This window comes from Sylvia atricapilla, chromosome 16, assembly GCF_009819655.1.
Source record: "Sylvia atricapilla isolate bSylAtr1 chromosome 16, bSylAtr1.pri, whole genome shotgun sequence".
NCBI lineage: Eukaryota > Metazoa > Chordata > Aves > Passeriformes > Sylviidae > Sylvia > Sylvia atricapilla.
Window position 1 is genome coordinate 1072530 of NC_089155.1, and position 144179 is coordinate 1216708.

The 144179-nt window shown below is 45.5% G+C and overlaps 1 protein-coding gene across 6 annotated transcripts; it reads right to left on the minus strand.

Moving 5' to 3' along the window:
• Positions 1–13595: 13595 nt before the first annotated feature.
• On the minus strand, positions 13596–77624 carry RALGAPB (Ral GTPase activating protein non-catalytic subunit beta). Of its 6 annotated transcripts, none has more exons than XM_066330504.1 (31): positions 77488–77624; positions 71017–71229; positions 70100–70302; positions 65924–66087; positions 65115–65301; positions 60590–60721; positions 59285–59463; positions 56847–56995; positions 56526–56742; positions 50839–50874; positions 48866–49067; positions 47277–47444; positions 46397–46511; positions 46013–46160; positions 43139–43203; positions 42839–42971; positions 40735–40856; positions 38570–38752; positions 36399–36550; positions 34574–34761; positions 32322–32428; positions 30568–30720; positions 29897–30106; positions 28775–28933; positions 26680–26845; positions 23906–24025; positions 23051–23187; positions 22135–22243; positions 19566–19644; positions 18984–19132; positions 13596–17399 (listed from the first exon to the last, which is right to left on the minus strand). In XM_066330504.1, exons 2-31 carry the CDS (start codon positions 71197–71199, stop codon positions 17206–17208), a joined length of 4509 nt encoding a protein of 1502 aa, XP_066186601.1. In that variant the 5' UTR covers positions 71200–71229; positions 77488–77624; the 3' UTR covers positions 13596–17205. The 6 variants fall into 6 exon arrangements, with proteins under 6 accessions (XP_066186601.1, XP_066186600.1, XP_066186603.1 ...); XM_066330503.1 differs by having other exon boundaries at positions 40735–40868; XM_066330506.1 differs by lacking the exon at positions 50839–50874.
• Positions 77625–144179: the final 66555 nt, after the last annotated feature.

Genomic DNA, 144179 nt, shown 5'->3' on the forward strand with positions numbered 1-144179 from the left:
TCCACCCTTCAGGGTTCTGGGCTGCTTTGCTACTTATCCTTGTGTTTCCTAGAGGTCCAAAGCAGCGCTGAGCGCTCAAGTTTCTCCTCTTTTTAAAAAGCCACATACCCTTCTGTTGTCCCAGCTCCCTAGTTTCACCCTCCTGCTCCCAGCTGTCTTGCTGCCTGCATCCACATAGGGCTGCCAGACCTGGTCTGCCTGCACTGCTCTGCCTCTCCAGGCTCCCCAGCCCTGCTCCTGACAGGATTTTTGCCTCACTGGTGCTGACTGCACCCACTGGTTCAGGCTGAAGCATTGAGGCTGTGAATGCTCTTGGCACCACGGTATCCATCATTCCCCTTTCCACCCCAGAGCAATAGCCCTGGCTTTGCTTGTCCCCTTCCTCTCCATGTGCTCTCACTACCTTGCCTGCTGAATCCTCGTCATAGGTTAACACGGTTTGGTTTTTTGGTTAATGGAATATTGCCCTGCCAGGACTTTGCACTTTGTTTTAGAAAGGACAGGGACCTATCAGGGGCCAGTTCTTTCTATTGGCATGTGGTTTGACCACTGAGAGAGTTGAAGGCAACTTTTGGTAATACCCATATGAAGCCGAGTGTGCCCAAGCCAACCTCTTTTCCCTCTTCTGGCTGGCAAGAAGTTAACAGCACATTGTAAGTCAGAGGCCCAGGTCCAGGCCCAGCCACCCCTCACAGCACTTGCGGCCAGGCTTTGCCAGCCCCCCCCCGAGCAGCAGCCTGGGCCGGCTGTGTCCTGTGTTTTCCCCTCGGCTCCTAACGGGGGGCAAGAGAACACTGCAGATCAGTGGTAGGCCCTGTGCCAGGGCCTGCAGGGGCCGTGCCCTTGGCATGGCTGCCGGAGCCGCTCGCCCAAGGGAGGAGAGAATCTTTCTCCAGAGCCCCAGAGAGCTGATCCAAGTTTGAGTCTGCTTTGGATCTGACCAGGGGTGGGGGAGAGTCATCAGCGTTCCTGAGCATGCTTCCTGCCCTCCCCCACCCACCATCACTGGCTCGGCCTTGAAGTTCCAGACCAGGAGTCAGCTGGAGTGAAAAGACTCTGGGCAAAGATCTTAATCCTTTCTCTCCTCCATGGAAGACAGAGTGATTTAAAACATAGGGAGACAGCATGAGACAAAGTCAGTGAAAGAACTGACAGAGACTATTGGAAGAAGGGATGAAAGAAGTGGACATTTTTGACTGGACTTCTCTGGATGTAAACCATGGAGATATGGACTATTTCCTGTAATATCATAATGCTGTTTGGGAGAATGCAGGTCCTAGCCAAAGGTTATGTGTATTGATACAACTGATATTTAATAGAGAATTCTGAACAGAGTAAGCCCCCACTCCTGGGGTAATAGGAGGTCTCAGCTTTTGAGGTGAAGATGATTTTAGAGAGAAAGTGATTTTGAAGGCCCGGCTCCTGGGCTAACAGGAGGTATCTATTTCTTTTGAGATAGAGATGATTCTAGAGATAGAAGAAGAGAATCCTTGTTTTATACTAGAAGAAGCATTCTTGAAACAGTACCCCAAATATGCTGAGGCCCATAAGCAGCTTGGGAAATTGTTAAATGGGTAGGACTGCACAGATCTGCAAAATTCCAGGCAATTGCAGGTTTGTGACATTGAGACACACCAGATCTTTTCTTGTGGCACGTGTCTTCATGAAATTCTAGAGAGACTCCTCTCCCAAAGTGATGCAAGATTCTGTTTAAATGGTTGCAACTAACTGAAAATCATGGTTTTCTCTCTATGTTGTGTGGGAAAGTGAAGAGTTTGTGGTGGAGGAAAGGGTTGGTCTTCTTGATCTTACATTCTGAGTGGATACATGCCTGTTTCCCAATTGCTCTGGAGTTTGGAGACAGCATGGGATGTTCCTCATCCTAACATGGCCTCTGATGTGGCTGTTGTTGCGGTGTCCTGCAGCTTCTCTCCAGCTGGACTGGTGAGCTGTGAACAGCAGACATGGCCAATATCAGGGGGTTGGAGATGCCTGAGGTGCAGAGAGGGACAGGGCAGCACCCAGCAGGATGAGGGAAATTGCTCTAAGGACAAGGTCTTCCCCATGAGGGTGGCCAGATGTTGGCCCTAGGCTCACAGAGCTTTGGGCTGTCCATATGTGGAGCTATTTGAACCATACCTGAACAAAGCCCTAAGCATCCTGCTCTCATACCCTAGAGGTTCCTATTCCCAGTCTCAAGCTCTAGCTCTTTCTGCTCTGCAAGACAAGGAGTTCTTTCATGTCTCAGTGGCATCCATCCCACTGATAACCACCCCCCCCCCCCCCCCAATCCACATCCACACCCTAAGGTTAGAAGCAAAGCCATAGCTTTTCTCTTCTGCTGGCCTCTTCTTAAGGCAAAAAATCAGTTTTAAAGCCTTGGGAATGTTTTCTGGACAGCCTGTCCCCACTGTCCTGGTACCACACCGGCTACTTGGGTAGGGACATTGTCCATCATCCTGATGTCCCGGGTTTTGGGTGAGCCTGGCAATTGCTCATGGAAAGCCCCTCAGCTTGACAGGATGGCGTCCAGGCTCTCACTGGATTGCAAGCCAAATGTATCCAGCCTTCCTACACAAAACAATACATTTCCCCTTCTGCTGCCTGTCTTTCCAGAACAAGCTTCATCCTTCTATATTAATATTCCAGTCATGAGCCTCAGCCCACCAAGCCTTTGTTATGCCAATTAAATCATAATCTTGATTGCACATTTAGACTTCTAGCTCCTTCTGTTTATCCCTCTGGAGTGCTCCAATAGGGTGGGCATGCAGTAGGCTGACCCCTGTTCTCCTCTGTGTCCAAGGGCTGTGCTGGGCATCCCATGTCCTTCCCGAGTCTCCTGTGGCTTCTGCAGCCTGCAGGTGTGCGGCTTCACACTTATGGATGTGTTAGGGCAGCCGGTAGTGCTGGAGCCGGCCAGGCTGACACCCCTTCCACCCTGGTGCCAGGAGGTGAGTGAGGATGGCCAGGGAGGAAACAGGGCATGGGGGAGCAGTGAGTACCCAAACTGGGCTCTGAACAGCGTCTGTCTCCATGCAGCAACCCCAGAGCTGCTTGAGGCAGCTTTGGGCAGGGGTGCCACTGACTGGGAATGGTCTGCACTGCAGGTATCAAGGCAAGGGGCTGGGTGGGAGGGACGGGATTCCCAGGCTCCTCTGTGCTGGCTGCAGAGTCCGTGATAGTGCAAGAAAGGGGTCCATGTGTCCATGTACATGTGAGTTCTTTTCAGCGAATAGCAGAGCACTAGAGTCAGAAAAGACCATGTTTGAGTTATTCCAGCTGCAAGGCTGCGCTTGGACATTGTCAGTATCTGGTGTAAATCCAAGTTCTGGCCGTGCTTCCCAGGGGTGTGAATTCTCTCCTGGAGCTTTGTGCTTTGTCATTAACATGGGATGGAAAAATAAGGTAGAACAAGGTTCTTTGCTCTGCAGTGAGGGGATAAGGGACAAGGGGCGGACACTAGGACAAGCAAAGCTCAGGCTGGGGCTGGCAGCTTCCAGCGCCCCGTAAGTCATCCTGCCATGCTCCAAGTTAGGGTCTCCACTGAAGATGAACAGGGAAGGAAACGAGTATTTTTTAAGGTCTATGCTGAAGCTGAATGCTGTGGGGAAGTTTCCTTTTTGAAAGCAAAACACAGTTTCATTTTTCTTGACACAACAAAATAATCTCTTACCTTTGTATATATCAGAGCAATACTTAGAGAATGAAAAAAAATCCATTCTTTACCGTTTTGTTACAAGCCCTGCTGAGCCAACACAACTATTTAGTGGAAATTGTGCCAATGGATGGCAGAGGAGGAGTTGACTGACAAGACTTTGGGCGGGTCCAAGGGTATAAAAAGGCAGAGCATCCATTTTTGTAGGTGAGCACATGGTGGTGTAATTTCATGCTCCCGGTGCTCTCATTTTTTCCTTATTCAGTCCTGTGTTGTATTTTGTTAAGGTTTAATAAACTTCTGAAATTTCTGAAAGTGAGCATCATTTTCTTACACAGTGATAGCAGGTCAGGTCTTATGTGAATTCCTCCTCACTGGGGCATTATTCTCCCTGGAAAAGAGAGCCGTTTCTGTGTTGGTTTTGTGCTGGCACCAGGACATGGCTCAGCAGTTTTGCTGCAACAAGTTTCTGTAGAATGAAAGCAGATCTGTGGGTTGCAAACAGCCACTCTGTGTGGTCCCCATGTCCCCAGTCTTGCAAGAAACCTGCAGAAGGTGGATGTGCGTGATGGCTCTGGACCAAATAACTAATCTCAGGGTAACGCAGCCTGGAATTCTGGAATTATCAAGAAGAGTGGCAGCAGCCATACTTGTGGTGGATGTGAGATTTAAGGCAGAAGAACTGTATTTTTAAGGGAAAATGGCTCCTGGCAGAGTGTGCTGACCTACCAGAAAATCAACCTAGTTCTGGGCTGCATCCCCAGCAGCGTAGGCAGCAGGTGAGGGGAGATTCTCCCTCTCTGCCCCACTCAAGTGAGACCTCACCTACAGAGCTGCCTCCAGCTTTGGAGTCCGCAACACAGGGAGGACATGGAGCTGCTGGAGTGAGTTGGAAATTTGGATCTTTCCTTTCAGGCAATTTTGTCCCATTTGTTGCCTAAGAGATGACAATGACCAGTATTTAAGAGAGACAAAAGTGGCCAAGGTGGCAGGAAGGGTGCAGCTGGCTGCAGCCTCTTAGCTGGAGGCTTTTCTCTTGGGAAGGGCAGAGGTACCCTGACATTTTTGGCTGGGTGAGGAGGGGCTGGGCTCAGCTCCTCACTCACTCTCTCTGGCTCTCGGGATCTGAGGGGAAAGGTCAAGTTGCTGCTGCCGCAGGAAGAATTCGCTGCCAGTGCGGAGTGCAGTCCGGCAGTGCTTCTTCCCTACCCTGGGTGAACCTCTGCTCGTAAGAGCAGCCGGTGAACTGGGACCTTATTCACACCCGATCTGACTGGAAAGGACCCTCACCATCTACTCGGGTGCCTCAGGGGAAAACCACGGGGCCCCGAACCCTTCCCCCTTTCCCGAGGGAGCATCTCCCCGGCTGCGTGCAGCAGGCTGCTTACAGAAACCCGGCTGCTGCTGCCCAGCCCCGCTGCTCTCTGCCACCGCCTCGTGTTTTTCGTTATAGTGTGACCCCGTGTCCGCCCGACTCCCAGGGCTCCTGCTAGGGCTGCGGAATTTTCTTACGTTTTATTCGATACCCCAGGTGTGTGTGCCCGCCTCTGCCGTTCCAGCTGCTGCTCCTGAGGTTCCCGCTGCAGCTCCTTTCATTATCCAGAGGCGCACAGGGAGCGGCTGCTGCCCGTGAGTTCCCAAAGGAAGGCCCTTGTCCATCCCCTCCGCCAGCCCCCCGCCATTGCCACGTGTGGAGAGGGGCGGCCGAGCCCGCGCCACAGCGCCCCCTGCAGCCGCGGGGGAATCATGGCACCCGCCCTGCCCGGCCGGGAGCCAGCAGCGCCCCTGCCGGCTGTGCCCGGAACTGCACCAAAGGGGAAGGTGCCTGTGGCCGGGAGAAGGCTGGGACTGGGGCTCTGGGCTCTTGGGTGTTGCTGCCGGGGTTGTTGTTTGTTTGCCTTGTTATACACACACAGACACACACGTAAAGAACTGCTATTCCTTCTCCCATATCTTTGCCTGAAAGCCCCGTAATTACAAAGTTATAATAATTCAGATGGAAGGGGGTCATATTCTCCATTCCAAGGGAGGTTTCCATCTTCCTTGGCAGACACCTGTCTTTCAAACCAGAACAGTCCAGATAAGAACACAGAGATTCTCCAAGGCCTGGAGCACTTCTGCTCTGAGAGAACCAGGCTAAGAAAGCTGGGGGCATTCACCTGGAAAAGAGAAGGCTTCAGGGAGACCTTAGAGCTCCTTCCGGTGCCGAAAGGGGGTCCAAGAGAGCTGGAGAGGGACTTCAGACAAGGGCCTGGAATGCCGTACAAGGAGGAATGGCTTCCCACTGCCAGAGGCAGGGTTAGATGGGATACTGAGAAGAAATTCTTCCTTGTGAGGGTGGTGAGGCCCTGGCACAGGGTGCCCAGAGAAGGTGTAGCTGCCCCCAGATTCCTGGAAGTGTCCAAGGCCAGCTTTGGATGAGGCTTAGAGCAGCCTGGAACAGTGGAAGGTGTCCCTACCCAGGGCAGGGGGCCTGTACTAAATAACCTTTAAATGTCCCCACCAAAACCCACCCGTGATTCTGTGTTTCCATAAACACTGTCCGTGGGTAGGGCTGAACAGGCCTGTGCAGGCTGGGCTGTGTCCTCACTGTCCCTTGTGAAGCATGAGGCTAGATGTTGAAACCCATCCTATACTGGCTGAGACCTGCAGGCTGTGTTCCTGATGGCCACTTTCAAACCGTGATAACTGCTTTACATCCTTGATTTCTCCTTCCCAGCATGACACTTACCTTTCTGCTGTGTTTTTTTGGTTAAACCTCCCTTGACATTATTCTCTTTGCATTGCTCTTTGACCCAGGGGAGTTTCCCCTTGCAGGGGACCAGGCAGGGTCCTTCTCCATAAATGCAACACAGTCATCAGGGTGTCCTGGTTAAGCTGGAGGGGCATGTGAGGGGCTGTCCCTGTTTGGACATTCTCAGCCCCAGTGGGAAACTCTGGGACAGAAGCTTGTTATGGCCCATCTCTAAGGCAGGGTGAATTTTCGTTAATAAATCCCTTAGAGTGAATTGGAGTGAAATTATGCTGAATGATCAGTGATATATATGAGGCAGATGTCTTTTTTAAAAATTTAATTGTAGCAGAAAGGCGGTAGATGGCTGGTTTTGGTTTTTGTATAAAAGTATAGAAATAATATGAAGAAAATATATGAGCAAAAGAAAGAGAAGGAAAGGACAAGCATAGATGGTAGAGAGAACAAATATCACCAGCTGTGTTTCCAGTGAAGAGACTTGATCATTGCAATTCCAAAGTGTGTGGTCAGAGTAGTGGTCACAGATCCATTGGGAGTGGGGGCTGTGGAACAAAAAGCCAGGTTATATACATCCAAGCTGACATGGGGATGCCTATATCCTTCACCAGGTAGGGGATTCTTTATGTCCGATATAACAGTATTGGGCACATGCAGCATTCTGCTGGAGAGTTCCTGAAAAGAGTACAGGGCTACTGGGGGATCTTTGGTGGTATCAATCCCCTCTATTCATCTTGCCCGTTCCTCGACCCCACTTCTGCACTTGTGCTGTGTTCTGTGGTCACTGTAGACCTGAACAGGAGAATTGGCTCCAGAAAGCCTTTTCCCAACCTCTTTAGGGCCCCTTACCAGGCATGTCCTATTCCAGCTTGCTGGTCATCAGTGTTTGAGGCATAACAATGCATGCACTCCACTGTTCAGGCTTCTACAGAGCTGAAGAAGTGCCCAGTGCTCATCCCAGGTATCATCCTACTCCCTTCCCAGATGTTGCCACCAAAAAATGAGGAGCTTTACTTGGTATGGAATTGTCAGGGGTTTCTTAAACATGTCCATGGTGAGCAGGGGCCTAGAGATACTATTTTGGCTGTCCCAGGCAGTGCCACAAGATGCTGCCAGCCACAGGATTGTGCCAGCTGCAAGAGGCAGAGGGTGAAACTCATGGGAATTCTGCCCAGAAAGAGGTTTCCAAAGCCCATGGGAGGTTCCAACAGGACAGTTTTCAGGCTGTGCAAGGAAACAAATGTAGTGATGGGTGAGAGCAGAGGCTGGAGCTGCGGTGGGGGCAGCAGGGGTTGCAGTCCCTTGTGCCCACTGGGCTTGGCACTTGCTGGATGCACCTCAGGCCTTCCCAGAAGGGAGCTGGTGCTGGACCAGCCAACATCTCCCTCTTCCTTGGGTACATCTGTCCCCAGAAATGCTGGACAGGGGACTGAGTAGCTGCCTGGGGCAGTGTTGTCACCACCAGCTTCTCTTTCTGTCGCATTGATCACAGACCAGCACTCTCTTCAACAGCTGCTGGGCCTCCAGGGCAGGTGCCAGTCTTCAATGGCACTCAGGGGACCTCAGGGACTCAGGGTTATGGGGTGATGGGGTGATGAGGTCCTTCGAGGCTCAGGAGGTGCTTAATTCCAGTTCTTGCCCAAAGCAAGGCCACCAGTGCAGTTGGAGCGGACTGCACATCTTCCAGGATGGAGCCTGTGCCACTGCAGGAATGTCCTCAAGGAGACAAATCTTGGGCCTAGAGGTTTTGGGGTAGTTCTACTGCAAGGAGGGGGCTCAGTGGGCTCCGTGGTTCCTGTGCTCTGGGCAGGCAGCTGCGTCGGGGCTGCTGCTCCCTCTCCCCCAGCACACACTGGTGCCCCAGTCTCCAGGAGGCTCAAGTCTGTGCCCACGTCGGCAGGAGCTCCAGTCTGAAATGTGGTGGTTGTGCCAGGTGACCGGTTCCTGTTGCATCCCAGCCCTACTCCTCCGTCCTCCTGCCCCCAGGGCCCCTCTTGCCCTGTCTCATCCTGCAGCAGGCAGTGCTGGCTCCGTGCTCTCAGTCAGTCCAGTCCCCGCAGAAGGGTGTGGTGTCAGGGCTGTGACCCTGTGCTGGTGCTCAACCAGGCAGGAGGGGGCTGTGCCTGCAGCAGCACCTTGAAATGCTGCCTTCATTTCACCTCCAGCAGGAGCCTCATCTGCACCAGTGAGCCAGAAGTGTCTCTATGGCCAGTCCTCATCCCTATTCATACCTCTGGGGTATTACAGGGCCGTGAAAAGCCAGCTTCCAGGAGAGTGGCTCCTCCTTACCCCCCAAATTCCCCACTGGAATAAATACAGCTGGTATTTATGAGCAAAAGGCTGGAGGGAGCAAAACCCATCCCCTGCCCATTGTGCCTATGCCAGGGAAGGGGCCTGGGTGCCAGAACCAAGCTGGGAACACCAAACCCCCAACATCTCCCCCTCAGCAAGGAGCCAGTGGGAAGTTGGGAAGCAGCTCTGGGAGCTCTTGGCAGACATGTGAGTGTGGCCTGAGCTCCCCAAATGCAGCAGCTCCTGCCTGTGGCAAGCACCCAGATCAGCATGACTGGCAGCCCTCAGGGAGCAGTGGGGAGTTCTCAGCAGCCCCCACTGGCGACAGCCTGGCTCTCAGAGCAGGAAATCTCTGATGGAAGAAGCGGGAGGTTCCAGGGCTCCCTCTGCACCAGTGCTGCTGCCCCAGAGCCCTCATGGCCTCATGGCCAATGTCTGACAGGAAGAGTTTCTGCACAGCACCATGAATGGTGCCCACCCAACTGCTCCCAGTCTCCCACAAGGTTCCAGAGCTCTGGGTGCTCTGGATGACTGGAAGAGAGCTTGGGATCACAGGACACATCCTGGACAAGAAGGTCCTTGGGGAAGAGGCCTCTACACCTCTATATCACACTCCCCCCACCTGAGCCCCTCTCCAGCCTTCAGCAGGAGTCCTTGGTGTCCTGGCTATCCCACCATCCCTGACCCGCTCCTGCTTGCCTCCCATAGCTGCCATTAAAATAAATTGACAAAATAAACCTAATTTGGCCTGTAACTCTATTTTCTCAACCTGAGAGGCAGAGTCCTGTAGTAGATCAGCAGCAAGCCCCTACAGGCTCCTGCTGCTGGGGAAGACAGAGCTGTCGCTGCACTAATGAGTGAATTAGTTAATGAAAACAGTATTTAAAATAATCACAATATTTCTTTATTTGCTTGTAAAGATGACATAATAAAAGATAATTAGCAACATGTGAAACAGTTCTACTACTCAATTTTCTCAGTTTAGCTAATTAATTATCTTAGTAAAATGCATCATTATGGCTTATTTTAGAAAATCCAGCAGCTGCAAGGTCAGAGTGCTTGGAACAATTTCAATTTGTAATTGGAATAAACATTAAAGTGAGTCAGATAATCTTTTATTAGATAATAATAATAATGAATCACACAGGCATGTATATTAAGAGGCAGAAAATGCACTGAATCATTTAATAATGCCATCAAATGGGCTTCATTAGGGGCTGCTGTGGGAGCAGGAGGGCACTGGGCTCTCAGCCCTGCCTGGAGGAACACATAGCCCAATGCTGGCTTGGGAATGCCTCTGTTGGGATGGGGCTGGAGCACCATGGAGCGTCTGCCCCGGGCCCCCCTGGCTCTCCCTGCCCTTAGCCTGTGCCAGCAGCACCCCAGGGCCTGGGCAGAGGGACCCAGCCAAGGAAGTCCCAGCAGACCACCGTCCCCCTGGACTGGATGGAAGGGCTGGGCAGGGACCCCCAGGGCTCACCAGAGTCTGCAGGGTGGTTGGGGGAGGCTGTGGAACCCCAGAATGGCAGAAGGGCATGTGCTGGCAGACACCGACTCTTGGTGGGAATCTCCCAGGAATGTGGGCACTGGACACGTGGCAAGGGTGGTCTGTGCTGGGGAATTCAAATCCCAGTGGGGGACAGGGCTGAGACACGATGGAAGGGAACCCAGGACCGCTGTGGCACTGACCACCAGCCCTACATGCTGGCCCCACACCCATGCTCTTGCCTGGGCTCTGCCCTGGTGAGAGCAGTCTTTAACCCCCAAAAGCAGCCTGTTCCCTCGCAGCTGGTGAAGGTGGGGATACCAGTGTCTGCAGATCTTCCTGTCCCACTGGACCAGCTCTGGGGACAGCCAGCAATGGATGGCTTGGCCCATCTCTGCCTTTCCAGTAACACCTTTTTTAAGGATCCCTGGTGTGAGCCCAGAGCTGAAGTGTGTCACTCTGCTGAGGTGCCAGGCACAGCTGGGCCCTGTGTGTAGGGTGGGTGCTTTTGGTACAGCAGAAATATAATAAATCTATTGTTTATTAATGTTAATTATAATTTATAAAAAGAAATATAACAAAGAAGAAAATCTCATGGCTCTTGCAGCAAGGACAAAGCAGGTTTAAACCTCACTGCTCACCCAGGTGAGCCTCCACCCAACTTCCATGGCTGCTGCCATGCCCTGGGTGCTGCCCACGGCTTCCAGAGGGCATGCCTGCTTCGTATGAAGAGGATCCCCAAAGCAGCAGGAAAAGCCAAAAGCCAGGGCTGAGGTCCCTGGGATGCTCCTAGTTGCAACAGCAACATGCTGCCCTCCTCCTCCATGATGCTGTGATGTTGTCATGGAGATGGCCTGACCCACACCCCAGAATGCCCTGGGATACACAGTCAGTGTGGCCACTGGGCAGCCCAGTGTCACCAGGGACATCCCAGCAGCACTGATATGGGCCAGGGACACATGATCAGGACCTGCCTGGCTTGCACCCACCCTGACAGCACTCATCACTGCAGAAGTGTGCTGGGGATGCTGGCAGCCATGGCTCAGCCCAGTTCCACCTTCAGCCACTTACCCCCCTCCCGACAGACATTTGTTCACTGCAGGCAGCCAAACATTTTCTCAGTTTAAAGCAGTAACTAAATTACATTTCACCCTGGAAAATTATCTGTACTGCAGTTTGGCTTCATTTGTGGTCAAAACCACCCTTGCTACAGTGAGAACAGGCATCTTGGGTGTCAGTGTGCCATGCTTCTGCCATGCTTCTGCCTCCTCAGGGAGTTTCTAGGAATAGCTGATGAATAGAGGGCACTGGGGAGGAGTTATCTCCTCTACAGTCCCGTGGCAAACCTGCCACCAGCTCCTCTGCTTCACATGGGGTGCTGCCAGCTGATGTGTGCCCCACGGAGCTGCTCCATTTCATTAATAACAAATTAGAAGTTAATTCTCATTTCTGGCTGTGGCAGAGGGCACAGCCCTGGCTGCTTCATACTGCGGCCACTCCTGCCTCATCCCAGGATTTATTATTTCTCTTCTTGCAGCAATCACCTGCTGGTGCCAGGTCACTCGACCCATATGGATTGGAGAACCTGTGGGGCATGGGGAACTTTTCACAAGAACCAAGGAGCTGCTCCCAGCTGGGTCCTCCTGCCCTGAGGACCTGGATGCCACAGAGCCACTGGAGTTGCCTTTGAGTTCCTGGTTCACAGAGGAAGGTTGTTCCTCACTGTGCACCTACACAGATGGGGCCATCTGCCAAACACCACCTGTTCCAAGATTTGGCTCATGGAGACCCACTTCCGACCCAAAACCTTAGGTGTGATACCCAGACTCCCAAAGCAGCTGGGAGTATCAATCCCTCCCTGTGGAGTCCCTCGTGCCATTAAAGCAATTTCCAACTGCCCTTCCCTGGAAAAGTGATTATTAAAGATAGCCCAGGTGTAAAAGAAGGTTTCTCCCTCATGGATCCTTGCAGACATTGTGCAATCTTCTCCATGGGTTTCACAAGTCCATCACCCACCCCATGGGCCCCCTTTCCCTGTTTCCCCATTGGCATTGGGGCCTGGTGTCCTGTTTCTCTCTTCTCTATGGTCACTTGCCCCCTGTCCTGCCCCCAGTACCACCCACGAACCTGACCCCCTATGTAACTAAGAAAAAACACGTTCTCCCTCTTTGGCTCCAGATTCACCTTCAGCACATGGAACAAACACTTGCTGGAAATTGATCTGGGGCTGGGAACCTTCTGCCCCTCTGCTGAGCCAGCCTGGTAACGTGTGTGGTTGTGTGAGCTTGAATTGCTGCCTGAACACTTCTCAAGCAGTTTCTCTACTGAGAGGCTGACTGGGATTTAGAAAGGCTGTAGCTGCACTCCGAAAAGACACAGTTACACCTCCCCTATTGGAAAGAAGAAAGCACTAGGCTCCAAATCAACCCCAGAATGCCTTTCCTGCTCCTGGTCCTGGACTTTGGGGCTCCAGAGGAAGACACTCAACTGTTTATCACTCGTGTTTGTCATCCTTCAGAGATCACTGTGGGACCTGCCTTAACCTTCCCTGAAGCACTGTGGTGAGGAGCCTGGGTGGGTGGATTAGCTGAAGTTACTGAAGATGAAGCCAGCAGGAAAACAGACCTACAGATATCCCAGCTTGAGGTTTCTAGACCAGTCACTTCAGTGCTTTTGCTCATTTCTCATGCGGGGCAGCTTGGGCAAAGCACCAGAGCAGCTACAAAGGTGAAGTCCCAAATACAGCAAAAGGCCCGTGCCTGAGAAAGCCCCTGCACCCCAGCAGCAAGCAGAGACACACACAAGTCCTGCAGCCCAGACCTGTACTGGGAACTCATCCCCTCCCCTTAAGGGGCTCAGAGATGGTCCATGAGGATCTGCCTGGATGGCACTGGCAAACCCTCTCTCTAACCCAGCCCAATTCCCCAGGGCTCACTGAGTGCATCACCCTCATGGGACAAGGCCCCGCTGCTGCTTAGCTCCTCTCCAACTTCAAAGCTGAGTCATCATATCCTTTCTCCCCTCTTTGCCCAGACAGCAGAGCCCTCATCCTCACAGGACCCCGCAGCTGAAGCATAGAGCTTTCCCATGTCCTGGGTGGGTGTCTGGAGTGGCTGCCCCACAGGGGACCCACACTGAAGATGGGAAGCAGCACATGGAGTGACTGGAGAACACTGGCATTGCAGGAGCACCAGGCTCCCTTCAAAAGACACTCTTTCATGTTTTCACTTCCCAGACTATTGAAATGCAACATGATTTCCTTACCTATGAGCCTCACTGTTCCCACAGCTACTGAGGTGCAGAGGATGTGCAATTCTGCTAACTCTGTCTGCTGTTGTCCTGGGAAACATCTCCATTGGAGAATTTCAACTAAGGTATTGGAAAATATTAAAAATGGACCAGTGCAAAGTTACTAGATAAGAATCTTTAAAATTTATTGGACTAATTGTGTTACATTCAATATTTGATGTATTTCTCCTGGACAAAGAATTGGCATAAATACAAACAAGCCTTTGTGTGCCTTCCCTAAACAAATAAGAGATAAAGTACTAGGGACAACAGAACATAGTTCACATCTTCATATTTACATTTTACTTTTACTTTACAACTTAGCGCCAGGAATATTTACAGAAAAATACAATAAGAACAGAACGTTCATGTCTTGGCAACATACAGGAATTCATACAAATTGTCTATGATGAAGCACATGATATCTGGCATTCTCACTTCTAATTGCTCTTGCTAAATCCAGGGGGAAAAGGGCTGTGTTTGCTTTCAAAGGTATCACTCAATTGCACAATCATAAAAATGCATCAAATTTGTCTGTGAGGCTGAAATTTAGTTCCCTCCTCTTCCTGGGCATGCAAAACCTTGTGAAAAGAAACAATGTGACCTATGAAGAACTCAGCAGGTACAGCCCAGGGGCAGCCAGGGCTGCTCCTTCCTCCAGCTTTGCACACTGCTACCCACAGATGCACCCATTTCCACAGGCACTGTCATCCCCCTCTCTGGCTTGCTGTAAGGTTCTAATGCCTTTCTAGAAGTACTTTTAAAAGAATGGCTTTTCTTTACAACTGTCTGTTAAGGTACCAAAATGTAATTTCAACACTGTGTTTATGACAGTGGTCACCTCCTGCTCTGTTAAAACAGAATTAGGAACCCAAACTGAAAGGTTTGATGAAGAGTCCCAGTTTAATTACTGTGGATAACTTGCAGATCAGGGGGTGGGGGGGCATCAGCACTCATCCCCTCTGATGGACAGGGATGCTGACCCAAGCCACTTGACTCAGCAAGTCAGAAATTTTATGCAGCAGTTTGTGATATAAAAAAAATTAAAAAATCTGGATTCTTGGCTGAGTCTTGCAAATAAACCTCATTTGCTCTGACCCTTCAAGGGAAATGCTCTCAAGACAGTGCTTTGGAGTAGCTAAAGACAGCTAAATTGGAGTTTGGTAAGACAGTGAGAGGACATGGATATAATTCCCAGACTGGTGGGGCACATTTTGTTACTAAGACTTCCATGCATCCTGGGCAAGGAGGGACAGTCCCTGCAGGCACCCTGCACTGGCAGTCTGCCCAGGATGCCCACTGCTGTGACTAGCACTCAAACCATAAGGGATGGCAGCACAGTTCTTCATCCCAACATTTTTATACCGAACTGTGACTTTCCTGAAGGCTCACTTTTCCAGAGAGCCAATCCCACCCCCTACAGCCAGGTTCACAGCACCTGTAATCTGCTCACCAGCTGGTTCTGCAACTCAACTGACACATGTTCTAAGCATCCATCCCCTGGCATTGGGAGTGGCCACAATGTGACCAAGTTCTCTTCTTTCCAGACTCCTGCCAAATCATATCTTCAAGCAGTCCACATGGCTGTCCCTGCTCCACCTGCCAGGACTGTGTAACACTCAGCCAGGGAGATGGGGCTGCTGTTAACACTATCAGTGTGCAGACACTGGGGTTGCTCAGAATGTTTATTGGTTACACATGCATTGCTCATGCCTTTTAAACCAGGGGGCTCAAGTTTCTTTGGCCATTAATTAGATCCAATAGGTACATTCACAGTGTGGGCAAATTTAGTGTGTGTGCATTAAATTGCTCCTGGCAAGAGTTTGGCAGAGGAATGAGGCTGTCCAAGTTCTCTGCATAGCTTGGCCAATGCTGCCACCCAAATGCTGCCTTGGAGCTCCTCCTGCCATGGGCCACCTGGGCAGCACAGATCCTGCCACAGGAGTTCTCTGTGGGTGGTTTCATTCTTTGACTTCTTATTAATCTGGATCAAATTCCAGAGATCCTGAACTGAGAAGTCAGTGCACTTGTTCCCTGCAACAAACACACATCACTTTGGCTGACCACCTCAAAGTCCATTCATGTGTATTTTTAGGGGCCTGTGTTTCCATAAACTCTTTGTGAAAAACGACATTGAAAGCCAGGAGTGAGATCTGTCCTTGGCAGATAAGTCATAATGAAACAATCAGAACTGCTTCAGGTCAGAACTGTTGCAAAAAGTAGCTCTGAAATATCAAAATTCAATGCCTGATAAGTATTACTGCAATGCATAGCACAGCTTATTAAAACCACTTTGGAAATAATGTGAAGGGCTCCCCAAATTCCTGTTAAGTCATGCTCTTCCATTATCCAGTGCTGGAAGGATCAGGATTCCCTGCTGCTGTCAGGCTGCACCTCCCCAGGAGTGCCAGCCACAATTCACTGCTGCAACACCAGCTGGGATATGCCAGGAGGCAGAAATACTCCCAGGGCTGCCCACACCCACCACACCTCTGAGATCCCAACAGCACACTTGTACCTGTAAACATCTTTCCCCAGCACATCCTTTGAGTCCTGAAGCCAGAACCTGATAATGAAAACTCCCGACCTAGGTGGAAGGGAAGCACTGCTGTCTAATGTGAGAACATACAGGAGATTCAAAACAGTGTGAAGTTATAACCCCAAAGGGGCTTTCATGGCATTGAAATTAATGGGAAAAAGAAAATTAGTGAATTTTCTTTTTGAGTTGTTCAGTCTGTTTAAGAGAAGCTTCTGAAAAGTGTTGTAGAAGCTGCAAAAACCACTCATGTTATAAATAACAGGGAGGAGGCAGTCCCAAAAACTCAGATTTCAATCCAGTGGAAGGAAGTTAAGTGATGTTTATGCTTTTTATGGAAATGGTGAGTAGGTGATACAGATGCTTCAAAATAAATTAAGTAGTTGCATTAAAAATAAAAATCAGGCTACTGAAATTAAATGTGACATTTTGCAACAGACCTGAAAGTTATAACCTTGCTTTTATACAATCAAAAGCTCTTATCCAGCAGTAACTCCTTTTGGGAAGTCAGTTAACTTCAGGTGGTGGTGGCTGTCTCAAATGCAGATGGACCCACTCAGAGCCCTGGTGGGAACGGCCACATACAGGATCTGGGCTTTGGATTTCAGGGCCTACTCTTTCCAAGTAATCTTCGTCCTCTTGTTTCTGGTACACAGATGGGTTACATCCAGTGAAGGATCTTGTGTTGAGCACTGAAGAGGGACTGAAAATGTCTGAAGTTTTCACAGGGAGAGTTAATGCTCTGGTACAGACTCTTCCTCCAAGGAAAGATCCTGCTCCCTTGCCCTTGGACATGTGGGTGCAGCAAGATGTCTAACGGCAGGTTTGTTTGTATTCTTATTTCCATCCTCATATGCGAGACGGCTTTACTTTGATTGTTTTCCCCTCAGAGCAGGACACCTACAGTTCCTAATTAGTCTGGAAAGGATGACTGAGTGAAGAGATTATTTTGCTAGCATCCAGGAAGACCGGAATTTGGTAATCTTCTGAGGGTAGGTGAATCAAGTCAATATCCCAACTGCAATGTTTCAGATTCATTTCTCATTCCTCCCACATGGTATCTGCTGACTTGTGCTAGAACATGATTTCCTGAATTCTGGAGGGCTGAGAAAATTTGTTATTTAACTTTTTTCTTCTACACTAATTTAAATTAGTGTAACCACCAAGCTCTGATCTAATTGTCCTGGAAGGATAATGACCTAGGGATTGCAGTTCTTGAGCCCAACCTCCTGGAAAAGCGAGGTATAAAACTCTGGCTCCAGCTGCCTGTTGCGGTATTTATTGACAATATCTGCTATTTTCTGTTTTCGGCGGACGTGGGGGGGGTTGTATGAATCACTTTCCAGCCTCTTTCTCCGACAAATATTTATTACTGTCTGTCTTACTAAGAAACCTGAAAAAGAAACAACACTTGAATCAAGTTTAAATGCACCTCTTCCCAGCCAAAGACAATTTTGGGTTCTGTCCCATCTAAACCCAAGGGGAGATGTTCAGCTCCACCAAGTCAAGAATTTTTCTCCATGAACAGTTGATAACAGACAGCCATGGTCCCCATGCTTGTATAGACCTTCACTGTAAAGAATGAAGAAAGGCACTCATGCAGTGGTACCCTAAACTGGCTTGAGGAGGAGTATTCTCTGCTTTATCAGAGCAAAGCAGCTGCCTGGAACAGCACCCTCAGGACAAGAGGAAAAACCCAGGGCAGCCAATACTAGAGTCACAGTGCCATAGCCTCAGCTACGTCACTTATCTGGACCTCAGGTGGGCCCTGAGGTCACACCAGGTAGTTCCAGGGGAGCCTTAAGAATGAAAAAGGTACCTGTCAGTACCTTTTTCCAGTAGGAATTGCAGAGTCTTCTCCTTGGAGAGGAGATGAGGAAAGACTTGATGGGTTGTGGCTACAAACAAATTTCTTTTCCCCTCACTGCCTTGCCACTTTTGTCACCCCTCTGTAACTCACACTGCTGGATACAGATGGAGGAGGAGGTGGGGAATGGAAGTAGTAGCACTCAAAAACTGGCAGTTTATCTTATTTTATTCTGAAAGGAAATTTCTATGCCTCTAAGGAAGCAAGTATACCTTACCCCCTTTGCTGTTTCACAAGCTCTTTCATAAAGACAGAAACATTTAGAGGACCCCCCTGCACACAAACTACACCTGCTGAACTTAGGAGATGAGAAAAATTTCACTGTATTAACAGTCCTGATGCAGCAGAAAAACAAGCTCAACTCTAGGAAAACATACCTAATAGTTCTTCAGTAAAAGCCACTGTATCAGCTGAATTCATAAATGTTATTTAAGGGCCCAAGTCTGGCTTCAGTTTGCCAATCACTGAATTAAGCATACAAACCCCAGAACCTGAAAGTCACCTCCAACAGCAGCTTTATGGTTATGTACAGGTATCCTAATGTTCATTACTTCATTTTACTCTGTCCTGTGTACTGCTCCTGCTGGGTGGAATTTCCAGTTACTGAAGCTAAATAGCACCAATACCAGGACAGGTCCATGAATCCATCCAGGAACAGAGGAAAAGGCAGAAGGCACACAATGGGACCACTCAATACACGACTGCATGGCACTGAACACATAATCAAAAATGTATTTTGTCCCTGTCTTGCTTCTAAACCAGAAGGAACAAACACAGCATGCCAGCAAAGTAACAAATTCCACAGCACCCTCTGGTGCACCTTGGCTCTCTAAGGTAAACACCAGGGTCACATTTTGCTCTCCTTTCTAAACAGGCCCTGTTCCTAGTTCCAGCACTCTCTCCTGCTATCCTGGCAGCCAAGCACTGTCCACCTGCTCCCTCTGCTATTCCTGCTCCCACTGCTGCTGCAAAAAGTATGGCTTTCATTTGTTCAGCACTGCGTAACACTTTTTCCAAAGAAAGATTCCAGACCATGTACTTTGCAGATGTATTATTATTTTTTATAAAGTAAAATATAAACATGAGCATTCCTAGAATCTTTTAGCTTACCAAGAGCTCTCCTACTGACTATCATTCCATCTACCAGTGGGATAACCATGTTGAATTTCCCAGTTGCTCCTTGTAGTTTTATCCTGAATAAGCCAGTGTTTAAAGGATGGATGAAGATCACAGGAACTTCCTTCTCAGGAATGGTAGATCTTAAGGGAAAAACACAACTGTTGAATCAGTTTTAAAGCACCATTTCAATTAATTTATAGATGAAAAGTGACCCCTTTAGGTGTTAAAAGAAAGTTCTAAAATGCCTCATGGCTAAGGCAGCAGGATCCTGGGGCATGCTCTGGACCCCCAGAAGGGCTCTTTTGGTCATGTTGTGCCTATGATGTCTGTCCCCACAGGACTGAAGAGCCCTGCAGCCACGGTACAGTGTGTATGCAGCATTAACCACCTCACAAGGAAGCCAGTCAGGAACGAGACTCACCACAGACTCAGATAAAACTGCACATTTTCTGTTCTTTAATTTATATTTTATCTGCATATGAAAATCTCATATGAAAAGCTCTTTCACTTTTTCAACCAAAAAACAGTCCACTGAAAAACCAATAAAAATAATGAAAATAAGAGCAGTCTTACCTCAGGGAAGTGCTACTATTGGCTGTGGTTTCCACACCAGTGCTAGTCTCAGATACCAGATCAGGGAGGGGGAAGTTTTCTGTACAAACAGAATGCATCAAATAAAGTTTATCTAATATAGTTTTGGATTTGTTTTTCTTATGTACAAGGAAGGATTATTTATCATCAGTCCTCAGTCCATGCAGTCCTCAAGCATTTATACCACTAGTGTTCTTGCACAGCTAGTGTCTTTGTTTGGCTTCCAGTTCCAGCAGTCACAGAGGGTACACACACCTCAGCCATTTGCACTCAGCAGATGAGGCCCCAAACTCTCCATTCTCTCAATCCAAAAGTCAAAATCTCTACAGGAACCATGAAAGCAGGAAGGAGATGAACTAATTCAACCACAAAAAGAGCTTTCAGATTATTATTCACAGCATCTTCACTCATCCGCAAGTAATCAGCCTTCAGGATGCTGCTAGGAGCATTGAACAATGCCAACCACTCACACCTACAGTTCCGTTGAGCCCTCATCCCACAAACATGGTATGCTTCCTCAAGCCCAAGCTCTGTGCATCTCCACCATAGCCTACAACTCTGCTGCCATGCACCTGGTTACAAAGACTGGATAATGAAGGTGAATGAGGAAAAAGTAAGGACCTGAATCCCTTAAGAGGATTTGGCACTTCCCAGCACCTTGTTCAGGGGTTAAGAAATGTTTAGATTTTCTCACAAAAGTACAGTTCAGGCAGCAGGACAGTGCTTCCAGCAGAAGGAGTCTAAGGCCCAAACCCAGATGTCATCAGAGCTGGGATGCTAAGGGTACAGAACAACTGGAGCAAGCAAGGGGAGAGCATGGCAAGCCATGGACACACACTGAGATGGAGCAAGAGGGAGGGCAGGCAGTTGGCATCAGGATGATACACTTGACTACAAAGTGACAGCTTTTCACTGTCCAGATTCAAAGATGTACCAGAAGCATAAGGTAAAAGCCAAGAACATAAGGCAGAGCCTCTGGGCTAGGAGTCGCTTCCAAGAGCTGCCCGTCCCTCCATTCAACTGCCAGCCTTACTGAGGTTCACAAACTCATTTATTCAGCTGGAGGCCCAGAACTCTGGGAGATTCATAGTTGCTGAAAGAAACAGTCAAGCAGAAGCACACCTGTGTAGCACAGTTGTTTGCCCCTGCAGTGAAGGGGTCAGGGACACTAGCTGGGAACACACTCTGGGCCAATGTCTGCAAAAAGAAATGATGATGCAGAGCTTGCTGTCTACCTCCTGATGTCAGTAAGGCTCTGAGGCACACGCTGTGAACAAGGTGGTCTTCCTGATAACTAATATCTACACTTAAAAGAAAGCTTCCTTTGATTGCTGCTCCCATTCCCTTGGTTGCTTTGCTTTGGAAGGAGCTAAGGCCTTAATTAAGGTCCACCCTTACTTCCAGACTGGGAATCAAGATTAGAAACCAAAGACAGAATAAAGCAGCAGTTCCTGGCCAGTCTTGCAGACACTGCTGGGCTAGGCCAGTGCACAGAGATTCTCACATGACACTAAGGCCAGGCCACGGCTTGGAACCAACACAGAAGAAATTCCTGTGGATAAAGAATTCCTCAACGCTGTTCACCAAGGCCATGCCATGGCCTGTAACAGAACAAGCAAAGTTGGGTCTCTCCCAGAGCAGCACTACTCCAAAGCAGAGAGTAAACACCAGACTAAGAAACAAAGTTGCATGAGGAGCAGGAGCTTGCCTGAGCAACACAGCAGAAAGGGAGCACGGGAGCAAGCACCCTGAGTGCAGAACAAACCAGCCCACGTCTGAAGAGAGAACACGGAGTTCCAAAGATGCCATCACACCAAGGAGGACGATGATCCCTCCAGCACAGAAGCAGCAGGTGTCAGAAGACATTTTTTAAAAGGAAAAAACCTAGATCCACTCCTAGGAGACAACAGCCAAGGAGAACTCAAAAGCAGAGGAACACACCCACCTTGGGTGCTGAGCTTATGAAGCTTCATGACAGCCTTTCACAGGTACTCTCAGTGCTAAAGGAAACTTCAGACCTACATATGCCACTGATTCATGTACACCCTATGGATCACAACTCAAATATTGAAGAACTGATTCAGAATCTTAGCGTTGTTACAGACATTAATAAAGACTTATTTTGATGGCAAGGGTGGTAAGGCCCTGGGACAAGTTGCCCAGAGAAGCTGCGGCTGTCCCATCCCTGGAAGTGTTCAGAATAGATGGAGCATGGGAGCAACCTGGTTTAGTGGAAGGTGTCCCTGCACTTGGGAAGGGGGTTGGGACTAGAAAGCTTTAAGGTCCTCCAATTCAAACCATTCTGTGGTTGCATGATCTAGCATTTTGTTCGAAAAAAACCCCAAAAACAAAACAAAATCAAAACAAATAAACAAACCAAGCAAACAAAAAACCCAAACAAAACAAAGCAAACTACAAAAAAAAAAACCCACTACCCCCCCCCCAAAAAAAAAAAACAAAAACAAAAAAACAAAACAACCCACAACTCAGAGATTTTCCTCTGGTTCTTGCCCTGTTGCTACTTTAACGAACAGTTAGGAGTTGTACATACCTATATCATCATAACGTTCCACCCAGACCACATACACTTTGGTTTCAGGTCCCATTGGTGGAATGGTTCGGCCCTGAGGCATCCTCTTGGATCTAGAAGTAGGACTGAGCTGTTTCGAACATAAGGGAAGAACAGCATTTGCAAACATCGTGAATCCAATAATGCAGCCAACAAGTGTTTTCCAGCTGTTCCTCAGTCATTCCTATCTCAGCCAGGTACAACCTCTGTCAGCTATTGAGCAGGGGCATCTGTGCTGGAACTACTCACTGCAAGCTGGGTCACCAACCTACTTGTATTCTATACAAACTAATATGTATATATATTCAACCTTGAATCAGATAAAAGTTTTTCTTAATATTCTTGAAGACCTAAAATGAGTAACTAAGTATACATTTGGAAGTGAATTCTAAACAAGTAATCAGCAGTAATAAGTCTTTCACTTACAGATATAACAGTTCACGGTTTTCTGCTTTGCTAGTGCACAAAAGCAACTCCTGGTACTTCAGACACATCTGACAGAGTTTTAAACTGGGTAGGTAGGAAAAGTGTTCATGTCTATCCATCCTCAATTTCCAAGTACAGATTTGAGACTGAATTACTCTGTAAATACTGCACATACTTTTCCCTGCAAGCATTTCAAGATTTCAGGATGCACAGTATTACCATTTAGCATGTCTGAGTTTTATATTTAAGTAATGTGATATTGCTATCTCCCACTGTAGATGAAAATTCTGGCAGGACCAAAGCAGATGTCAAAGATTCATGGGAAAGAACAAGCAGTTCTACATGCCAGGGAGTCAAATCATATACTATCAAAAATCCTGAGCATTGCCAGCATGCTTCTTGAAAGAAACAAAGGGGGAAAAAAAAAAAAAAAAAAAAGGGGCACCATTTTTTAATGCAAGTTTTGCCTTACCCGCTGAGAGGAATTAAGATTGTCTGTATGACTGGGGAAGAGTTCAAGTGTCAGAGGCTGCTGCTTCAATATTCCTGGCAGCAGATCCATGTTGGAGTCACTTTCTTGGTCGGAGACACTGCTTTCCAGTGAATCAGCTGTAAGCCAGAAGAAAAAAAGGAAGTGTTTATCTATTCTTCCACCAAAAAACTTAAGCTGTCATCATATATAAGGTTTTGATACTAAAAAAAATATTGTAAGGCTTTTGAAACTAGACATGCATAGATGTATGTTCCAGTCAATATAGTCCTCATAAGCAGGAAGATCAGTTAGGAGACAACTGCTAGCTATTCCAGAAACAGACTGCCAATAATGCACTCTCTATGGACTTACATGTATCCCAGCATTTCCTACAGAACAGTCTCCTCCTTCCCATGGCTACGCCATATTTTATTCCAGGCAACTTTAAGCATGCCAAAGATGACCTGAAAGCTGTAGCTTCTCTACTTAGCAGTGGTACAATCACTCCTTCATGTGCTGCAGGAGCACAAAACTGACAGGAAAGGGAAAAAAAAATTGGCATCACCAGTTGATGGTGAAACACATGTTCAACCTAAAGCACCCCGGCAGCAACAAAACTCCTGTGCATGTCTGTACATCTACTGAGGCTCAGACTGAAAAACGCACAGAACAGATGCCACATCACGAAGGAGTCTAAGGATTAGAATGGTGTGACTTAAATATCCACACCTTTCTGACAAGGATCTTGCTGGACACACTACTCAGTTTTTTATCTAGGTTTTGCTTCTGAAAGAGTTTTCAAATAAAAAAATATTGTTTTCATTTTTCTATAGAGCATGTACAGAGAGATCTTACTCAGGGATTCCACTGGTGATGGGACAACAAAGGCAATTTCTGTCAGGGCATCTGCATAATACAGCACCTTCTTCTGCCCATTGAAGATACTTGCCCCAACATCTTCTGAGATAATTAAATCTGAAATGGGCAGAAAAGGAAAGTTTAGCCAGAAGGAAGTTCTACTTCTTTACACACTGCATCAGAAATTACTTTCAAATACAAGGTGCAATCAATGAGCAGAAATCATGCAAATCTCATTTTAAAATGAAAGGAGTCAAAACTCATGGCTAACAACCTTTCTTAGATGAATGTTTTTACTATCTTGAAGGAAAAGGCATTTTGGGTTGGGAGTGGCTTCATTTTGAACACATTTCCAATGTACTGGATTATTTATTTCCTAGTACCCTAGTAAGCACATCTGCCACAATAATACAATCTACTGTCTATTACTGAACATTCCATCTAGCAACAAAAATCAGTTAGCCATTCCATTTCCAAAGGATTCTAACATTTACCACTTCCGTCTGACACTGTTCTAGAACTCAAGCCAGTTTCCACAGGCTCTCTTTGGTCTTTTCTCCATCAAGCAGAGTTAGAAAAAAACCCAACCTGTCTCAAATCAATTCAAGAAAGCTCCTCATTCTCAGTCTCGACTGATTCCCTCACTACAACTGGCCAACACAGGCCTTCAGAGTAGAGAAAGAGCTTCTCTCTGCACTTTTCCTTCCCCATATCACCTCCAGAATGACTAGCAAGGACTTTAAAATGAATTATTTCTCTGCTCCAGTTTACAGAAGGGTTCCTGGGATAGCTGCCTCAGAAAAGCCACTGGAGCAGTGAAATTCAGCATACTGACAGAGAAGCGGCCAGAGGCATGTTGAAGACTCCAAGCCGTTCTTCAGCATCAGGAAAAGGTTCCCACATCTCCAGTGCACAAGCCCCCAAAGAGCAGCACTACAACTCAAACCCAGCTCTTTAGGAATTTCTTTGATTTTGTGGGTGCTGCAGGGAAACATTCCCATGAAATTATTTTAATCACAAGTCATTGGAAGCTACTGTAGACTCACAGAATCATTTAGGTTGCAGATCATTGAGTCCAACTGTTAAACTCAGCCCTGCCAAATTCACCACAAACCCATGTCCCCAGATCCCACATCTGCACAGCTTTTAAATCCTCCTTTAAAAATGCCCAGGGATGGTGACTCCATCACTGTCTTGGGCAGCCTATGCTAATGCCACACCACTCCTTCCATAAAGAAATTTTCCCTAATATCCAACTTAAATCTGCACTGAAGCTGTTTCCTCTTCTCCTGTCATTCATTACCTGGGATACTGACCCTGACCTGGCTACAATGCTTTTCAGGGAGTTGTAGAGAGCGAGAAGGTCTCTCCTGAGCTTCCTTTTCTCCAAGCTGAGCCCTCCCAGCTCCCTCAGCTGCTCCTCATCAGACTTGTGCTCCACCCCATTCATCAGCAGAACCAGATTAGAAGTAACCTGCAATTCCTCCTTTCCATTTCTGAATGCTTTTCCTGTTTCCTTCTTCCTCGAGTTGGTTGAATTAATACAGCTATTTAGTGGTCTGTGTTTTCACTCAAATGACTGAACAATGTGAGTTGAAAAGTACACATCAAACCATGTCCCTTGCTAATTCAGGGACTTGCCTTCTGCAGTTGTTCTGACACAGCCAAAGTGAGGCCAGAGAGCTCTGCCTCTGAGAAAGCACAGCTTGGCGTTTTGTAATCCATCCTGACTTGCTCAGAGAAAGCAATGCCTCTGTACTCTAACCTCTCCCCAACGCTTTCAGCTTTCTGTGGTTTGTACTTTTATTCCATAACTTAAGGGAGAAGCCTCCAGCTGGCTGCAGATACAAGTGAAGGACACTCCTAAGTCACAGAGAATGGACAGCAGAGCAAGTGCTGCTTAAGCACCTGCAGCTGTAATGGTGTCACACATGAAGCCAACATCAGGCCAAGGATAACAAACAAGCTGCACCAGCATTACCACTGCCTTTGGGTGGCCCACCAGAGGCTGTGGCTTTGGAGATGACCCCAAACAGATCTGGGCCTTGAAGCACCAAAACTGAAACCAGCCCAGACACTACCAATTTCAAGGCAATCTGATCAAGTTGTCCAAGGGAGAAACTAACCCAATCCCCAGTTTCCCATCCTGGGATAGCAGCTCACATTCCTGAGGATCACTTTGGGTGACAGAATGGGGAGAGGGTGGTGTATGAGAAGCTCAGGGGAGGAGTTGCTCTAGTGGATAAAAGCGGAGTCAGTGAAGCAAGACAGAGAGCCATGTATGGGTTCCAACACTTCCAGGATCTACAAACAGCAGCTTGAGTCAATATTTCATTTCAATCTACTTACAGAACACTAAGAAAAAAAAATCACACATTATTTCAATGCTATTTGCCAATACACAGAACAATCTGCAACCAATATCACCTGAATACTGGTTTGCAATAATATAATAAAGACTCATCTAATCTTAAAACACACAGTCCAGAGGGGTTTTTTTGTTTTTTTCCCCCTCTGAGGCTACTCCCTCCCAACAACATACAGACATTAATTTTGCTCACTCTGACTTGAAGCTTTATTTAATATTTACATATTTCTTTCTAGCAAACATCATTCATCAAAAAAAACCCAACCAAAACCAACCAAAAAAAACCCAACAAAAAAAGCACGAGTGTTCAGATAGGTACACAGGAGCAAAAAATTGTCTTATAAAGGACCCCAAACATTTTAATTTACTACAAAAGACACTTACTACATTTTACATGTCTTACCTTGTTCAGGTCCCTCTTCATCACTGCAGTTGTTGATTGACCAGCTTGTTGAGACGTGACCAGTCCACCCAGGGTGCTTCCCAATGTCAACAGACCAGCCAAGAGACAGCAAGAACTCCAGGAAGTGGGGCTGAACAATTTTGGAAGACTCCATGTTCTTCAGGATCTGAAACCAACAGCAGTACCATGTTGGTACAAGAAGCAGGAAACTGGCCTCTTCCTCCCCATCTTTTAAATTAAATTTTTGTCACCAATGTGGTTTTGCCCAAATACAGCTACAGAAAAAGCCTGGAACCTCAGATTTTCTACACGGACATTACTCCCTGCTCCTCAGCATCCTCCTATCCTGCTTGGCCTTGTCCAATTCAATCAACTTGACTTTCTGCCAGCATTTTCAAAGCCTGTAGAAGAGTGAATTAAAGGGCTGGAAATGGCAATTTTGAGACTCAAGCACTCATCAGAAAAAACACTGAGTACTCAGTGCAGAACCTGCATTTGCACCAAAGGTAACACACGGGTTTTCTAGACAGTTTTCACTATTAGACCGAGTTAGGAGAAAGGTATTTTCCTCACTACTCACCTGTACACATCATAGAGTGATTTAAAGAACAGGCCTCACAGCACATTAAATTATGAAACAGATTTTCCAAAACAATTGTCAACAGCATTGAGTGTGCACTTTAATTAAACATCACACTGTACTGTTCACGTTAAACTTGAATTCTACTTCTGACAGAGATCTGGGATGTTTCCATACGTTAAGGCAATTTTTACTTCATTATGACCAAGTGAGAGTTGAACCCTTCACCAAACAGCACACAAGGACACATGATTTGGGTACCAGAACCATTGGGGTCAGTGGAACAAACAATCCATTCATCCCTTCCGGGCCATGCAGGAATTTGTTTTGTGGCAGAGGCATCAATCATTTTGGCTTGTGCAGGGGCAGAACACTCCTGGGACACAGGCCCCAACAAAGCAGAAATTGCAGGGTTGGGTGCTGAAAGGAAAGTCTTCCAGGCTGGAGGCTTTGTGTAGCCACATAGTCCTGACACTCCATCTTAATGCCTTGTACAGTGTTCAGCAGTGACTAGACACGCTGCACTGAAATATTATTATTCCTCATTATGGAGCACATTGAAACCATAACTGTGCTTCAGAACAAGTCAGGGTAAGTGTGAAGACCTAAGAGCTCCATAAGAGCATATAAACATTCTGCTAGCTCAGCAAGTGCACATCTCAGCTCAGAGGCAAACCTAACATATTTTGTTTCATAGCTGACTTCACAGATGAAGACTCTGCACTGGCTACTCTCAACGACAATTTGTAACACTCACAGATGATCCTGGTTTCAAAAGTTGTGTCCCACACCAAAGTAGAAGGCGCTGTGCTGTTCTGTCAACTGTGCATTCACAGTGACACAACGAGTTGGCACAAGGATTTACTACGGAAGCCATGCTCATACTCTTTACTACGAGAGATATGAATGAAATGAGAAGGTACTAGAGAAACACCCTTTCCTAACAAGCCCATTAACCCTCTTAGTGAGTTTCTAGGTCACAAAAGTCAGAACTTAGACTTGCACAAATTAACCTGATTAACCTAATTACCTTTGAATCTAAATATTACAGCATAAAGACTTACAATGCAGTAATACTTCCTTACTTGCAGAAAGTTTTTCATTTTTTTAACACGTGCTCAACATTAGAATGAAACCAAACTACCTTGACATTGCTCATTGCTGGAACAAACTGCAACCTTTCCTGCAAGCTGAGCCAACAAAGCTGAAATGCCTTTCTGATCTGAATCTTTGAACTCTACAAATAAGGACAATAAGGACAGAACAGATAATAAAATACTATTAATATATTAATATATATCTTATCTATATTTGAAAATACATTAAATTTGTTACAATAATCCTACAGGTGTGCAACATACTTCAACCTACAGATGAAGGGAGTATGCAGTGACTTGTAGCTCACACTGGTTCTGACACTCCACTTTAGTCATCAACAGTGATCAGCTTTAGTCACTCAGAAATTACTAGAAACAATACAATATAGACTAGTTGGCACTCTACACTTTCACTTACCTCCTGGCTAGTTTTCTGGCCTGCCTTCATGTAGAAAATGAAAACAGTATCAAAAGGACGACAAGGTAACAAATCCAAGTAGCCGAGGTCATCAAAAAACCCAGGAAGAGCAGAGTCAAGTGCAATCAGGTGAGGAGGTAGACGACTGTTAGTAGGTTCCTGTCCAACAGGCAGAGTGCAGCAGTTTAAAAATCCATCTTTCTTAACTGGAAGATCTTTATGCCTTCAGTGGCAATCTATTAAAATATAAAAAGACTATTTCCCTTCTCTAAGAGCAAAATTATACAGGGATTTCTGATGTGAGATAATCTTGTCACTGTAAATTAGTAACAGCAAGCATAACAGACAATTTGTTGCACGCCACTTTTATTTAACGAAAGTGGTACTTTGCCAGTGGGAGACCTAATATTTTGCTCAAGAAGAGCACACACCATAAACAGCAGATGCTTTCGGAATATCACAGCTATAAACACAGTTGCATGTGCAGTTCCAGATTAACTTAAATAGCAGTAATATGTAATAATATACTGAGCACTTTCAGACATTATTTTTGCAAATGCTCTATAGTCTACTTTTCCTGACAGCTTTCTGGAAGGAAAAGCAACAAATACATGGCAAAATCCACAGGTAAGGGGAAAAATTTCAAATTAAGAATATGGATCAACTCTAAAAAGAATTATTTTAGTTTTAAAAAGAAGCCTATACATCTACTATGTACCAAGTGTCTATGTATGATTAAGCCGTCTCAGCACAACCACCTCTGAAGCAAAACTTCTATGGCAGTTTTATTTCATAGAGTCTTTAAGTACCACCTCAAAACCTAAAATCATTCCACAACTTGAGTTAAGTGTGAACATTTGAGTGTGATGACTTATGCATCCACTGAAAACAAAGACAGACACTTATTCAGAGCATGTTTAACTTGAGGCCTAGCTTTTCACAATCCTGCTCTTAAACCTGGAACGCTGGAATCTATCACTTGATTTGATTAGACTACAGCTGAACAGTAGTTTCGAACTACACAGATGATCTTCCACTAACAAAACTTATTTTTCCCCTTTTATCAAGCCAGGTAACATGAGAACAGGAAGAACTGGACAACACCAAGAGGTATTAGATCACCTTCAATGCCTCTAACGAGAGGAACCCGAAGTGAGAGAGGAACAAACGTGCTGTCTGGAACTCTTGTGCTGGTGGTGGGGGCTTACACTCCGTGATGGGATCAGGAAAGCTCTTCTTCCGCCACTCCTCTTCACTTCTCTGATCTATGGAAGTCTCGAAGACAATCTGCTGAGCCATGCCATTCCTCAGCTTCTCATGGCGCTCCTCGAGCTGGAAAAATTGCATGAACTGCTGATGTCACCAAAATCACAATGATCTACTAAGAAAACTGTTCCATCACTTAGGAAAGCACTACAGTAGCAGCTGCAGTTCATCAGAATGGTTACTAAAACACTTTCAAAAAGACCTTACAACATTGCAAAATGACTACCTAACACCCTATTGGCATAGGAGAGCTCTGACAGCAACGAAATGCAAGTTATTGCTTCCTACAGGATATTGGGATCAGTAATAAAACATGTTAAGCAGTGTCTCCCAAATAACATATCCAAAGCATTGGCATCTTCCTGGAGAAGTGCACAGATTTAACTAATTTGCAGAGGTTATGATTCCATTAATAAGAAATTGGACAAGTCAAAGAGTAAAACTATTTACAGTAAGACATAAGTGCATGACTCACGAACAGACAAACACCCCAAGAACAAAATCAAGTCAAAGAGACAGTTACTTACTTCCTGATTCACAATTTCATGTAAATCGGGAATGCTCAAGTCAGCTTTCACAAACGGAATCTTGTCCACTTCTTCAGGAAAAGGGCGGTGTTTCACACTGTACTTCAACCCAACATCATTTTTAGGAGCTGGTCGAGGTTCTGGTACAAATGTCTGACAAAAAAAGTTTGCTTTTACATTCAAGGTGTTGCATCACTAGACTATATTATAGCAGACAAAAAAACATTTCCTCTCCCCTCCCCACCAGAACTACACTAATCTATTAGTGAGCAGCATCGTTAAAAAACATTAAATACTTTAAACCAAGAAACTTGCATTAAAAATGTGACTGTAAATTTTGAAAAGACACAACTGTCCATTTTGAAATCTATGAACCCTGCTAAGCATCTAACCTGTAAATAGTTGCAAACACGAAAAAAAGGCAAGCTTACATGGCAAAATCTTATTTTCAGCCCGTTCTAAATGTATTCAGAGAAAGCTGGCAAGTATTTGAGAAGCTCCATTTCAATCTTCCTGACTGTGATGATCACAACAAGCCAAGGCTTCAAAGAGAGCAGCAATGCTGTGGGTCAGGAGATGCACTGCCAGAATAGCCAAAGGACTTGCATCATGGATCATGATGCAATTCTGACATTGCTACTATATCATGTAATTACTGTCACTATGTAATTCCAAATTTCAGGTCACCAAGTAAAGCAACAAATGATCTAGGCACAGGTTTAGAGGTGCATCAGCTCCAAGCAAGCAGGACCTTTCATTGCATCTTCAGTGTTGTTTTTTTAAGTTTACTACTAATTACTAAGTTTACTACTGATTACATTTCAAAAGGGCAAACCATTAACAATTATGTTATAGAATGCCTTCAAGCTGGAAAAGTTCCCTTAAAACTGGTGAGGCGATCAGCAGTCAGATCATGGCTTGCCCTTTAGGGTAGGAGGTAGCACACCTGAACCGAGATTATTTAGCCAAGGGTCAGCTCCAGAGATAGCATAGCTCCAAATACATCCTGCATGGTCTTCCCAAAGGCTTCGCAGGGACCACATTCATCTAAATGTGAACATGCCAGCTGAGACTGACAAGCCCTCATTTCAGCTACATTATTGCCTTTCCTTTATTGAGGATCATGGGAAGAGTTTAAAGAATTGGAGAAGTTCACAGACAGAAATTTTCATGGCAAGAGTATATGCTCCATTAGACAACTGCACTAAGAAATTTTACTGTAAAATAAAACTGAGGTATTTCTCCTCCACCATCCCTCTCCAGAGCTGTTCCAGAGTTCATCTAGATAATTTTTTTTTACAGCAGGTTTACAGCCATCTTTGCAATATCAGGCTTTGTAGCTTGAAGACCTGTTCTCTCTTCAGCACCACATTCTACACCTCCAGACTTCACTCCCTCTGCTGCAAAGGCTTTGCCTGAGACCTGAACACTAGCACCAACATTCTTGCCTACACACTAAATGCACTGTGCCTCACCCCATCACTTCAGAACATGCTTTCAGAAAAAAAGAAAAGAGATAATGCCCCCTCCCTTAAGCAAGTCTGCAATTAGAGAAGGCAACAGCACCTTCACAGCCTGCAGTTAATCCCAAGTGGTAAAGACTCACCAGAGATATAGCACATCACCTACAGCTAAAGGCCCTAATGGCTCAGCCTTAATGTATAATCACCAACTCTGGGGGTCTGTCTCACACTAGTGGAATTTCTGCTGAACACCTCTAAGTAAAAGATTTCTTTACAGGCTTTGATAGAGACCTTTTGATTTGCTTTAGCTCCTCTTGGTAAAAGACAGAGTTGCTGGGCCCATGCAAATCTTCCAGATGTCCCACGGATCAAAATCGTGACAGAGGGGAAAGAGTCATCTGCAAAGCAAGTGGGTTAAGAGAATAAGATATCTTCATATACTGCAAACAGTTCACTGTGTAATCATTCAACAAAAAGAAAATCCAGGCATGACAGCAGAGGTTTTGCTTTCATGGTTAACTCCTCTCTGACCCTAAAGAAAACTCCTGGTGAGAAGCCAGCAAATCTCTCTGCAGCTGCAAAGTGCTAGTCTACTTTGTCAGTTCAACACTTGCCACCTCAGTTCCATCATTAAAAGCGACTTTCATCCAAATTCATGCAGATCATAATTTCTCTACAAAATATTTCCAAGGAAATCAAAAAAGATTGTCCAGTCACTTCCTGTTTAGGTGAGACAATGACCTAATCAGAGATACTGATTCCATGATACTTCTATGACCTTCTGCAAAAGCTCCTCCCAAATAGCAGCAGTAAGAACAGTGGAAGGACAAAAGACAGTGCTCAAAGACTCAGAAGATCCTGTCTCCATATTACGGAAATTTTTTCTCACAAGGAATAGGGACACAGAGAAGTTGTCCCACTTTGCAAGACTCACTTGGGCAACATCAGGTTGTGTTATCCTGGTCCAACTCCTGTACTGGCCTTGTCTACAGCAGGAGGTAGACTACAGAGTCTTGAGGTGCCTCTCTCTCTGCTGGCACAATGATGATTTTAACATTGCAGGGATTTCAGTCTTCCTTCAAGATTTAAAAGGCCACTGATATTACTCACGTTCTATGAGATCATCATACTTCATCATAAGCTTTTCTTCTTAAAGGTATTTACATTTATGTTTTGTGCACACAAACCACACACTAGCACCATCGGGCAACTAGCAGAACTCTATTCCTTCCCCAGTATTCCCTGGGAAGTTCAGGGTGCAGCACAGCCTATTCACACCCTGTACATAAGCGCACACACACAGAGAATCCAAACCAGATCCTCAGTCACTCACTTCGATGATCTGCCTCAGAACTGGCCTGATGTACTTATGCATTATTGCAATCAATCAATCTCATAATTCAAATGGGATTTGTAGGCAAGTTATACGCAGCAAGAAAAGATAATCGAATTTGTGATTCCACAGTAACACATTCAGCAGAGGCAGAGTGAGCATGAGGATTTGCTTTGCCATTCCAGCACGCTCTCATCTACTCCAGTCAAGAACACACTTGCTCCAACACAGACTGAGGGTGGACATATGCCAATGGCTCCCAGCATTACCACTTCCTGCAAGATCTATTGAGTGATTCTCAACATGGTCAGAGCATTCTGGACTACAACTCAACTTCTCAGCACCAGTTCATGCAGTTCTGTGCAATTTCTGCTTTTAATACTGGTTTTTAGGCTCCATCCTAGCTACAGATGAAGAAAATATATTGGGGACAGCACATCAGCTCTAACAGTCTTTAACTGAGGTATCATGTTAAGAAATTTTCATCTGTTCTATTAGGTAAAACCATGACACAAAGATTTACGGGAGATCAGTTATTCTATTCAAAGCATCATTTAACACCATATTTTTGTAATAAGTTCCTGATGGTCAAAGTCTATGAGGCTGAAATGAGTAAGACTCAGCTGTGAAAGCCAACACTCTGTGACAAAATCTCCTTTACAGAAGGTGTCATTGACAGAACAGGATCAGACATGGGAAAGTTTTAATAGCTCCTAAGCAACAAAAACTACCTGAGCTGAAAGCATCCACAGAAATATATAGCAATACGAGGCCTGAAGTGAGCAGCAGCAATGGTGCAAGCATCAAGATGACATACTAACCATATGTTAAGCACTTATTCCTATCAAGACTCCTATAGTCTTTACGTATTTATTCTAGTATGAACAAGGATGTTTCAAAATGTAGCGTTATTACTTTCGTCCATCACCCATTATTTCAATGGCAGTCAGAAGCAAGTATATGATCTCACCGGTGAAAGATTTGGACAACTGCATGAACAGTTTGGGTAGGCTTGTTTATGTTTGATTATCAGTGGCATTAAAATTATTCTCACCACTTCATCCTAGAGCAAAACTCTGCTCTGTGTGCCCACCTACAGACTGGAAAGCCCTAAAATGTGAGAGAGACACTTGATGAAGTACCTTTGTTTTGCAGCTCCATACAGAAGGTTTTGGACTGAGAAAGAAGAAAATGGGAAATCTGAACTTACTCTGTTCATTCCCTAGAGGCTGCTCCAACATGGCCAGGATGACACTGTTATCCAAAACAAAGTAACGGAAGCTGTGCTTGTTTATTGTAGGGAGACGGGAATATTTAATTAACGTGGTTTCATTCACCAAGCTGCAAGGAGAAGCAGGACCACTAGGAGAGGGAAATGCTCCAAGTAACTGCATAATGCTGCAAGTGAGAAAAAAGTCGAGAGTTATGAGAGATTAAGTGAACTGTTCCACCCAAGCACAAACTTACACTCATATTCTTCACCTGTACTTTGACCTAGCAGTTACATTATCAGGGCACATCTGCCCTCACCCATCAGGTTGTTTTAAGACAACCAGCACCATCAGAAAAACATGCATGAAAACCTACAAAGAAAGGTACTCTGCCTGTAGAATAAGCTTCTTTATAACCTGGGTTATAAAAATATTAAGATACGCTTTAAAGCATGAAAACCTGTATCCTTTCATAGCTTTCTGTTCATTCTTAAAACATTATTTCTCCAATCATCCATACTTTAGTCCTTTCATATCAACAAGCAGGACAGACATGGCAGTGCGCTGGTTACAACTGCCTTTTGCTTTCTTCAAGTACAGATTACAATAACTTAAAACCCTTTAATGGGTTGGGACCCTAAAAGGTCCAGGATCGCACAAGCAAAACTATCACAGAGGGTAATCTTCCCTGGAAGAAAGCCTCCAGGTGGGGTCCAACAATGCTCACCTCCTTGGAGCCACAGCCTTAGGAGGCCCCTAGAAGCATTGTTTTAAATAATTTGAAATTATACAGGATCTCACAAACACTATTAGAAATTGAAAATTTCTATGGCAGGAACCAGTAATGAGAGTTGTCTGGTGTTGGACTGAAGTTCATATGATCTAAGTCAGGACTTTACCCTTAACACCAACATCCAGAGCAAAATAATGTCTATTGATTGCCCTCCCCATGCAATTTTCCACTTTACTGTGAAAACAGCTTCATCTCCCTAAATTAAAAGCAACACTTTCAGGCAACAATACAGATTTGTCCAATCAGTAGATGCTTTTTCTTAGAAATTACACAGTTGTTTTTACTAACAGTAACATTTTTAACAGTTGGATTCCAAAGCAGAGCAAAAACGAAAGCAGCTATGGCCTTTTGCAAAACATATTTATCCCTCCCCATCCTCAATCTGTCCTATCTGCCACTATGCTGATCAGCCCATAACAGTGCTTTCCAGCTTCTCTGGAGCAAATCCCGATTTTCCTCTCTGTGTTTCCCTTCCCCAACCCACACATTATCTGTTACTGCATTTCCAGCAGAATCTTTCAAATATATTAATATAGCCCAACACTGTGGGCAGGAAGCCATCCCATCCTGCTCCAGCATGTGCTGCATGTGCCATTCCCTGCTGTCACACAGTGCTTATGAATTTCCTAACCAGATTGGGGACAGCATATGTTGTCAGGCTGAGGAGAAGAGGAAATGGGAAGACGGGGTCACTGGGATAAGTAAAAGAGATAGGAAATTGCTGTCTGCAGAGAGGCCTGGCCAGGAACAGAACACCAGGGCTGGAGGAAGGTCTGGGTTTTGCTGTACAAGGAAGAGAGGAAGCACAAGGGGAACAGTCACCAGAGGGATTTGTTTTCTTTTAACACCTGCACAGGGAGGGGAAGAGATGTAAGGCAGAGCACAGTCCTGCCCAAAGGGCGCAGAGAGGGAGCTTGCCTAACTTCCTCAACACTCTTGTTACATCAGAGCTCACCAGCTGTGAGCTCCCTATTAAACACTCTCAGACAAGGCAACACTGAACATTAAAGGTGCTCTGACAAATTACATACCATGTTAGTGTAGCTTCAGCAGCATCCTTCACTCGCATGGATGCAGGGTTTGGCTCCTTATCTCCTTTGTATTTGACCTCCTGTTCACTGTTTTTGGATTTACTCCCTGAAATGCCCAGCTCCACAATCTCCAGTACCTCTTTTAAACAATCCTAAAACACAAGAACCACCTTAAAGCAGAAGTACTTGGATAAACATATCCAAAACCTCGGGGCAACAGCAATATATCATTAAGTGAAAAAAAAAAACAACAAACAAACCCACTGCTGGTAATATAAGCTCTTTATTTAAAGGCAGATGACTACGCTAACACTGTTAAAATAAGATCACATTTGCTATAGAACTGGTACTTTTTCTGTTTATAGATGTGTACTTACCTACTAATATTCTAATGGTTAAAAGTGCTCTGAATTAATAAATACACATTACTTATTTCATTGCATACATACCAAATTGCCCAGAGGACTACTATGAATGTAACTGAAAATTGTAAACATAATTAAAGAGATAATAAATGCATTTCTGGGATTCTTTGCAGAAGTTTTAAGTTCTAAGCACATTAATCTGGAAAACTGCAATAAATCCTTTTCCAAATTTTTCAATTGCCAACATCTTTCATTAGTAAAATACATCACGGTATCTAATTCAACAAGAGAAAAATAAGAACATTCTAAAAGTACATTGTAAAAGCTTCAATAAATCAATTACAGGAGAGGCTAACACTCAGTGGAATCATAGATATGACATCAGTGCTGTGCAGAAAAAAATAAACCGCTGAAAATACTCAGATTGCTACAACAAAGCTTCAGATCTCATGGCTTGAGCTACAGAATAACAAAGACAGACATCTCCTGAATAAGTAAGTGACTAAAACTGAACATGATTGGTCAGGCTGTACCACCAGAAACCAGACAGGGTTCTATGTCTTGGTCTTTGTCCTTATATTTGTTGTTGATACAGAATAAAAGGTGAAGAGAAAAAAAATCAAAGTTTTTTAACAGAGCAAAATTAACCAGCATTGGGCTGAAAAGACTGCCCACAAAGAATTGCAGCAGGAGTTTACAGAGTAGCATTACAGCAGGTAAAATTTAAAGCAAATTTCAGAGAAGGCATCTGGAAAGCTGTGTTTTTAATACCTGCAAATGCAGGGAAGGATTCTCACCTGACTATCATGACTCAGGAATGAGCTACTCCGTGTCCAGTACATAATGCACACAGTATGTAACACTATCTCCTTATAGTGGTAATTGAAATAAAAAAGACCATAACGAAATGGAATAAAGCATTATGCAACTGACTCAACACAATCTGTGCCACCTCCAGGGAACCTAAATTACTGCAGTCACCTACTGCCATGCCAGTACTCCAAGGCACATGCAGAAAGCATCTTTATTTAAAGTTCTACTTGTGGGTTTTCAATCTTTTTCTAAAAAATATGTATTTTTATATGCTACAGAATAAACAAAATATAAAGATATGTAATGTTCTATCTAAAAATATAACAAGATATTACATAATGCATACATATCAATTATCTATAACACAGAAAGATCACTAAATTCAGCTCTGAAAGAGACTAACAATGAAGATGTGCATTCAAACTTATTCATTTTTTCTTAAGCAGCAGGGCAGAAGGCAATCGAAAATATGTCTCTCATTTCCTGCTCTTCTCAAGCTTCCCAAGTAAATTCCACCTCATACTGAACTATGCTTTGCTCAGTTTCTAGAAAAATTGGTGAAACAAACTGATTATCAAAGTATTAGCATCAAAGGAATTATGTTTAGCCTAGAAAACGCTTTAGTCAGGTAAAAGCTGAGAAATGAGGAGAGTCATGGCTACCTGCAGCAGGTAGCTATGGGTTACCCCATTCATTTCTGTATTTCTCTTTTGTTTTTTTCCAGGTTTCTTTTCTGTTCTCTTCTAGTTTCACAAAGAAAGAAGAAAGATTGAGACACTGCTTTAAATATAAAGGTAATTTTAAAGCCAAGCACTGTACTGGCGAATAAAGATCAAGAATTAAAGTTCAGAGAATTTTGCATAGAAACCATACTTGAAATTCTTAAGAAAGCCAAAGCAAACCACACTATTTTAAAGCATCGAGAACAGACAGGTTGGGCACAAAAGGCATTTCAGATGCAGCACTCAAAATCTATACACTGGAGGATCTGACCTTCTCATCCAGCATGTCGGGGTGCTCTGTGAGCCAGACACAGAGGCACTGGAAAGCTGCCACGATCATGGAGTGCAGGTCCCGGGAGTGCAGCGGGGCGGGCCGACTGCACTGGTAGACAATGTAGCTGCACACGGAGCTGATCGCGCGCTTCCGATCCGAGGGATCCACCACCACCTTCACCTGCGTCAACAGGGCAACAGGGTAAGAATTCCTCTACAGAAATCTCTGAGAGAAAAACAGCTTCTGAAAATATTCCAAATACAGTTTTAAGAAACAGCAATAAACAGCTGAAATCTTTTTAGACTACAGCTTAAAATTACGGGAAAAATTATTTAATAGTGATGGATATTGAAACTAAAAGTAAAGAAATGCTGCACTGAAGTGTGACCACATTGCATGACTTGGTTTCAAAGAGCAGGAGTGGTACCAGCATGGCTTGGTAAGAAACCAATGTTAGCTTAATTTGTAGTATTGAATTTTTTTTCCACAAATGTCTCTTCTTCAGCTCTAGCAACTCATTCTGTATCTCCAAGAACCAACTCACTGCCAAGTCTCCTTTCCATAGGACTTCATTCTGCTCAAGCAACTTTCCCCTGGACATATTCTCAGCACAGTAACTTTCACCACTGGTAAAAGGAACAAAAAAATCCATCCTTGGACAAGCAGACTGAAAAAAACTCCATAACCTCTTCCCCAAAACTCACTGCAAATACCTCCCTCTGCTTCTTTCCCAGCTCAGAGCTGCAGAGAGCAAGGCTCCAGATGAGAAGGTCAGGAAACAGCACAATGAGCTATGAGGATCTGCACTGTAAGGCTAAAGAATGAAATTTCTCTTTTCTTCTCTCTTATTCACAACTTGTGACTCAGCAAAGGAACAGACTGATTTTTCTACTCTGTAGCATCTGACCATGGAGGAAGGTGGATGGATTTGCTAGTGCCAGCACTGAAGTCTGGCAGCTGTACTCCACAAATGTGAGTGACAATTCAGAGCCCCAGGATTTAACTAAAACATCCTTTAGAAGCTCAAGATCTACAGCAAAGTCCCCTCAAGATAATCTTATGAAAGGCAGGTTTGTGAACCAGCACTCCTGCAGGAAACAAGACTTTTGACCTTTATAACTCCCACTAATAACCTTGTGCTGAACAGAAACAAGACAAGGCAGCCCCTACCTCAGAAAGGCTTTGGGACATGTCACCTCCAAAAATATAGGCAGAACAAGTCCCCACAGTAGCTGTGCAGGAAGAAGTGGTCTCTTTTTTCCCACTTGGTTGTAAAGAGGAAAGATATTCCAGGGCAAGAATTACTTCAGTTGCATGGGAGTTATACAAAGACTATAATATTTAGCATTATTCTGGGGATACATTTGTAGAGATATTTCCAGATTCCCATAAACCCGGCAAGAAAAAAAACCAAACCAAGCACACAAGCTACAGAAAGCCCTGGTTCTATATGGTACTCTGTAAGACCCAGTAATACACATTAATTCATTTCAGAACATTTTCAAATACATTCTTCAGTTCATGCTACTGCAATAGTGAACAAACACCCAGTCCAATATGGCTTAGTGCTGAATTAATGCTCTAAAAACTGCCTGAGACACACATTAAAAGAGATCTGTTGAGTTCCTGAGGGATTATGACAGGAAATGCTGAATTGTCACACCTGGTTATCATGGCTGCTCTAAGTACACTGGATTTTTGCTTAACAAAGGCCATGAAGTCTAGTCTGGACAAGAGCTCTCAGGTAGAAAGGGGCATTGTGCATCCCAACTCTTCTCCCCCACCTAGTAGCTTTAGTTGTTATTTGTGTTGAAGAACTGTGCGCAGATAAAGCTTTGAAGAAGGCAACACTTCATATTAGCAACACGCTACATTTTGTCAAGCTCTAAAAGCTATTTCCAAGATGAGAACAAGGGGGGAAAGTGGTACAATAGAAGTTTCAGCTAAAAGACATCCCCAGGCCACGTGTCCTTTGAGCCACAGTGCGTTTACACTGGGAGAAAACTATCTACAACAGCAGTGCTGTTTCTTTTTCATTTCCAACAGAATAGTTGCTGACAAACTCGGCCACAGAAATCTGTTCTGTGACACGACTTTCACCCAGGCAGGACTACAACCACCCTGTCAGAAAGGGTCAAAACACACCAAGCTACATATCTCACCTTTGCCAGTCCAGAGAGCAGCTCCAGGGCAGCCAGAGAGATACTCATGTCCTGCCTCCACTGGGAGTTGAGCCTTTGGGTTACCAGGTGAATGCTGCGGATCAACAATCCAGCAGCTGTATCTGTATGAAGAGCTAGGATATAACCCCAAAACCACACACCACAGGGAAGGAAAATAACTAAGCATTAGTGACAAAAAGCAAAGCACAGGCAACAAGGCAAAGCAGCCACAATACAGACACAAAATAAACTCCAACCATCTCAAAACTGGTTTATGCCTTTTGCACAGGTTAACTCCTCATTAATGCACTCTCCAGGCATTATACAGACCCATTCAAACCAGCTAGCTCAATTTAATTTTTTTAAGACATTTTGAATAATCCCAGAGCTCTGTTGCATTTTAGCAGTAGAACAGCCAGCTTCAGGTTTTGCTATTATGCTTAAATTGTCTATCACGTTATGTCTTTTAGTCTCTGGAAAATATAGGCATTGGTAACGTATATTAAACGTTAGTAGCTGTACTGAGGACTACGGCGCACATGTAATTTCAGATATCTGTGTCAGAAGGTAACCATTCTTTCCACACCTAATGTTTATCAAAAGATGCACTAGTTCAACAGACAGATAATGAAAGAATCAGTGCTAGAGAAACTATTATTTTTAGCCTTCTGCCTCCTTGAACCTTTAACTCAAAATTTAAAATAGAAAATGTTTTAAGTATCAGTTGTTCTCACTTCAAAATACTACAAAACAAATACTATCTGCACTTGTTAAAATTGAAGTATGCAAATTAATGTCAGAAAGAAAAAACTGCTCAATGACTAGTTTAAAGAGACATGAGAACTATGACAGATAAGGCATACCCTTCTCAAAATTTAAATTACCTTATTTAACACTCAAGAAGTATGTCCAATGTCATACCAGGAACAGATTCTAGAGTCTACTGTGGCTAAACAGTCACAATAAACTGTCTTGTATTCAATTTTCTCTTGTTTGAAGCATCCAGTGGAAACACAAATTCTTTTCATAAGCTCCCTACAACCTTACCTTCTGTGCACAGGGAATTTTAAAAATCCAATAAAATGAATATACTACAAAAATATATTTCAAGTCATGTCATGGCATGAAGACTCTGTAATTCAAATATTTGGAAAATTTTTTTAAATCTTACAAATGAGTATTTTTACAAGCACTTGCCAGTGAAAACCCACACGAATTAAAACATGCAATTCAACTGGTGTAAAGAAAACTAGCACTTTGATAATGTCAAACAAGCAAATCCTGTAGGGAAAGCACCAACATGCTTATATGAATCCCTAGAATACACTGAAACCTTTCCTGATAATCTTTGGCCTCTTGCTATTTACAGAACTAGATTAAAAAAACACCACCAAACTTTTCTGCTTGGTGATGACAGAATTGTCAGTCTAGGCTACAATATAATAAAGGTGATTTGTTCTCACATTTAATTGGCCAACATCAGTTAAACTGAAGACCAAAGGAGCAAATGAAACTGCAAGATCTTAAGTCAGACAGCTTACCAAACACAGCTTACCACAGATTTATAACATGGATTTTACTATAGGAATCAAAAATGGACAGTACAAGACATAGCAAACTAAAGTTAGTGATTAAATTCTATTGTTATGACATATCACAAGCATTCTGCTTACTTGCTCTATAAAAGCCTGAGTCTCTGAAATGTTCCTTAAACGTGGTTTAAGAAAAGGTGCTGCAGAGGTCAAGCGAGGATTTGGAATGCTATCCAAATGAATGAAGCAATTAATTTACACTTGGTGTACATATAACCTATTCTTGTTGGCAGAATCTAAGTGTCTTTAAAACATAAGTGAAAGTAAAGTTTGCAAACACCTTTTTCAAAAGCTTTTACATTCTGATTTTGAAAATGTTAAGAGTCCTTTAGTAGGGTTAAGACAACCACTGGAAGAGCACATGTGAGTGCAGACTTGCAGCACACAGCTGGACTATCACCCTGGCTTCAAACACTTGGGCACATTAATGCTTTAGCCAGAACTAGAACTAAAAAGCCAGAAAACATCAACCTGGCATACCATGACAGGGTTTTCCAAAGAGCTGTCCTTACCATAATCCCTCAGGAGGGCCTGTGCTGGCCGCTCACTGTCAGGTGTCGTGGACTCCGCACTGCCACCACTTGCAGTGCTAATGCCACTATTGGTGCGACTGTGGCTTTTGAAGAGGTTGTTTTCACCACCATTCTGCAAAGAGAAAGGCAGTTTAGAGAGATGAAAAAATTCTGAGTTCCCCATGCTCTCAGATACAGAAGATCAAACCTTGAGATGCTACCTGAGCCCCTTTCAGCAGCAGGTTAAGTGAGGAATGCATTCTTTCTGAACAAGTAACTTAATCAATAAAAAGTACTCACCATTTCCATCTGACAGCCAATGGCTTCTAGCAATGCTGAATCCTGAACAATATTTAACATTGCACCTGCAGAATCAGATAGAAGAAGGTAACTATGGACTACAGGAGAATTCACTACTAGAGATTACCAAGCAGCACAGAAGGTTTAACATAATGGTTTGCAGCCCTGTTTTACAAAATATCTTATTAAACACAGGACTTGCTTTGAGCTTAGCCATTTGAAGTGGACGAAAGTTGAGAGAGACAGTGCTTTCAGCTGTTAAAAATGCTTTGAACATAGTCTAGAAAGGACTGAGAGGAGATCTCATCATTACATATCAATATCTCAAGGATGGGTGTCCAGAGAATGGTGCCAGACTCTATTTAGTGGTACCCAGCAACAGGACAAGGAGAAATGCACAAACAAAAATACAAGAAATTCTACCTCAACATGAGGAAAATCAACCTTCCATGGAGGGCAGCAGAGCACTGGAACAGGCTGCCCAGGGAGGTCATGGAGTCTCCTCTCTGAGGACATTCAAAACTCACCTGGACAGGTTCCTGTGTCACCTGTTCCTGGTGACTCTGCCTTGGCAGGGAATTAGACTGAATCATATTCAGAGGTCTCCTCCAGCCCCAACTGTTCTGTGATAGGTAATTCCTCAGTTTAGAAGGATTTTGGCTTCACAGAAGGGCTGGAGTGGTTCCCTGTCTCACACCAGACTGTGCTGATTTAAAAACTCAGGTTATGTTTAAGGATGTTCATCAGAAGGTGAGTTCATGATCTGAGGTGGGATACACTGAAATTCCCTCTGCTTCGAAGTTCTCATCAGCCTGTCACTTTCTTTGCTCTAATTTCCATCAGTGCCAAAATACTGTATTCAAAAAGTTGACGCTGTTAACTGCAGGGGTCACCCACCCAAATGCATTCCAAGCTAGCTGGGACAGAGCTCTCTCCTCAACATCAGGAAAGTTTTAATTCACTTAAATCAAAACTGCTGATGTGTCTTAGCTAAACTAGGGTGAATAGCCTTTATCTGCTTGGCAGCATCGCCTCCAGGTGATGAGGGAAGAAGCAATAAGGACAAGGACCTGAAACTGGCTGACATGGGCACATTTGGTGGTTTCAGTTTTAATTTTCTGCATCCTTCCCCTGCCTCATCCATCAATGAACATTTAGGAAAACACAACTTACCCTATGAAGGGAAATGACAAGACAAGGGGTAATGTTTTCACACAGAGAGGGCAAGGTGAAGTGGGATGGTGGGAAGAAATTCTTCCCTGTGAGGGTGGGAAGGCCCTGGCACAGGGTGCCCAGAGAAACTGTGGCTGCCCCTGGATCCCTGGAAGTGTCCAGGGCCAGGCTGGACAGGGCTCGGAGCAACCTGGGCTAGTGGAAGGTGTCCCTGCTCAGGGAATGGGGGTGGAACGCATGGTGGAATAGCAGGATGGAATGACATGAGCTTTAAGGTCTCTTCCAGCCCAAACCACTCTGGGGTTCTGTGAAATGCACCACTCACTGCCAAACACTTATTAGCAGATGGAAACAATCCCTGCTTTTGTTGAGAAACTGGTGGTACATGTGAGAATTTCGCTAAACTGGAGATTCATGAATCCCCTCCAGCTAAAGCCAGCAAGAAACATTTTCACATATGTAAACAGAAGCGTAAGAGCAGGAATACAAGGGCAGGTGAACTGGCAGAGACTAGCATAGGAATAATAATTCTCAGCAGAAAAGCCATTTAAGGTAGAGCACCTACCCAGCTGGCTGCAAACCAGCTAGGTGTGGAGGGGCATTGGCCCACAGGGGTGGGATTTAACAAAGCATCACCCTGAGGTGTCAGACATAGTACTGGAGGTGAGACAACCTCAGGTGCACCAGTGTTCTGAGGGTCTCACTTGGAAACCACAGATATCCTTACCCCTTCACCAGCTGTGGGTGCAAATTCTTCTTTCAAATTATTCCCCTCTAGTCTTCAGTGAGAAAAGAAACTGCTTAAACTATTGCAAGGTAACCTTCCAAAAGTCTTTACAGACTTTGATTTGTTGCCCTTCTCTTAACTATGCATCATTTTCTTGCCCTCCCTCTGTTAACCAGGTAAACTGCCTGCCTCTCAGAACAAGGCAGATCCCTCTCTCACACAAGACTGCTGTTTTTTAAACAGACAAAAGGAAAGTGGTAAGAGCAAGAACACCATCATGTTGAAAAAAGCACTTCTAAAGAGAGAAGATTAAGGGGGGGGGGACAAGAAAGAGTAATAGGCATATACATTTGTACTTATCTGAAAGCATATTTAACTTGACAGATCACGCACTATCCAAGTTTTCATCTTCTACTTCCTGAGTACTCAGGAAGTAGATAATGTGATAATGTTAATCCACTTACTACCTCCAAGAACAGTTTGCCAAATTGTGCATAGTGCAGCTCCACACTCTATTCCAAAGCTTTTGTCTGAGGATTTACACACTGCTAAACAAATGTCATCTGTATTTTGCCAATGTTGGACCACCAGTCCCCATTATGTCAATATGTTTCTTCGGTTCAACCATATCAAAATCTAAGATTTTCTCTGAAATCCATTAGTCAGGAATCCTTCCTAAAATTAAGACATTTTACCTACTTTTATTTCTAGTTATGACTGACTTTCTGTGCTGGAATGTGCTTTACTTTTGCCTCTACTTTTCAAGTACTACTCCACATAAAAAAAAGAGAGATTAACAAAAACGTGAGGCTTTTTAAGGTGTTTTCATAGTATGAGGAAGACTACGCATATGACAACCTGCCAGGAATATAAACCTCCTTCTTGCAAAGCATCACTAACAATCCATACTATCCCAAGACAGATTAAGACAGACAGTTCTATAATACAGTTAATAAATAACAAGTTGAAATAACCTAGTATCATTTGAGTGTTGTTGGGATCAGTTTCGGTTTGCAAAGCTCCTATAAGGATATTCACAAGCCGCAGCTTCAAGGACAGGAATGTTACTGGCTTATCATATGCTGAGCTGTCATCATTGCTGAATTTCCCTTCCAGGACAACCTGAAGAAAAAATACACTTAATTTCAGTATCAATTAAAGATCATGTCAGCAGGGTTTCAAAAGTCAATGGTGACAGCACACATTGTTACTGACACCCAGCAATATGGTCTTACTGTTTCACATTCACTGAAAGAGTTCAGTGCTAAAGGAAATATCCAATACAACCCACAACCCACCCAAATCCCACTCCCAGGGAAACAAAAATAGAATGCAAAACACAGTGATAAATGTACTACCTCAGACTTTATTGTTCCAAAATGATGAGGGAGAGGCAACAGAGATAGCAAGATGTTAATAGAAGCTCTTCTTAGCTCTGTGGGGTTTACATAGATTTTAAACTTTGAGAGCTCCCTGCAAATCAAAGCATCAGACAGTTAATGAACTTTTCACAAGAACTTGGAGCCGAATGTAACTAAGTTAATATTAAATATACACCCACCCAGAGGTTTTAAGTAATTTGCAGTATGCAATGTAGCCATTTCTTTCTAAGACCGATCCTAAAGAAGCAGTGGCTCAGATTTAGGCCCAGGAGATAAATAATGCTTTTTGTCTAAATGCCTAACATCAAAACGAAACAGGGTATCTAGACGTAACACATACACTGAAGAACACATACAGAGAATACTCTTAAGTGTCTAACTTAGGAAAACATTCAGAAATCTATAAAACTCTGATAAGAACCTACTCCAATTTCATCAGTCTAAATTATCAACTTTTCCATTTAATGATGCTTGCTTACTTACTGAATACACTGCAACAACAGCCACAAATTAATATATTGTGAAAGTTCACTTTAATAGTAAAGGCCTTCAATATAATTTTGTCATATTTCAATATATTTTCCTATTCTTAAAGGCACTGCTTTGCATCAATGAGTATGCAGCTAACAACTCACATATTTCATTTAAAATAAGCACTATTATTGCTTTAACGCAAATTGCATTAAATAAAACCGAAAACTTGAGTTTACACAGCATTGCTATTATCACCATCAAATACATGCACACACAGTGGGCCCCACACTGCAGAATTTCTTTGGTGAAATTGCACAGGAATGACAAAAGACAAACATCTTCCAACACCTCTGATGATGTTTACATGGAAATGGAAATTTACCTGTCAGGTAAAATAGTTTCCAAAGCTGAAATGAAGTAGGGAACCACAACATCAATGCCTTTCAGGTCACAGCAGAACAGAGGAGAGGAGTTTAGAATAATACTGGCAAGAACCGGGTGGCAAACGAAATCTGCTATCTGCAAACCCTGAATTAAAAGCATGTAAAATCTGACAAAGAAAGATAAGATTTAATTATTTGCACATAAAATCATCAGAACCCCACATGATTCTGTAGCCACTATTTGATCTTGTCTATATAAAGTAAGTTTCAAAAGTTTCAAAAACAGAGCTTGGAAACATTGATATAAGTCTTCCCTTATGTTACTTGAGCACAGGCAAGCACACCTGACCAGCTTAATAAACCTTCACAAATGACAGGTATTTCACATGAAAAGCCAGTGTAGCACAGTTTTATTGAAATCTTTGACTGGTTGCAACACACAGACTGGGACCTGAGTAAGCACAACCAGCTGGTTACTAGCAGCAGATCACCTGATCTCCACTACTCCCTTCCTATAAAAGGGTGGGAGCAAGACCTTGATTTTAACTCCCCAATAGGAGAAAAATACTGTGAAATCTTGAGGGGAGGCAGGGGACAAGATATCAGGACAAGACACACTGATCAGCAATTTGGAAAATGAGACCAATCATAACCATCACAACCACTATAAAGAAAAATCAAGGGCAGAAACCAGCTGCTCATCATCCTAGAGCAGTTAGCTTCTTTTGCAGCTTCTTGTAGAGAACGTGTATGCCCTCTTAATTGTTTCAAAAGTCTTGCAGACACAGAGGAATCCCACTGACTGGCAAAGAAAAACACAAACTATCTATACAAAAAATACTACAACATTCATGAAATAAAATTGTTCAGTCTTCTGGGAAGTTTTAATGCCATCTGGGACAAATGTACCAGAACAGTTTGAGAGGATCATGACTTAAAATTGATTCTGTGCCTCTAGCATTTGCTATTTCACAAAACAAAAATTTGTGAAAAAGGCATATACTATGACAGGCAAAACTGCTTCATTTTTTCAGAAATAAAATTGAACACAGAGGTAGTTCAAACACAACTGTTTTAAATAATGGGATATTACTGCATTCTATACTCAGAGGATGAAAAATAGCAACTACGAAACATAAAACAACATAAGAACCTTTGTGGTCTAATAAAGTGTACAATGTCTTATGTGTTATTTTTTTCCATCTGAACAATTATTTCCATCTGAACAATTTTTTCCATCCACACTTACTTTTTCCATCTGAACAACATTCAGTGATAAAGTAAACAAAAATAAAAATATAAGAGGCAAGAAAGCAACAAAGAAAATGTTCCTTCCAGCTGGAGGCACTTTAAGGTACCCTCCTTCAACTGAAATTTGAAGAAAACCCAGTGAAAAGCAGTATCAGGAAAATGCAAGAGGAAAACAGTGCTGTGATTAGCTAGGAATCCCACCTCCAGCCTCTGAAGGCCAGCTAGGTGTTTTTAAACTGGCAACACAGGATTCAGACAGTGAGTGAATGCTATTCACTGGGAATTAGTCTGCATCATAAAGTTATACCAATAAAGCAACTGGAAGATAGGTTAGTACCGGGATAGGTAAGCTGGTAATATTTCCTCCCCAGTCTTCTTGCTACAAAATATTCTACACAGTGTCCCGCATGCCTCTGCCCTTCCTGCTTCATAGTTGTCTGGGAATTCACTTGCATCAAACATGGGGTTGGAAGCCATAGTGTCTGTGGACATTTGGGATCCTTTCCGGCGGAACTCCACACTAGCCTGTGTCGCTATAGCTGGGAAGAGAAAAAACAGTGTTTCACTGTGTGTGATAACATACAAAATAGGCTCATGGGATCCTGGACACAAAGATCAAGTCCAATTTAGTAGTTAACAAGAAGCTATTAGTTCACTGTATTTGAGCCAGTGCCTCTGTTTAGGAAGTATTTGTGAGTGTACCTAACTTGTTTTCTTCATAAGGATAACAGCAACTGACTTTCAGACCTTCATATCCTAGAGACTGTCCCAACTTTTTGCTGGGAAGAGAGTGCTTATACCCAATACTAGCTCCCTACCCTCTCTGAAAGGGCAAGGATCTGTATCACCTGGTTCTTGTCCCCACAAAAATGAAATGTTATCTTTCCTTGTTCCCTTGAAAAACAACAACAACAACAAAATAAATCAGTCAATAGTAATAGGTGCTATTACTATTGACCTCCAAGGAAGTGCTTAACTTGCAGCTGGGCAACTCATCTCATGCTGCCCTGAACACCAAGCAGCTCTGATCCAGTTTTGTTGTACAAACATACTTATTAAAGAAATAATCAAAAAATTTTAAAGCCCCATATGAGAAAGGGAAGGTTGTGGAATCTCATTCTCCTAATTTGGTCCCTCTCTCCTCACATGATCACTAAAACTGGCAAATAAATAAGAGAGCTGCCAGACAGCAGCTACCATGGGCTGGCCATCTCCTGCTCCCTATCCTATAAGAAGCTCCACAATCCTCTCAGAAGGTGCTAACCTGGTTCTGCCCAGCCCTGTGATCCCTCCCCACAGGCCAGTTCTGCCAGTCCAAACCACTCCAATCCATGTCTTCCTGGAGAGATTTCTGGTCTCCCTTTCACACATCAGCATCGTGTGAATATGAGACCACTCACTGTGTTGGCTCCATCTTTTCTTCCAGGATAGCTACCAAAACAAACTAGCTACTGCACTCAACGTGCTTTTTTTTTCAATTTTTTCTCCTCTTCCTTGGACAGCTTTGCTCTGGGATTACTAACATCTTAAAGACTGTGTTCTAGTTTTTAGCTAAGACTAGATGGATTTCCAAAACTTTTACAAACTACGAAAGCAAACAGCAGACAATGTGCGCTCCTGACATAATTGCACCTGTGTGTTTCTACCAGCAAAAGAGAACTTCTTCTGTCTCAGCTCTGGGACACTGGGGAACAGCAGGTTCACAGTCAGCCTTGCAAACAAAGGCATGTTAACACTTTAGCAGTTGGAATACCTGATAATTTACACAAAGGATGCTTTTTTGGTTTTTTTTAAAGGAAATGTCTTAATGACAAGTGCCTACTCCTAATTTTTTGTTCTCAAATTTATCATTTAACCTACATTTACCTCATAAATTTTCATTGATGTTAAGTAAAAAATAAGTACAAATCTTTATGCATCTTCCCATGAGCCATTTTTTGTCCTAAATAAGCTATCCAGCAATATACTGTAGTTGGAAAAAAACACTACATGCACAATGCATACAAATCAAACACTAGGTCTGTAAAATAAGCTTTAAGTAAAAAAAACATGGTTAGTGCAAAGTCCTGAAATTCATGACATGATCACAGACTAAAGTACAGAAAAGATGGGACTGATTCAGGCAGATTAATTTGCTTTTGCCAACAATCCTCCCCATTCAAAAACACACACAAAAAATTACTCATTTTTTTCAAGTAAAAGTGCAAAAGCTACAAGAGACAATGAGAATGAATTTACAAATAAAATATGGGATTATGGAAAAAGAAAAGCATGACCGCAATTAAGGAAAAGCTACTGGTTCCTACTTACAAGATTTATAAGAAAGAAGAATTTGGATAAAAGATGCTGCAAGATAATAGAAATAAAATGGAAACAAATCAAAGGACAGCAGTAGTTATAAAATACTTTTTAGATGGTGAAATTGTAATATAAGTTAAGAAGCTTTTAGCTTTTTAAAAAATAGATTAAAAGCTTTATGATACAGCAAGCTCATTAAACACATAGGAAATTGGCATACAGGTCCAAAATTATGGTTTTGAAAGTACCATGCAAAACAATGAACAAAAAGTTACAAAATACGACTAAAATTTAGAGTTGTTCATATAAACATACACAAGTTCTTTAACATGTATTAACCCTTTTCAGCTCACAGACCTGTCCCCATGTCACATTGCACATGGAGCATACACCAGGCTATCCTAAGGCTCCTCTGAATTTGGGTATGTCTTGCAGGGAGAAAGTTACTTACCTGCAATCTCCTCACAGCAGTACTCCTACTTCCAAACCAGCAACAGTATTACAGCTCCTATTTCCCTAAGCCAAATTGTCGACAACCAGAATACCTGAGCATGCCATCTTGACCACCCACTTCATTAACTGTTGCCTCAAGTTTGCCTGGTTTTTACAATTTGCATTTTTTCTCATGCAGCTTCAAGTAAACTATATATATTTTTAGAATTGTTTACATATTTCTCCTCTGGGAGGAGAAAGATAATTGATGGTGATGTTCACCAACAAGGTCGAAGAGCTGGCTACCTGTGTAGTCAATCTTGTAAAAGGTATTCAAGATGGAGTCAGAATAAATAAAGAAGAGAGCTTTCCTGCTTGACCTTCTGCTGCCTCCTTCGTTCTTTCGTGCCCCTAACAGAGACAATTAACAATCTTCTAAAGCAGAAACAAAAGGCAGAACACTCACAAAAAAATTAACATCTCAAATTATTCCTGAGAAAGAAGAGAGTAAGAACTCCAGCGGCCACCAGCTGGGGAGAGCTACTTCTTTGAACAGACAGGGTCAGACCTGTAACCAGGCCTCTCAGCAGCACTCACTATGACCCCAGACAGAGCTGCTTAGAACTTGCTTCTAGAGCACCACAAACATTCTATGGGACATTAATGACAGTAGGGCCAGAAGAGATGAGGGTAATGATGCGCCCTAAAGCTCCTTCACTGCCAACAGCCCCTGTGTGATACCAGAAAGACCCTGAGGTGTCTGTCTCCTTCAGCTGCTATAAACTGCACAGCTAGCATCCTTTAGATATAAGGATTGAGAATGAGCCCATCAGATTAGAAGATTCAGCTGCTGGAATGCTGGCACAGGGTGCTAGTGAGCCTCCCCCACTCTCAGAGGCTGAGGACAGTAGGTAGCAGTAGCACACACCATACAGCCAAGCTTGTCTGAAACACATCCTGCTAACTGAAACTGCCCTGGCACAGATACACATACCCCACGCTGTCATTCTTGGTTAACCTCATACAGGCTCTGTAGCCAATTTCTTATGAATGTGTCATCTATCATAGAGATCTATTTATCCCACACTATCAGATACATAAGTGCCACATGCTCATCTGATTCTAACGACTATGCCAGCAGGATCCAGCTGCTTTCAAACCACCTATGCATCTTCCAACAGGCTGTTTTTACTCTCTCACCACAACACAATGATGTTTATCAGCTGCCCACCATAAAGCTTCACCATTAAAGTCTGTGTGCAGAAACTAAAACTTGGTAAGTACACTCAAGGCTCAAAAGTACCATGCCAGTGATGGAAGATCATGGCTCTGCTTCACTATCCAAACAATGAGAGAGGACCACCTTGCAGGACAGGGCTCAAAGAGCAAAGAAGACAACTGCTTTCCAAGTGATAACCTCCACAAGTAGCCAACTGTATACAGATGACTTCCAGCTAATCTTGAGAGAGAACAATTCTCTCTTCCCAAAGACAGACAAAACCAGAACCACCACAAATGTGAAATACCTACAGTTTTCCAATCAAGAGTTGGTACAAGAAGTTCACCCATGAGATAACAGAAAATTGAATATCTGTGAGGCAGCAGTTAACCTGACAGAATCAGGAGAGCTGAGGCTGAAGGGGCCTCTGGAGATAGTCAGCCCTCCCCAGCAAAGCAGGGTCAAGTAGAGCAAGTTCAGTTAGCCTTCTATCCATTTAGACAGTATTTTCATCTCAAGACTTACAAAAAGTTTGACATTTTTTCCACCTATCATTTTTCACTACTTCCTTTTTGGAGGTTAGAGCTCCAGTAGTAAAATGTGAGATCCCAGGACAAGAAAAAAAAGGAAGGGTAGAGGGGCTGTCATTCACATCAGCCTTGACCAAGTGATCCTGATTTCCTAGAGCTCATCAAAAACGTGCGCTGTAAGATGGGACAAGGACAATGTGTTTTGCCGTGTGTCTCAGCAGGATTTATTTAAAAGAACCAAACTAAATTCTGAACTAGAGCTTGAGATCATGGCTCATCCACAGGGCCCCTGGTAGGCACTACACTGAGCTCATAAATCTCTCTTTGGTAATCACATCACAGGGATTCTCACTGAGGCTGTGCTATGCAACGGAAGAGGACAGAGAAACACACACTAGAAAACACAGCATTCCAGAGGTGTCCCAGGGCACAGGGTCTCTACAGGACCAAGGAGCAAGTTGCAATACTTTTGCAAAGTGGTCTTCAGTCTTCCAGCTGGCAGCACAACAAAAAAGCCATATTAGACAGCCAAAAGACAAAGAATTCCTAACTGCATGGCATTGAAACAAAGCAAATATTAGAAGGGTTTAAAGCTGCTGAGATCTTACACAGCTGCAGTTTCAGACATAAAGAAAAATTGTGTGTGGGGGCCAGTGGAAGACAATACTACATGGCAAAGCTGATTTTAAGTGCTGATTTTAAGACATGTCCCAATCAAAACATTTAAAGTGCCCATAAAACAAATAGTGCTTCTTGAAGTTAATGCTAAGATTATCAACAGCAGTGTCAGACACGGTAAGAATATTCCAGCCAGTGGCTGAAGTGTCATGGCTACAAAGGATAGCAGATGGACCAAGACATACAGGAATAGCCAAACTACAGCTGTAAAGCATCAGATTTATTTTGGATGTCTTTCCTAACAGTAGGGACTGTAGCAGCTAACCATCCCTTCTCTGCTGGCCCACCTCCTTCAAGACACATCTACATTGGGCAGCAGGAGCAGGTAGATTGTGGGCCTGGTATTTCTGGTCTGAGAGATTTTAGCCTGCTAGCAGCTGCTAACTTTTTCCCAAGGAAAAACTTATTTAAAAAGTTTCTTCTCAAAACAATCTTGGTAAACAACTATCCTTTCTCAAAACAATCTTTCTCCAAATAGTGTTTTGCTGTTTCTCTAGTTAACCAACGAAACCAGAAAAGTGTTTTCCTATTCACCAATCATGTTAAGTCCGTATCAGAACATCTTATAAAAGGTAGTAAGAATTAAACAATAGAAGCCTTCTTTTTCTATGCTCTTTGCCTTCCGATATGTTTGGAGTCTTTCATTCGTGTCCTACAGCAACAGTGGATGGGCACAGTGTGCAGATCTGATTGTTACTGATGGGCCGGCCCCATTTCTACAATGAGGGGCTCCTAATATAGACCCCTCCTGGCCCACTTCATTAGCCAGCATAGCACCTCTTGCCTTATGCTCTTCAAGGAGGAAAAGACTTCACTTAGAGGCATCAGGCATCACAGGTCAGATTCCCAGAATAAAAACTTTATGATTTGGATTTAAAGCTCATTCAAAAGACACTGATGCTTCAAGACAGCAGAAACTCCAAGGGCCTGGCTCTTTACACCTCTTGCTCATCTTCCCACCTTAGGCAAAGGCTGAGCAAAAGGATAAAGGAGGCAATCAGAGTTTGCGGCCTTTCTACAGCATTTCAGAAGTAGTGCATTTCAGAGAAATGCTCTACAGCATTTCAGTTCTCTCTCCCACAGCCAGCCCACCTTGGCACTATTGTGACCAGTGACCTTACATAGCAGTAACAACACCCTGCAAGGGCAGCAGACACTTGACTAAGTTCCCGTAAGTTAATTCTGTTCTCTAAATCACTAAAAAAGCAGGACATGACACAGACAGGGTCCTGGGAGTCCACCAACATCATCATCTCAGAACTACTGCCGTTAATACACAGCAGATCATATGATGTGCAAAGACTGGTCTCACTACAGACAGCTTGGAAGAGCTCAGAGGAGGAACAGATTTAATTCAGTTCTGAACAGCTGTCTCTAGTTTTCAGAAAGCCAGTAAATATCCCTGGAAGGCTAGTAACACAACAATTTGCTGTTAGCTGATTTAAGACATTGCATATATGAACAGAAGGCCCTGGAACCGGGGAAGTTAAACCTTTTGATTTTGGATGACTGCATACTTCTGCCAGCATAACAACACCTCTGTTTAGAGCTGACACTTTTGCACTGGCACCATCTCAGCTGACATCCCTCCCTTAGAGGTTCAGCATTTCATTAAAATTGCTCAAGAAACAGGTTATGTCAAAATTAAAACGATCGAATCAACCTGAAAAGCAGTAAATGTAATAATACATTAAATGCATATGCAACCGAACACACCCTCAAAGGATGCCTTGCTCCTTCCTAAGCTCAGCTGCTTCCCTAGTCATGAGTCATAGGCCTTTTACAAAGAGATTCCAAACTCCTACTACAGAAATCCACACAAAAAAACTTTAAAAAACCATGTGCTACATACCTAAAAACACCTTTAGAAGATCTCAAATCCTAAGCTTTCACACAGGAATTTGACTCAATAAACAAGGAAGATCACCAGTTTAACTGCAGCTGTCAAGTCCCACTATACATCCAACTTGCTACAACATATGTCTTTCCCCTATTTTTCTTAGGCCAGTGAGTTACTGACTGAGTGATTGATAGATCTCTTGGAAAAGTTAGCCGATATTCAAAGTACACAAGGAACAGGAAAAATACTTAGAATTAGAAAGATTATTCTTTTCTGAGTATTATCACCAAAAGATGAGAGCTAAAAAGCCTCTCTGAGCAGAGCACTAATTCTGCTATGGTATCTCAAAACATCTAACCTCTGCAGCTGAGCAAAACACAGGAAACAAATTAAGTTTGGCAGTTAATAGTTGAAGACATGAAGATAACAAGTCATTAAGGGAAAGACAGAGCAACCATAACTGAGAGACAGCAACTCCACTAGTTATTTTAAGGACTCCTGTTTTCATAACACTCTACAGAACCAAGAAGTACATTTTGTGCACTATGTGGAGTGATGTAGGACAGTTTTTCAAATATTAAAGAGTCACTATAAATAGCTCCCATTAATCATAGAGGCTCAAGCAGATTTCAAACTAAGTGAAATCCCACCATATGATTTCCCTCATTTAATAGCATTTTCCCCAGTCCCACAATTGAAAGTGCCATGCTTGTTACAGGAAGGGAGTATTTAATAGTAAAAAGTGGGCTTTTCTAAACTTTGAAATCTCCAAGCAGCTACTCAGCTAATAGCAGATGCTACTCAGCTAATAGCAGATGCTACTCAGCTAATAGCAGATGCTACTCAGCTAATAGCAGATGCTGGCTCAGCCCAAGGGATTAACTACAATAGAGCACTTCAGATTTTACTTTTTTTGGATTATATATGTGTTAATCTTGCAGGTAGGAAATGTCCATAAAACAAGGAAAAAAAGTGTACGTATTTTTTTTCTAATATTTACCAGTCATGCTGCTGTCTCTGTTTAGTCCATTATGAAGTTTACAGTGAACAAATGCTGCATCAAATAACCATGATCCAAAGAGGTTCAAGATGCTGTTAACCTTTGGCCTGCGAGGAGCTGGAAGTGGCCGAGGCTCAGAGCTTGTCTGGTTTGGGCTAGAGAGTGGAGAAGTAGAGGAGGGCTGGTGCTGCACTTTTGAAGGATGTGCAGTAGTTACCTGTTCAAACAGAAGAACACATCAGCTCCTAGAATCAAGAAAATTACATCCTCTAACTGAGGAAACAATGCAAAGGGTCAGCTACTCAGAATCTGAAATCTTACAGTGCTGGTTTTCATCGTCACTTTGTTCACAGTCACTGCCCGATGCCTGCGGTTATGGGGTGGAGTGGTGTTGGTAGCAGTGCTCTGGGGCATGCTCAGCCTGTTCACTGGCGTCGGTGGTGCACTGTCTGACCGGGGCCGGGAAATGCCTGTAAGGCCAGGAATAAAGCAGCCTTTCAGCAAGAATTCCATGGGCTCACAGAGCAGGCTATTAGTAAGCAAAGGAGCCTTTGGTCAATAGCCATGCCTCCCCCTGTTCCCCCAAACAGCAGTAGCAACAAAAACACCTCTCCCTATTTTGCTATTAGCAGAAATAAACACATAAGCAAATGAAAACAGTAATTAAATAAGATAAGCAATTGATTAAAAAACACCAAAGGACACAACACCTTAAGGCTGTGGGAAATGGCAGATAGGAGGAACCAGTCTAGAAGCAGGAAGAGGGAAAGGAGCAAGATTCACTTGCCAAAGAAAATTTCACAGCTCACTTCTACCAAAATTCAGATGCCTCTTACCTTTGCCTTTCATTCCCAATCATAACCCTCACACCTTTTTCTGAGACATCTCTATGATGTCTGGCTCTTAAAGCCACCTTAGCCCACTAATTTAAGATCAAAGCCATCCACCACACAGCTTTCTGCTCAGTTTGACCTGAATCAGCTGCTGAACAGTCAAATACTAAGATGGTACACAAGATAGAGTATGAAAGCAGAGAAAGCTATAATTTTCTGGCAGTAGCAGGACATTAGACCTGTTTTTATCCAGCTTCAGGGAAATTCATGGTGTACAGAGTTCTTCTCCATCAAAATCAGAAGCAACTCAACTTCTGCAAAACTTCAAGTGACAAACACGATTTCTGCCCATTTTAATGAATTCAAACACCCTTGCGCCCATTTGAAAAATGAAGTGGGGAACCAAAGTGCTTGAAAATTTTAAACAGATTGTTTTTGACCATGTTAATTAAAGCACTGAAGTATTTTTCATAACACTTAACAGAACAAGTTGCTCCTGCTAAATCATCAGTGTTACACCCCCAGGCAGACTATGCACTATGAAACCTACTGTTTTTGTATATTTGGCTGGAGAAGAGGATGCACTATTTTGCCAAACACATCATGTGAGATGTTAGGCCAGAGAGAACAAGATAAAACCCAGTGTTTTAGCACTTGTGACAGAAGGTAATGAGCTCTCTCATCAGCCTTCGCTGAAGAGCTTTCTGCAGCTCTCAAGTCTGCCTGAGTACACTCTCCCATTCCATACTTACAGCCTTAATTTTAATTAAGAAATCTCCTGTGCCCCAATGCATTATAGTCTCCATCTCTGCACTCCAGGTGGGCTATTGCCACTCTGGGTGCTTTATCTTGCTACAAGATCTCCAGAAGTCTTAAACGTCTGATTCATAAAACCACAAAATAGTTTGGGTTCAAAAGGACCTTAAAGACCCTCCATTCCCAGCCATGGGCAGGGACACCTTCCATTAGATCATATTCTTCCAAGTCCAGTCCAACCTGATCTTGGACACTTTAAGCGATTCAGGGGCAGCCACAGCTTCTCTGAGCAACCTGTGCCAGGGCCTCACCAACCCTCCAGAGAGAAGAACTTCTTCCCAATATCCAGTCTAACTTCGCTCTCTGTGCCCCTAGAGCTGCTCTTCTCCAGGTTGACGGTCTCATTCCACTGACAGGTTTTTTTCCTAATACTGTTTACATATCTGCTCGAATCTCCTGCAATCTCACATCAGCTCACACTTACGGCAGTTGACATTTGTTTGCACACATTTAAGCAGAAAAGCAGCTGGAGATAGGCAGCTCTTCTGAGTTTACAATAGCATGTATTCCCTGAAGAATTTTCAGTAGGTCTGAAGAATACTAAGTATAATGCTTCAAATTTCAGGTACTCCAACCTGTTACTTGAAACTGACCAGCTAGAGCTACTCAGTTACCAGCAGACCCAAAGAAACATGACTTCTCTACTCAGCACTAGCAGTAACCCAACTGTAAACTAAGGGGAACTCTCACAAAGATCTGAAGATGACTGCCCAAATTCAACACCTTATAAAACAGGCACACAGCAGTTGCCACCAAGATTAGAAACATGGTGGTGAGTGCTCACAACATGCTACAGCATAAACCACTTGCATTGGTGATTAGATGGAAAGACATCCCTGGTTTTGTTTTATTTTATATTATTTTATATTTCTGATTTATTTGTTTTGCATTTGAAACTAAGGCCATCTACAACTTCATGCATTCAAATGCTACTGTTGTGTATACAAATATTTTAGAAGTGATCTGAAGTCTCCTCCTCATCAATTCCAGGATATACTTGCAAATGATAAATTGTTATTGGTGTATTTATGGAGAAAACATATTTAAAGATAATAAAATAATGATTAAATTAATATTCCTAGCTATCCATGGGTAAGACAAAAGCATTACCTAGGAATGCATCCACTAAACAGCTGATTCCACGCATGGCACGAAAGAATATTTGAGGCAGATGTTTAAGGCAGGGGTACTGATTCAGTTCTTGAGTCATCCCACTCACATTCAGAAACTGCTCCTGAAACTTGGGGGTAGAGCTAATAATGGCCGGGTTACTCAAATCCACAGGATTACTGCACAGAAAAAGAGAAAATATATTTTAAAAACACTTGAAGATGCTATAGTTTAAAGCATTTAAATAATACCACAAACCAGCATCCAATATCAATACATTTTAGCTGTTAATCCATCACAGGAAGGCAATTTTCACTTCCTGGGTTGGCAGTATACAATTACCTTCATTTCAAACACAACTCAAACACAATGAACAATTTTAGTAAAATAAAACAAACCAGAGCAGACGTTTGCTTGACTAATTATTGCAGTAATATTAATTACTTATGAGGTCTTTTGAAGCCAGTTAAGAGTTTTTTATATTATTAAAGTTACTCTAGAAGGGTAAGCAATGAATTAAATATTGTCAAACAGTGACAAGAAGGGGAGTGGACTGTAAAAATTTGAGCATTTTTCCTGACTGACTCAAATCCTGAAACAGCAAATTTGTAAACTCGAGATTTGAAGAGTACAATAGTTGTGACATTAGTACTACAAATAAAGAAAAAGGGAATTTTAGTTAAGAAGTAAATTTTAAACAGTCTAACGTTTATTTAGCTTTTACTATTAAATGGTATTTTGTATCAACTATTTAATAAACTGGCCATAGAGAGCATTAATGTAACACCATGTCCAAAAGTCTTTAAAACAAAACACAGCATTTTGTTCATCTGTGCATTTAGGAAAGATTAACATGTCTGGTAAAATTAACTGTATAGATTTCTTCATAAATATAGAAAGATAAACATCCATTTTAAAAATAAACTGTAGGTTAAATTTAACCCGGAGAACAAATGGAAGTTGTATGCATCTCCCAGAACTATTGTTCAGCTCTTCCTGTTTGTTATCTAAGAGAAACAAAATTCTATTGAACTCTTGTTTTTCAGATCCTCCAAAATGCCAAATAGCTAAAGTAGATCTTAATTAACTGAACCAGTTTACATTTTGAAAGATCAGAGTTCAAAGTTGAACAACACCACTCACAGCCTGCCATGAGCTGCTGCATGGCACTGGCATGAGAAGTCTCTCATTTTATTTTATTTAGATGCTTAACCTTGGCAATCTCCAGAGGACTGTTTCATCTGTCATGCAAATGTATAGAGCTGATGCAAGAACAGGAACAATGGATGGCTGTAATTACAATACCTCAGCATATGTAAAAATCGAAACCACGTTTGTGCAACACACTCATTATCCATTTCAAGAGGAATCAGACCAGCATCTTCATCAGGAATTTTGAATGGAGGAAATGAAGGTCCATATGTAAAACGCAGCAACCTAGAAAGCAAGTCAGACAGAACTGTCCTTCAGCTCATACTCCAAAATTTAACAGTGCATTTGAGCCCCAAAGGTATCAGCAGCTCACATACGAGTCCACAGGCAACAATGCAACATTCCCAAGTTTTCCTAGAGATTCCTATTTTATACAATCACTCAGCCCTCTTACAGCCTTGGATGGTGCACACCTGGAGCCGGCCTAAAGCTCCAGCCAAACCGAAGAGCTATTAAGGCACAAGACCCCTCAGCAGTTCTCCCATCACTTAGTCAGAAGGGTCACCAGTTATCATTAGCCACATGAACATCTGGCAGGACTTAAATGTAAAGGAAGAGGGATTAAAAAAAAAAAAAAAAAAGCAAAAAAGAAAGAAATAATTCAAGCCCTTATCCTCACAGCTCTTCAGCTCAAGCTTTCAATGACACTAGCAAGTCATATTAAGTTGCTGTTCTAAATTCCAGCTTGTGACTGATGACCTATACTGTACCTACCCAAGCACCCTAAGCAGCACACATGGTTGACCTACAAGCAGCAGAGGACTTGCAACCAACAATTTAGTGAGCTCTTCAAAACAGATGCACCACATCAGTCAGAGGCTGGGATCTACGGACCAGCAAAGGACAAACCAGTGGTCCACTGCAAAGAGAACAATGCTTGGATAAATAGAGATTTTTCCAGAGAAGAGCTGTAACTACCCAAAGACTCACTGGTGACCTTCACTGAGCTCCTGCTATCTAATCTGACCCCTGCTTCATACCCAGCTTCATCAAATTACAATTCAATTTCCCTGATCAACATAATCTTGATGTTTTCTAAAGGAATGGAAGAAATCTGCATCGCACCTTCACAATATCCCAGCATCCCCAGGAATCAGTTTGTCTTTCCCTAAGCTAGCCTCCTTGCAACTGTCAGGAAATTACCCACTCATCCTTACTCACTTATAAAGCCACATAGTTTTATAAAATCATTACAACTATGAGAAGAGGAGGAGAAAAGTAGTCTATGGCTGACTCCTAAACCAAGAGTCAAACAGGCTGAATTTCCATTTTCCACTTCTCCCAGCAGCGGGCACTACAGTAACCTTAACAGAAGTGTCTGAAATCACTGCCTATTTACAGTACCTAGCCTGGACAGAAGAGCAAAAGAGCTTTAGGAGGAAAGGACTTCTCCAGATGCAAGGATGATGATGAATTCATTCAGTGCAGCAGCTGGTGGTGCAACTGCAGTGACAGCTGAAAAGTGAGCTCAAACAGCTGACCCTGTGCATAATAAAGGGCACTGGACCTGTGGCCCAGTCAGGTGCTCAGACACTGCAAGAGCTGAGGGCATGGGAGGAAGAGCCAAGACTTGCATGAGCTTGGACTATGAGGGGATAAAAGCCCAGGAGTCTTTTGTTGGGGCTGCTCCTTGGAGGCACCAGCTCAAGCTGTTTCTGTGTTACTGTGCGAGGAATTAAAGGGCTTTATGGATCAAGACATCTGAGACTCCTGTGGGAAACCTGGGGTCGAACTGGTGAGAAAAGCTGGTCTGCCTGTGGGAGTGAGGCATGCAGGGAGTCAAGCGGGCACTCCTAGGCTCACTGGAGCTGCTGCTGCAAAGGGGCTTCAGTCCCAGCAGTTAAAGTCACTGGTGGTGGAAGAGTGACTGCCAGAGTCTTGGAAATAGTCAGACTGGGAAGTTTCCTTAAGACCAGAAATACACGTATCTGTACCAGGTAGCAAATACTCTCCAGTCCTGTGTCCACCTACATTTAGTGCCCAGAGGCAAGACCTCATGGTATTTTTTTGCTGAGGAAATACCTGGCTCTAAAAGACCCCAAAGAGCCTGGGCCAACCACATGCATGGTCATGCCCCACACCTCTGCCTGGTAACACAGTGCCCTGCTTCAGTTCTCCCTATGACTGCAAGAAACCAGTTTTACAAAGAGCATAATCAAATCTTTAATGACATATTGGACATTTTCAAGAATTATTGAAGACATAAATAAATTTTAAGCCACACATCCAAGGCAGTTAAAATATAGTTGAAGCAATCTAGATGGCGTAAAAGTAGTATCTATTGGTATGGCAACACAATTAAGACTCCAGTTTCATCCTGCTAAAAATCATAGCCAAGGACACAAAGTAATACCACATATCTGTACAGATTTCCAAGTATAGTTTTCCATATGGTTTTAATTTGAAACATTTACTCTCAGCTTATTGCTAATAACCCAATTCAAAGAACTGTTTACTAAAACATTTTAACTGTTTGAAGCTGGAGCTTCACTGAAGTATTAAAAGTGGAGCTTAAAATACCACTGAACTTAAAGGCACCTCAGAGGAGACTAATTTTCCATGTATCAGGCATAAACCAACATTACCGAACACAGACTAAAACATTCCAGAAACCCTGCAGACTCCTGTGCACCAACAGAACCAAGACTGTTAGTCAACAGTGGGAGAGAAAGTGTAGGCACAGTGTGTGGTGCAGAACACCAACGCATGTTTTGAGACAGAGCTGTTCTTTTCAGCTCAGATCAGTGAATCATGAAGTATTTTCCATTATGTAACGCTACATCTAACAAGCTAAAAATAGCTAAAGGAATAGCGTGGGAAATACACAGAACTCGTACTGCAGCTTTATTTCCCAGGGGCTTAACAAATAGCTGCATAACCAGGAAAAACCTACCTACACTTCACATTTTGACAGGTAATTCAAAGCAAAATTTTTCCAGGTTATAATAAACCTTTACAGAAAAATACACTATTGAGTATTTCACAATGCAGGAATTTTTAACGTATCTTTCAGCTAACACAGAAGTTAATAGTATTTCAGGAGAGCTGGAAGGAGACCCAAATGACCCCCAAATGACCCTTTTCACAAGCAATTAATCCAGTTCTTTTTCCAAGAGTCTGAGATTTGTCCCACAAAGACTTCATACCAAAAAGACCTCAATATTAAGGATACTGAAACTCTCCACACTGTTCAGAAACTTCTACTACAGCCAAAACTCTCCTGCAAGCCCCAGATGTGAGTGTTCCCTCAGTCACTTTGCAGGTGACACCGAGATGGGCAGGAGCTAACCTGCTGAATGACAGGAGGGATGTCTAGAGAGATTTGGGCTGGCTGGATCAAGGGGCTTAAGCCACTCCATGAGGTTCAACAAAGCAAAATGATGGGTCCTGCCTTTGGGTGACAACAACCCCAGAGCCACAGGTTTACAGTAGAGTGGCTGGAAAGCGCCCAGTAGGAAATGCCCTGGGGGTGCTGATCAACAGCAGCTAAACAAGAGCCTGGTGTGTCCAGATGGGCAAGACATTAATGACACCTGGCCTGTATCAACCAGGGCAGTGACTGTCCCCTATGCTGGTGCACTGGTGAGGCATCTCCACTCCTGGGGACAGTTTTGGGCCCCTCATGGCAAGAAAGATATTGAGGGGTCGTATCAGAGAAGGGGCTGGAGCACAAGGAGCAACAGAGAGCTCGGAGGCTCCAGCTTTTCAGCCTGGAGAAAAGGAGACTCAGAGGGGACCTTCTCATTCTCTACAACTACATGAAAGTAGGTTGGAGCCACCAGAGGGTCGGCCTCTTCTCCCAGGTAACAAGGGAGACAGGACATGGGGAAATGGCCTCAAGTTTGTGCCAGAGGATGTTTAGATTGGATGGAAAAGGTTGTCAGGCACTGGTACAGGTTACCCACAGCAGTGGTGGAGTCACCAAAGGGTATTAAAAGACTCACGGATATGGCACTCGGGGACATGGGTTAGTGGTGGGCTTGGCAATGCTGGGGGTATGGTTGGATTTGATGATCTTAGAGGTCTTTTTCAACCTAAACAATTCTATCATCATATATGATCCTTACTATTACTATAGCCAGCAAGACTCAGTACAGCTTTTCTCCCCTGCTCTCTAGAGCATAGAGCCTGTGGTCTGCCTCTGGTCCATCACGTCTACACTGCCAGGGCAGAAGCGCCAGGCAACTGTAACACAGTTTCAGCCCCACAGGGTCCAAGCAGAGTCCAAGAGTTACCCCAAACCCAGCAGCATAAGTACTAACAAGCACCTAATAATTCTCATGGTGACACACACACATAATGCTACAGTAATATTCTTGAGTCACTCCTCAAGGCACATGATGAAGAGTCACAACGATGGAGACTAATACACAAACACCGCAAAGTGCTAAACATCACAGAGGTGCTAAGCTTACACAGGAAGAGAGAGAATCCAAATCAGATCTTCCCTTGCAGAACAAACGAATACACACACAATCCAAGGATACAGCAAGATTTCTCACTTTCTATTGCTTATCCACTTTTGGATTGCTGTGCATTCCACAAATATGCAACTCCAAAACATGTATAATCATGATTAACCCCATACATGCATTTATTTTCATGGGATTTCTCCTACCTGGAAGTAAGGGCACAAATGACCTTGCTCCATTGTTCAACTACTGCAGGGTGATGTCGCCAGTTAGCCACCATCTCTTTGGCAGTTTTCCAGTAAGGAGGTGTTGGAAAGCACCGCGTACAAGCCAGTAACCATACCTCAAATAGCACGCCAATTAATTTCTCAGCCAGATTCTCAGCAATGCCACCTTACAACAGAAACCAAGCACACCTTCAGTTAGTGTTCCATCTAAATAACTTCAAATACCTCCCCAAAGAGGTTTTGGTTTAAGTGCATTAAGCCCTTTTTTTCCTAATTTTTAAGAGTGAGCCTTGATTGCTACCTACAGCCAATTAGCCTTTTTGCAAGACCAAGTGCAATAGATAAAGTCCAGCTACATGTGTGTAATAAGGGACAGCAGGAATCCACCAGTCTCAGGAAGTCTTCTGTTGCACTGTGTCTATATTGAAGCTGGTTGGGTTTTTTTTAATAGGTAAAACTGACACTATCATTTTGCACTAGGCAGGCTGAACAGCAAAACAAAGGGGTTTCAGTGAAACAAACAGGGAACAACATTGCCTGAAACCATTCCTGTATAAAGTAATTGTCCTGCAAAAATACTTTCAGGAAAACTCAGCTCCTAATCATCATTCAGTCTTTTCTGACAATGTTTTATTTTGGAGTAATGGGGCAGAATTAGGAGCATGCTACTGTGCTTTGGTAGCTCCTTAAGAGCTTTTAATGGGTTCCCCTATTCTGTTGGCAGCTGAATGTCAAGAAGGGCCAGAAGTTTTTTCAGTAATTGAACCAAATGGAAGACAAACATGAACCTTGCACAGTTGGAGCTGCTAGAAGAGTGTCATTGATCTGAAGAAGAAATAATAACAAAACCTCCCAGGTTTCTCTTGCCATAATTGTCGACTCATGCGCCAGCTTCTGGACAGCTTTCAAAACCTGCAAGCACAGTCTGATCTGACTGGATCCCGGGTCTGGCCTGCAAGAGAAGAAAACAATACTCAAGAAACAGAACTATAAAGTGATGTATTCCATAACATGAACTTTCAGCAACTACAAAAAGAAACAAGTATTATTGAGCGAGACCCAAGAACGTGAGCCAATATGCTTCTGTGCACCTCAACTCTGTCTCTAGGCATCCCAACTGCGCCTTACTGAGCACAAGATGCAACATAACACTCTTCTCCATGTGAAGCTCAATATGTAGAGCAAACACCAGAGCAAGCACAATCCATCATCTCAAATTTATCTTCCGCCAAACAATCACAATCCAGTTGAGACATCATGAATTACTACATACATAATTCAGAAGTGGCAAAATCAGGAGAACATATTGTCAGCAAACTCATTTAAATTCTTCCTACTTCTCCTCTTGTTTCCAAATCAACTCTTACCCTTTCTTCTTTTAGTCTGATGTTCCTATTTAATGACCCCCTTCTCTATCTTCTTCTCTTAGTAGTAAGGAATAAGAAAGAAAGGAAACAGTTTCATAGTTTCTAGGTTTTCCTGTAGTAATCAGATCCACACTGGCACTGCTGAGTCACTCAACACAAAGTTGTGCAGAAGCAGCAAAAACCAGCGTCATCTCTTCCCATAAGTTAGTCGGGATAAGGCAGAACAGCTACAAAACAGTAACATGACATGTTCTGGACAATATCTGAGAATGGTAAAAAAACCAAGGAAGCCTAAATTTTAAAGGGTGAAAGAGGAGACTACAAGTTAGAGCGTGCAGTATATGTAAGGCATATTTCAACCTGTGGCATCATTTCGTCATCCCTCCTACCACCAGTGAAGGATAACAAAAAAAAATTGTAGAAGTATTACCCTTCACTGGACTACTAAGTAGTATTATCAGATTCCTACCAAACATTTCTAACATGGTATAACCCACAAGTCATGTTGCATAGCAAGCACCTCAAGAATGTGCTGGTCCACTAAATAAATACATTAGCTTTTATCTTGACAGCATAAATGTTGTATTACAGTACTGGAAAAAAGATTACAGAGATGAGATAATGTCTAATGCAAAACTGCACACTTCTAGCCATAGTTGAGGACATCAGTGGGTTGCCTGCTGCTAGTGCTAGATCATAACCCAGGGTCTCTCAACAGAACAACAACTTTGGGACAAGTGAGTCCTGCCTTGCTTACAGCCATATTTTTTGCCTGAGCAACAACAGAGCAGTTCATTTCAATTGAAAGATATCCTTAATCTATACAGGTTTGAAGCTTCTAAGGCTGCTTCAGTACTTGTTTACCTAATCATTTAGAGAAACTAAAAAAACAGGGCTTATATGCAAGCTAACAGGATACTTCTGCGCTAATTTTGTAAAGGCAACTCAGAGATTTCTGTCTATCTATGACTTCCTCTTGTCCACAAAGTTGACCAGTGGCAAGTTCTGCTTGCACTATTTCTAGGTTTTTAGGTGTCTAGATTTCTATAGACCGTGGCTTTTTGGCCATACTCCTTCAGAAGTACTGTTCCCACGATTTCATATGAGAAGCATATGAAGTTATTACAAAAGTAGTACATTGGCAGTCACACGTTCAATGGTCTCTCAAGCAATTCCAGACATTTCTGTTGCAAAGGACCTGGATATCTGTACCTCACTCTCCTAGAGAGGCAATACAGGGAGAGAGTTCTCATATTTCTTTCCAACAGAGTCTGTGGAAACTTTATCTGACAGCAGTAACAACCACTACTACTTAAGTCATTTTCAATCCCTCTTGGATATTCAAGGGTTGACAGAAATGGAAAGCCTGGGGACTATTCAAATACGTCAACCAAGTGTCTGCTTCTTCAGAGAGGACAGAATGCCAGTGCAGGAGGGAAGGAGGCAAACACCCTCTCTCCCATCACTGCAGCAGATAGAGGTAAGGTAACCTGACTCACCCAGCCCTCACAGTTTTATTTTTCAGCACCACACTATTTCAAGGACTGTGCATGTAAATATTTGATTCAGCTGAGCACTCAGATCAGAAGAATCTATATGCACCTTCCCTGTATGGGTGTACACAAACTCCCGAGATGCCATTTACACTGAAGTCCCCACTTCAGACTGCTGCACTTCACACCTCACCTATACATCACTGTCTTGAGCCTGAAACCTTCACAACTCTGGGCCACCGTTTTTAAGGCACTCAAACCAATAGCTACATCATTTCCAGAGAACCAGGATGAGGAAGGAAGTTCTTTTAATCACGACCTTCCATAGGACATAGGCTTATAATGAAGATGCAATATCTTCAACACAAGAACAGATTTTTCCAGGAGACAGTTCAGTACAGATCACTGTAACAGCTCCTGGGTAAGTTTTCTACATGAGCCCATCAGCATCCTGCATCTATTGGGTAAACCCAGACATTATTCTCTTCCCCAGCACAGACACCTAGATCTGAATCTTTGTTTTTATTCAAGGCAGGTGTGCACAATTCAGTTCTGCATTTCGTATGCAGTATGGAAATTTCTCCTGTTGCTGTAGTGAATATTGAACACAGCTCCCTGGAGGGCAAAACTTAAAAAGAGAGTAGGGACTTGAACATCATTTTAAGTGTTGACAGCAGCAGCCATGAAAAATCAGTGTATGAGATACATCTCAGAGGCTCTTGAAAGAAAAACTACAGAACAGCTATACTACAGGGACAATGTTTTAAATAATGATTTTTCAGCCCTCCCTGTCTCTAGATGTTAATTATTTCATTCAACAGCTATCACACGTAATCTATTAGCCTTCATCGAAGTCCAACAATGATTGTGGGAGAGAAGGGTGAAACGGAAGCTTGCGCCAACAGTATGCAAAAAGCTGTACTACTGAGCTGCCTGCTACTAGGGCCTCTGATGTGAAAGCAAGCAAGGGATCACAGAAACAACTGTTTAATGGACTAGTGAAGAACTCCTTCTCTGCTGTGCCAAGGGAATAAAGGATTCCAGATGGCAGACTGCATTCTGCACTTATTAAAGCCTAGAGACAACCTCCTGCCGCAGTCTAATCCAGAAGCTTGCTTTCCTCAGACCTGTGTAATTGCCTTGACCATTCTTTAACAGGAATTAAATGCATTTTTATTACAAGTTAAGAGCAACAACAGCTAAGAGTAGGTGATAGACTTCAAAGCAAAGAACTCCTCTGAATTTGCACAAATTATTGTTCAAAGTCCTTCATAAACAAAGCCTTTAGTAAAGTGACCCAAGTGCAGCTGAGTACTTTGAAGGCCACCTGCAGTGATACATATTTAATACTGATCAATGCAGATGATCTGATACTTCTGGACATATACTAAACATTGATCTGAAGTTAAGTACCTTTTCAGAGAGCGCTATTATTTAATCTTATTCATCCACTCCATATGTGCAACAATAGCAGGTAAACTTGCCATAAACTATAAATAAGGTAATGATGTTTGCACTGACAATGTAGCTGTGTACAAGACCTAGAATGTCTATCTCAACAGCATCATCCAAGGATGTCAGGCAGAAAGCACTCTGCCATGGGGTTCTTCCAAAACTACCAGTGAAGGACAGTCAGTGTAACCATGCACATTTAACAGGCAGCAAGATGCAGGCACAGAGCAGTCACATAGTGCAAGATCCTTCAGTATATCACAGACATCGTCTAATCCTGACTAACAAGGGCTGGGACTGCCACGATGAGCTCTTGGTTTATCTCAGTTCTACACTATGAAAAGCAGCACATGGTCACACAGTAATGCTCTTCTGCTTTTCCACTTTACCCTCCAGTCATCCAATACAGATAAATCTTGAAGCTCTTGGGACAGTAAATATTCAAGTATATAAACTATCTATGATTCTAATTACTTAACCACAGCAGCAACAACTCAATTTGCTACTGCAAAATTACAAAAGACGTTTGGAGAAACACCTTCCTCCTAAGCTTGCAGCAACAAGCAGTCTTCTTTTACTCAAGAGCCTCCATGCCTCAAGAGTCTTCTGACAGGTTACCTGCTGACTATAGCTTGGAATCACTAACACTCACCTTGGTACAAAGAGATTTTGGAGATGTTTGAGAATGCTTTGAACATAAAGGTTTGGTTCCTTAATAACAGGTAAAGGAATGGAGTCCTTAGGTAATACAAGTGCCATAATCCAATCTGTATACACATCCACACAGTATTTCACAGTATCGCCGTCCAAAGGGAGGGTTAGTCCATAACAAACCACCTCCATAGTCCATTTTACCTAACAAATACAAAGCAAAAATTATTCAAAATAAATATTCATAAGCAAGTACTGGTCAGAGCACGTTAGCCCTAACTCAAAAAAAAAAAAAAAACCCCAAAAAAACAAACAACAACAAACAAACCCCAAAGAACCAAAAACAAAACAGTAGTTATGTTGTACGGGCAATTCTGTTTAACATATCCTGCAAGAAAACACCAAACCATTAACTCACATATCATGATATTATGAAGAATATGAATAAATGGCAAATCACTCTCTAAATCCTGAATCTCTTAAATCTAAACTGTAAAGAGAACTCTTTGGAACACACAAGAGCTGCTGGTGAAAGATTTTCAAATTCCAATAAATACTTATACTATACAAAGACGTTTTTGGAGTCACATACTGTTACTTCAAAACTGAAGGTAATTAGAAAGGCTTTGTGTTAAATGCTAAATTCCTTGGGTTTGTTTTGAGTTTTTTGGTTGGTTTTCTTTAACCTGAATTTCCTGATACAGTAGCTCAGAAAAACATTTACTATCAAGTCATGAAGTACACTGTTGCTCTGATCTAGTTGCTAATAAAAACCCTACGGAGATTACTAAACTAAAAATATAACACACATCATAAAACTTGGGACAATAAACAGAGAAAAATAAAAGAGGCTACAGAAAACCATTAGACTGTCACTCTTGCATGAAGGAAAAATCATCTCCAAGGAAAGACACTTACTTCTTTGTCTGTTTTTAGTAAACTCTCGCTTCCAACAGATGATGCAATTAAAGCTTGTCCAAGAGGACGCACCACTGCATTTGCCACTTCTCTCCCCACATTCTCAGGATAGCTGTGAAGTACACTGGTATTCCCCTGATCATTTTGAATGACAAGATGCAAGGATCTCCACTCTGAGTACATAGTGCCTCTATGCTACAATCCAAACAACACCTAGGGAGCAAGGAAGAAAAAGAGACAGTTAGTCAAAATGTCTATGATATGAGTTAGCAAAACTGAAGCTGTGTATCATGATCTAGACCCTTGTAAATTCAAGACACATATATGCATTTCATACACTTGACAATCCAGAAGAGAGTCCAAATGTTCTTTGACCTTAGCATGTTTTTCACACAGACAAGCTTTAACATAGCTTCATTACAGAGATTACAGCAAGTTTCAGTTCAGGACTCTCAGCCCGTTTTAGATACTTAATCCTGAGAAGTGACTTCACCTCACACTTCTGCTTGCACCATCTTTGCAGGAAAGATGCTCCCATTTACACAACATCTTCGGGTAAGTAGAAAACAGCTGTACAAGTATTCTGCTCATGAAGTAATGGCTACAATTCATCCTCTGTTCCCTTTTTCACCTCAATAGCAGTTAAAAAGAGATACCAGGAAACTACCAGGAAAACCTTAGTCATCTGAGAAGACAAAAATTCAGCCTCTTTTACATTTGTAAGGTACTTCCACAGCAGACACTACTCAAAACCGGTAGCTGAAAAATGCAATTGAGTAATAATGAAGAGCACCCTTTATTTGCAGTGAGTTCAGGATTGGTTGAGCCTTAGTGCATCACTAGCTTAAACTCAGTATCATTTTAGAGTTTCATCACAGCACATACAGTTTTCAAATCCACAGCATTGGTGTGTGTTTCAAACCCTTGTAAAGTCAATATACACAGAGATTCACTCCGTAAAAATCCACATTTGTCCCACGGATTCCAGACAGAAAAGCCACTAGGAAATCTACCAGGCAGTGCTCCCAGAACTAGACACAGCTCTCTTTTCGGTAACAATCCCAGCACAACTGCAGTTGTGCATTTCCTCTCATTGCCATTTGAGATCAGGAAGCCAAGCTGGCCATGAATTAACCAGGTTTTTGCAGTGATGGGAGCTTGGGCTGGGTACTTTGGCACTGTTGTGAAACCTCAATCAGCAGAGGCGATCAAAAGCAGCAGAAGTTAAGCTGTGCTCTCACAGTCCCTTTAGGCAGCCGTGCCCTCCCCTACCAAGCGCACGCAGGACACCTCCGCGCTGTACGGGGCAGGGCCGGGAGACAGGTCCGAGCGCCCCGCCCCGGGAACAGGCGGGGCGAGGCAGCACCAACCATGGGACGGCACTGGGCAGCTCGGGGACACCCACAACGCTGGGCCAGGTTTGATCCACGCATCAAACACATCCAGAGATCTGATCTAACTCAGATGAGAAACATCTGTGCTAACACAACACAGCAGTGAGGACCCAGGGACAGACGGGTGGCAGGAACATCCCTCTAACAGCAGAATGCTTTGTATAGGCTCACAACAACATTAAACTGCTGCTCGAGCAGGTGGTACCACAGCAGCCCGAGCCACTAGAACTGGGACTGTGCCATCTCCCTCTCCTCCTCTCCCACCAGAATCGGCAGTCTTTTATCCATTATCTGAGCCAGCTGACCACAGGAATAAGGAAAGCAGGGCTGGCACAGGAAAAAAGCAAGTAGTGTTCAAGAGACACAGCTCAGAGCAGCTCAAGCTGTTACTGATGGCACTCCAAGATACATTTGCCAACTACACTTACCTGGCACAATTTGAAGCCAGTTACACAGGGAATATTTTGAATGCTTCCCTTAGGCCAAAACTAAACAAGATGCCAAGCCTGGAAATATACTTTCCTAGGGAAAAGCCTATTTGAACAAGTTAGCCTAGTTAGCTGACTCCCCAATGTTTATACCCAAAACCTATGCAAAAAGCCTGATGATTCCCTTCAATGGAGACAGAAAAGTGAGGCAGCAAGATCTTGTTTTCCTACTACATCTTTTCTGGTTTGAGGCAGCAATCATGTGTGCTTCTCTGATAGTAAGTTAACTAGAACAGCAGCAGCCTGCAGGACATAAAACACCTACATCCTTCAGGCGCTTTCCCTCCTCTAGGGGCAGAGTAAATGCTCATGTCACTGTGGTCAAAACCCTTAGCCTTAGAGAAAAACAGAAATTTCATGAAACACAGAAAAGTCACACACACACACCCCCCCAAAATCAAACCAAACACCCAAAGAAAAAAAAACAAAGAAAAAAAAACCCACAAAAACAAAATACCAAACAACACCCACAAAATCCCAATCCTCAGTAAAGGCTTTAATCACTGCTTAGCTTCACTATGTTTCCATACTGGTATATTTTCCTTTTATACCTTGTGGCCACAAAGATGCTTCATCCCCCCCTTTCTCTCCCACCTGAACACCATCTTAGTCCCTAGCATGTGTTTGGAGTAGAAGGGTTAGAAGTGATATGTAATCCACTTTCCAAGACTCCCTCCTCCTCTATTAGCCCCACAGTACTTTGCCTCTATCCCCAGAGTAGAGTCCCTACCCCCTATCCCACAAGCTACTTGAATTGGAAATGGCTGCAACCTGTTAGGATCAGAGTACTGCTAAATCTATCTAGTATGCAGCTTCTTCTAACTGGACATGAATTTAAAAAGGCTGGAAAATCTCCACACAGTGATATCCAAGATAATGCTCCTGACAGATTCCACACACTGACAGCTTCCTAATTTGCTTCAGACAAAGAGCATCTAATGCTGCGCAGCAGCAGGACTAGACTTATCAGTAACTACTGAAACAGCAACAGCAAACTGAAGACCAAAAAAGCAACTGTCACATCACATTTGATTTTTACTTCTGTTTCTCCAATGCTTTTGTATTTCAGCTTCAATAAAGCACCTTCACTGGCACAACTAACATCTCCCAAGTTTGATGATGCTGCATATTCGCACTTCACATATACATACATCTTACTGGGGTTCAAATAACTAAGGACTCTCAGAATGCTGGCTAAGAAGAGGGGTGAGAAGAATAATAAATAAACCCCCATTGTTCACCAAGCAGATTTACACACTCTTGTATGCTATATGTTCACTGTATATTCCTGGAGGCTGGACTAAATAAAACATCCTCACACTTTCACAGATAGACCTGGAAAGAAATTGCTAGCATTAAAAGAAGCAAGACAAAAGATATATTCATTTACTATGAAACTGAGCATGAATTCCAGTATTCCCTACTGTGGTAAATAATCTGGATTTCAATGTATTTTCTTCCCAGTCTGTTACATTCTAGGAACTTCTCTAGTTATCACCATATAAACCATTGAAACTGGATGTCTCAGCATTGCAGACCCAAGATCCTCAGTTCTCAAACACTGCAGAAGTCAGTGAGCACAAAAGAATAGTGAGTCCATAAAACAAAAATTAAAGGTCTGTTTCCAGTTTCCAAAGACTTAATATGAACAGCTGCAGCCAAAATATTTAAACCCCCGGATCACTAAAGTTAGACAGTGAGAGCTAAACAGAGCCACATTCTGCATTACTGTGAAGGAATGTGCAGAAGGTCCAAGCCTGAAGCTGAGGTGTTTGGAGCATGTGCAGGGGAGAGGTCAGGGAATCAATACCCATGTACAGAGCAGTTCCTCAGAAAACGTGCACTGAGGAGGGAAGTGTTAGGGGTAAACATGAACATTTAGTCTTTTGTGTTAGCAGCTTCAGATGTAAAATGAAGTATTTTCCAATGCAAAAGAACTTCAAGCACAAAAACAAGCTGTCCCAAAAGATCTTTCTTGGCTTTTATTAGAACCAAAAAAGCAGAAGAGACACAATGGTTAGTAGTACTAGAAATGCAAAGACGATCAGCAGAGATATGCTCAAGTGTGGAGGCCCCTGAGCCTGTCAGGGAAACTTCTAGGCCAATGCCTCAGAAGAATCTACCACAGGCTTTGGGAAAGTCTCATAGCTTAGGGTGAGCAAAAAGGCTTCCCCCATTGTGCTCTACAATATTATGTTAATTTACCTCAGTTTTGCTCTTCCCATTGGCCCATGGGTCTTGCCCACCTCTGTTGTTCATATATGTCCCTGGTTCTCGAGACTTCTCCTTTCTCTGTTTCCCTATCGGTTGTGGTATCAATGATGCTCCATCCTTAAGTCCCCTATAGGTCATTGCCCTTTGCCCTGCCCTTGTACCACCCCCTGCCCTCAGACCGTGGGGTTCCTGATCCCATACTTAACCCTGGGCACTCCTTTGACCTTGGTCTTTCTTTCCCTAAAACCCTTCAGCATGTGTCTGCAAAATAAACTTTATAAAGGAGACTCTTCCTGCCTTTGCTGAGCTAGCCATGGTGTGTGTGTGGACCTGAGTGCCTTGCCTGTGTGCCCACCTGAACGGCTTCTCCAGAAGAGATGCTTTTCAGAGAGAGGTAGCAGCAACCACCATCCATCTCCACACTGCTACACTCAAGGAAGGCTGAAGGTCTAATTGAATCTAAAAGAGAAGCAGCCACAAAAAAAGGTCTACATCAAAGTTCTGGGATATCTTTTTAAGCATATGCTTTTTAAGTATTTCCTGGGAAAAAAAGAAAGCCTTCTTGTTTAACATGACCTCTGCTACCCTACCTAACAGTACTAACATCTGCACTCTAGAGAAAACAATTCTTGTCAGAAGGCCATCCTGCCACAACTCACCCTCCCCAAAAGCACAAACCAGACATTTATGAGCCGTTTTTCCCAGTCATGTGACATTCTGAGCAAGAACAGCTGCTGTATGCCCACCTGTCCCACTGCCCCCCAAGTTCATGTTAGAGAAAGAGTTAGATCTAGCTGAGACTAACTGCACCTCTGGTATTAAGTCTACCAGGCCTGAGGAAGCACAGCCCTCCTGGTAGCTCACCTCTGGAGCCATCTAACAGATCAGCTCTGCCTAAGGTACGCACTGTGTGTAAAGGACAACAGCCAGAGCAGAGAGCAGGCAAAAAATAAAAACGGCAAGAACCAAATAGAAGACCTATCTGAGAGAAAGGCCAGCAGAAAGTTGATATTTTAAGTATTTTGTTAAAGAATAAAAAAAAGTATGCAGGTCAGGGTTACTACTAATTTTTTTTAAAAGTGTACATTCAAGGCAAGAAGAGATGCGGCACACAAAACTAAGGAACTTCTGTCATCCTTTCCCAAGCCATTCAGCCACAGCACTACTAAGGATCAGAGAAGAGAAACACAGCTGCCCTTGCCCAGAGAAAACAAATTTGTCAGGTTTTACTGCATTACTGTAGCAGAAGTTAATACATGAATGCACAACAGGGAAGGTTAATTCTCAAACATAATGTATCATTTAAGCCACAGGATGCCAGTCTCACTACCTCCAGCACTCGCAGTTCATGGACCCCATGGCCTCCTTAGTTCCCAGGAACACTGCTGGACACAGCCTGGCCAAAGCAGGAGGCAAAGCACCTGCTATACAGAAGGCCACTGCCTAGAAGTTGCATACTGTTACAAATGAAGAGGAATAGAGCCATAGGAAAGCAAAAACATAGTCAGTTTTATATGTTTTGGTTACTATTCTGCTTTCAAGCATCATTACTCAGACATCAGCACCACTCTGCTTCTCACGATCACTCTCATTTTTAACAGTAGATTTGAGAAAATTATCTTCTAGACAGGTTACCTGAGTAAGTTTTCAAACCCCTCATCTCTGCCAAAAACTATTTAAAGAATTTGACCACGAAAGAATGTCCTCGACTGAGAAAATTTTTACTCAGCAGTTTATTTTACACTGGCCCTTATTCATCAGTCCGATTTCTCATGAAGGCTCCAAACTCCTCAAGTAGGAAGGACTCTTGCAGGCACAGCCCCTTTATTCCGAGGAGAAGCCTCGTTGCAGTCCAGTATTTGCCAAGTACAAACTATCTACTATCCATTGGGCCGGGAGACCAAAGGAGACAGGGAAAGCAGAAGCCCGAGAGCCCGGGAGGCGTCTGCGGGCTGTTGGTCGGACTCTGCAGGGAAACAGCGACACAAACTTTTCCCACCCTCAGGCCCAGCTCCCGCTCGCAGGATCCACACGGGAGAAAGACCACAGATAACACCTCACGCTCCTCCCAGGGACCCGAAACGCGGTTCTACTCCTGGGCCGAAGCAAGGGCCGAGAGGGCCCTGGCCCGCCGGGGAGGTCATCGAGAGTCGCTCCCGCCCGCCCTGCGGTGGCTCCGCGGCAGAAGCCAGGCTCGAGGCGCAGGGGGTGCCCCGGAGACGTGCTCGCCCGCCGCCCGCCCCGCTCGGGCCCCGCCGCGGCAGCGCAGAGGTCAGCGCGGCGGAGGCTCCGGGCGGCGCCCGCGCCACAGGCCTCGCGGGCGGCGAAGCTGGCCGAGCTCGACAGCGCCGTGGCCGGAAGCCTGGCCGTCTTACCTGCGCCAAGAGCCCGGCAGACATGTCGGGGCGCGCCGCTCCCTCAGGCCGCCGGCGCCACGGGGCCGCGGCCACACGGGACCGGGAGCGCCGCTCGTTGCGCTCGGCCCACACCCGCTTCCGGCAGCGCCACAAAGCGCACGGCGGGGCCGAGCCCTGCACATGCGCGAGCACGCTACACTGCGACGCCCCGCCCCTGCACACAACCCCTGTGCCGGCGGCACCGAATAAGTCGCAGGGACACGATGTGCGCATGCGTGGAGTGGCAGCAGCCGTGCCTTGTGCTGCTGTGGTGCTCTTCCTCTTAAAGGGGCCGCGCACCCCGGCCTCGCCCGCACCCCGGGCTGTCCGTGAATCCCGGAGGCTCCGCCATCTCACCGGTCCCCGGGCGTTGCATACGGGCCTGGGGTGGGCCTGTGCGGCTCACCGGTACTGACCGCCCCCGAGCCCTCGGGTGCGAGGACCTGCTGCCCGGGCCCGTCCAGCTCGAGCGACCGGGAGCCGTCGGTGCCGTTCCGCTAGCCTGGCTCCAGCTCCTCTTCCCCTGCCATCGCGGGGTCTGCAGGACGCTGCTGTCCTGTCCGACCCTGCCCTGCCCTCAGGCCCCGCTTCTGTTGCGCCCCGGCAGCTGCAGCCCAGCCCGGCTGGGACAGCGACAGCACCAGCTCTGTTTCCTCAGGCTATGTCTCGCCCTTCCCGCGATCTTAATTTCCATACCGCACTCACTTGCTGCTCCCCTAGCTCATAGTATTGATTAGTCTGCAGGTGCTGATAGTACTTAGCTACAGCGACCTGGGTTACCTGGGTTCGAACAGTGTGGGCAGCCTGTGAGGAGGGGATTCTGCCCTCTGCCCACTCAGGTGAGACCCTCACCTGCAGAGCTGCCTCCGGCCCTGCGGATCCAGCACGAGAGAAAGGTGGAGATGTTGGACCATTGGAGATGGTCCCAGGGCTGGAACCCGTGTGCTCTCGAGCCAGGCTGGGAGAACTGGGGGTGTTCTCCTGGAGGAGAGAAGGCTCCAGAAAGACCATAGAGCCCCTTCCAGTGCCCAAAGGGACTCCAGGGAAGCTGGAGGGAGATTTGGGACAAGGGATGGAGGGACAGGACAAGGTGGAATGGCTTCCTATTGCCAAAAGGCAGGGTCAGAATAGATTTCTTTAGTATTTCTTTATTGTGAAGGTAGTAAAACACAATTTTCTTAGAGAAGCTGTGGCAGCCCATCCCTGGAAACGTTCAAGGCCAAGCTGGGCAGGGCTTGAAGCAATCTTGTCTAATGGATGATTTCCCTGCTTATGGCAGGGAACTTGGAATAGATGGCCTTCAAAAACTCCTTTCCAACTACTCTCTGGCTGTGAAACACAGCCAGTGGAAAAGGCAGCACAGGGCACTCTGCAGGGAGCACTGCCTTGCTTCACAGCCCAGCATTGTTTAGGGATGATGCAAGGGCTCTGTGTCCTGAGAGCCCCTGGGAATGGGCTGTTTAACCTCACTCCCTGCTGCAGCTGGGGAGTGACACCATCTGCCTGCCTGAATCACTCCTGGGGACACACTGTGTTCACCTCTCTGCAGTGTTCTCTGCTCTCTGCAAACACTCCAGCAGGTGCACTGCTGGGAAAGTCAGCCCAGTCTCACAGACTCCTTATGGGCTGCTCCACGGAAACCAGGTTTCCAGATCCTTTCTTCAGCACTTGCCTGCACTGTTTCTTGTTCAGTGAAGCACTAACATGTTAACTTAAACAAACAGGAGCCTGCAAAGCAATTTTTAGCCCCTTGTATTGCCATCCATTGAAGGAATACCATATATCACAGTTGTCATAGGTTAACACATTTCAGTTTTTTGGTTAATGGAATATTGCCCTGCCAGGACCTTGCACCTTGTTTTAGAAAGGACAGGGACCTGTCAGGGGTCAGTTCTTGGCTACTAGCATGTGGCTTTGACCACTGAGAGAGTTGAAGACAACCTTTGGTAATACCCATACAAAACTGAATGTGCCCAAGCCAACCCTCCTTTTACTTCTGGACGGAGGAGAAGGTAAGACAGCTCTGAGGGGTGGCTGTCTTGGTATGGGAAGACAGGTATCTGCCAGGGAAAGCTGGAGCTTCCCTTGGAATGGAGAATGTAAACCACCACCACCACCTCCCTTTTTTCCAATTATAAATTTGCAGTTAAAAGCTTTTAGGCAAAAGATTTTGGAAATAGAAATAGCAGTTCTTTACTAGTATGTATAACAAAGCAAACAAAAACAACAAAAAAACCTACAGCATTGATAACAAAAACAGTACCAAGAACCTCGAGGACTTTGCTACAAAAAAACCCAGGGCAGTTTGGTCTCGGTGCCTTTGTAGGATCTTCAGAGCACCAAGCAGGGAACAGTGGAAAAGTCCCGGGCTGGTAGCTGTGTGGGTAATTCAAGGTAATTAGGGACAGGCGATTGGAAGATGTCGCGCTGTACGGGCAGACAGAACCCCCCTTCCCTCCTCAGCAAACGTCACTTGACCCCTAATTAGCCAATAACACCTAGTTTATAACGTAAGCAGAAGAAAATGGCGCAATTAACACAAGTTATATAAACCAAGGCAATGCAGTAATAAATGCCATTTGCCATCCACCACACTGGTGTCTGTAAGCTGATGGCCCGAGCAGTCTGGGGTTGGCCGCCGTGCTGTTCCTGAACCAGGTCACCACGCCTCGCAGGAGGCAACAAGTGGTGCCGAAACCCGAGAAATCATCCTGGAAAAACGGGCGTCACCTGGACGGGTGAAGCAACGGCCAAGCAGCGGGTCTAGCTCGGTGAGGGGGACGTCCCTGGAGCAGCAAGGAGGATGGAAGTTCTTGCAAAGGTCGTATCTCAGATTCATAAGCAATGGGGAATTGAGTGCAAACTAGAAGATTTTACTCTTGCTATTGCGAGACTGATGCAAATTGGGGTCATTGATCGTCCGGTGGAGATACTCCACCCAGAAATATGGGGTAAATGTACTAATGCTCTGGCCGAGGAAACAACGTCCTCAGGCTCGAGAAAGCATCTTAAGGCGTGGGGAACAGTTGTGCAGGCTTTGCAAAAGGCTCTGCAAGAGCAAAAGACCTGGAAAGCTGCACAGAACTGCCTGATGGTCACACCCCCGCTGGGGGTTGGGGCAGCCACACAGACCACAGACGAAAGTGATTTTATTGAGTATGAAAACTTGCAGGGGCAAAAGCCCCTTTTACAGCCTCAGAGCTCGGATCAACCTACAGAGGGAAAGGAGCAGGCACAAGTATGTTGGGAAGGGTTAGAGGAAGAGGCCAGGAGCGCCGCTGTTAAGTCAGGGTCCAAGGGGGCCTGGGAGAGACCCCTGCCCTATGCACCACAAAATGGCATTGAACTACAAAGGGATGAGAGAGGTGCAGCCGTGGCTAGAGAGAACAAAGAAGGTCTGTTAGATAACATGGACACTTGCAAACAGTGTATGTGGGAGAGAAAAGTGGACAAGGTCAGCTCAGACGCTTATCAAAAAGCATCCTGCAAGGCAAGAGCCTCCCCTAGCAGGAGGCGGGGTGAGCCGAGGGGGAAGGAGTGGCCCGACCCTAAAAGAAAGGGGCAGGGTCGAAGCCTGACAAAAAGGTACCAGAGCCCAAAGCCTCTGGTCAGTCGACTTCCGGCTCTGAGTCAGACAACAGCTGGGACGAGTGGTTTCAGGAGTGTTCAATAGCTGACTCGGGCTCCGACTCCGACAAAGAGATAGTGAAGGCAGGTAAAATCAATAACCTTAATGCTCCTGCTTGGGTCAAAGGGAAGGAGCAAACTCCACTCATGGACTGGAAGAAAATAACAGTAGTGTGTGCCAGCTGGGCCCCTTCAGCCAAGTTGGCCTTTACGGTCAGAGTGGGGGGGCAAGGCAGAAATCAGAGAACTTATTCACCACTAAACCCTAAAGATGTGCAGGTGATTGTCAAAGCAATTGTGGACAGAGGGATCAATTCAGCTATGGTTTCCACCCTCATTGACAGTGTTTTCGGGGGAGATGACATGGTTCCATTTGACATTAAACAAACCTGCAGATTAATTTTTGATGGGGCGGGAATGATTGTCTTTAAACAAGAATGGGAGGACAATTGTGCAAAGCAACTAGCCTCGGTAACTGGGGCAGACCATCCACTACATGGCTCCAGCCTGCAGCGGTTAATGGGCACAGACCCGACCATGATCACCCCCCAGGCACAGGCCGAGGGCCTACGGCCCCACGAGGTCATGGTAACTACCCGTGCTGCTAGAGAAGCTATCCACTCTGCCTCCAGAGTTATTGCTAAACCATCACCATGGGCCACGATAAAGCAAGGCAATACCCCCAGAGGCAAAGGGCCCTGTGCTAGCAGAGTGTTTACGCCAGCAATGCAATTCAACCGCTAAAGACATTTTGTGGTCACTACCAGCAGGGTCCAGTATCGCAGACATGATTAAGCATGTCGCCAAAGAACAACTAGCCCCAATCCAGGCAGCCGTTCGTACTGCAATAACTAGTGTAATGGCATGCTTTAAGTGTGGCCAGGCAGGCCACGTTGCAATAAATTGCCCCCAGTCAGGGCACCCATCAGCAGCAGTCTTCCCACACCAAACACGACCTAAGGGGCCGTGCTGGGGGTGTGGGAAGAAAGGGCACTTTGCCAAAGAATGTAGGTCCAAGCCTCAGGGAAACAGGAGGGAGAGGGGGCGGCCGGGCCACACACAGCTCCCTCCCATTTGGAACATGAAGCAGCCCAACTATGCCAATTCTCAATGGGGCACGGAGCTCCCATACCCACTGCCCCCTCGAGAAATGACCAACTTTGCAGCTCAGCCAATAGATCAGCCAGATCCATCTGCGCCCCAAGAATGCCAGGAACAGGCCTCTGGGAACAAGACCCCTGGGTGGCCTTGGTCATGAAGATAGGCAAACACCCGCTTATAGTCCAGGGATTTTGTTATCTTCCTAAAAGCTCTGACGACACTGCTATCCCTCTTGCTTTTTGGATTGATCCTGGCTCAGACGTAACTGTTGTCCTGGAAATGTATTGGCTCCCACATTGGGAAGTAAAAGAGGCCCCTATGGTAGGTGGAATTGGGGGGCTGTCTCGGGCCCTCAAAAGCACTCAATTAATAGCAATAACACTTCTCACTAAAAAAAGACAGAGAAAACTGTCACCCTTTTCCTGTATGTTATGTCAAGATGTCCACTCCTGTTAGGTAGAGATGCCCTAGCCCAACTGAATGTCAGTTTGACAAATTTATTCTGAGGGCCACAGCTGCGTGCCGCCTTCACCCATCAAATTAACATGGAAATCACTTGACTCTGTGTGGGTTCAGCAGTGGCCCTTGTCAAAGCCTCGAATGACTGCCCTCCTTGAGCTAGTTAGCCGCAAGCTGCAGCAGAATCACATAGAACCCTCCACAAGTGCATGGAACACCCTGGTCTTTGTAACACCCAAACGATCTGGTGAAGGCTTCTGCCTGCTGCACAACCTGTGGGAAGTAAACAAAAAAATCCAGCCAATGGGCTCTGTCCAAACTTTACTGCCCATGAACTCAATGATACCAGAAGGGCAGCCCCGTGCAGTGCTTGACGTTGAAGATTGTTTCTTTTCCATACCCCTACATGGTGAAGACAAGGAGCGGTTTGCCTTTTCTGTTGTTTTCCCGAACAGCCAACAGCCCAGCCTGCGCTTCCAGTGGAAAGTTTTGCCTCAAGGAATGCTCAACTCTCCTACCATCTGCCAAATCACCATAGACTGAGCACTTGCATAAAGTTAGGGTTCCTTTGAGAGGTCGGACTGAGCTATGACACATCCACACTGATGCAGTGATAAATGTCGTACTGACGTTTATTGTTTGTGTATCCATATTTATCTTCTTACAATTTTATTGACATTACAAGGCACACAAAGAATGTACACATTTGCCGCCTTAAGGTAGCTGCTGTATTAGCACTATACATCTACATGTGAACACCCGTTAGTACCTGAAATACCTTAAGAAAGAGAGGTGAATTTTTGCTGCGCCACAACTTGAATTTCTACTGCACCACAAAGGCCTACAGGTCCCGCAGACCCAAGGAGCCCACAGGCCCCACAGGCCAAAGGGCCTAGTCTGGAATTGCTCACACCTCACTCCAAATACAAGTCATGTCCTCCATCTCTTAGAAACTCCGCTACACTTGCACCTGTCCAACTGTCCTGGTTTGGAATAAATTAGGGGAGAACCTCTAAAAGTCCCCTAAACTGAACCTCCACCACCCCTTCCCCCCCAGCCCTGGGTTCAGGAAGGAAAATGCCTTGGAGGAAAAGTGGAAAAAAACGATTTATTGACAATGAAAAAGAACACTCCCCAACACCAAAGTAAGAAAAACAAGTTACTGTGGGGGAGGGTACGACGGCTTCTTTGCAGGCCCAGAGATTCTCTGACTTCTCAGGTCAGGTCAGGTCCGGAGCCAGTCCAAAATCTTCGGGGGGGATGGGAAGAAAAGGATAGAAAGAAAAAAAAACAGCAGCAGCAAGAGCCAGTGGCAGGGGCAGGTAGCAGGCAGAGAGAGAGAGAGAGAGAGAGAGAGAGAAGCAGCAAGCAGCAGCAGGTCAAGCGAGCAAGTGAGCAGCTGAGCCAGAGAGCGATACAGAAGCAGCAAGCTCGCAGCCCAGCCAGAGAGAGAGAGCGAGAGCAAGAGAAGCAGCAGCAAAAGCAGCAGGCCCCGCCAGAGAGGGAGGGGGTAGCTGCCAGACACAACAATGTAGTCCAAGATATGGGATAGAGGACAGCGTCAACCCAGAACACCGACACAGCAACCCGGCTGCAACTATTATCCAATACATGGATGACATCCTAATCTCTGCACCAACAGAAGACCAAGTAGATCGACTAGTGTCAACAGTCTCAGAGACTCTGAAAACAAATGGCTTTGAAATTGCAAGTGCAAAAATAAAAAAGGGACCATGTGTAACCTTTCTAGGAGTGGGAATCACAAGCCTCTACCTAACCCCTCCCCAGATAAAAATCTGTTGCAACATCAAGACGCTTCATGACGTGCAACTAGTGGGATCCCTGCAGTGGCTCCGCAACATTGTCCTGATTCCTCATGAGATCATGGACCCCTTAAATGACCTCTTAAAAGGAAAACACCCATGGAAGCAGAAAACTCTGACACCAGAAGCAGCAAGCTCGCTTGATTTTATCGAACAGCAAGCAAATGTCCATGAGCGCAGTCAGCAGATGGGACCCAGGCACACCACTTGATTTATATGTCCACTTTACAAAGAAAGGAAGAGTGAGAGCACCAGCCCAAGGACCCCCTGACAAAGCCCAACCAATACAATGGGTAGTCCTGGGAAAACCATCACGCACATCTTCCCTGGGAGTCAAGTGTCTTGGCAACCTCATCATGAAAGGCAGAAAACTCGCCCTAAGGCACCTGGGCATTGCACCTGCGAAGATATACCTGTCCTTCCGCAAACAGCTCTCTGCACAATCAACAACAGCATCTAGCCCTAGCCCTTGCTGGTTTTGGAGGAGAAATTCGCAACGCAACAAAACCTCCTTGGACTCAGCTGCTTGCAATCGTCGACATGGACCTCTCGCCAAAAGTCATCGATTGACCACAACCAGGGCCAACAATCTTCACAGATGCATCCTCGCTAACCTCAACCGCAGTGGCAGTGTGGGAATCAGAAGACAAGTGGCAATGCATCAAAACAACCGACCCTACGCTTTCGGTCCAGCAACTCGAAGAAGCAGCCGTAGTACTGGCATGTGGACTGTTCCCAGAAGAGCACCTCAACATTGTAACCGACTCCATATTTGTAGCCAAGCTCTGCCTAGCCATGGCAGGGCCCGGTGTGTCAACATCCACGGCAGCAGTGATGCTTGAAGAAGCACTTTTCTCGCAAAAAGGCACCATTTCCATTATCCATGTTAACAGTCACAATCCCACCAAAGGGTACTTTCAAAGCTGCAATGACAAGGCAGACGCTGCTGCTAAGGGACTGTGGACACTGAGAGATGCCCGTCAGCTACACGAGTCTCTCCACATAGGGGCTAAAGCATTAGCAAAAAAGTGCGGAATCTCCACCATTAATGCAAAACACATTGTAGCCACATGCCCCCACTGTCAGAAATCACCGCTGTGGTCCTGCGGAGTCAGGCCCCGAGGCCTTAAAGCCTCAGAAATATGGCAAACAGTCTTTACACTATGTCAGCTGCTAAAACCCCGAGCATGGCTTGCAGAGACTGTAGACAGATACAGTGGAGTAATCGTAGCCACACGACACCTTAAAACTAACTCCAAAGCAACCATCCAACATTGGTTGACAGCCATGGCGTGGCTTGGTGTTCCAAAGCAAATCAAAACAGACAATGGCCCAAACTTTGTTTCAAAATTGAGTCAGGCATTTGTTTCAAAATGGGGTATCTCTTTAGTACATGGCATCCCCCACAATAGCACCGGGCAAGCCATTGTTGAGCAAGCAAATCAGACCTTGAAAGCCAAATTAGAAGTATTAGCAAAAACAGAGGGTTTTGCTAGCTCCATTCCCCCAGGAGACCAAGCACGCATACTGGCAACCGCTTTGCTGGCGCTGAATCAATGCCCCAGGGGAGATGAAACAAACAGCCCCGCTCAGACACACTGGGCCACTTGAGCACTGGAGGAAGGCCCACCGGTTGTAATTAGAAATGAGCTGGGGGAGTGGGAACAAGGCTGGAGACTAGTACTCACAGGGCGAGGTTACGCGGCTGTTAAAAAAGATGGTAAAATCAAATGGTGTCCACTTAAGTCAATCAAACTAAACCTTCAGAATAAAACTAATGAAAACTGTGAAGTTCTATTTGCAGGGCTGGATCTTTGGATGCCTCCATGACGCGTTCACCATGGTGCCCGGAAAAAGCAGCAAATCATTGAGCAGCCCAACAACGCCCAAGAGTCGCACATCATTGAAATCCAAGCAGCAACTACATCTTGTGTAATCTTGCTTTTAGAATTCGTTAGCAAAGGGCAAGCCAATGCAAACCATTACTCTCATCAACCATTCGGGTGGGTCCTATGCCATCTTTCGAGCGAAAAGGTAATCTAGGAAACCATCTCACCAGACAGCCCATCTTTTGAGTTTAAGCTGAGAGACTTATTTCCCCCACAATTAGGATTTCCCAGTCTTGGTGATTTCATGCTGAAACAAACATACTGGTGTCCTGCCTCTAACCCAGGTAAAAGCTACTGTAACTACCCAGGGTATGGATACTGTGGGTATTGGGGTTGTGAGACAATTGTGACAAGCGATAGATGGCAACCACAATGACCTGATGAGTTCCTGCAAGTCAGGTATGCTCCCCAAAACTCTCGCGAACTGAAATTTAGAGCAAACAAGCAAATATACACTATACGGGATGAGACACACTTGTAAAAACTACACAATGACAATTTTGCAGCCTACCTATAAAGATTGGGAGACAGGCAAAGTGTGGTCAGTGTTTGTTCACACCTTTCCTGACTTCTGGGTAAACATTCAAATCATTAAGTTCCCACTGCTAGCAGCTCGATCAGCCGAACCCAGTCTGATTTTTGCAGTAACTAGACCCAAGAAAAGGTCTACACCCAGCCCCACCTTTACCCTTACCATCCCATCCGACCTTGCAGCCACGTATCAAATCTCTAAATCAATTCCTTAAAATCCGTTTTTTAGCGTGTTAAATGCTACCTTCGCGTCCTTGAACCAATCTAACCCAAACCTTACGAGTTCATGCTGGCTGTGCTATGACATAGAACCTCCTTTCTACGAAGGCGTTGTCCTTAATGTTCCTTTTAGTTACTCAGCAGAACCAAACCCACACCAGTGTAGATGGGACACCCCCCGGAGAGGAATCACCCTGAGTCAGACCACAGGCCAAGGTAAGTGCTTTGGCAATGCAACCTTGGCAAAGCAAAAAGGTAATGTCTGTACAGAAATTATCAAACTTGATAAATCAACCAACAAAAAATTGGTGATCCCATCTGTGTCAGGAATGTGGGTCTGTCACCAGTCCGGTGTGAGTCCCTGTGTGTTCCTTAACAAATTTAATGACTCTGCTGACTTTTGTGTCCAAGTTCTGATTGTTCCTAGAGTCCTGTACCACCAACAAGAAGTGTACTGCCTTTTAGAAGATCCCAACCGGCTCCACAAAAGAGAAGTAATAACAGGCATCACTATTGCAATGCTGCTTGGCCTGGGAGCTACCGGTGCAGCCACAGGTGTTTCGGCCCTCGTGAACCAACACCAAAGCCTTTCTCAGCTGCAGATGACCATCGACGAAGACTTACAGAGAATTGAAAAATCCATTTCCTTTCTAGAAAAATCTGTTTCCTCATTCTCAGAAGTTGTCCTCCAGAACAGGCGAGGACTGGACCTCTTGCTACTGCAGCATGAAGGCCTGTGCACCGTCTTGAGAGAGGAATTCTGTTTCTATGCAGACCATACCAGAGTCGTACGAGACTCCATGGCCGAATTAAGGGAAAGGTTAGCCCAGGGAAAAAGAGAAAGAGAAGCCCAACAGGGATGGTTCAAATCTTGGTTCAACCGGTCTCCATGGCTGACCACCCTTGTTTCCTCTCTGATCGGCCCACTTACCATAATACTCCTGATGTTAATTTTTGGGCCTTGCATACTAAGCAAATTTGTGTTGTTTCTTAGAAGCCATTTAGAAAAAGTTAACATTTTACTAGTGGACTGCCAACAGCTGCTTTGAAATGCACTTATTACATACATTTTGTATTGCTTTTTTAATGTACTATGTAGATCTTACTAACTTTTGCATTTTTATGACTTTATACTTTGTATGTTTTTTAAATAGTCATGAGGGAGGGGGGAAATGTGGGTAATTCGAGATAATTAGGGACAGGCGATTGGAAGATGTTGCGCTGTACGGGCAGGCAGAACCCCCCTTCCCTCCTCAGCAAACGTCACTTGACCCCTAATTAGCCAATAACACCTAGTTTATAACGTAAGCAGAAGGAAGTGATGCAGTTAGCACAAGTTATATAAACCCAGGTAGCGCAGTAATAAATGCCATTTGCCATCCACCACACTGGTGTCTGTGAGCTGATGGCCCGAACAGTCTGGAGTTGGCCGCCGTGCTGTTCCTGAACCAGGTCACCACGCCTCGCAGGAGGCAACATAGCTGGGATGGCAGGATGTCTCGGCAGGCAGGGGCAGGGTGTCCCAGCAGGGCAGGGGCAGGAGCAGGGTGTCCCAGCACAGCAGGGGCAGGGTGTCCTGGTAGGGTGATGTGGAGTCACACCGTAGCAAGAGCAGCAGTGCCAACGAAACCGCGACAGTGGGGCAGGGCTGGCCCAGCTCTCACAGGGCGGCAGAGGAGCTCAGAATTCCAGGGCAAGCAGATGATGTCGGATTTCCCAGGACTGGACCCCTCCAGAGAGAGTGAACTCTTCTAGCAGCAAGCAATCCAGCCATTCTCTCTCCCCAAATGCTGAAAAACAGAAAGCCAATCTGCCTCAAGCTCTGTCCTTTACCTGCCCCAAAACTCGAGTTATCTCTCCCTCTGAGCTTCAATCACCCCTTTGTTTTGTTAAGTAGGCTTAAGTATGATACTTAGTCTCCTTGGTAACTTATGGGGAAAAAATTCTTTAGAGTAAAAAGGAACAAGCCTAACTCCCAACAGTGGCCCAGGCTGGTCAGGCCTTGCTGCTCTCCTGCTGTGGGGGGGATCCGGCCCTGGTCTGGCAATGCCTCTGGGCTCCCCATCGGCTGCCGGAGGTGGAGGCTGCAGCTTAACAACTAGTGAACTTTTAAAGCTTACCCCTGAGCTGGCCAAGGCCAGAAGAGATGCTCCCTTTCACCCTCCCCCCCCCCCCCAACCCCATGAAACTGAGGGTGGGCAGGAGGCCCCCCTATGATCCTGGCTGCTAACCTCCCTGACTGCCTGAGCTGCTCTGATCTCTCCACGTGAGTTTCTACCCCTCCTCCTCTATCTCAGCTGGTGGATGGGGTCCGCTGCTTGGGACCCAGAGAGCCACAGCCACCCCAAAGGAAGTCTCGCTAGAAACAGCTCCTTGGGGGGTTGGGGCACTCCTCAGCTGGCAGAGGGGCTTCTCAGCATCGGGCAGAGCAGTGATTTTTCAGCTCAGTGATTTCAGCTTTCAGTGATTTCAGCTCAGTGCTCTTAGCTCATGCCCTTGTGAGTTAGCTCCTCTTTTAGCCGGCTGTGGTGAGAGAGAGAGAGGTCTCGTGTGGAATTTCCGCAGGTGGTACTTTATTGAGAGGGTACCAGCGAAAGGGATCCAGGGACGAGGAACCTCTGCCGACCAGAGGAAACCCAGGGGTTTTTATGGGACACCAGGGTGGGAGGAAAAGGGTACAGAACCAATCAATTGTAACAGATCTACATAAAATCCCGGGGGGCTTGTGGGTCTCCAGACAGGTCACCGTGGCTAGGAGGTTTGCCTTTTTGTCCTAGGGGCTCTGGCTGAAGTTGCGAAATTCTTCCTTGACTCCTCAGCTTGGCTCCCTCCAGGGCAGGGCAGCTGGGGCTCCGCCCACCTCCACAACTCCTCCTTTTATATTTAGTAAAAAAGCCTCACCAGCCATTCTTTTAAAGCAGCGTAGGAGGCATGAAAACATAAGCAATAAGATAACAATCACAATGAAAATCCATAAAACACTTTTAACCAAAGAGGCCACCCACCCTGTCAATCCCCATTGTCCAAAGAGGTTGTCGATCCAGTCCAGAGACTTTTCTGTTTTTATGTCTTTTACTAATCCTTCTAGTTTCTGTATGTTCGCATGGATGGATGTTGAGTGTGAAGAAAGGTTGAAACAGCACATTCCTTCAAAGTCCTGGCATTCGTGTCCATTGACAAGCAGCAGATAATCAATCGCTGCGCGGTTTTGGAGGGTTGCTTGTCTGGTGGTGTCCTCATCCTTTAAAAGATCACTTAAGGCAGTAGATGTGGCATTGGCTTGCTTACTGAGCCAGCACCCCAGGTGATCTATATCACCAAGGGCTTTAAGCGCAGCTAACCAAGGGGTGAACACAGAAACTGCAACTCGCTCTACCCAGTGTATGTTGTAAATATGACTGTCACAGTTTGCATCATACTCTGAAAAGGACCTCTTTTGGCGTGTGGATACCTTTGCTTTCCTCCAGTTATGTAGAAGTGTAATATTTGGAGTGAGAGTAGAAAGCTTTCCAAGGCTACAGGGGCCCCCTTGGAGGCGTGAGGGAATCCCAGCCCAAACTCTGTCACCACAGATAAAAAACATCCCTTTGGGTAGCACTTTGGGGTGGAGAGTGGACATAGAAAGCATGTGACTGGTATAGTTGCACCAATCATGGTTATTGTAAGCTTTATTAATTGGTGATATGTCTCTTCTGTAAGTGTTTTTTGCCTGGTCAATTCCTGGCCAGTGTTGATTTTTGTGTCTGAAATAGAATTTGATACAATATGTTGCCTTAGAGGACCTCAGCAGGTTTAATTCTTGGGGTTCATCTTTGGCATCTGGCAGAATTTTGGTCCATTCATCCCAAGTATCTACTGGGTTGGGTCTCTTACCTGTGGTGTGGAGGATTTCTGAGTTAGTGATGAGCCAGTCATCTGCTACAAAGGGAATTCCTACCAGACATGTGGAAAGTGGGTTATCTACGCTTCCCATAGACAGGCACAGATTGTCTTGTTTGAGTGTTTTTGCTAGGGTTACCCAAACGTTGTGGCTAGGCTGTGGGACGACCCAGCTGCAGGCATGAGGCAAGGTGGAGAGCATCCAGGCAGCGATGAGGACAGCATCAGCGCAGATAGATTTCATCTTTGAAACAGGGATGGGGCTTCTGAGAGGGAATATAAGCAAGAGCGATTAGCTTTGTGGTGAGAGGGGAGGGAGGTTTGGCAGGGATTGAGGGAAGGGAATAATTTGGGGTGACAAAAAGGGGTGTTAAACACATAAACCGAGGATCAACTTTTGGTCAGACTATTTCCGGCCTATGGCTTGGGTTTTTTTCTTTCTGGGCTCGGCTCTGTCTCATCTGCTGTCGGGTGACGGGACGGTTTCTTTTCTGGTCTGGGGTCATCTGGCGATGTTTCCTTCCCCAAGCCGAGCTGGTCTGGTTCTGAGGAGGTTTTGTGATTGACTCAGGAGGATTTTTGTCTGTGTTTGTGGGAGCATTATTAGCAGGGCTCAGGTATGGTTTAATGTTCTTTCCTGGAAACCATTTTGGGCCAGATAGCAGTTGGACACAGGCATAGCCTCTCCCCCAGGTAATCAGTTTGAAAGGGCCCGAGATCTGGTGTGTTTCAGGATCCTTTACCAGCACTGGTAGTTTTTCTGTAAGCTTAGCTTGGGATGAATTTGAGAAGTGGCGGAGTATTGGAGGGTCGGGCTCTGATGATGTACAGTTTAGGAAGTTGATGACATAGAGAGCCTTGCAGAGTCTTTCTATGGGCGACAGAATTTCTGTGTCTCTCCGCTGCTGGTGGAGGGTTCTTTTGAGGGTTTGGTGAGTCCTTTCAATGATGGCTTGCCCTGTGGGGTTGCTGGGTATACCTCTCTTGTGTCTTACCCCCCATTGATTGAAGAAATCTTTCAGTTTTCGGGAGGCATAGGCTGGGCCATTATCTGTCTTGATTTCTTTGGGGACTCCCAGGGTGGAGAATGCCAAGAGAAAGTGTTTGATGGTGTGGGTGGCATTTTCTCCCGCATGAGCCGATGCAAACACTGCTCCAGAAAATGTGTCAACTGACACATGCACATATTTGGATCTCCCAAAGGATGGGAAGTGGGTCACATCAGTTTGCCACAGTTGGCAGCTGTTCAGTCCACGGGGATTAACTCCAGTACCCATAGATGGTATTTGGTAGTTTTGGCAGTTTGGGCACGTTGCGACCATGGCTCTTGCTTGATCTTTCGAGAGCTTGAACATCCTGATGAGGGCAGGTACATTTTGGTGATAGAATGTGTGTGACAGTTTTGCCTGGGCAAAGATGTCAGGGACATTTGCAATCTCTGCTGGCATGGCCAGCGCATCTGCTCTCCTGTTCCCTTCTGCAATGGGACCAGGAAGGTCAGTGTGCGATCTTATGTGCATGATATGGTAAGGCTGTTTTCTGTGAGAGTTTAAATGAATGAGTGTAGAAATTAATTGGTATAGTTTTGGATTAGGGACTTCTTTGAGGAGAGCATGTTCAGCTCTCATAGCTATGCCAGCAACATAGGCTGAATCTGTGACTAAATTTAAAGGTTCATTTTTGAATTTCTCAAAGGTTCTGATAACAGCAGCTAGTTCTGCGATTTGTGGAGATCCATGCACTATTTGGATGTCTGACTCCCATTCTCGAGTCTTTGGGTTCTGCCAAGTCATTACTGATTTGTGGGATGATCCAGAGCCATCTGTGAAGACAGTTATGGCTTCCAAGGGTGACCGGCTCTGTACTAATTTTGGGGTCAGATGGAAGACTACATCGCGGTTGAAAAGTCTGTGTTTTGGCATGTGAATGGAAATTCTTCCTGTGTAGCTATCTAGGGCGAACTGGAGGCTCTCATTGGTCTGAAGGAAATTCTCTAGATTACCAGCAGTTAATGGCAAGTATATGCATGCGAACTCACACCCTGCAAGTGAACGGATGCGAGTCCTGGCCTTTTTTATTAAATATGCTATTATTTCTTGGAAGGTGGTGATTGTCTTTGTGGGTTGGTTGTTTGTAAATACCCATTCGAGTATCAGCAGAGGGTCTCTGAGTTGGGAGTCCCATTGGAAGATCAGTCCATGAAATCGAGGGGCTTTGCCCAAAACGGCAAACAGGAGAGGCAGGCTGGGCTCGACGTGATGGGCTTGACGTGAAGACAGGGCTTCCTGGACTCTGGCGATGGAGTCTCGGGCTTCTGGTGTGAGGGTGCAGGGAGAGTTCATGCTCTCATTGCCCCGGAGAAGATTGAAGAGGGGGGCGAGGTCTTCTGTTGTGACCCCCAGCAGGGGGCGTATCCAATTTATAGATCCACACAGGCTGTGCAAGTCCCTTAGAGTCTTTGGGTTGTCTCGGATGGTGAGTTGCTGGGGTACGATGGTCCTCTCGCGGATCAGGAGGCCGAGGTACATCCATGGACTGGTGTGCTGCACTTTGTCCTCACGAATCTCAAACCCTGCTGCTTCTATGGTTTCAATAGTCTTTTTAACAGCTTTGTCCAGGTAGGTTTTTTCGGCTGCACAGATTAGGAGATCGTCCATATAGTGGTGGATTATTGCTTCTAGGAATAGGGTCCTGATGGGAGACAGGATGTGTGCAACGTACCATTGGCATATCGATGGCCATGCCTCCATTCCTTGTGGAAGGACCAGCCAGTGGTATCTCTTGAGCGGGGCTTGTCGGTTGAGAGATAGAACAGAGAAGGCAAACTGTGGAGTGTCCTGTGGGTGAAGCGGGATATGGAAGAAACAGTCCTTTATATTAATGATGGTAAGCATCCAATCTCAGGGCAGCATCGATGGTGAGGGTAGGCCGGGTTGGAGGGGTCCCATGTCTTCAATGGGTTCATTAATTTTGCGTAGATCTTGGAGTAATCTCCATTTGTCTGTGCCGGGCTTTTTTAGGACAAAAATGGGAGAGTTCCAGGCACTGGTCGTCTCCATGATACTTTGGCAAGTTGCTCCTCCACCAGGTTCTCTAGTGCGCGCAGTTTTTCTTTTGACAGGGGCCACTGCTCAGTCCAGGTTGGTGTATCACTTTTCCAGGTAAGCTGGGGAGTGGCTGGTGGCGTGCTTCTCTCAGTGGCCCCGATCAGAAATCCTGGTTGGAGATTTGGATGGACGCCCCCCATTGGGATAGGACATCTCGGCCCCATAGGGTGATGGGGGCCCTTACCACGTAAGGCCGGGTGGTTGCCATCTTGCCCTCAGGTCCTTTGATGACAACATTGTGTTTGCTTCTCATGGAAACAGCAGCTCCACCAATCCCCGAGATCACACCTGCCACTGGCTCCAGTTCCCAGTTGTCTGGTCACTCAGAGTGGGCCAGGATGCTAATGTCCGCGCCTGTGTCGAGCAGACCTGGTTGGTGGACTCTCTCTCCTTTGCAGAACAAGGTGCACTCGATGATTGGCCTATTTGGGCCCACAATCTGTGCCTACATCACTGTCGGGTTGAGTGGGAGCTGTTCCGGGTGGTTCTGTGGAAGCAGGAATGCTTGTGCTATTGGTGTTCCCTGTGAAAGAAAAAAGGGAGGGTCCATGCAGCAAAGCTGAACAAGAATTTCTTGTCCAGGAAGCACAGTTTGTAATTCTGGCAGTACAGAAATTTGCTCTGGGCCTCGGAAGGTGTCACTCAGGATAAGGATGTCCGACGGGGCTCCTGGGGGTCCGTATTTTCCTGTGGGGATACAATAAAAACATTTCTCAACAAGGTTAATAGACAGCGATGTTACCAACTGGCGACGCGTTCCCGTCTGTGAGGCTCCGTATGTTGGGTCCTTCTTATGTGTTCTGGGATCCCCTGGGATGGCGTGCCGCGATGTCTCCACTCTCTCGGCTCTTGGGTGGGATGGTGTGGCCTTTGATTTGTTGTTCGGACGCGGGGCCTGACCGTGCCCTGCTGGGAGTTTCCTGGATGCTGCTGGTACTGCTGGGGTCTCTGGTGCCTCTGGATGCGACGGTCCTGGATGGGTGATTTCTCAGGACACGTCTTGATAAAATGTCCAAGTTCTCCACACAGGAAACAACGGGAATTCTCCTTCGACAGTGCTACTGCAAAAGCACCAGAAACTCCATCTACAATACCTTTGGCAACTGCCTGGGTCATGTTGTTCTCCGTGGATGCGTAGCGTGTGCAGCTTTCTACCATCTGTTCAATAGTTGGTTCAATATCTAAGGGCAAAGCTCTTAAAATATTTTTACATTGTTCATTGGCATTAGTAATAGCAAGTTTTGTTAAAAGTTCTTTTCACCCCTCTGGGCTTTCAATCTGTTTTTCCAGGCTTAATTTAAGTCTGTCTATAAATTGGACAAAGCTTTCATTTACTGCCTGCTTGATATTAGAAAAATGCTGTGTAGGAACAGAGTCATCTGGTGTGAGGAGCAGTGATGTCTTTGCAGCATTAGCTATGTCTTGTAGAGCTGCTTCAGGCAGCGTGTTTGCTTGTTCTAGGGGCTTTTGGAGGTCACCTTCTCCAGCAAGTTGCTGAATAGTTAGGTTCCTCTGATTTGGATCATTATGATAGGTGTCTGATAATGTTTTCAATTGTTTTTTCCACCGTCTTTCCCATAACATGTATTCAGTAGGGGTAAGAAGGCAGTTGATAATATTTTTAATATCATGTGGTACAAATGTGTAAGCAGAGAAGGTAGCTTCCAGTAGATTTTTTAAAAAGTGAGAACTTCTACCATGTTCTTTTGCTGCTGTACAGAGTTCTTTGAGTTCCTTGTAAGGGATAGGGTCCCATGTCTTTATGTGTGAAGAGCCTCCTCTTTTGCCTTTTCCTAATATGACTGGGAAAGCTGTGATGTTTTGGGCTATCTCCCAGTCCCCTGCTTGTGTTGCTTGCCTACGTGTCTGTACCCAATGGTCATCTGAATCAGAGTCCGAATCTGATGGGGTGCTATAGGAGGATGAATAAGTTGTAGCAGGGACTTTTGCACGGTGAATTCGGGATGCCGGCTTTTCATTGGGCAGGGGAGGCGGGGTGGGAGGAGAGGGGTGTCTGGGGGGATGGGAAGGGAGGGGGTCGCGGCGGTGAGGGGGGTCCGTGTGACAGCAGCATGCAGAATGTTGAGTGGGGTGGGGGGGAAGGGATGGCAGCAGCGATCTGCGGCGCCCGTGGTCACTTTTGCGGTGGGAGGGAGGGGGAGGGGGAGAGAGGGGTGGCAGGAGCCGTCTGCAGGACCCGGGATGTCCGGGCCGGGGGGGGGCGCGCAGCACGGGACCGCGGAGGGAGCATGCACACGCGACTGCGGCTGCTCTGCCGCGCGGGAGGTGTGAGCGGCGGCGGACGGCAGGATCGAGGGTGGTCGCGGGGCAGCGCTGAGGCGGCGTGGGTGCCGCGCTCGGGGTCTGTGCGGACGGCGGCGGAGCCGGCGGGGCGGTCTTTGCCGGGGAAGTGCCTGTGGCGGGCACCGCCGGAGCCGCGGGGTGGGCGGAGAGCGGGGGGGCGCTGGGGGCGGGTGGATCGGTGCCGGCGCGAGGGGGGGGCGTGGCGGCGGCGGGCAGCGGGGGCGGGAGGGGCGGGGTACACGCCGTGTCAGCGCCGGGGGGCGGGGCCGGGGCTGCCGGCTCGGGCGCAGGGGCGGGGCCAGGGGCGGGGCCAGGGGCGGAGCGCGTCCGTCGGCTGCGCTGCCGAGGCGGGGGGCGGGGGGCGAGGAGGCGCGGATTCCTCGGTAATCGCCGGGTCATTAGCATGTGTATAGGCTGGGGGATAGAGTGGCCGCGGCCCGGGACAGGGCAAACCGGTTTTGCCAGTTTTGGAAGTGGGGCGGGAGAAAAGGAGATTTCCGCGGCGCGGGTTTTTTGGTTTTCTACAGTTTTTGCAATAGTGTGAAAGACAGGATAAAAGCATGCAAAAGAGAAGTCCCCCGCAGCCTGCGTGTTGTAAAGCTTTTTCCCGACTTCATCCCAGAAGAAGTTAGAGGATAGAGAATCAATCGTTATATCAGGAAAGTTTAGTTTTAGCCAAGTAGTGAAACGGTTGAGGTTTTTTCTTGGAAGCTTTTTCTTAGATAGATTTTCAAGAAGGGTATTTTTAAGGACGGGATATATATCTCTCTCAGGAGGGGATGTTCTAACAAGCTTGTTCCCCATGCTAAAAGGTTTTTATGCCCCATGCAGCAGAAAAAAGAGAAAAAAAAAAAAGAAAAAAAAATAGAAAAGGGACGCGAAAGATGAGAAAGGCTTATACTTACCTAGAGGTTGCGTCCAAATTGTCTAACTGCATGGTTACCGGCCAAAATTCGCTCCTCAGAGTGGCTGGAGGATCGAGGGTCGCGAAATTTCCTGGTCAGGATCGGTACTAGAACGTAGCGAAGGCTGGTCCAGGAGGTAGCACTCGAATCAGCTGTTTTCAGCCCTCAAAGGGGCGCAGCTTTTCCACTGGAATGCCGGGGGTCCAGAATCCAGAGGCGGTTCGGGCCCCAGATATGCCAGCTGGTGGATGGGGTCCGCCGCTTGGGACCCAGAGAGCCACAGCCACCCCAAAGGAAGTCTCGCTAGAAACAGTTCCTTGGGGGGTCAGGGCGCTCCTCAGCTGGCAGAGGGGCTTCTCAGCATCGGGCAGAGCAGTGATTTTTCAGCTCAGTGATTTCAGCTTTCAGTGATTTCAGCTCAGTGCTCTTAGCTCATGCCCTTGTGAGTTAGCCCCTCTTTTAGCCGGCTGTGGTGAGAGAGAGAGAGAGGTCTCGTGTGGAATTTCTGCAGGTGGTACTTTATTGAGAGGGTACCAGCGAAAGGGATCCAGGGACGAGGAACCTCTGCCGACCAGAGGAAACCCAGGGGTTTTTATGGGACACCAGGGTGGGAGGAAAGGGTACAGAACCAATCAATTGTAACAGATCTACATAAAATCCCGAGGGGGCTTGTGGGTCTCCAGACAGGTCACCGTGGCTAGGAGGTTTGCCTTTGTCTTAGGGGCTCTGGGTGAAGTTGCGAAATTCTTCCTTGACTCCTCAGCTTGGCTCCCTCCAGGGCAGAGCAGCTGGGGCTCCGCCCACCTCCACACTTCCCCATTATCCTTGAAGTCTGATGCCGCTGGGAGAAAAGAGGACCTGGGCAAAATATAACTCTTTCTTGGTACAGATGAAATTTCCAAAGCCCTAACTTTTTCCTTAGTGAGAGTGACGGCCAAATTTGAGACATGTAAAGGGACAATATGGAGATCTCAAAGTCAGTAAAGGAAGAGTAACTTCTTAGGTGGAAGAGATGAGAAGTTCCTTTGGATCTAGGCTAAAAATCTCCTGTGAGTTGTGGTAGCAGGAGATATATGAATATTGAATTAGAAGTTGTGATTCGGTGATCCCATAAGAAGTTTGAAGACAGAGAGATGAGAAGAAGCCCCCTGCACCAGCAAAAGAAGTGTGGTAAATGTACTGGATAAATACGTGAATCAAAAATTTGGTCTATTAAAAGCTACTCCAGGACATCTCCAAGATTCCAAGACCTGTGGTGCAAGCTGTGAAAGCACAACATTTGCAACAGAAATGACATGGCCGGACTGGAGATGGCCCATTCATCAAGGATGGGCCTCCACAGCTGCTCAACATCTGATATCAATCTTGATAGGGGATCTGGAGGCTGATCAAATCAGCACCCCAAAGACGAGATCCGGGAAGACTATCAACGTCTTTTCATACTTACAGGAACCCCTTTCAAGACCTCGCTTGGAAATAAAGAGATACATGAATATTTGGACTTTCAATGGACTTAGCCTCAGGACAAATAAACTGTATAAAAAAACCTTACACAGAGACCTATGGTGTGTGGTTAAGGTTTGATGGTACTGTTGTTACTGTCACTCTGCCCACCCAGCATTCCATCGATGTTGTCCAATTTTATTGTGGCTTTTAATTGGGTTTTTTTAAAAATTTGCTAAATAAATTCTGTTATTTTGAATTGGCTTCTTATCATTTATAACAGAAGTGAGAAGATATCTCTGTTCCCTGAGATGAAGAATTCTTTGCCTTTGAAGTTTCTTATCTTTAAAAGGTGCCATCCCAATATGTATGTGTGAGTCTACAACTTCTATATAGTCACAGGAAAGGCTATGTGATATAGGAGGTTCCACAACTTCAGAAGTTCCCCAGGCAGGCTGCTTCTGTGTGAGTTAGAAGCTGCAAACAGACTCTTTCTCTGGTGGAAAGCTACCAAACAACAGGAGAGACTTCTCTCTCTCAAAGACTGAATGAAAAACTGTGTTATAAGCAGTACTGACCTGGAGGTCCGAGTTTTGCCTCTTTATATTGTTTGTAGGAAATGAACAATTTGTGTTGGGAGAAAGGGCTGGTTTAGAAACACCTTTTATTAAAATTTTCTTTTCTTATTTTTTTCTTAGTGTGTGTTAATTAATCTGATTACCTTAAGTTGGGACTGTTTTGCCTTTTTCTCCCAAATCCTATCTCCCAGAGGAAAAAGAGAGTAGGCACTCAAATCACTCCACTAAATTTGGCAAAACAGAATTTGGCAAACATGAAACCACCACAACAGTGCAAACTGTACTCCTGTTCTCCTTCTTGGCAGGAAGACTTCTGGTCTGCACATCCTGTGCATCAAGGCTGCTGACAGCAAGGGATGTGAGTTTCATAAAAGAGATTTGCTCAGTGCTTTTACTCTAAATCTTTTCCTCCTCTTTCTTCTGCCCCCAAGGGGGAAGTGGGGCCCTTGCAGGACACATCCATTCACAGTGCCATGAGTCTCTGGTGCCTAATTAAAAAAAAATTTTTTTGAAGACATTACTGAGGCTGCTGGTTGTTGATAGAATGCAGCATAGATGGAGAGGGCTGAAGAAAGGGCATTTGTGTCTTGGTTTGAAAGACAGATGTCTGCCAAGGAAGATGAGAACCTCCCATGGAATGGAGACTATGACCCCCTTCCCTCTGAATTACTATAACTTTGTAATTACGGGGTTTTCAGGCAAAGATATGGGAGAAGGAATAGCAGTTCTTTACGTGTGTGTCTGTGTGTGTATAACAAGGCAAACAAACAACAACCCCGGCAGCAACACCCAAGAGCCCAGACACCCAGTCCCAGCCTTCTCCCGGCCACAGGCACCTTCCCCTTTGGTGCAGTTCCGGGCACAGCCGGCAGGGGCGCTGCTGGCTCCCGGCCGGGCAGGGCGGGTGCCATGATTCCCCCGCGGCTGCAGGGGGCGCTGTGGCGCAGGCTCGGCCGCCCCTCTCCACACGTGGCAATGGCGGGGGGCTGGCGGAGGGGATGGACAAGGGCCTTCCTTTGGGAACTCACGGGCAGCAGCCGCTCCCGGTGCGCCTCTGGATAATGAAAGGAGCTGCAGCGGGAACCTCAGGAGCAGCAGCTGGAACGGCAGACACGAGCAGATCCTGGAGTAATAAACCAGATGCATCATAAATTCCACCGCTGCAGCAGAGGCTGTGGGGCATTCCAGCAGGAAGGTGTGGGGGCCACAGCGTAGCAAAAAACCCTTGAGCAAGGCAGAGACGTGGTGGGGCCGGGCAGAGGCAGCCTGGTTCCTGAGCAGAGCTGAGAGAGGTTCCCTCAGAGGGAAAAGGGGCTCAGGGTCCCAGGGCCTTCCCTGAGGCACCCGAGCAGACGGTGAAGGTTCTCTTTTAGTGAGGTAGGATGTTAATAAGGTCCCAGTGCAACAGCAACTCCCGCAAGGAGAGCTTCACTCATGGTAGGAGAAGACAGCAGGAGACGTAGCCTCACATTGGTGGCATATTCTCCCCACAGCAATCAAAGCCTGTCTCCCCTCTGATGCCGAAAGATCAAGAGAGAGCTAGGAGCTGCACCAAGCCCCTTTCCCCGGCCCAAACGTCCCGGTAACTCTGCTCCCCAAGAGAAATGCCTCAGCTAATAGAGTAGCCAGCCTCACCCTTCTCCTGAACCCTGGCAATTTTTTTGTCTCTCTTAAGTACCAGTCGGTTTTGTCGTGTAGCAACACATGTGAGAAAAAATTTCCTGAGAGAAAGAAAACAAATGGGGCAATCCTAATCTCAAACAATTTGTTACACAAGAGAGGCTCAGTGCCAACAAGTGACATGTACTGAGGTGAAACTCTGTAAAGCTGGCTCATGGACCTCCATTCCCCAAATCACAGTCTGCTTGCTGTGCCCATCTTCCTCTCTGCCCACTGAGCTTGACAGCGGCAGAGCGAAGTTGATGTTCACCTGTAGCAGCCCATGGAGAGCCACCTTTCCCTGTTGCACTCACTGTGTGTGCCTTCAAAACCACTGAGAGTGGCCTCAGGGCTGTCAGCTGCTGCTGTGCTCCCACCCAGCTCTCTGCAGTTCACCCTGTGTGGATTCCCTGTGAAAGGAATGAGAAGGAGGTGGCTTTACAAACAAACTGTGGGCCTGATGGTAGATAAGGCTGGATATAGAGAGGTGAAAGAAGCAATAGAGGGAATGTTATAGGTGGGTGTTATAAATGCATGTTATATAGTTGGCTTTTCGCAAATATTAACCTACTATATGTATAATTATACTGTATTATATTTTATTAGTAAGAGTTTAGAGGAGCAATGAATGTGTATTTTCTGATTATAGCAGAGGGTTAAGACTGAGGGGTTTTTTATCTCATCTTTGTAACATCTAAACCACCAAGCTAGAAGTTATGGCAGGGCGGGTCACCTTGTGACCCTTCATAAAAAACCTGTTAATTTTCTGTTTTCTTATCCAAATGAAAAGAACCAGAAAACCTCAGAAGAAAATTTACACCCATGTAACCAGACTGAGTGGAGCCACCCACAAAATAAATCTATTAGATAAGATGGCCGGGAATACTTAAAACTGATCAAAAGAAGAATGTATTATTAACATCTCTTGAATATTCAACCTAGTGCTCCTTAAAGATAGAAGTCCTAAAAGGGTAAGGTGGGCTATGGGCAGACCTTGTGCCAAGCCCCCTCAGCCAAGAAGCTTCAATTATTCTGTCTCTTAATTTGTCTATTTTCTTAATTTTTTTATTAAACTTATAAATTATTAAAAAGGAAAGTGGAACTCATTTTTCACAGTGGGTGATGTGATGATTTGCTCTCACAACGGATGAATATTATGTGTATGTTAAGAGAAGTTCTATTGATGTATGGTTATGTTATTGTAGTTAGCTGTTTAGATGTCCTCTGTTCTCCCCACAGTCCCCTTTCCCCCCTCTGCATTGTTGCTACCAGCTAACCAGCCTACCAGGTTGTCAGAGACATGTGGAGGGGGGACGTGTACATGTTCCCCTTGCATGGGGCAGCCGGGGATAGCAAAACCTTGTTGCTAAGGGGACATGGCATGACAACACCTGTTCTGCAATCAGGTTGCAAGAAAGTCTCCACCAATGGATGGCAAAGAAGAGTTGACTGATGGAGTTTAGGAGGGGTTGCTTGGTGCAACACCAGGGGTATAAAAGGTGGAACAGCCATCTTGTGTGCAAGCACATGATAGTTGGTCACACATTCCTGCCATGCTGCCCTTTTCCCTTATCCAGTCCTTTGTTGTGTTTGTCAAGGTTTAATAAACCTTTTCAAATTTTAAAGTGATGGGTTGTTTCTCAAAAATGAGAACTTGGTCCGGGATGAAAACCTCCTCTCCAGGGCCCTAGGGAGGCATGCCCCGCTGAATTTGGCGGCCCGATCGGCTTCTCCTAGGATCATCGGTGATTTCCAGCTCGATATCCTGGGGAAACAAAAGACTAAATAACAAGAAACAGGAGGGGAAAGAAGGGAAAAAGCCCCCTGAGAAAACTGCAGATGAAAGATCTGGAGGATTGTGAGTATTGTGTGTGTGGGAGATGGAATCAGGGAGTGTGTTTGGGGTGTGAGAGCTGGGAAAATGATTTGAAAAGGCACCATCCTCATAATCAGTCTGGCCAGGTTGTCCGTAATCGGAGTGTATGAACTCCAGCTTCAGGTAGTACTACAAGGGACCCATACTGGAGTCTTCTGAAGCTTAAGGACATAGGACGGTTGGGCTGGACCTGCCAGAGAGAACAGCGATTGGGGGGGGGGGGGGGGGGTCGGGGGCTGGAGGGGCAGAACTCAAGAGCACCTGGGAAAGCCTAGTTGAGTTACTGTAGTTAGGGGGTGTTAGATTGGAGGCAAGGACCACGACTGCCGGGGGCCACTGGCAACAGGAATCACAAACGGTGGGACTGGCAGTGGCAGAAAGCCGTGGGTGGCAAGAGGCTGCCGCTAGCAGCGGTGACTCAGACACGCTAGGCATGGTTACAGGCAGTGCTGCCAGCAGTCGCGGACCAGCCCAGTTGTACGCATGTCTCCAGACCGCAGGCAGGGGTGAATCCACGTGGGCATCTGTCACCCTGATTTTTCAGCCTTCTGATGTTTTTACATTCTTGTATTGGAGTTCTCACACTTGTAACATAAACAAAGTAGATTGTTTCCGCATTCCTCTCTGTGATGGACTCCTGGCTTGACCAGTGGGGTCAAAGGGGTCAAACCTTGTCCCCTAATGGCTGGTCAAAGTCCTAACCCTATTTAAACCCTGAACCCAAAAATAAAGTTCCTCTTTCTCTCGTCATTTCTCAACTTGACAGGTGAGTGTGGTTCTCTCATGTCCTCTAGCGACATCTGGTGACCGACCCGCGAGTGGAATTGCAGTGTGTGGAGTCAGCCTGTTCTAAAATAACGGGATTTGTTTGTGGGTAGCCTCTGCAAAGATACTATTCCCCGCATCCGGGGTTGACGCTTTGGCTTTGGACCTTTGCCATGGCTTGCTGGAGCAGAAAAGGCTTCTGTTCCTGGTGATGATTTTAGGCGTTTGTATTATTATGGGAAGATACACGGTTTCTTCCCGAGGGTTGAGGAATCTGTCTCAGGGAATGCCTGGAGCCGGTTTGGCACCTTTCTGATCCAGGTTTTGTCTGCAAATTACAGTGCAAACACAGTGGAGTTGCTGAGGCTCTGAGAGCAGTGTTAGGATGTTCTAAGAAGTTACGAGAGCTCGGTAGCTCCTGTGAGCACCTGTGTCTCTCCTGGAGAGTTTTCCAGCTCGAACGCTGAGGCTGGGGGGGAAGAAGAGCCCCTCTCAGAGGCTGAGGCGGGTTCTGACTCTGACTGGGGGGCAGAGCCCTCCCTTTCCTCTCGGGACGCTGCGCGGGAGGACGTTTCCGTCCCTGGCAGCGAGGGACAGATGCCTTCGGTTCCCCGAGGGGGGATGGGGTTCCCAGCCAGCTGGTCCCGGCCGACCGGCAGGTTGGCGGGGGTCTGCGGATGCCTGTGGTACCCACGGAGCCACCCGTGCGGGCCGCGCCGGCTGTGCCTGCCCTGCCCGGCCCTGCGCCCAGGAGGCGGAAGAGCGGGGGTCTTCTCCCCCCTTTTGCGCCTTCCCGGCGCTGGGGGAGGGTGAAGAGTCTCTGGCTCGGCACGCGCCTCTGTTAGAGGCTGGTGCTGGGGCGATCCAATGTGGCGTTGCCGCCGAATACCCCCTCGGAGCGGCGGACGTGGAGTCGAGGCGGAGCGCGGCGCGGAGGAGGCTCCGAGGCGGCCGCAGCTGTGCAGGCGGCAGGCAGCGGGCGCTCTGTCCCGCCCCCGCGAGGCGGCGGCACCTCCGTGGGTCTGCGTGACAGGCGGGGCGCTGCTGGCCACGGTGCCGGGTTCCCCTGCGGGGATTAGCGACAAGCTGGGGCTGGGCTGGCTTCGGGCGGTCCTACGCCGCCTCCTGCCCTGCCCGCAGGTTCTCCCCCTACGGTGCCGCCCTCCCGCTGCCGGCCTAGCCTCTGGCGGCAGCAGGGGATGCTGTTGCAGCTCCGCAATCCGCGCTCCTCCCTACCGCCGCTTGCCGCTCCCCCGCGGGTTCCTTCCCTCCTGCGCAGCCCGCGCCGGCTCCCCAGCAGCCGGGCGAGTGTCGGTCAGCGGGGCAGGGGTAAGTGTACCGGGGTAAGTGTACCCGGCCCCGTAAGCCGCGCCCCTCCCTGCGGCCCGTCCCGCACCCCGCGCTGGGGAGAGGGGGCCCCGGGCCAGCCCCGCTCCGTCTCCCGCCGGGTTCGCTTGCCCCGCCCGGGCCCGCGGCTGGTCCGGCCCCGCCGCTGTCACTTCCCATGGATACCTGGCCTGCGGCGGGTGCCGGCCCCGCGGCATTCGCTTTTGGCACAGGCGGGGACACGGCCACCGGGAGGCCGGCACCTCCCTTGGGAAAAGGTGCCGGGGTGGATCTTTTTAGCTGGGTTGTGGATGGTATCCCCCATATCCGGTGACTGTATGTCCAAGAGACAACACGAGATGTTGGGGCACTCATTGATGCGGATTTTACGGGACTAATTTTTTGCCACGATTTCCCACCCCGCCCCCCCCTTGTTGCTATCCCCAAAGGACCCAGAATTGCTCGGGGGCAGAAGTGACTATTCTCCCCTTCTCTACATGGCCACTGGAGTGGCCTCTGGATCCTATGCCATCGCCTGTCATGGGATTGGGTGGAATGCCGGAATGTTACGTGAGCCAGCAGCCTGTGATGATCATGAACCCAGAGGTACAGATGGCCATGGTTTGGCCTCATGTCACAAATGATGTTTCTATCAGTCTCTGGGGGAGGGATGTTCTGGCCACACGGGGGTTACATCTTGGGACGGATTTTTGTTGAGGGCCACTGTGATGAAGGGCACAGGGTGTCCTATGCCTCCTATGCAGTGGCTGGTAGACAAAACTGTCTGGGAGAAGCAGTGGCCCCTCCCTCAAGACAAATTAGTCACCCTGTGTGATTTGATTCAGAAGCAGTTGGACTAGGGTCATCTAGTCCAACTTCCCCTTTTACCAGTCCCTGGAACACTCCTGTTTTCTGCATTAAAAAGAAGTCTGAGAAATGGAGGTTGTTACAAGACCTCTGAAAAGTTAATGCCATGGTGGAAGGCATGGGGACATTGCAGGCTGGTATGCCATCGCTCACCATGCTTCCTGCAGATTGGCCAATCCTCATTGTGGAGCTGAAGGATTGTTTTTTACGATTCCTTTGATGCCTCCATTAATGTCACTGTGTTAATCACCACTACAGATTTGCATCCTACAGGTATCATTGGCTAATGGAATGATGAATGGCCCAATTCCTTGCACATCTTGGAATGGGTTTTTCTGCCCCATCAGCCGCAGAAGATGGCAACTACATTGTCTGAGCAGATTGCTCGGCATCAGCCACAATAGATGGCAACCGCATTGTTTGAGCTCATTGCTCATTTGAAAATTAAATGCAGGCAATGATGCTTGCAATTGATGGGTGTGGATCCTGCAAAGATCATACTCCCGGTACCCAGGGAAGAATTTGACTACAGCTTTGCAAACAGTATTTCTCTGCAAAGTGGTCTGGAAAACTTTTCAGGGCAGATCACTTATCATCTGCCCAGCCACAAGCTATTGCAAGTGGCAAAATTCACTGAGATTTCTTTGTGGCCCAAAAATAGTCAGGAGCCAGTGCAAGGACCCACTGTCTTTACTGATGGTTCGGGGAGGACAGGAAAGGCCATTGTTACTTGGAAGGATGGATCTGAGTGGCAAGTTCTGGAAGGTCATGAGAATGGGTCAGCCTAATTGGTTGAATTGAGGGCTGCTGTCATGGCATTTCCAAAATTTTCCCAGGAACCTTTCAGTTTGGTCACAGATTTTGCATATGTGGCTGACATTGCACAGTGCTTGGGTCATTCAGTTCTGAAGGAAGTCAGCAATGCTGTTTTGTTTCATTTGCTGAAGGCCCTGTGATGTGCCGTTCAGGCCCAAGTTCATCCATTCTACGTTCTGCACATTAAAAGTCATACCAATTTGCCAGAGTTTTCACGGAAGGTAATGCGAGGGCTGACAAGTTGGCTAACCCAGCGTGGGTGGCCCCTCAGCCTGATACACTTGCGCAGGCCAAGGCATGGCATGGGTTTTTCCATCAGAACACACATACCTTGCAGAAGCAGTTTCAGCTGATGCCAACAGAGGCCCGTGACATTGTTGAAGCATGTGATGACTGTCACGCGCTGGCTGCGCCTTTGCTGGCAGGGGTAAACCCCAGAAGTTTTAGGGCCTTGGAGTTTTGGCAGACTGATGTCACTCAAGGTGCCGAGTTTGGCTGGTTGAAGTATGTGCATGTCACTGTGGACACTTTCTCCTCTGCTATGTGGGCTTCTGCTCACATGGGAGAAAAGACATGTGATGTCATTGCCCTCTGGAGGCAGGCCTTTGCTGTTCTAGGCATACCTTCTGCTGTGAAGACCGACAATGGTCCTGCTTATGCCTCACAGAAGGTGTGGCAGTTCCTGCAGTTGTGGGGTGTGTCAAACAAGTTTGGTATCTCTCATTCTCTAACTGGTCAAACTATTGTAGAACACGCTCATGGTACACTAAAGCGGGTTCTTCAAAAACAAAAACAGGGAATCCAGGGTGAAACCCCACACAAAAGCTTTGTATACCATCAATCACCTTACCATGCTGCAGAATTCTAATAATCCTGTCATGTTGAGCCATCACCTTTCATTACAGGCTTCAGATGAGATGCATCAACCTCGAGTGAAGGTTTGGGTGTGAAATTTAGTCACCAAGCAGTGGGAAGGTCCGTATGACCTTATTGCTTTTGGTCGTGGGGTATACGTGTGTATCCACAGATACTGGGGTACGCTGAGTTCCTGCGAAGTGTGTTTGTCCTGACCTGCGACCGCAAAGGCAGAATCTGGACAATGGGCAAGCTGCAGACTGTGACCAAAATGAAAGGCAGCAAGTGCATGAACCATCAAGTGACGACTCAGATGCAGATGATGCGAGTGTTCATTCCGATGGTCCCTCCACAAGCAGAGACTGAACACTGTTCATTTTTCTTTTTTCCTTTTTTTAACAGAAAAAGAGTGAGATATCACCCTGATTTTTCAGCCTTCTGATGTTTTTACATTCTTGTATTGAAGTTCTCACACTTGTAACATAAACAAAGTAGATTGTTTTCGCATTCCTCTCTGTGATGGACTCCTGGCTTGACCAGTGGGGTCAAAGGGGTGTTAACCTTGTCCCCTAATGGCTGGTCAAAGTCCTAACCCTATTTAAACCCTGAACCCAAAAATAAAGTTCCTCTTTCTCTCATCATTGCTCAACTTGACGGGTGAGTGTGGTTCTCTCATGGCCTCTAGCGACAGGCATCAATGACTTGGGGCCCTCGACACGGTAACTTCCAGTGCTGCCAACCTGGCTAGGGGGGTGACAGCAACGTGGATGCACTAGGCGTAGTTACACACAGTGCTGCCAGCGGTCAGGGACCTGCCTGGTTGTATGGGTGTCTCCAGATCGTGGGCAGGGGCGACTCCATGTGAGCAGCAGCAAATCAGAAGTGCTAAACACAATAATACTCAGTGCTGCCAGCCTGGCTGGGGGTGCCGGTGGCAACTCGGGAGTGCTAAGTGTAGTGGCATGCAGTAGGGCTGACCCAGTAGTGGAGGCTGGAGACTGCAGGCAGGGGTGACTCCACATGGTGGTATTCACTGGATGCGCTTGTAAAAAAAAACCAAGAAAATCAGAAGACTTCAGGGTGTGGGGCTGCAGTAGCATCCCCACGATGCCCACCAATCCAAGGGAAGGCACAGGGCTCACCCTCAGGGCTTCCCCCTGTGCAGGCAGCTGTCTGCAAACTTGCTGCTCCTGGTGTGCACTGCTGGGGTGGAGTTCATCCTTGCTGAGGCATGCCATGGTGTGGTGGTGGCAGCTGGGGAGCGCAGGATATGGCTTTGAGGACACCACTATGAGCAGAGGAGGGGGCCAGCACTGCTGGTGGGGTGGTGATTCCGGGGCAGAAATATCTCTCCTGAGGCTCATTCGGCCTCGGTTGTCAGCTCCATTGGTGGGGGCAACAGCGTGTCACTTAATCTCTCACTGGTTCTCCAGACCTCGCTGGGTTGTTTATTTGCTTTCCTGGAGGAAGGCAAGGTTCTTTTTTTCTCTTTTTTTCTCTCCTCCCTCCCTCCCTCCCTCCCTTCCTTCCTTCCTTCCTTCCTTCCTTCCCTCCTTCCCTCCTTCCCTCCTTCCTCCCTTCCTCCCTTCCTTCCCTCCTTCCCTCCTTCCCTCCTTCCCTCCTTCCCTCCTTCCTTCCTTCCTTCCTTCCTTCCTTCCTTCCTTCCTTCCTTCCTTCCTTCCTTCCTTCCTTCCTTCCTTCCTTCCTTCCTTCCTTCTTTCCTTCCTTCCTCCCTTCCTTCCCTCCTTCCCTCCTTCCTTCCTTCCTTCCGTCTGTCCTGTCCTGTCCTTCCTCCTTTCCTTCTTTTTTTTCTATTTTTTTCTCATGGCTGTTAGGAAAGCGGGCTTTTGCGATTGGCTCTTTGGAAGACGAGCTTTTGTTGCAAAGAGCTACTTAGAAGGATGGGACTAAGAGCAAGTAAAAAAATCCCCAGAGGGAGAGAGAAATGAAATGACACCCCTAAACAGCCCCCTGGGAAGAGGACTAGAGGACTAGCCTGGTAGAGATGTGACCCCAACACCAAGGGTGAAGATAACATTATGCAACATTGTGTGATATAGTGGACTGAGATGGAGGTTGGGTCTGACCATGTGTACTGGCTGTGGTGTAAGTCAAATGAGGAATGGATGTGTCAAGTTTAAACATCCATATAAAAACTAAAGAACAACCCCGGTACAGATCAAAGAGAAGAGATTTCTAAAAGAACAACCCTTCTTAGCTTTGGCCTCTCAGTCCTGACTCTCAAAGGAAAGATACTCTTCACCCCACTGTGTCCAATCAGAAAATCCTAGATTAGAGAAAAACACTGGCTTGGGCTGTGCTTTGTCTTCCTCCTTCCTTTTGCCACTTCCTACCTTTTTTCCTTTCTCTGTGAACATTAATTTTTGATCAAGTGCAACGTAGAACAACTGTTTTCCCCTCAAATTTGACCCTAGCAGGTGCTACTTCTCTTTCAAGTTAAGAGAAGAGCTTGAGTGTCAAAAGCTTGGCTGTTTTTCCATGCATATCAGACAATACCATTCCTTGAGCCCTCACTGGTCTTTAACACAGAATAAATTACCTTTCTCTCTTTCACTCTGAGATGAAATCGTGATGACAAGAACAAAGAACTCTGTTTCAAGGTCACTGTCACCCCTGCAGAGAGGCATGGATCTTTCCTTACTATGTGTGGCTGATCCCCAGAAGACAGTGAACTGCCCTCCACAGTAATAGGGAACACAGGTACTCTCCTGCCTTCAGTTAAGGAGCAGTACTAAGCTCTAAGTACTAAGTTCTAAGCAGAGCACTGCAGAGGGTGAGATGAAGGAAGGAACACAACTGGTTACTTCAGAGACCATCAAAGGAAAAGAATTATCCCATTGTCCCCCCTCTGAACCTCACCAAAGGGAGGTAAAGAAAAAATTGCCCCCAAAGACAAGGTTCTCTGTGGCCTTGTGTTGCCTCTAAGGATACCAGAACTATCTTGGGGTGTGTGCAATGAGAGTTGAAGTGAGTGGAATTTATACTGGCATTATTTAACTAATTGTGGGCATAATTTAACTGACCAAGTGGTATGAAGAAAACTGTGCAACAATCTCCCACCCATACTCCCCTCTCCTGTCCCCATCCCTACCATGTTGTGATCCCACGGGGAGAGACCTGCAAGAGAGTTGGGGCCAGGGGGGCTCCTGTGCACGTGTGTACCAGTGTGTGTGTGTCTGCATGGCTCTGGGTGCACACATAGATGCTGAGGTGCATGCGTGTGTCAGTGTGCATGGCTGCATGCACATGTGTTTTCTGGTGTGCCCAGATGTGAGCGAACACATCCTGCTTTGCACAGTGTACATGTGTGCACAGCACTGTGCACATGGATGTGCTGATGTGTACATGTGTTCTGTGCACATGTGTTGAACTGTACACTCTCAAGTGTGAGTAGGTCTGTGCACAGCTCTGTGCTTGTGGGTGTGCACAAGCTCTGCAAGAGTGACTATGGCTCTGTGTGGGACATGAATGTGTTGATATGTATGACACTACACACGTTGGTGTGCACAGCTCTGTATGCATGTTTTGGTGTGCACAGGCTCTGCGTGCAAGCAGGTCTCGTGTTTGTGGGCACGTGTACTGTGTAATGCAATCCCAACACCTCTAGCAGATGCTTCCAAATAGGGAAAGAGTTTCATTTTAGCTTTTGACACGTTAAGAAGTCAGCTGGAAAGTTCTGTAGGTTTCTCTTTGCAATTGGCTTGGAGCCAGCCCAGAAGTGTAGATTGGACTCTAGAAATGTTACTCAAAGAGTCTTGGTACACTCATTAGGCAAAGGGCCAAATAGCCCACCTAAGCCATTAGGTACTAAAGAGAGAGAACAAAGAAAATCTATATTTCTCACTTTTTGAGGTGCTATAGCAAGCAAGGAGTGTGTGCTGTGCTCAGCTTTGTTACTTTGTATTGTTTTCCATCCTTATTAAAACCCTTTTGATTTTTCAAGGCACCCGGGATCAGCTGTGTCTCTCATTATCATAGCCACATTCTGCCAGGCTGGGCCCTCAGAGTGTGGGTTAAACCCACAGTGTGCATCACTAGAGACTGTACGTGTGCCTGTGTGGCACACGTGTGCTGCTAGCCTGTGCAGGTTGGGCACGCACAGCTCCGTGTGTGTGTGTGCAGGTGTGCACTGCTGGCGGGTGCTGCTGTGCACAGGGGCTCTCTGCAGGTGAGCAGGTGCCTGTGGGTGTGCACTGGCTCTGCATGTGTCACTGGGTGCACACATGAGCTGGGCATGCCCAGAGACATGGTTCTGGATAGACGGCTCCAGACATCCAGCTGATGTCCCGCCTGCGAAAACAAAAGTGTGTATGTGTGTTTGTGTATGTGTCTGTGTGTGTTTGTGTTTGTGTATGTCTGTGTGTGTGTCACTCCTGAGCTCTGCTGGCTGAAGTGGCCCCTGGCTCTCTGTGTACACTCTGTTCTTGTAGAGAGAGGAATTTGCCTCTCGTTAAGATTGTCAGAAAGGTTTGTGTGGAGTTGTGTGCTGAGACTTCCATTGAGCTTGGGTTTCCATTAAATCCCTGTATAGGTGGGGGTGTATGCAATTGCTGTAACTGTTTTTTACACTCGTAGTTTAAATACCAGAAAGTTGCATAAAAGAATGAACCCTCAAAACTACTACCCTAGATCTGAAATGGTGTTAGGATAGGGTTAGGATGATGTGACACTAAAAACAACTAACCTTTTGAATCCAGCCTCGTTTCTAGGTACTACAGCTGAGGAGGGTCCACTGGGACATGACTGAGTAGAGGTGATCCAGTATACCTATTCAGCAAGAGCAGACCTGAAAGATACTCCTCTGGAGCAACCAGAATGGGAACTCTTCACAGATGGAAGCAGCTTTGTGGAAAATGGAATGAGATACGCTGAATATGCAGCAGCCACAATTAACACAGTAGTGGAAGCAAAAGCATTACCACCTAATACATCTGCCCAGAAGGCAGAGTTGATTGCATTAACCAGAGCACTAGAACTGAGTGAGGGGAAAGCAGTCAATATATGGACTGACTCAAAATATGCCTTTGGAGTAGTGCATGTACACGGAGCATTATGGAAGGAGAGAGGACTACTGTCCTCCCAAGGGACACATATTAAACATCAAGATGCAGTCCTACAACTGATAAATGCAGTACAAAAACCCGAACAAGTAGCAATCATGCACTGCAAGGCACATCAATCAGGCAGTTCTAAAATTTGTGAAGGGAATGGAAGAGCAGATTGGACAGCCCGTCAGGTGGCACGGGAAGTGCAGAAAACAATGGCCTTGATTCCATCAAAAATTAATGTCTCTCAATTCAACTTACCTCCCAAGCCAAAGTACACAATAGAAGATGACAGACTGGCGCATCTGCTGAAGGCACAGAAGAACACAGGGGGGTGGTATGTAACCACACAAGGGCAAATAGTGGTGCCTCCCTTGGTAATGAGAGAAATCTTACAAATAAGACATGAGTGTCATTGGGGTGCAGAGGCATTAGTAAGATCGCTGAAATTATACATAATCTCGGTACAGATGCAAACAATGGCAAAATCACTAATGTCAAAATGTGAGATTTGCTTAAAGAACAATCCAGTGGCCAGACAACAAACACAGCTAGGAAGAATTCAAGTGGGCATAGAAACAGGAGATTATTGGCAGGTAGATTTTGCAGAATTACCCAGAACCTAAGGATATAAGTATTTGATAGTAGGGGTTGACACATTTTCTGGATGGCCAGAAGCCCGTCCCTGTCGCACCAATCAAGCAAAAGAAACAGTTAAGTGGTTACTACAGGAGATTATTCCCAGGTTCGGGGTGCCTATAGGGATATCATCAGATAGAAGCCCACATTTTATAGCCAGGGTGGTACAGGAGGTGGGTAGATTATTTGGAATCTCTTGGGACCTCCATACTCCCTAGAGACTCCAGTCAAGTGGACAAGTAGAAAGGATGAACCAGACATTGAAGAGGCAGCTTAGTAAGATACGCCAGGAAGCCAAATTGCAATGGCCACAAGCATTACCAATAGCATTGTTGGGGATTCGGATAAAACCTAGGAGTGGAATGTCAGTCAGTTCCTATGAGATATTGTATGGGAAGCCGTATGAATCTCCAGACCCCAATCCAGATGTACACATTACAGAGAAACAGGATGTGTATAATTTTGTTCTGTCTCTTGGGAAAACTTCAGCACAGCTCCAGAGCGCCCTCCTGTAGAATAGACCACTGAGTCTTGAGAATCCAGTCCACGATATCAAACCAGGAGACGAGGTGTACCTCAAGACCTGAGATGAGGAGTCATTGAAGGAGAAGTGGACTGGTTCTCATCAAGTACCACCTTTACAGCTGTCAAAGTGGCTGGAGTGGAACCCTGGATACACTACACCGGAGTGAAGAAAGTCCCTCGTGGAGCTGTGTTGTGGGCTGTGCAAGCTATAGGACCAACAAAGCTGAAGATAAAACGTCTGTAACTGTTTTCAATGGTATCAGTAACCATGCTAATCTGGGGGTTAATGTTAACTTCATGTATTTTAATGTTACCATTAGGAATTACTGTTGCTTTGGGATATGGAATGCATGGAGGTCTACCAACTGCTCTTCATTCTAAAGTGAAGAGAGAGGTACAAACAGGAACACAGGTAATAGAAGCTCCTAATACGATTCAAGCTGAAAATGTGATGATTGAATTAGTCAAGGACTTTGCCAAAATGCAGAACACCACCAGAATAACAGCCTGCCTGCCAATACCAAAGGCAGAGGAGACCAAATAAGTTGGGGAATCATAACATCAAAATTACCCAATATAAAAGAGAACAAAACAATTAAATGTAAACAGGTAACAGAAAATGTGACAGGAAACCCGTTAGTGTGGAAGTGTGAAGAAAAGGAGTGGAAAGGATTAGAACCCTGGGATAGTGCATGGTCTGTAGGTATGTTTCAGAAGTTTCAATATACGGCAAGCACTCCTTGGTGCATTAAATGGAAAGGCCCTGAAAATGCAATAGGTACTGGTACTGCTAGCAGAAAAGAAACAGCAAAAGTGAATTGGTGGACATGTGATAAAATTTATGATTGCACCTCTGACAACCTGGAGGTAAAACAATGGTCACCCTTGGCTGTAGCCTTGCAAATTGGTTGTGCTTGCAGAGGAATCAGACATAAACAGGGCAAAATCGCACCCAGGATCATAGTAGGATGTAGTAAGAGTACAATCCGAAGTCCTGGGCAATTTGTATGGGCAACAAGTGATGGTACATGGACGACACACTTGCCAGTAGACGGGAAGGTAAAGGAAATCACTCCGGGCCTTCCCACCTTATGCCCAGTCTGGTAAAGATCCCCATTTAATGGGAACTGTGAGCTCCTGCAGATAAGAACAAAACGAGATGTCTCGAATAATCAGAATCAAGATGACACCTGGCAAGAACTCTCTAGTGGAGTAAAATTTGGGTGGGCCCTGGAATCTCTGTTTAGTCCTGTTGCAAATTATTGGAATAGGGAAATGCTGTATAAAATCACAGGTCAGGTAGACAGATTACCAAGAGTTGCACAAGAAAGATTTAGTGAACTCAACATGCAGTTACAAGCCACTACCAAAATGACTTTACAAAATCGATTTGCTTTAGATATGTTACTGCTGAAAGAACATGGAGTGTGTGGATATTTAAAAGGACGAATTGACCATTGCTGCATCCACATCCCAAATGTAACAACAAATGTAGAACATGATATTAGCCAGTTAGGACAAATAGAACATGTGGTACAAGAGGAACAAAAGGATTTAGCTACTACCTGGTTAGACAAAATTCTTAGAGGATTAGGATTGAATGTTCATTCATAGGTAAAATCTATCCTTAAAAATTTAATAATTTTACTGATTATGTTTCTAGTGATTTGGTTAGTTTATAGGATCCTAAAAGGGGAAATACAAAGAAGGACATCCTGGAACAGAACAATAATGAAGGCGCTGACACGAGACAAGACTGCACCTCCAGCACCTTCGATCCGTAATAATTTTCACAACCGAGCCCATATAAATCACGGACTTGAAGCTGAACATCCAGTATAGACTCTGAAGATGAATGGACTGTACTGAATGAAAGCATTTACACTTAGTAGATTTAGAGTGAAATACTTTCAAAGGGGGGAATGTTAGGATAGGGCTAATAATTTCTGTTACCACAGAAGCTGGGAATAGAGTCTCAGCTTCACTGCAACCAGGATGTTGCTTCCATTGTTCCAACCAAATCAAGTATAACTTAGCCTGGGTAATCGGGAGGGGGGAAGAAGGAGACGATTGGGACGGCTTGAACTTGGAAATAAAGTAGGTTGGGTTAAACTGTACCTAATCATCATTAGATAAATATAATTGTAACAATTGTTGGTAGCTGGACATTATTATCATCTCAAACTAGAATCATGAGAATCTCAAGGGAAAATATTCACCAAAACTCATACTTGGGTATATACAAAAGAACAACGGAGGTTAATGTTTAACATAGAGTTGTGTAATGAAATGGTATAATACAGGGCCCCTTTTGGACCCTCATTGGAGTTGGATTTGGGTTTGTACCCCGACTTCCAGAGCTCTCGATAAAGCACCTCTTAATCATTCCGATGATTATGCGTTTTCCTCGTTAACAATGGAAAGACACAGGTTGGTTAGAGATGATATAATAGTGCTGGTTTTTGAACAACCTAAGTGTGAACTAACCCTAATAATAGTTTCCATTTCTTGATAATGCTGTTTCAAAAATCAGGCTTTCTGCGTTTAGTTTGCTTTTCTTGTTGCTTAATCCTTTGCTGTAGTTTCATCTCTTGTAGCAGTATAAATTGCCTGGGAAGATGCAGCTCTTTATGAGCTTGCTGTAATTCTAAGTTAAGTGTGCTCAAATTGCTGTAATTTCTATCTAATGGTTTACATGGATTGAGATCCCTTTTATAATTGTTACAGCAAGGAGAGGCTGGAAAAAATGGGGAGGCATTCTGGGCACGGCCAGTTCTTTTGTCCTTTTCTCTGGGAGAACTGTCCTTTTTATCATCCCAGGGGCTGGACAGCCTAGCACAGCTGAGGACACAGCTGGGTACAGGAGGAGCAGGTGGCTGTGGCAAAGAAGCTTTCGCTGGACCCCAGAAGCTTTTCTGCCAGTGCGGACAAGCCTGGAGCATCCTGGACACCCTGAGTACCAAAGACTGGGAGGGGGTATGTAAGCTGGTGGGCATTGCTGCTGCAGGAAATGGGAACCAGGATAAATCCATCTGTTTATTGGAGGAAAACTACTTGCGCTTTTGGGTTTTCTAAATGTTGATGGCTTTCTTTTTCCATGTAAGCTCAACTAGGACAGCTGCAGTGTGATGGCCAGGGGACACCTGCCTGCAAGGGTTCATAAGCCAGAATTGCAATTCTGGGCAAGTGGCAGGAAGATTGCCTGACATCTGGTGCTTTTCTTCCTCAGAATGTTCTCTAGGACAGAATTAAGAGACCAGGTGGAAGAATCTAAAGAATGATCCAAGGAATATTCCAAGGATCACAGACAACTAGAAAATAAGGCCAAATGCGTATCAACAGTTTCAAGCACAGTCTAGACAAGTTCTTAAAAAAATCCCAATATCACTCTGGAAGAAAGATATTTCTGCTCCAAGCAGGAAAGCCAGAACTGTATTAGTCAAGGGGTCCTAATGTACTATGTTTAGCATGTGATTTGTACTATTATAGTTATCTTTCTTTGTAGATGAAAAATACTAGTGTCTGTTAAAAGGGAATGGCATGAGAGTTAGTGAAAAAGCCTTTATAGACAACTAAACTGGGAAATTTAGCAAAAAGGAAAGTGACAAAGAAGTAAAGGGCAGGACGGGGTTGGCCTCTGTACTTGCCACTGAGAGGAATGACATACTTGTCTTTACAAACAAGCAGTAGATCTGCAGGTAGATAAAACTAGCATTGACAGATAAAAGAAACAACGGGAAGGATTCCACTGTTTGATGAATGGAAAAGAAGATATTTGCCTTTACAAACAAACTGTAGGTTTCCTGAAAAATGGAATTGGGTATTGAAAGATGAAAGAAACAATGGGAAAACCCATAAATTCCATAAGAATTAAAAGGGGGATTATACATTAGAAGGGGAATTTTAGGTATTAGGCACTCTGGGAAGTCTCTAACTCTCAAGTACCTGAGCCAATGGCGAAAGAGAGAGGGAAATGTGGCTGGGAAATTAGGATAAAAAGGAGGCTGGGTTCTCCAAAATTTGAGAGACCCCAAGGAAAATTCCCCATGGCCTCTCCTTTTATTCAAATAAAGTCATAGGACTCCTCTGTCTCCTTTTTGGACATAAATCTCTGGCATTTGTGGATTAATTTTCCTAACACCACCAAGAAGATCATATACACCTGCTATGGGTGTTGGGGGTTAGGTTTGTTCCTTTTTTTACTTACAGAATTTTCCCCATAAGTTGCTAGGCAACTAAGTACTGGGTGTTTATAGGTGCTTGACCAAAATAAAGAAGTTGGGAGGGGGATGTGAAAAACGAGATTCACTTTTTGGTAGATTTTAAGAAATAGGTTTTAATAAAAAGATAAGACAATTAGGAGATAAGGGAAAAAAAGCAAAGTACGGCCGGCTGGGTGACTTGGCATTCAGCCAAATCCACAAATTGCTATTTCACAGGCTTTCTTTAAATACCCTTTCTATTGTATCGGTCTGTTGAATATTCATATTTTTCCATGAACTAGTTTCCATATTCCAGGTACTGTTTTGCATGGACCCTCCTTGGGTCCGCCTTTTTTAGAGCGTGGGTGTTTCTTGGCTGTGTCTTCATTATCACCTCCTTGGGCCTTGGTCCGTGCTTTCTTCAGATGGTAGATGCTGATAGTTGGTGTATCAATAGCAGGGTCCCCCCCAACATGTTCACTGGATGTTATCCCAGTCAAACAGACAGTTCAAGCACACCACATCACTACTACCGCTATGCCAAATCCTCTCCACTAACAGCAGAAAATAAAAACCTACATCCTTACCACAAAGCCATCAATCATATAGCACACGTCCTGCGAAAAGCTGACTTTATAACAGCCATTTATAACAGGGAGATAAGGACTGGGCTGGAGGCAGCTTCACTCTTGCTCTGAGCATCAGAGGGAGGAAGGCTAAGCTGCTGCTTGCTGTGGGAGGAGTTCAATGTCCCCACTGGGTCCGGCCCTGACAAAATTTACCATCACCCGCTCGTGTGCCCCAGAACTCAGAGGTTACCTCCTCCTCCCCTGCTGGGCCGGCCCTGTCCTGCTGCCGTGCTGGGGGTTAGGTTTGTTCCCTTTTTTTACTTATAGAATTTTCCCCCGTAAGTTGCTAGGAGACTAAGTACTGGGTGCTTATGGGTGCTTGACCAAAACCAAGAGGTGGCCAAAAGCTGGGAGGAGGAGATAAGGACAGGGCTGGGAGCAGCCTCTCTCTTGCTCTTGGCATAGGAGAGGATGGGCAAGCTGCTGCTTGCTGCGGTTGGAGTTTGCTGTCCCCACTGCGTCCATCTACCTGAGAAAATCTACCATGATCTGTGCCCTGGAACTCTGAGCTCACCTCCCCCTGCCCTGCTGGGCTGGCCCTATCCCACCACACCATTTCTTCAGCACTGCTTTGAGGCTTTTTGCTACTCTGTGGCCACGCACTACCCTGCCCTGCTGGGATGTCCCTGCTGTTCCAGCTATCATCTTGGAGCTTCTGATCTCATCCACCAGTCTGGCATTTTCCAGCTTTCCAGCCTGGTGCTCTCAGAGTCCCAAGAGACTGGACTGCCCTGGGTGATTTATTAAAAAAATATGGATATTGATCTAATACCAATATCCAACTATGACGGACAAAGACTCTCTAACAGTTTGAAGTTAGAAAGTGGATGTTTATTACGACGCCGGGCAGCGTGAGGGATAGCTCCCAAATACACATGCGCAATTTACAGATGATCACAGGGTCTTTTTATGTACAAAAGTGTTGAATACCCAAAACACAAATGCATATTCATAACTCTGGTCCATCCCATTCCCTGTTTCGTATGGTAATTAGCCAAAAAGCAATTAAGCATGTGTAGTTTGTTCTTTGAAATGGGTCGGTGGTCCTTCTTATGGGGTGGGGTCTCAAAATGATGAAGTAAGATGGGTCTTCCTCGCTTTGACTTTTTAACCTTTTAGTGTTGGTGACACCTGGATCCTGTTTTCTCAAGACTATCTGATTTATGATCACATTGTGTTCTTGGAGTCTATTGATTAAGTTGACAGGTCTCCTGATTTATCAGTTCCTTAAATCCGGCTTATGTCAAAAAAAGGGAAGTTTACCTCAACAATGTCTAGTTAGTAAAGGGAAGTCTACGTCAGCAATATCTAGTTTTACTAAAGTCCTTAATTCTTCAAAATTAATATCTCATGGGCTCTGTGAAACAAAGCTCCTCGAGGTTCCTGGTTCTGTTATTATTATTGCTGTAGCTGTTGTTTGTTTGCCTTGTTATGCATACTAGTAAAGAATTGTTACTCCTATCCCCATACCTCTGCCTGAAAGCTCCTTTAACCTTCTACATTAAAATAATTTGGAGACAGGAGATTTGAATTCTCCATTTTGAAAAGAAGCCCTGACCCTCCCTAGCAGATACTGTCTTTCAAACCAAGACACAGCCCCATAGGCATGGAAGATGAGAGTAAAAGTCATACTGAACCTCTGTTATTTCATTTGGTCTTCTATTTGTCTCTTCATTTTGAGAAATCAAATCCATTCATGTCACAGATAGAAACAATAATTTGCTTAGAACCCAAGGTGTTTTATTCCTTTTTCCACTGTTCTCACCCACATCAACAGATATTATTAGATCACCAAAATCAAAAATGGGAATTAACTGCTCAAGCCCAATTACTTATAGAAAAGAAAAAGGCGTGGTTGTTATAGGTGGGTGATGTGATGATTTGCTCTCGCAATTAAGGGATGAATATTATGTGTATGTTAAGAGAACTTCTGTTGATGTATGGTGCCTTTGTTTGGGAAGACATCTATCTGCCAGGGAAAGCTGGAGTTTCCCTTGGAAGGGAGAATGTAAAACACCCCCCACCCCCCCTTTTCCAATTATAAATTTGCAGTTAGAGGCTTTCAGGCAAAGATTTTGGGATAGAAATAGCAGTTCTTTACTAGTATGTATAACAAAGCAAACAAAACCAACAACTACAGCATTGATAACAAAAGAGTACCAAGACTTTGAGGGCTTTGCTTTACAAAACTCAGGACAATTTGGTCTTGATTGAAGACTCCAAGAGCACCAAGCTGGAACAGTGGAGAGTCCCGGACTGGTAGATGGGATAGCAGGATGCCCCTGGCAGGCAGGGGCAGGGTGCCCCAGCAGGGCAGGGGGGTGCGGGGTCACACTGTAGCAAAAAGAGCAGTGCCGAAGAAGCCAAGACAGAGGGGCAGGGCTGGCCCAGCTCCAGCAGGGCAGGCAAAGGAGCTCAGAATTCCAAAGCACATGAGCAGGTGATGGTAGATTTCCCAGGACTGGACTTTCTGGTAACAGTGAGCTCCTCCCGCAGCAAGCAGTAGTCTCTCTCTCTCTCTGAATGCCAAAAGCCAGTGAGACCAAGCTGTCTCCAGCTCTGTCCTTTACCTGCCCCAAAACGGGTGTTATCTCTGCCTCCACCTCTTTGTTTTGGTCAAGCACCCTTAAGTACTAGTACTTAATCTCCCAGCAACCTACGGGAAAGAAGAAGTCTTTAGGATAAAAAAGGAACAAACCTAACCCCTAAACATATTGTTATGTTATTGTAGTTAGTTGTTTAGATGTCCTCTGTTCTCCCCATAGTCCTCTTCCCCCCCTCTGTATTGTTGCTACCAGCTAACCAGCCTACCAGGTTGTCAGAGACATGCGGAGGGGGGATGTGTACATGTTCCCCTTTCATGGGGCAACTGGGGATAGCAAAACCTTGTTGCTAAGGGGACATGGCATGACAACACCTGTTCTGCAATCAGGTTGCAAGAAAGTCTCCACCAATGGATGGCAAAGAAGAGTTGACTGATGGAGTTTAGGAGGGGCCAGGGTTGCCTGATGCAGCCATCTTGTGGGCATGCATGTGACAGTTGGTCACATAATTCTTCACATGCGTGCTGCCCTTTTTTCCTTATCCAGTCCTTTGTTGTGTTTGTCAAGGTTTAATAAACCTTTTAAAATTTTAAAGTGAGGGGTCGTTTATCATAAATGGGAACTCGGTCTGGGATGAAAACCTCCTCTCTGGAGCCCTATTGATGTACCCTATGCAAAGGATACATGGGCCTCTGGGCTCGCTGTCGTAGGTTGCTTTTGCCACTTGTGCACTGTTAAATTTACTTCAGTCTCCAATACAGACAACAATTGGGCTTCACTGGTTCATTTCCTGTCAGCCTTTGAAGTGACGGGGTCTTCACGGTTTGCATCATGAAGCCAATTTTATTGAACATACTGCTGATTTATATACCTTTCAAGCATGACCTAAAAATAACTACTTGCTTAAACAATAACAACCATAACAACAATATCTATGTTTCTTAGTAACATTGCTTAACGATGCTTAACTATGCTTAGTATTGCTTAACTATGCTCAACTATGAGCTAGCACAGACTTGTACAGGCCTGTACGTCTTGCATACGTACATTCACCACTATCTCTTCATCCCTCAGGGTCCTGCCTCGACTTGCCAAGGCTTGTGGCCCTCTAAGCACATCTACTTCTGTAATGAGTTCAACAGTGCTTTGAGTCCTGCTTCTTAGCTGTTCTCCCAGTTTCCTTCAGCTTTTATTGCTGAGCTTGATGCTATATGGCCTGGAATGCCCGTTTGATCAGTAAGGGTCAGCAGTCTTGACTGTGTCCCCTCCCAGCTGCCTGTTCACCTGCGGTCTTGCAGCCTCTGGTAGGGAAAATCCATCTCTGCAAAAATTGTGGCACTTGGGCCAAGAGTGATGTTTTTCATTTTGAAAGGACAAGGAGACACTCCTCATGCTCCCCAGGGTTTGTGATGTGTGGAATAATTTCTTTGCCTCATACAGAACCTGTGTGGAGCCTTACCCACCTTTCACTACAGCTTTTGTTCGCTGAGTGCTAACTATTAGACTCTGGCCACTCCAAAGATCCATGGCTGCTGGACCACACACAGCTGTGTGGTGGGGTTTGCACATCACTGAGTTGTAGGACACAGAACTCAGAAGGGAACCTGGTGGCTCACAGGGCCATAACCTCAGGCTGCACTGAGCCAGAAAGCGGGGCTTGGTGATAGTTCTGTGCATACCAAGAGCCTTTGGTGTAGCATGATAATGAGGCATAAGAGTATATTAGGCACAGCTAAACCTCTGAACTGATAGCTCTACATTTATTTTCTGTGGACCACACATTTTATAACACAACCATCAGGTATGCTGGAATCTAGTCTATGTGAATTGTTTCCTTTCCCGGTGAAGGCAAAAATATACTGAGATTCCAGGTGCACTGGAATAGGAAAAGGACTTCACACAACTTAGTTGCTGTAAACCACTTGGCACTAGCCAAAGTGTTATAAATGATAAGAAGGAAATTCAAAATAACAGAATTTATTTAGCAAATTTAAAAAAACAAAAAGCCATAATAAAATTGGACAACATTGATCGAATGCTGGGTGGGCAGAGTGACAGTAACAATGGTACCATCTAACTTCAGCCACACACTTTAGGTCTGGTGTAAGGTTTTTTTATACGGTTTATTTGTCCTGAGGCTAAGTCCATTGAAAGTCCAAATATTCGTGTATCTCTTTATTTCCAAGCGAGGTCTTGAAAGGGGTTCCCGTAAGTATGAAAAGACATTGATAGTCTTCCCGGATCTCGTCTTTGGGGTGCTGATTTGATCAGCCTCCAGATCCCCTATCAAGATTGATATCAGATGTTGAGCAGCTGTGGAGGCCCATCCTTGATGAATGGGCCATCTCCAGTCCGGCCATGTCATTTCTGTTGCAAATGTTGTGCTTTCACAGCTTGCACCACAGGTCTTGGAATCTTGGAGATGCCCTGGAGTAGCTTTTAATAGACCAAATCTTTGATACACGAATTTATCCATTACATTTACCACAGTCCCCCACCTTTTTATTTATCCAATAAACTCATGTTCTACAGATCTTAGTTTTTTTATTTATCAATTATCTTCAAATTTGTCCCATTCATCCTGTGTTATCTCACGGTATTTCTGGAAGGATAAAATTTTTTCCTTGACTTTCTTTTTAGATTTTTTTTCAAGGCTTTTGCCACTTTGTTTTTCTTTTTTAACTTCATTAACCTAGATGCTTTGGAAAGCTGTCCAGTCTTTTCTCCAGCTAGTTCAGGGTCAGTGGGTAAAGCAGCAATTTGCATGCTTTGTACTACTGAGTGAATCAGTCGAATGAAACAGGGGATGAGACAAGGTAGAAATATGATTCTGGCTATTGAGCATAAGATAGAAAAATATTTTTTTACCAAATACTTTGCTCAAACAGCTTGTCCCACCATGAGGCCTGAAGTATAGAATTCTATTTCTGGACAGGCACATGGGCTACTTTTTTAATTTCATTTGCCAGTCTTCTTATTGTTTCTTCATACTTATTAATTCAATATAACATTCCAATTCATTGAATTTTTCACAGACTCCCCCTTCTTCTGCCAATAAGTAATCGAGGGCCAATGTATTTTGATACACAAACGCCTTCATTTGAGAATGCTGTTTGGCCAGTAATTCCAAAGCCTCTGAGGTGTGGTTGGAGACTATTTTTACCACTGCCTGTAATTTCATCACTCTATTTAAAAGATAGATAGGGGTTCGATATCCCCAACTCCCATCATTTGTCTAAGCTGCAGGACCATAATATTTTTTAATTTTTTTTTTTTTTTTTTTTTGGCAGGCCATTCTTCTTCTCTCCATTTTTGAATTCCCCTTGCTAAAGGCAGCCTTTTTTCAAATCTCTTTTCTGTCTATCTAAGGTTTCATATAGTGGAGCCCCCAACAGATTACCTTCTGTCCTGGGTAAAATGAAAACTGAGGGGTCAATAATTCCTAAAGTGTAAGATTCCTTCCACTTTTGAGGTAGTTCACTATAAGCCTTTTTCCCACATATCCAGTAGATGCTATCAGGGGCTTTCTACTTTATGTTTACCTTTTCAGGCTCTTTTCAGTACTCTTCAAAGGACTGGTAAAGGTTGGCTTCAGGACTCTTACACCAATATAATCTAATTGACTCAAAGCATTCACAATTATCCATTTTTTTCTTGGCTTCAAAACCCCTTTGGGGGGTCAGGCTGCCAGACTTTTGATTTGTTATTTGAATTTATTGCTAGGGTGGATATGCAGGGGGTGTAGCCTACCAATTCAGTGTATTCCTTACTTTCCCTGCTGATACAAATCATTCCAATGATTCTTTTGTCTAGAATCCACCCTTCAAGTCTTTGAATAGTTTTTGATATTTGGGTATTGTCCCATTTTAGGAGTTGTTCTGGAGTCAAACCCTCACCTTTCCATGGCTATTTTTTTGCTGATTTTAATTATCTGCAAATCCAACAGTTAGATAGACCTAATTCAGTGGCAATTTCCTGCATCAGATTTATAAATAGGTTCTGATTTGGAGCAGGTAATCCCCAATTTTATATTGTTTTTCTAATTGCTTATAATGTTCACTTAATGTTTTTTAATCTTTCTTGTTCAATTCTTTTTCTTTTTGTCTCTGATTCTTATCTCCTTAATTCTTGTGTTATCATTTGCACCTTACTTTCAGGGTCGAGTCCTTCTTTATTTTTTTTGAAAAACAGAAGGTCTCATCAAACTGTAAACATGCTTTCCTGTCATTCTGATTGAGGAGATCCAATATTATGGGTTCTTTTCCTGAAAGTGTTTTTATCTCATGTTTTAGTTTCTTTTCTACCTAATACATTTTTCCATCCATAGCACATATTTTCTAATTTGTTTCTGTCATAGCATAGTCTATTAATTTGATAGTACCCCAAAAAATAGATTTCCTTTTTCTCCCTATCCACACAGTCCAGTTACATTGGTCACACATAATTGGTATCTTTCCTGTTTACCATTTGTAAATTCTGTGTGCTTTGGACTGCCTGTTTTTAGTAATTGCCTTTTGGTCATGGCATACCACCCCTTTTTCTGATTCACAAATTTTATATTGAGTACCATTAAAGAAACAATATCCCTTTCTCCTATCCCCTGGACAATCATAATGTGGTTGATACTTCAGGTTTTTTATTTGTCCCTTTTGTGTACCTTCCAGGCATGGTTCACACTCCTTCATGAGGGTCAGCCTCTGAGGGTTCAGGACTAGGCTCAGAATTACAAGGACTCCCCAGTACAACACTCCTCTGCCTTTCCCTTTGTCCACAGGGTAGCATTCCACGGCAGGGTAACCCATCTTCTTGGCAGCAGGCGTATGTTTTTGGGGTCCTGTTGGTCCGAGCCACAGGCCTCCTTTTAAAGACACTCCACCGGGACAACCTGACTGTATCTGAGTAACAAGGTACTTTGATTGTCCTTCAGCACTCAACATTGAGCACTTCGGCCTCTGCATCCAATTGTTCTTTTATTCCCTTTTAATATATTTGATAGCACTCTGGAGAATCTAACTCCAGTAGACCCAAGCTAGTGGCAATTACTGAAAAAAACGGTTAGTCTCTTTTGCTCTTCTTTCAGACAATTAGTACACAATTCACTTGGTTTACACCCCCCCTTTACAATGGGTAACCCAAATAAGCTTACAGTATACACACTTAAAGTAAACAAAGGGAAAACAATCACAGTTTGCTTTTATACAACTTATCTGATCCCCTCTGTTCATTTGTGGTGGTGTTGAAATCTGATTTTCAAGTCTCCGGGAGATGAAGACACTCTCCACTTTGGGGCAGTGCCTTGAGACTCAACTTTCTTTACTCTTGAAGCGTGTGTCCACCCTTTTCTGCAGTCCTGATTGCTGTATCTGTAGTAAGGACAGTGAAAGGGCCTTCCCAATGAGGTGCCAGAGGGACTTCCTTTCAGGTCATCACCAGGATTTATTTCGTGAATAGCAAACCCCAAAGGGGCACTTCGAGGAATGAGCCCTTTTCTCCGTAGGTCCTGTAAATTTCTGTTTCTGGCAATTAGATATGGCTGAATCTGGGTATCCTCTATTTGAGGATGCCCAACCAGCATTCTGTGTCTTTAAGGCATTCTGTAAAGCATTTCAGATAGTGACAATCTTGTTTCTGAATGAGGTATAGTTGTTATGTTTAAGAGAGCTAGAGGAAGGCATTTTACCCAAGACATTTTAATTTATCTCAAAAAATGTTCTACTAGAGCCTGTGCTCCCCAATGTGTTTGCTGATGCAATTTTTTTCAGAATTTTCCCGGTATATTCTTTTGATACCAGTTCCCTTCCATCAGGTAATTTTCACCTTCCTTCCTCTAGCTTACCCCCTATTTTTTCATATTCCTCAATTTCCTTCTGAGAAGGGTGAGGGGGATATTCCAGGGTCTCCCCTTCCTGAACCTTGGGAATACTTACTGTGAGTAATGCTGCTTTTTTTTGCCTCCTTGTCTGCCAAATTATTTCCTCTGATCTGGAATTACATACCCACCTGGTGTCCTTTGACATGGACAATGGAGATTTCTTTTGGTTCCCTGATTGCCTCCTGGATTTGCTTTATTATTTCCCCATGAATTAACCCTCATCCTCGAGTGTTAATTAAACCTCCCTTTTCCCATATTTTACCAAAAGTGTGTGCAACTCCTTAAGTGTATTTTGAATTGGTGAAGACAGTGCATCTTCTTCCTTTTAATCTTTTGAGTGCCTTTAGCACTGCATATAATTCGTAGGCTTGGGCAGACCAATTTCCCTTCAGAGGCCCTGATTCTACTACTTCTCCAGATTTGCCACCTACTATGGCATATCCTGATTTGCTTTTTCCTTTTATTACCCTTGCTGATCCATCTACAAACCATTTTTCTTTTTATTCCAATTTTTCCTCTCCCAGGTCTGGTCTTACCTTGGTTTGCAGTTCCACCATTTCAGTGCAGTCATGGGAGGTTTCCTCCAGTACCTCTCCAAACGAAACTGGGCTGGGTTCTGAGCAGCTGTTGTCTTAAGTTTTAAACTATGTGAATGCACCAAAATAGCCTCATACTTCAGGAGCCTGGCATCTGTGAGCCATTTATCTGTCTTTTACTGCAGAATGCTCCTTACACTGTGTAGTGAGTATACTACTGGGGGAGCCCCAAATGTTACCTTTTTAGCTTCTTCCACCAGCAGAGCTACTGCCACAATAGCTTGCAAGCAAGTGGGCCATCCTCTGCTCACTGGATCTAAAAGCTTAGAGACATATCCCACAGGTGGTTTTTTTTTGTTGTTGTTGTTGTTTTTTTTGGTGGGTGTTTTGGGGTTTTGTTTGTTTGTTTATTTTTGGTCCCTGCCCAATTCTGAGTTAAAACACTAATCCACAAACAATTGAAACTGCCTTTTTACATCTGACAATTCAACACAGGAGCAGTTATTAGTGCTGCCTTTAACCTCTTAAATTTTAATCCATCTTGTTCAATCCATTTCACTCTATTTGTATTTAGTCTCTCATAAAGAAACCTTACCTTTTTACTATATTCTTCAATCCATTGTCTGCAGTATCCTAATAGTTCCAACAATTGCCTGATTTCCTCCTTGTCCGCGGGGCTGGGGGGGGGGGGGGGGGGGGGGAGGGGGCACAGCTATAATTCCAGCCACTCTTTCAGGATCTAATTTGTTTTTACATTTTGATATCCAGTGTCTTAGGTACTTTAGCTTTGATTCAGCAAATTGTAGCTTTGATTTTGAAACTTTTAATTTTCAGAAAATTCAACCATGAGATTGTACATTTTCTCACATGCTCCTCCCTTGGGCCAGTTATTAACAGATCATCAATATATTGTAATAACTTAATTCCTTTTGCTGGCACGAATTGACTTAATAATGTTTAAGGGCCTGACCAAAAAGGCTAAGGGAGTCTACAAATCCCTGAGGCTGAGATGTCTACTTAAGTCGTTTCAGGATCCTCCTATTGAAAGGCAAAATAATCCCGATTTTTTTAGAGGGGAAGTCCAAAGATGTCTTTAGATTTATTATACTGTATTACACATTCTCTGGAGGGACTTTAGAATGGTATAGGAGATTAGCTACCACGGGGAAACTTTTAATTGAAATTAGTTTAATTTTCAACCTCCCCAGCCGGGACTGACACAGAGCTGGGGCCGGGAAGGGACGCCCCCCTGCTCTGGGGGCTGCTGTGTCGGCAGCGGCAGAGAGCCTGCCGGAGAGGGTTAGTGAGGAGGCTGCTGTGTCGGCAGCGGCAGACAGCCTGCCGGAGAGGGTTAGTGAGGAGGCTGCTGTCCCGGCAGCGGCAGAGAGCCTGCTGGAGAGGTTAGTGAGGAGGCTGCTGTGTCGGCAGCGGCAGAGAGCCTGCCGGAGAGGGTTAGTGAGGAGGCTGCTGTCCCGGCAGCGGCAGAGAGCCTGCTGGAGAGGGGTTAGTGAGGAGGCTGCTGTGTCGGCAGCGGCAGAGAGCCTGCCGGAGAGGGTTAGTGAGGAGGCTGCTGTGTCGGCAGCGGCAGAGAGCCTGCCGGAGAGGGTTAGTGAGGAGGCTGCTGTGTCGGCAGCGGCAGACAGCCTGCCGGAGAGGGTTAGTGAGGAGGCTGCTGTGTCGGCAGCGGCAGAGAGCCTGCCGGAGAGGGTTAGTGAGGAGGCTGCTGTGTCGGCAGCGGCAGACAGCCTGCCGGAGAGGGTTAGTGAGGAGGCTGCTGTCCCGGCAGCGGCCCGCCAGAGAGGGTCAGGTTTCAGGGGCTGGGTGGGGAGGAACATGTGCACACTGCGCTCCTGCCGGGGGACCTGCAGCCGGGCAGAGAGGCTGAAGCCGGAGGTAAGGGGGGGGTTCGCCCGCCAGGTTTGGAGCGAGGGTTTCGGAGCAGGGGAGAGCCTGGGCTTGTATGCGTTTGGGGTAAAAGTTTTACCTAACACACAAGACTCTTTGGTGTTTGCTTTTCCCTTGCCCCATTATATTAAAAAACTTTCTTACCTTTTTTGGTGTTGGGTCTCGTGCTGAATTCTTTCTTAGCTTCCGCTAAGAGCTGGGATCCTTTCCCAAACTGTCACAAACCAGATTCCACTTTTTGGATTACTTGCCCGTGCAGCGAGCTGAGCTATGGGTCTGTTTGTCCAGTGATAAAAACTTCGGTTTGCGTCCCGGGCTTCTCGCCAGCCCGTAGCTAAAAGGCTTACCAGTTTCCCAAACTCAGAGGAATGTCTCCTTTCCTTTTAGCTTCCTTGTGATCGGTTCCCCAGACTCCCCTGAGTCTGGGTTTGATGAGCGAAATGACTTTTCCCCGAATCACTTCTCTTTCAGCCGACCAAGTCACGTGAGTTTGGAAATGCGGGTTCCAGGGCCGTAGTTGTTCCGTGACCAGTTCACGTCTCATTCACTTACCCAATCACCCTCACTCAACCAGCAATACTTACAGCTATTTTCTTGTGTGGAAGCTTCGTGCACAGAGAAATTTTACGAGTGAAAACAATAGCCGCGGCTCCGAAAGACCCCCCTAGGTCTTTCCTGAGTTCTTTGGTTTCAAAAAAACCCCTTTTTTATTGTGGCCCTTAACCTAAATTTAGTTCGGGATTCAATAGGTGCCATGGAGTTTCCCACTTTGCCGGGCCGCTGAAATCAGTGGGGCGCCTCCCGAGCCAAGGGGTTCCGCAGCGCCGGTATTGAATCCGAGTCACGGCACCAATCTGTTATAAATGAGAAGAAGCCAATTCAAAATAACAGAATTTATTTAGCAAATTAAAAAAAAAAAATTAAAAAGCCATAATAAAATTGGACAACATCGATCAAATGCTGGGTGGGCAGAGTGACAGTAACAACAGTACCATCAAACCTCGACCACACACCCTAGGTCTCGGTGTAAGATCTTTTTTATACGGTTTATTTGTCCTGAGGCTAAGTCCATTTAAAGTCCAAATAATTTCCAAGAGAGGTCTTGAAAGGGGTTCCCGTGAGTATGAAAAGACGTTGATAATCTTCTCGGATCTTGTCTTTGGGGTGCTGATTTGATCAGCCTCCGGATCCCCTATCAAGATTGATATCAGATGTTGAGCAGCTGTGGAGGCCCATCCTTGATGAATGGGCCATCTCCAGTCCGGCCATGTCATTTCTGTTGCAAATGTTGTGCTTTCACAGCTTGCACCACAGGTCTTGGAATCTTGGAGATGCCCTGGAGCAGCTTTCTAATAGACCAAATCTTTGATACACGAATTTATACATTACATTTACCACATAAAGCAACATGATTATCACTGTTGAAGGATCACAACTACTGGCTGTGGTACAATCACTTATTTATTCATTGCTCACAAGTCTTGGACAAATCTATAAACTATTTTTCTATCCAAACCTAGTCTAGGGTTTTTACAGGCAAGGTTGGGGTATTACAGGGATACTCATGGGGAATTCCAGGAAAAGACCATCTGTTAGGAGAAAAGACGGCAGGGAATTAGAAAACTAGGGTTTATATTGGATAGGAGCTCCCTTTGCCCACAGCTGCATCCACCAGAGCTTAAAACTGCTGATAGTCACCGCTTGGCAGTAGTAGCCTGTGCAAGCTGGTTTTCTCACCCGGTGATCCAAGAGGATCTGATGGTGTGCTGTGAAACTGTCTTGGGGTGATTTTATGATGGTGCTTGATTTCCTAATTGCTTGCTTTGTGCCCAGAAAATGACTGTTGTAGCTTTATCATGGAGCCGGGGGTGGGGCCAGGAGACTTGGGCTCCTTAGGGGGCTCTGTTCTATCTCTCTCCTGCATGGCCAAAGGTTACGAGGATTGTTACTTCGTTGCCCTGTTTTTACTCTATTAATTTTCACCAAGCAGGCAAGAAGCTTTTGGATTTTTGTTTGTTTCCCTTCTCCTGTCCTGGAGGCTTTTTCCCTGGCAAATCTTTTCGTAAGCTGATTTTCTTTTCTTTTTCCTTTCCTTTCCTTTCCTTTCCCTTTCCCTTTCCCTTTCCCTTTCCCTTTCCCTTTCCTTTCCTTTCCTTTCCTTTCCTTTCCTTTCCTTTCCTTTCCTTTCCTTTCCTTTCCTTTCCTTTCCTTTCCTTTCCTTTCCTTTCCTTTCCTTTCCTTTCCTTTCCTTCCTTTCCTTTCCTTTCCTTTCCTTTCCTTTCCTTCCTTTCCTTTCCTTTCCTTTCCTTTCCTTTCCTTTCCTCTCCTTCTCCTTCTCCTTCTCCTTCTCCTTCTCCTTCTCCTTCTCCTTCTCCTTCTCCTTCTCCTTCTCCTTCTCCTTCTCCTTCTCCTTCTCCTTCTCCTTCTCCTTCTCCTTCTCCTTCTCCTTCTCCTTCTCCTTCTCCTTCTCCTTCTCCTTCTCCTTCTCCTTCTCCTTCTCCTTCTCCTTCTCCTTCTCCTTCTCCTTCTCCTTCTCCTTCTCCTTCTCCTTCTCCTTCTCTCTTTTCTTTTTTCCTTCCTTCCTTTCCCTCCCTTCCTTCCGTTATGTATGATATGATATGATTCAATGCTTAATGTGATATATTTGGCACAAAATCATTATATGGTATAAAGTAATTCACGCTTTAGAGTTAAAATATCCAGGAATTCTGCCACTTCTGCCAGTAACAGGGGAAGAGGCCTATTTGCAATAGAAAGAAAGGTGGCACTGGGAAGAGATGAGACTCCTCCAGAGATAAGGCCAGCAACAACCCAGTGATCAGCACCTGATACCTATCTAATCCACCTCGTCAAGGGTGTGCAGCCCAATACCAGGTTCTCTTAAATTGAATCCAATTCTCATCCCTTCCCGAAAATTCTTCAGCAGACTGGCAGCAAGGAAAAGAGGCTACATGAATATGCAGGAAGAACAAGAGAGACAAAGAGAATGAGGCAACCCCTGTCCAGCTGAAAAACTGTATAAACTGGACCCTGCGAAGACAGAAATTGTGAACAGAGGAGGTTCGGATAGAGGCCGGAGCCAAGGTTCACCCAGTACCGACCCCAGGCTCGATGCTGATCTTTGCTTGATGGCTTTCTCGGAGTTTTCGTATTTCGATTTTTCAATAAATTCCTTTATTGATAAAATTGGCTAATCATTTAGTACCCTTCCTTCCTTTCTGCATTCCTGCCTTCCTTCCTCTTTTTTTGTTTTCTCTCTCCAGCTCAGGAAGCCTGCAGGGCAGTTCCAGCCAGCTGGAACCCCAGAAAAACCAAGACAGGTAAAAAAGGAACATTAAACTCCAACAACTTTGCCTGCTGCAAGGAGGAAGAGCCAGAAATCCAACATGTTTGCAGCTGCTGTGAACTCTGTTCTCCTCCCCTCACAAAGACAGACAGCTGCTATCTTTGCCTCTTGGCCATGAGCCGAGGTGAGGGTGGGGTGTAAGGATCAATTTTTTTTTCTTGTGCTTTTTGGGTATGTTGCTTTGTTAATATACAGTTTTGTTTTTTTTTTTTCCACTTTCATCCCCTGGTATCCATTTCTCTCATTGGCAGAGCAGAAGAGAGTTATTAAAGCCCTTTCTCTCTCTCGAAAAACACTCACTTTAGAGTGGTTTGTTTTTTTTTTTTTCCCTAGAACTTGTTTCCAAACCAAGACACAAACACAAGCCTGACTGACAAGGTAGAAGACAGCAGTGCTCAGCCAATTCTCTTCCTGCAGGATTGCAACCACAACCACAGCTTTCGAAAAACAAAAACAAAACAGCACCCCAAAACAACAACAACAATAAAACAACCACAAAAAAACCAACCCCCCCCAAACCCCCCCAAAAAACCACCACCACAAAACCCCCCCCAAAAAAACAAAAAACAAAATACCAACACCAGAGGGAAGACCATTGGCTTTCAAAGAATCAAAGGAAAATTTTTTGTTTTGTTTTTTTGTAAAGCCTTTTGCAACCTAGAGATTGTCATCCATTCACTAATCATGCTATTAATGCTGCTGTACTTGTTACACTCTCTGACAAGTCCTGTTGTAGTTTACACTGCAGGCAGCAGAATCTGGGACAAAATACTATATAAACCCGATGGGAGAATGGGGAAGTAAAAAAAGCAGTTTTCAAGTTTCTCTGGAAACCTCCTTTCAAAATTCATGGCTCATTTTCACATCTTATTTGAGATGCATTGGGTCAGTTGTCACTGGTTTCTTCCTGGTATGAGAAACAATATTCATTTTTAAAAATTTAAAAGGTTTATTAAACCTTAACAAAATACAACAAAAGACCAAATAAGGAGAAAAAGCAGCACAGGGAGCCTCAGTGACCAGCAACCATATGCTCATATACAAAATGGATGTTCTGCTTTTCATAACCTTGGCTACTCCCAAAGTCTTGTCAGTCAACTTCTCCTCTGCCATCCATTGGTGGAGATCACTTTCTTGCAGCTTGTTTGGAGGTCAGGTGTTGCCATGCCACACCTCCTAGTAATGTGCCTGTCCTCCCCCCTCAAATGCCCTGACTACCAAGGCCATCCAGTGACAGCAATACAAGGGAGAGAGGAAAGAGGGCTATGGGAGAACATACCATAATAACATAACTATTCCTCTATAAAACTTCTCTTAACATATACATAATATTCATGCCTCAATTGTGAGAGCCAACCATCTCATTACCCATCTATACACTAGCCAGTGACTCAGTAGTGACAGCTGCAGGCAAGGGGGCATCAGTCCATGCTCCCCACCTCAGACCCCTCACACTTCTCCTGAGCAGCACATTGGACACCCAGGGTGCCACCACACATTGCTTTTGTGGGGTGAGCAGTGAAAACAGCTACCAGGGAGCAGCAGCCTGGCCTGGTGGAGGGTACAGGGCTCTGTGCCAGGCATTCTGCTGTCTCCTGGCACCCAGATGGACCACTGCCCTCAGTTATTGGGGACCTCCAGTCTTGACTTCAACATTGAAGCACTTTCCCCTCTATAAAGTCATCATGACCCATCACTATTTCTACCAGACTCTTTTCCATCTTTATATCAATCACATTCTCTGGAATAGCTTCTGGAATATTCTCTGAAATAGTTTATTTATAGAGACAGTAAAATAAGTGGCTTCTCAAATCTCCTTTGAAAAGTGGAATAGCATTTGCCATGTCTCAATCACCTCCTATCAAGGGCATTTTATCTTGTGGTTTCATGAGCAGGTAAATGACTAATGGTTGTTTAGTCTACAACACAGGAGTATGATCTAGTGCAGGCAATTTCTTCTTATGAGCAATTTGTCTCAAGATTTCTTCTGCTTACTTCAGTTGGAAACAGATTTTCTAGCTGACTCATTCCACATAAAGAAAAATCTAAGCCAATGAATAGCCTGAAGCTGTTTTGGAGCAAACAGCAATGCAAAGGCTTCCTCTGTCTTCTCAAAAACCTTCAGATCTTTTCTAAGCATGAACCTCAGTGATGTTGGATAGTTAGCAGACAGAGATGGAGGTTATCTTGACTTTGGGCCTCAGAGGGATTTTTCATCACACCCTTGTCCAGCTGCTCGTCCTGGGATGGGGGTCTCCCCCTGCCCACATTTGGCAGCCAGCTGGTCAGAAGGCTGGGAGTTTCCTCCCAACATTCCTGCCCAGAAAGACACCACTGCTCACAACTGCCTGCCTTAGAGCCTGTTCTGAGCCCTGTGAGAAACAGGATGTTTCCTGCCCAGCTGGATCAGGCACAAGATTTGTCACACAGGTCTTCTGTAGAAGTGTTGAGGTGTGACTGAGCTTCAGAAAATTGTATCTGAAGTAGACCTCTTTTTATTAAGCATTTATTCAGTTTCTTATTGCACTGCACCGTGTGTTTTCTAAGAGGATATCTTCTTTCATTCATGTTTAATTTACTAATTATATTAAAAACATTGAGCATATTTCCAATCTAAAGCTCCAACAGACTAACCCAGTCTCCAGGACTATGCACTGAGCCTTTGATTCTGTTAATTCAGGCTCAGTGAAAAGTTACTGAAATGCCAGAGCCAAGGGGCCATCAGGAGGATGCTGCTTGTGGTCTCAGGCAGTATGTAGGGCAGGATGGACACATCTGGCAGGTACCCAATGTGTTCCAGTGTCCATGGAAAGACAAGCATATTCCCATCCTTAGGTGACGAGATTTCATGGACCTCCCCTCTTATTGGTGACAAGGTCTCACACCATTACCTTGGGTTTAGGCTACTGGTCATCACTAGATGATTGTGAGGACAAAAAGTGATTTAAAATTACTGGGTTCTGGGACTTTTCTAATACTGGTAAATAATTTAGTGTATAGATAGCTTTAGCTACACTGTTCTGTGGGAATTCAACCCACATCCTGCCCTGCAGCAGCAGCACGGGGAAGGTGTTTTCCCTGCAGCAGCGTGTCCCAGTCCTGCTCTCAGGATGTGCTGGGAAGTGCCAGGGATGGACAGGACTCTCTTCCAGCAGCAGCAGCAGCCACATCCTTGCTGGTTTGTTGGGAGCCTACACGGACAGCAAGGACAGCGACTGAGGGGCCGGCGGGGCAGGGAGAGAGCAGGGCCGGGGCTGTCGCGGCTCCCTGCTGCTCCTGCAGCCCCACACCGAGCTGGAAGCACAGCCAGGCCCCCGGGGGATCCAGGCCACTGCTGTCCCCATGTCCTGCCCTGCAGCAGCAGCAGCAGCAGCAGCACGGGGAAGGTGTTTTCCCTGCAGCAGCGTGTGGCAGCCCTGCTCCCAGGATGTGTTGGGAAAGTGCCAGGGATGGACAGGACTCTGCTGTGTCCATCCTGGGGGTGTCACTGCCCTCACCCTCCCACAGGGATCGCAGTTTGGGGTGTCCTGACCCCCCCCAAGCAGGAAGAGGACCTTGGAGCTGGGGTGCTCAGCCCCCCTCCTTCACTTCAGCACCAGCTCTTTCTGTCCCAGGGTGTCTCAGATCCCACCTTTGCACACCCCGGGGGCTCATCCAGCCTCTCACTGCGGGGACAGGGCTGTCCTGCCACCAGCAGCCCCCACAGATGTCCCCAGGAGCTCAGAGACAAATCCTCCTTCTCTCCACTCCGAGCCTGCCGGGCTCCAGCAGCCACAACTCCGGAATAAATGGGATCTGTCAGAAAAGAAAAAAAAAAAAGTTTTTGTATTAAGATTGTTATAAGTAAGTTAAGTTAAGTTTAAGATAATTATTTAAAAGACATATTCTTTAATTGATTAAGTATTTTGTTGTTGCTACTGTTAAGAGCTTTGTTTTAAAATGTATAAAGGGACATCACTCCAGTTTAGAGCTGGGGCTCTGGCCAGGACCTGCTCTACCTGGATGGATGTTTTAGACAACAAGCCCAGATGTTTTCTGCACAACAAAAAACTAAGTACAGTCACTTTGACTTGACAATTTGACCTTATAAATATGACAGCTGAACCAACTTTTAGAATGAACCTGAGAACCTTGCCTGGGAAAAGATGTTTAGGTCATTACTGAGAAAGTTTTCAGCTGTTGCAGAATCTGGGACAATGAGACAATATTTTGGTCATTGACAATAATTCAACTTTATATATGTTATTATTACATTTTCCTTTTGATAAATGACTCAGCCGGGATAGCTCAGTTGGTAGAGCACTGTGACACCATTGACAAGTGTTCCAGGAAAACTGCCACTAGGAATTTTTCTCATTTGTGGAGATTGAGCCTGGTCTGCAGTATCATGAAAGGCTGTAGGAGGTGTGCAAAAGATAATTAGTTATACCTCTGACTCGGTCTGAAATTTCTCAAAAAGTAAAAAGAGGAATTGTTGGGATTTATATTTGGATTGATTGAGGATGAGCAATTCCAGACTGGGCCCTTTGGCCTGCAGGGCCTGTGGACCCCTGAGCCCACAGGGCCTGCAGGCCACAGTGGCACAGTTAGAAATTCACGGTTTATATTAAGATGTTCTGGGAATAATGGGTTTCTAAATGTAGAGCTGTAGTTCTGACACTTTAGACACCTAAGACTTAGATAAATAAGGATTGTTTGTATTCTTTGTATAGCCTGTAATGTAAACTAAGTAGCAAACCTATATAACTCACTGTGGGCTGATATAAAGGGGAATTCCACATGGTGGCCGTACCGGTCTGATGTGCTGTCTGTTCTGTCGGATCTCCTAATAGCCAGGGACCCTTGCTACATGCTCCTGTGTTAATTATCTGACTGACTTTATCTGAAAAGGCCTTGCTTGAGACATCATAACAGTACAAACTATATTAGGGTTTTGATTACTTACAACTTGAGTCCAGTACACTTGGGGCTGTTTTGTTGATCTGAAACCTTGGTCTCTGCTCCATAGGATCTGTTCTGGGGACAGAAGACTTAAAAAGAATGAGTTGTGCAATTTGGGTTTTAGCAGGGATAGTCACAGGTGGAAACAGAGGTTGATACCACGGCATGCATCTGTCTTGTAAAGTTGACATTTATGATAAGGGTGTATGTTGGAGTCCAGAGCATTCCTTTGGACACCCTGGAAGGTCACAGACCTCAGTAGAGAGGACTGGTACCCAAGCAAGAGGGTTTGAATCCTGGCCAGGGGAGTCTGGGGTCTGTCCAAGGGGCGTTGCCCGGCACAGAGACCAGGGAGACACAGCCTTTTATCTCAGTCTGTGGGAAAACCTTGTAACACTGAGACAAGAATTACAAATCACAAAGGTATGAAGACAATAGTGTAGTGTATCACAGGGTGAAAAATTGTGTAGTTTTAGGGTTCTTAGTATGAAGGTGAATGGGGAACAAGATGGAGGAATTAGGGTGGTGCTCTTGTTTCTTCTTCTCCCTTGGCATCCATCTTCTGATCTGATGATGGCACAAAGTAGTTTAAGGGGATTGCATCAAAGTACTGATGACCATGTTAGTATAGGTGATAGGTATTGGCACATAACTGTAAATAATATACATGTAATTATCTGTATAAGAATGCTAGGACCTCCCATCGAAGGGGGAGTCGTCCTGTGTCTGAGCAGCAGAACAAGACCCTTGGCTGGGCACAGAGAACATTGTAAGATAAGAATTGATAAACAATGCAAGAAACCAGGAAAAATAAGACCTTGAAGACTCCATTTCATTCTCGCGTCTGGCTCAGGGCCTTCAGAGGGCAAAAGACTCTCTCGAACCACCACCAGAATCTCAGGCAAAAAAGAGAACCAAACCCGAGAGGTGTACAAAGATGCCTTGCAGCGTGGCACTGGATCTTAGAAGCAGTGCAATCAGTGTTTTCATATTGGCCCCTGGCCTTGGAGGAACTTTATGTACCTTTAATGAGCTTATGATTATTGGGATTGAGGTGAAACGTCTATGGCAGCTGATCTTGTTTTTGCTGTGAGCTGGTCACACAGGCTTGTATTGGAGGATGGGAAAATAGTTGTGCTGCCACATGATTCCATTTGGCACTTGGTTTCTTGTTTCTTTGGTCTTTTAGAGATTGGTCTATTAACATGAAATTTGGACTTGCATACCTTAGGTCACATTCCAGACCTCCCACATTGGTTGCAGCTTGATTTATACCTCTCCATTCTTAAAACATCTGCTGTGTAAGGGATTTTTGGAGATAGTTTAACCTTCAGGTGGCCTTGTTGTCCACATCTGTAGCAGTGGGTGTCATTTTCTACCGTAGCTGTAATAGAATTAGCTAACATGTCTATGTTATATGAAATAGTTCTAACCTTAGTACAGACATTAATAATTTCTCTAAAGATGAATTTTCTTTAGGTAATGCATCTATCATCTTTTTGCAGTCTTCGTTGGTGTTATCTCATGCTAGTTGTAGTATTATTGACTCCTTGCTTCAACTGTTTGTTAGTTGTTTTTCTATAGCATCTGTAAGCTTCTATGAACTGTATATATAATTCATTGGGGTTTTGTCTTAACGCGTGAATATCTTTGGGTTGGCACAGACCTGTTGTAATTTTCATTAGAATTTGCATTCTTAAGTCTCTTGCTTGGGCTAGTATTGAAGGATTCAGACAGACATGCTTGAGTTTGTGGATCCTCCATGGGGCAGTCCTATGAGTTGAGAAATCTCTGCTCTTAAGTATGGGTCTTGCTGTGAAGCTCTTAAATTTAGCAATTCCTGTTCTTCTGCATAACACCTCTAGGCTGATTTAAACATCACATATTGCACTGGAGTACAGAGTAATTTTGTAATTTCCTTCATGTTATAGGGGGTTAAGTCAATAGCAGTTACAAATTGAAGCATATTTGCAACTGCAAGCAATCTCAGTCTCTGTTTAGCAGCTAGTTGGCATAGCTTGGAGAAGATTTGTCAGTTAAAGGCTATATATTTGTTGGATGTAGTCTCATTACTTCACAGAATTGGGAATGCTGCAGTTATTCCCTCTCTTTGCTGCCAGTTCTTTGATGATAGTGAATATATGGACGGAGAAACTAGTTCAGCTTTCTCTATATCCCCACTTTCAATTGCCGTTTTTTTACTTTCATCCAGAAGATTACTAGGTCTCAAGTGGGGATAGCTTCTGCTTGGAGCATCGATGAGGCTGGAACTTGCATCGCAGGGTTGAAGGGGCTTCCTCTCAGGGGCTGGTAGTAGGATGGTATCTCAGGTTCCCTTTGTGAGAGTTTCGTATATTCACGAGTGATGTGGGTTCCTTGGTTGTTCAAGCTTTGCCTGTAGGCGCAGTGGTGCTGCGGCGGGAACGGACCTGGGAATGGGAGCAGGCGTGGGGTCTGTCGCTGTGGTGGTGCTGGTGTTTGTGGTTTCAGTGCGCTTTTGGGTGCGATGTAGGGGGCGACATCTGAGCACCCACAGCGACTTATCCTTGGGGACCCGCCCATGAATTGCAGCGGCAGGCCGGTGTGGCCAACGGGGTTGGGGCTGTAGGCGCGGTTTTCGGAACTGAGCTAATCAGCTCCGTACAGAGGCAGTTTGGGCGTTTCCATGATGACGAGCTGTGTGTGCGGCTCCAGCGCGAGTGGCTTGGGCTGATCCTATGTGCGTGCTTGGTGCGGACGGCGGAGCGGGTCACGGGAGCGTCGCCTTGGGATGGCGCGGCAGTGTGGCGAGGTAATGGTGTGCTCACCCAACCTGGCGGCTCAGGGCAGCGCAGCACAACACCTTGGAGTGGCACCGGGTAGTCTGGCCCTGCACTGCATCTTGAAGCAGCCCCTGCATGGTCTGGCACAGCGGCGAGGGGCAGCATAGGCGCATCTCCGCTGTCCAGTAGGAGTTTGCTGCTCGGTTGAAACTGTTTTGCCTGCTGCAGTTTGGCCGCCCATTTGGATGTGCCGCCTCCCTGGGCACCACCAGCCGCAGTGGCATCGCCCCTTGGTGGGCCGCCGCTGTATGCCGGATTTGTCTGCCTCCCCAGCTCCGCTGTTCGCCTGGCCTGTGCCAGCTGCTGCGGCATCGCCTCGCGCAGGCCCCCTCTGCCCCGCTCGCTGAGATTGCACAATCCAGCATGGCAGGGCAAAGGCATGGTTGTGGGATGCTCATGGAGCGCAGCGCGGGCACGGGTGGCCACTTCATCTGCACACTTAGAGGGGAGGCCATGCTTCTTGCTGCCTCGTTTGCCATCCATTCCTCACTATGCGTCTTTGCGTCTATCTGCTTCAATAAGCTTAAGATAAGTTTCTAGGGTTTTAGAATGTTAATTGCGCTTTCATTGCTTTTGAAAACTGCTTCTATATAAATTTCTCAGTCTGCACCCAATTATTTATAGCAAGTGCAGTCTCTTTGGTTGGTTCTAATCCTCGGTTTTTACTCCACGTTAGCAAGTCCAACAAAGTCCTCTTCATAGTCTATCTCCCGTTTTCATAAAGAGAGACTATACCTTCATAGCTGGGTGCTCTTCTGTTGAGATACACCCACCAATGTCTTTGGTGGGTTTTTCTTCTATTTAAAGGGGTATATACAAAGGAAATTTGGATTTTTAGCAGCTTTCCACCACAAACAGCGCTCCTTGCTGTATATTTTGGGGCATATATACATCTCCTTGCTGTATATTTGTCAGGCAGCTCTCTCAACATGCCTCTGATTTTTTTGTGCGGCTTTTTGCTGTGTTTTGGCAGCTTTTTCCACATGCCGTCTCTTCACCCCGCTCTCCTCAGGGGAATGGCTGTTTTCAATCATCTCAGGGTCACCACATGTTACTTGGGGTCCTTGGTCAGAGACAGAAACAACAAGATTCACCAACAGTCATCAACAAACATGTTTTAATGTTCAGAACCCTCTTATATTAGGGGTTCAAATTTTTTGAGCTTAAACAGCTGATTGTCCGGGGTCTTGACACCACCCAGCTCTTAGCCAGTGATATGTCTGCCTTCTGGATTGAACATGATTAGCTGAGGTCCCGTGGTTGAGTTCAAATTTATCCTATCATTGCTCACGCAAAGACTTGTTCTACTTCTTTTCTAAAATGAGCCAAGCTAGCCAATTAAGTTTATGTTATGACCTACAGACATGTTACGACCTACTGACAGCTGCAGGCTGGCTGTTCTGTGACGGTCAGGCCACTGTGGGTATGCTCAGGTCCACTGTTGGGGCCATCTCAGACAGCATGTTCAGGGGCTGGCTTGTACCCAGTGATCACTCACTGCACACTTCTGAAGAGGGATCTCAAAGAAGAGCCTGGTCCTCGTAGGGAGGCACCATCAGTACAGCTGGTGTGGACTGCCTGAACTGCTGTCTGCTCCAAGACTTGTTCAAGGGCACCAGGAGGAAGTAGTATAAGGGGAATCTGTCAGTTCCAGGTGTGAGGACTTTGGGAGGTGCTTCTGAAGTCCCGGTGGCAGTAATAGACCTTAGTGGCCCTGACCAGCCCGAGGCTTCCATCCACCCACATGATGTATTCAGTGCTCTTTCTTTTCTATTATAGAATCATTACATCTGGAAAATCCCTCTTAGGCCATCATTAACCCAGCACCACTGTGTTCACTAAACCATGTCCCCAAGTGCCACATCCACATGCCTTTTGAGCTTTTTCAAATGGCAGTGACTCCACCACTGTCCCTGGGCTGGCAGGTTCCAATATATGACCACTTCCTTCAATGAAGAAATTTTCCCCAGTATCCAGTCTTCTCGTGGCAGAACTTGAAGCCATTTCTTCTCATCCTGTCACTTGTCTCTGAGAGAAGAGCCTGATTCCCATCTCGGTCTACTGGGAACACACTCAGGAATGATTTACCTACACACACTGAGTTCTATCTCGCCAACTCTATAGCTATTCAGCTTTTAATTATTGAAGACCCGCGGTAAAGGCATTTCGCAGGACCACAGGGTGGCACCAGAAGCCAGGGCACGGGTTAGATTTGGAAATACCTTGATCCTAAGTGTTTACGGTAAGGCGAGAGGCTGTGGGGATGCCACACTACTCAGGGAAGAGAGTGTTTCCAAGTGGAGACCGTTCCTATAGAGGGAGAAAGGCAGGAGGAGGTGGAGGTAGCACACGCCCTCCGCGGAGCGCTGCCCGAGACACCAGACAGGCAGGAAGCTTGCTGTGGGACGGGTTTGGCCGCGGCCCCTGAGCGGAGACGGAGGGACAGTGGTGCTCGGAGGAGCTCACCCTATCGAGGCACGCCCAACACCGGCGCTGTCTCCAGCCCCGGCGCCACGACTCCGCCGCGGAGCCCTCAGGGCCGGGCCGGGCCCGGCGGGGCGCCCACACGGGGGCGGCGCCATCTGGTGGCTGGAGGGGGAGGCCGCGAGAGGCGCCGCCCGAGGGCGGTGGGAGGCGGCGCCATGTTGTTTGTAGTCCCGACCCCGCGCAGAGGCGGCCCCCGCGCAGGCGCAGAGCGCTCCATGCCGCGGGCGGAGTGCGGAGGTGCGCGGTCCAGGTGAGCTCCGGGCCGACCCCTTCGGGAACCCTCCCCCCGGCCCCCGCCGGGAACCCCCGTCCTCCGCGGGACCTCGGGGAGCCGCCTCGGCTCCGGGACGCGCGGCTGTCCCTGGGCAGCAGATGCCACGCGGCAACGGCGGGCGGGCCGGAGTCAATGGCAGCCGCGTCCGCGGGCGCCGGTTGTCCCGCCGCGTCCCGGTTCCGGCGGGGGTGATTTCTACGCGAGGCGGGGCGGTACCGTGGCCGTCGCCCGCCTAGACAGCGCCACTGAGGGGGGGCTCAGCGCAGCCCAGCTCCGCTGTGAGGCGCCGGCCGAGAGACCCGCTCCCCCCGCTGGCATTGGGAAATGATCCTCGTCACACCGGGCCCGTGCTGGGAGTGGGGGAAGCGCCTCGGAAGTGCCCGAGGTTATTGCGGAGGTGGTTTTTTCATGTAGATAACGGACGGGGGTGGGTCGGGCCTTCTGCTTTCTCTCACGTATAGCTTTTCTTTTTGGCATTCAGATCTCAGAATTCTCGTTTGTATTGCTTACTTCGGGCAACGCAAACTAGGTGTGTATGTTTTTAATTCGGCCAGCCTTGTCAACGTAGGGGAAGGGAAAAGCTTTAAAAGATTTTCGTTGACGTGAAGCATCATGTCTCTTTTTTGCGTTTAATAAATATTTTGTATTTAGTGTAAGTCACGAGGAGTAATTCAAAGCACTGTCGTGAAATCAGAGGCTTCTACTATCTTAAAGAGCATCATTATAAACGGCCGTATAGAAGGCTGGGGTATTACAGAAACAGGTGAGGCTGTGAGCCCTGACCAGGCTGCCTGGAGGCTGGCGCACTTGCCACTGCCTCAAGGAGTTTGCATTGCTGATGGAGAGCCTGGGGTC

Bases quoted from the DNA above. Each gene is read 5' to 3' on its own strand.
- RALGAPB (XM_066330503.1), bottom strand. From the start codon at position 71,199: ATGTACTCAGAGTGGAGATCCTTGCATCTTGTCATTCAAAATGATCAG. The intron at 66,088-70,099 runs GTGAGTGTTAGT...CTTCTCTTGCAG, and splicing joins CAAAATCTCTTTGTACCAAG to GCCAGACCCGGGATCCAGTC. The intron at 59,464-60,589 runs GTATTGTAATTA...TTTTCTGTGCAG, and splicing joins CGATTTTTACATATGCTGAG to TAATCCTGTGGATTTGAGTA.